Consider the following 144,179-nt stretch of genomic DNA (forward strand, 5'->3'; position numbering starts at 1 on the left):
TCACTTTGTCTTTCACACACTGTGCTCGACATGACCGCCGAATACCATGTTTCTTTCTTAATATCCATTAACACAACACAAATGCAATATTACGACCAAACCCAGTAGCATGGTTCAGGGCATACACCTTCAAAAGGCATTTTTTGTCACCTTGATCCTGTTGCACGCTAAATTTGGCCCCTGTTTGGGAGCATAATGGCAAATAAATGCTCAATCTACAACACTAAGATCTGTTTTATTATCACTCCCTAGCCCCTTCGCTGCTTTGAGCACACTGATTTGTGCATTTAGTTTTGTGTGTGTGGGGTCCGCATTTTCTTCTACTGCCGGCTGCACGATGCCAGGATTTTCTGCTGCTTCAGGCTGCACGCTTGGTTGTTCTCTGATTAAAAAAAAAAAAAAAAAAACTCCATTCCTCTAACCCGAAGCTCGGTGGAAAGAGCCCGTGCCATGAATCAGCTCCGTGGCCCGAGGGGACAGGAGCTGCATTCACACACGTTACATCTCCGAGAAAACAAGTGAGCAGGGGGAAATATGATCCCATGTATCATTTTATAGGCTTCGAGTGCATTTCTGCCCCGAACCGTTCGTCTCTGACCCCGTTTCACATCACGTTTTAACATGGAGGTGCCAGGAATTTGTCTCTGTAAATGGTGCGGCTTGTGCAACGGTGTATTCAGGCCATTGTAGAGGAACAGAAAATTTCCGAGATTAAAGTTGTAATTTTACTCAGATATATTCTGAGATTAAAGTGGTAAATTTACAAGAAAAAATTCACAAATATATGAAAATACCGAGATTATAAGTCACAAATTTGCGAGAAAAAACTCTCTGAGAAATTTTTTTTCTGAGACTAAAGTCGCAAATTTATAAGAAAAAAAAAATCAAAAATTCTGAGATCATAAAGGCACAAATGTACAAGAAAAAAACTTAAAACATAGTTTTTCTTTTACTGTTTTTTCCTCTTTTTTTTGGTCAAGGTGAAGCGATGTGGTTCCTTGATCAGTTTTTTCTCATAAATTTGTGTTCTTTTTTGTAAATTTACCACTTTAATCTCAGAGAATATCTGAGTTTTTTTCCTTGGAATATTAACCCTCCCTGTGTAATTTCCCCCCTACAATGGCCCTAATACACCATCACAGGCTTGGAGTTTCCACAGAATAAACTTTTTTCCTCTGTAAGAATGAAGACAGGAGATCTGGGGACTAAACACCACAGCTCCCATTCTCTCTGCTTCTCATCACTACAGCTCCAAGCACTTGGACCTGCCCTGCTCTTGCTCTCTGCTCCTGCTCCCTGCTCCCTGCTCCTGTTCTCTGCTCCCTACTCCTGCTCCCTGCTCTCTGCTCCCTGCTCCTGCTCCCTGCTCCTGCTCCCTGCTCCCTGCTCCCTACTCCCTAGTCCTGCTCCCTGCTCCTGCTCCCTGCTCCCTGCTCCTGCTCCCTGCTCCTGCTTCCTGCTCCTGCTCCCTGCTCCTGCTCCCTGCTCCTGCTCCCTAGTCCTGCTCCCTGCTCCCTGCTCTCTGCTCCTGCTCCCTGCTCTCTGCTCTCTGCTCCCTGCTCTCTGCTGGGAGCAGAGGAGCCAGGAGGAGGGAGCAGGGCTCCCTGCTCCTGCTCCCTGCTCCCTGCTCCCTGCTCCTGCTCCCTGCTCCTGCTTCCTGCTCTCTGCTCCTGCTCCCTGCTCCCTGCTCTCTGCTCCCTGCTCTCTGCTCCCTGCTCTCTGCTCCTGCTCCCTGCTCCCTGCTCCTTGCTCCTGCTCCCTGCTCCCTGCTCCTGCTCCCTGCTCCTGCTCCTTGCTCCCTGCTCCTTGCCTCCTACCTGTCTCTCGATGTTGCGGAGGAGGCGCATGGGGCTGCTGGGCTCTGCGTCGCCGTCTGACGCCCCGACAGAGAAGGACAGGCCCGCCGTCTCCCTCAGCAGGGTCTGCTGGATCTGTCTGTCTGTCAGGGGCTGGCACTGAGCCAGCACCACCCCACCCTGACACACACACACACACACACACACACACACACAAAAAACACACTGGGTTCAATTTACTGAAAGCCCATCGTCCGTCAGCGCTGTGTCCCGGAGCTTCTTTATCATTACGCTGCTTTAAGGAAAAGACATCATTTGATCAGTCTGGTTTCTAGTCCTGGTGTCTAAATGCTGTTTCAGAGGCTGTTGTGCTATAACAAAATTACATTTCTGGGGAAAAACACTGAATACTTAATTTCGTTTGGCATGAAAAATGGGTCCAATTTAAAGCAACAATCCATAAACAAACATTTATTTTGTCACAGTGACTGCATCAGTGCTGCATCAGGCTGCCCGCTTCATTAAAGCTGTACACAGGCTGTTGTAAACACTTAGCAGTGGGCGGCTGTTTCCTGGGAAAATCCTCCAGTACAAAGGTGGTTTTCAGAAACTTCAAGTCCATCAACAGAGAATCCAAGTAAAAAGAAGCAGATCAATCAGCCAAGGAGGAGGTAAACAGGCTGAGAAGAAAAGGGGCTGTCTCTGACCCAGAAGCAGGCTGAACACTGGCCTGGTCTTTCCAAGAGGACAAACACAGCGAGATGAGAAGGAGCCGAGGAGCGATGAAGATGCTGCTCTCTCTCAACTGCAAAACTTCACTTTTGTTTATCGGCCCCAGTCGACACTGTGTAGCTTTATGATTATCTTGGGCCGCGGCCTAAACCGAGCTGCTTGTTAGATCTGTTGCTAAGCACTAACAGAGCTGGTGTTATATTACTGGTAGCAGTTGCTGTATTTCTCAAAATAATGTTATTACTGGTTGAGTATTTGCTTGCAGCTACTGGCTGTAACTGATATGCAGTAACAACATAACCAGGCAGTGATCACATCTTTTACAGTGTAGATGTCACTGTCCCTGTGGACACGGTCACTTAATGACAGCGGCACAAATATTTGATTTGATATGATGCCAGCTTGGATGACGTTTCTCTAAAAATAGCTGTAAACTCTGGCACCCAGATTATATTTGGGAATACATTTTTAAATATGATTTTATTTTTCTTTTCTGGGTCTCCGTTTGCTTTTGAAAACTTGAAAAACGGTCATTTGTAGGCCTGCAATGAAAAATATCAAATTACACTGCAAGACATATTTTACAGAATGGAAATTCAGATTTAAGATTTCATTGTGAGATTGTGGCTGTTTCTTTTTGTTCTCCTGTGGTGGAGCTGTGATACCCCTGACTGAGGTCACATGATGCGGTGAAGGCGATGTGGGCGTGTCCTGTGGATGTGCTGGTCCAATCACTGTGATGAAGGTGGTGAGACCTACAGCATCTGGGAATAAATGATCTGGAGCAAGAGAACAGTGTGCTGGGGTGATTTATTTAGATCTAACATTTATCTAGATTATTATCTATAGTATTATTATAATTATTAGCTCTAGAGCTCGAATCATTATGTTGTCTTGCGTTTTTGTATGTCTTTTGTCTATAAACTGTAATGTATGTGCTTAATGTTCAGTCTGTAAAATAAAAAGAAAATTTTTAAATTCAAAAAAATATATCTATCTAAGCTACTTAAACCAAACTGAATTTACTCCTAGCACCTATGATAAAATACCAGGCAATCTCACATTGTGAATACTTAGGAATTATTAAAGCACATAATTAATTTTTCAAATTATGAACTATGATTTATTTTCTGTTGCTTTTCTAATCAATTAACTGGCTGTTTTTCGCCCCGGGGTTTTTTTATTTGGCACAGTTTAGCTCCATGACCTTTATGCTGCAGGCCGGGCTGCTTCACTGCAGCAGAGATCTAAACAGCTAATTAGAGCAGATATATCTTCACATCCCCCAGAGCGTTTAGGAACCCCCCTCGCCTGGTAAATGGCCTCTCTGGTGTGACATCAGCTGACTCCCTCCCGCTGAGCTGGATGGATGCCGGATGTGTTGTCCTTACCTTGGAGGCTCGGATGTGCCGGTGCAGCTTCCCCAGCTGCTGGATCCTTCCCTCCAGCTCGGCCACACGCAGCAGCAGCCAGCTCCACCTGCTGCCCAGCTCCGCCCGCTCCTGCAGCCACCGCAGCTCGCTGCCAACGCCACCGCCACCGCCACCGCTGCTGCTGCTGCTGCTGCTGCTGGGGGCGAGAGGCGACACACAGACAGGTGAGGAAAATAGGACCATACACATATCACCTAATTCAATAAGATCAAAATACTTTTTCTGCTATGGGGGCCAACATCATCACACAGGAATCAAATGTGGCTCCTTGAATCCACAAGAGGCTCAGCTTTCCAGTCAAAGCAACTGATGCAGCTCCAAGACTGTCCAGGTGTCTCATTATGGTCTAAATGTTACTTCAGAGACTTTTTCTCTACTGACCTTCAACAATAACCACAAAACGAGGAGGAATGATTTATGTAAAGTTCATATTTGTGAATCATTATTTTTCTTATATTTTGATCAACAGAATGAGCAGTTTGAGTCTAAAGTGTTTAACACATATAGATCCTGTCTGGCCCTCAAACTGCTGCTTCACAGCTCGAGAGGCAGCAGATAGGAACCGTGTTGAACCGCGACGAGAGAGACAGACCAAACATTTCTGTGATTCAGACATTCCTCTTTTACTAAACAGCTAAAGTGACCTTGAAAGCATCGCCTCACATCCCCACACAAACAACAAACAGAGAACACGCAGCTCTCCGTCGGTGGATCCAACCTGTTTTTTCACACTGATGCCGCTTGTGAAAATCTGCTGGAGTTTAACTGGGAGACATCCGGACGGCGAGAGGCCTGAATCCTGCTCGACCACAAAGAGCCCAGCGAGGCCGCAGGATAAATCACTGCTGATCTGTGTGGGGTGCGTCTATATGTTTCCATGGCGCTGCTCTGTTGAGTTAGCATTCAGTCCTGTGTGTGTGTGTGTGTGTGTGTGTGTGTGTGTGCTTGGCTGCAGCAGGGCCATAGTTACCATGGCAGTGCTCTTGGACCTTGGCTAGGCTGTGGAGGGAGTCCCCCCACTTCAAACACTCTGCTTCCAAAGAGGGAAAGGTTAGCTGGCTGAAGCAACAGTCAGCACAACACACACACACACACACACACACACACACACACACACAAAGAGAGAGAGAGTCGAACAAAGCAGCTTTACATTTGCTGTTATGAGGCTGTTTGTTCAAACAGAAACAGGCCTGCGCGTGTGATCGGCTGCCAAAGCCTCGGTGTGTTTGCCCGCTCCGGGTTCGTTAGTGGTCAGGATGAAGGAGAACTCTGCAAACGTAAAGACAGACCTGTAATTGGCTAATCACTGACCTGTCGCCGAGCTCCACTGAACCCTGAACTAAACGCAGCTCTCTCCCTCTTCCATGTGCAAGGGGCAGAGCTGGCCGCAGGACAGCGCAAACTATCCGGCTAATCAGAAAATTCCAGGAATATTTCCTGAGCAGCGGAGCAGCAGGAGAGGAGAGGAGAGAGAAGAGGAGACCAAGAACGCTTTCAGGGCCTTAAACTAGTATCTAACCACCCGCCAAACGCAGGTAGAGGTCAGTGTCGCGTTAATGGAACCAATTTACCAGACACTTTGTCATGTAGACGTCAAGCCCCTTAAAAATCCCTGAAATACAGAGTTTACAGTCACAGCAGACTTCTGAACGCAAGGATTTGTCTCTGCATTCATTCTTGTCTTTGCTACTCTGACCGGGCACCGACAGCAGCAAGCAGAATGGAAAATTCCCATTCAAATCAACATAGCAGGATGATCCTTTTGATTAGAATCAAAGACGTGTGGCCATTCTTCCATATAAACTGACCTGCAGCAGGTCACGTTCTCTCTGAGGTGAGGTTTTACACAAACCACCAAACAAGCAGTGGAGTGGTACGAAGCACGGGGAGGTCAAAGTAAAGTGAGCATGACTTAAAAGAGCATTTTCATTTTGTTAATTAGGGGTGAAAATGCTTACGCTGTGTTCACTGAGCTAACCAAGGTATTTTTGCATAGAAGTTGCATCTCCTGTTGCAGCTCGGCTGTCTGACACATATGAAAACAGCGCAGGCACAATATTTTTATTTTCAGAGCATATCCCTAACCCGACATTAATTTTCACTCCAAATTTTTTATTGCTGGCAAGTGACATGATATAAGCAGGATGATCCACACCGAGGTGAGCATTAAAAAGTTTGAACACAAGGCACGCTGTGGATTATCCCTTACATAACCACCTCTGGTAGCCACACATTCAATAAAGAAATATAAAATGTAATTACTATTGTGTGTTCACTTAATTGCACTGGGAATTGCATTTTGCCTTCAAATGAAGATTTAAAAAAGCTTTACAATGCTCGTGTTGCATTAGAAGTGTCAGTCTGTATATAGAGAGACAGTGTCTGGTAAAACGTTCCAGCATCTCATGACAGTTTTTCACATTTTGTCATCATCTGAAAGGTTCAGACCTTGAGCTTTCCATCTGCTGGAACTGCACAGTGGTAATTTTCCACCAACACACACACACACAGGCACACTTCATTCCTCGCACATTTCTTTGTGTTTACAGGAGAACAGGTGGAGCCCAGATAGCGTCTGCTTGTAGCTGCTGGCTCCTTCCACAGCGAGATCCGGTCCTTGTGTGTGCACTCGGCCAAATCCTCCGTCAAAGGCCGGCTCCGACCAGCAGCTCTCTGCCTACGGACTCAGCTGTGGCTCTCAGGGTCATTAGGTTTCCAGGGTGTGCCCTGCAGTTTAACTTTCCAAAAGTCAGCCTGTCCTTCCACAAACACTCCCGGAGATTTCAAATTGGGAACATGTGGGGAAGTTAACAAGAGAGGGAGTTGTGCAGGACTGCTGCCGGCGCAGAAAAACCAGCAGCGTGGATCCACTGTGTTTTCAAATGAAGGTCAAGCGGCTCGAGTGGTCATGTCACATGTTTTAGTGCTACAAGTTCACACTTTATTTTTTAGGCTGTCCTCGAGCCCGGGGCTTAGAGGATAACTGTTTCCACATTCTGTGAAGGGGAACAATGACCTCTCCCCTCTCCAGCCTGTTAAAGCCTCCCCATGGAGATGAGCTGAAGGAGCGCCCAGCTTTGTTCCCGATGAGGAGAAACACTGAGACAAAAGGCAAGCTGACACTTCCAGGAGGCTGCCTGAACCTGGCCAAACAAATAAAGACACACACACACACACACACACACATGCACACACTCGCTCGCTCATAAAAAGGGCATTCCTGTTCCCAGTGCTAATAAAAATGTTCTGTTTTGTCACCGGCTGCTGTTTATTGGACAGATTCAGGAACCGCAGGGCCGACTCAATCCTCCTGCTGTCGCTTCTGCATTCATTTCATTTATTTCCTTCCATTAGCAGACACGAGTACACTCTTCATGCGTCAATCATTTTAATTATATAAACTATCTCCTCGCTAGGAAATAACCAGGACCGTGACGTGCAGCAGAACCAGAGCCCAGTGCGGAAGTGGAAACCAAAACTCAAAAATCAACAAACAAAACAAAACAAAACAAAAAAAACCCAGAGGAAAAAAAAATGATCTGGCTCATATTCTAACATTTTTGTTTGGTTATGGCTTATTTGTTTTTTGTTTTTTTTTATTTTGCTCACGTCATTCAGTAACTACACTGCAGAGAGAGACATGAAACCAAAGTGGGTAATGTAAAACAAAGTCGGGTTTGACAGAATATTTTGTGTTTTGTTTGCTGACGTGCCTAAATAACACACATTTACACACATTCTTGTGCGGCATCCAATCCAAACACTGGAGCAGAGCAGAAGCAGCTCAGGCTCAGGGCTGCGCAGTATCGATCACCTCTCCAATAATCGCACTGACAGCATCACCTCCATCAGATCAGAGGCGGCGCGCTGACAGGCTGAAGGCCTGACGGAGCCGCAGGTGTCGGTTTGAATCCGTCACTGAGCGCTGCGGTTTGGACCCGAGCCCACAGCTGTTCGGTCCACGCAGCGGGACGGGGGCGGCGTTCACCCGTCCTCACGCTGACGTCCTCGCATTCCAGAGCAGGACGTGTGTGTGTGTGTGTGTGTGTACACCGGGTAACACAATGGCACCGCGGGGGCAGAAAACCCCTGGTTGTCCATGCAGCCAGAGGGACTGATTACCAAACTGTGGCCTTTAAATGTCACACCAAGGACAGCAAGGACAGGAGGAGAGGGGAGGGCAAACAAAACGAGGGAAACTCCCCTTTCATAAATCACACAAATCAACATATTCTGCCTCTTCCCTCTGAACCTGTGGCACCTTTTGCTGTATTCTGACAATAAACTGGCTATGATATGGTATGGTACTGGGCGGGCGGGTTAATCAAGACCCTAAAGGTTCTAAAAACACCAAACATGCCATAAAAGACCAGCATGTTGGCTTTGATTATTTCACTTCACTTTAATCCTCCTGTTACCCTCTAATTTACTCAGACTCAGGTCAGTTGGGGTCAGTGGCTGATCCAGAAAATGATCTGAATAAATCAAAGCTCTTGTAGGAATCCTGCTTCTCCCTCCCAAACATCATATGAGCAGGTGTGGTGACGGTACTCCAGGTGTGTTATGTGACTACACAGTACTACAGGTGTTACTACAGATGTTGTTGTGTTACTACAGGTGTGGTTATGTCAGGTGAGGGTTTATATTATAAAGGTCATGTTCTAGTTCCTCAGTGTCCAAAACAACTGAAACAAATGTGTGTAAAATGTTCTTATTATTTCTTAGACGTTTTATTGAGCTAAAACAGCCTGGAGGTCAAATTTGCCCCCAGAGAAACACTGATGAGTACAAAATGTGTCCAGGACATTGATAACATATCATGCTAATTTCATGTTTACCCACTTGTCTTAATTAAATTGGAAGAAGTCATGAAATATGAAGCCAAAAATCTGACCTCCAAAGATAACAGGAGGGTTAAAGATACTGAAGAGGAAAATCCAAGTTCAAGGCGATAAAACTTCTGACAAGCCTCTTTCTAAACATGTTCTCTGGGAGGTGGAAATGTGCTTTCCCCTGCTTTATGAAGCTGACACCGTTCAGCTAAAACAGACTCATCTCTAAAGAAAAAAAAAAAAAAAAGACTTGTACGTACGGTGATTATCATAATTAACATTCTTATGTGGAATGTGCACAGCCTGTTGTGCAGTTTGACGCCGTCTCTCCTGGCTTGTCACCACCGCAAAAATAGCCTCGGTTATAATAAACCCTGCAAACACAACAACAACACACACACACACACACACACACACACGCACACATATTTCCCAGCTAAATATGAAGCTGCTCCAGTGCCTGAAGACTCGCAGCATCCTTTTCATCTCATCTGGGTCAATATTACTCGCCTTGAGCAAGGGCACAAGTACAGACTGCACGTACTGTACACACACACACACACACACACACACACACACACACACACACACACACACACCCTCTGAAAGCATTTCCCACTGGAAAGAGGAGGAGGCGGGGCAGGATGGCACAGAATGGCTGGCATGTCGGAGGCTTACTGGCAAGTCTGTGTTTATTTCCTGGCCTGTGGGTGCGTAAGGAGAGCTGGCGAGTCAGGCCCGGGCTGTTATGACTGCAGTGAGGAGTGTGTGTGTGTGTGTGTGTGTGTGTGTGTGTGTGTGTGTAATATGTCAGTGCACACATCCAAAAAAAAGAAAAAGAAAAACAGATATGTCACACTTTCCACAGCTGGGAGGAAAGCTCGGCCTTGTAAGCACCACCCGATAAACTCTGTCCTGCCAGATGAAACAAACGCCGAGTGTGACGAGCCTGACGCCGCAGCAGCTCCGAGGTCAGCTGATAGTCCCAAACTGTCATCACACACACTCATCCTCTCCATTTTTACACCCTCTTTGTTTTCCCCTCCCCCCGGCCACACACACCTGTGTTTCTGCTCGGAACAAACACCAGGCCAAAGGCTCCTGCTGCTGCTACGTCAGGCCCAACCTGGCAACCCGCCTCGCTCTCCAGCTGCTCTCTGGCTGCGTTCTGAGGCGCTGAGGAGAACGACGCAGAACCCGACTGATCCGCCCCGAGGTCACCAGCACAGAATGTGAGTCACGTGACCTCAGAGCCCTTTAAAGAGCACCGTGTTTATTTAGCTGGACGAGCCGAGAGACGGCCTCTTCAACAAAACTCTGAGCAACACACAGACAGACAGACAGGCAGGCAGGCAGACAGGCAGACAGACACACAGACAGGCAGGCAGACAGACAGACAGACAGACAGACACACAGACAGACAGACAGACAGACAGACAGGCAGACAGACACACAGACAGGCAGGCAGACAGACAGACAGACAGACAGACACACAGACAGACAGACAGACAGACACACAGACAGACAGACAGACAGACAGACAGACAGACAGGCAGACACACAGACACACAGACACACAGACAGACAGGCAGACAGACACACAGACAGACAGACAGACAGGCAGACAGACATCCTGAAGGCAGACAGACAGACAGGCAGGTGGACACAGACAGACAGACAGGCAGGCAGACAGGCAGACAGACAGACATCCTGAAGGCAGACAGACAGACAGACAGGCAGACAGACAGGCAGACAGGCAGACAGACAGGAAACAGGTGTTATGTTGTTTGTTTGTTTGTTTGTTTGTTTTAAAAGCTGCTTGTAAACATGAATAAACAATCCAGTCTTGCTCCAGCATCACGGCAGACAGATAACAGGTGGGCTGCTGTGTGTTTGTTTGTAAACAAACAACAGGTACATATCAGCAACTGTTTGTCAACAAGCGGGTTAGCTGTAAACAAATATTTGTAAACAACTATGTGATTTGTTAACAAGTCACTGTGATAGAATCTGCTATTTGCCAACATGTCTTTGTAAACAGATATGCTACCTGTAAACAAACAAGTGTTTGTAAACCTGTTTACGATGTAAACAGATGAAATGTTTGTTACTCTGGTGTTTGTAAACAAGCCGGTGCTCTGCCTGACTGACTGTCTCTGTGTTGTGTCCTGATGGTCTGTGTGTCTCTTCTTGGAGACAAATCACTTCCTGTTTTGGCGTTTCTGTCCCAGCTGCCTCGGCACCCCCCCCCACACACACACACACCCCCGCCCCACCTGTGTGGGTCGTCCAGCTGCACCGAGCGTCTCGTCTCCACAGGACAGGAAGCTGACTGAGCCTCATGTCTCAGGACAAGACGGCACATTCACCTTCTTCAGGGCTCAGACACAAACATCAGCCGACATGACAAGCGGCAAAACCAAAAACTGCTCCCAGACGGGACGGGCCGCCCATTTCTACAGTTTACAGTTTCTATTACAGATTGGCTTGTCAAGAGATGGCACTGGTTCAGTTCAGGTCGTTTCTTCCTAATTTAAATCTCCCAACAGTTCCTCACAGAGAGCTGAAAGGGGCTCTCGCTGGCGGTGAAGCAGGTCAGCACCAGAGAGCCTGCAGCTGTGGACAAATTGATTTTAGCCCTGTGGTTCTTATTAATCACAAGCAGCGCTGAATGCTCATTATTATAAATGTGTTTGCTGTAATTTCACATCATGCTCAAAAATAATTTATGTGCAAAAACAGTGGCGAAAGAAAAACATAGGAACAAAGAGCCTCATATTCAGTTAACAAACTTCCTAACAAACGTCCTCGCTCGACGACCACGGCAGCAGATTTGAACCACAAACACACATCTGACACCTTCAGGACACCCAGAGGGAGAACTGAATGTAAAATGTGCTTTATCAAACTTACATCTACATCTTTCATTGAATTTATTATAGCACAGGTTATAATAAGTGGCTATAATATTTTAAGAACTATGCATGAATAATATTTTTTAAATTAACATTTTTTTTTAAATCTCATGTAACACCTGCAGTACTCCAACACACCTCTAGGGGTATGCGTGGACGATTTTAGCACCCTTGGTGTTTAGAACCAATGAAACGCCACAATGCTGATGCAGATAAACCAGCCAGCCAGCTGACTGCTCACCTGGGGAAAGTCCTGGCTCGTCGACGGACGTGTTCCTCCTCGGGCTCCTCGTCTGAGCTGCTGCTGGCCGTGGCCTCAGAGTCCAGCGCCTCCTGCAGGCCACGCAGCGCCGCGCGCCCGCCGCAGCTGAACTCCCACAGCTCAGACAGCTCTTCCAGAGAGGGAAGGGGAGGCTGGGGGTCCGAGCTGCAGGACGATGCTCCTCCAGCTTGCAGCTGCCTCTTCAGGCCGTCCAGCTGCTGGCTGCAGTGCTGCAGGGTGTGCTGCCCCAGCAGAGCCCGCAGCCTCTTCTGCAGCCGCTCCGCCCGGCTCAGCAGCCCCGCCTGCCTGCACAGCCGCCGCTCCCCGGCCTCCTCCAGCAGGACCTCAGCTCCGGCTGGTTCAGACCGGTCAGAGTCTCCGCTGCCACCCTGACCGGCCTGTGTCTGAAGACGCCCTGCTTCCCCCTGGGTCAGTTTGGGTGGAGGTGTGAGGAGGGTGGCACGGCACCCGGGCTGAGGGTCCTCGTGAGGAAAAGGAGAAAGACTAGTAAGAGGAGGAGGGGATAGATGAGGCACATCACCGCCGTCTGGCCCACACAGCAGACCCGCCTCTGAGCCGCTGTGCTCCGGGACGGGGACTAAAAACATGTCTGGGACACCTGGGAGGCCCAAGGCCGCCTGATGGGACTCTCTCTGGCTCTTACTGAGCGATGGGAGGCTGAGGAGGGAGCCCGGATCAGGGAGGAGCAGCGCCTTACACTGGGCGTCCTGCGCGGCAATCGGGGAAAGGCCCGGGATTTCCGGGAGGCAGGAGTCCAAAAAGGGGAGCAAGGAGAGGCTCAGCCACATCTTCTGGAAGTAGTCGTCCTCCGTCATTTTGGCCTCAGGCTCCAGCTCCACGTTGAGCATCGCCCCGCCGTCCGAGTCCAGGCTGACGGAGGCCAGAGGCGAGGACAGGTGGATGCCATGGCCGTCCTTCAGGGTTTTGGTCAGGGCCGGGGCCATTTCCCCGCCTCAGCCGCTCAGCCTGCAGGCAGCGATCTGACGACAACACACTCTGTGATTAGTTAAGAGCAGTGCTCACACAATGAAGTGATTATTCAACGAGAAAATAAATTGATTAAAATGTTTGTGGTCAAATGGTTTTAGTAATTTATCAAATATCAAACTAAGATGTTAAGACTGTCTCCGTCATATCATGTTTTTTTTTTTTTTTGGCTGTTTGTCAGACTAAGAAAGCAAATTGGAGAATCACATTGGGCTCTGCTGTCTGCCCATGAGCATTTATCATTATTTCTGACACATTAAAGGCTAAACATTAATAAAAAAAATAATAACTGTAAAAGAAAACAGTCCCCCACTGACCCAATTAAACCTTATGAGAAACATGTGACCTTTACAGCAGTAAAAGTCCACTGTGTTGAGTCTGCTGATGATTTAAGAGTCATCAGTGACGCTGCAGTGATGTTTCCCTGGCTGAGACTGGGTTTGTGAGCAATAAGTAAAAGACCCATTATTATTCCCATTATTATTATTATTATTATTTTGGGAATGCCAGGTGTCAGATAGGGAGCAGTGCACCTCACCAGACAGGCAGGCGATAGGAATCCATTATCGGACAAGTCCCCTTTCTAACGTTTATTTCTCTCTTTCTGCAAAATCTGAGAGTCAGACCAGAAAAACTCCTTTGATCGGGTTTCCAGTCCACATGAGATGTTGTTGTGTGGTGGGGAAAAAAAAAAAAAAAAAACAAACATCTGATCTAACGAGATGCAGCAAAGTTACACGGCTTACTTCATCTCCCTTTAGCTCCTCGGCCTTATCTCAACATTAACGACGTCGGTAATGTTAGTCAGGATGTTTTAGCACATGAAGATTGTTAGCTGATAAAAAAAATAAAAATAAAAATAAAACGGTGAGGAAGCGATCGAGCGATTTGACACCGGAACACTAACCGACGTGAAGTATCGGTTTGTCCGATAATGGAACTGGGGACGGAGAGCACTGCGGGAGGGGAAGGAGACCAACAAACTGAGCTAGAGATCCACCATCATCCACACGATAAACAGCTGTATTTACAAGATTAACGGGATTATTACCGAAACTGGGATTTCGCCAGATTAGCAAAACCCTGTCCGGGCCGTTTCGTTGGCTCGTCCTCCGGTGATCGACTCGTGTTAGATATCGATCCATCGATTAAAGTCGATTTAAAGCGAAGCCACTCACCTGACCGGGATCCAACGCGGTGTCCGTTAACGTCAACCCGCTGCGTTTACTAACGTCTCTCCTCCAAATCTGACATCAAATCTTAGTTTTCCTCCGCTGGCCGGTGGAAAAGCCCTCCGAGGCGGTGAGGAGGCTGAGGCACAGCCGGACCCTGGGCTGGTTTAGCGGCAGATCGTCAGCAGAGACCCCGGACACACACACTGAGACAGGCGCTGAGGTGAAGGGACAGGATTTCTCCTTGGATGTCAACGGCTGCGGCTGCAGGGGGAGGGGCGGGGCCGGCCCCGTGACGCCTTCAGGGGCCCCGCCTCGGCTCCGACCTCAGAGCGCTCACAGCAGCACCGTCCGCACAACATACACTACTCACAAAAAGTTAGGGACATTTGGCTTTTGGGTGAAATTTATGGAAAATGTAAAAAGTTCACGCTACAGTGATATTATATCATGAAAGTAGGGCATTTAAGTAGAAGCATACACTGGTGATTTCCTCATCTCAAACAGTTTATTGAAACAAAAGCCAACAACAGTGGTGGGTATACCACAACAAAAAATGTCAGTGTCAATAACTTGTCATGTGCCCTTGAGCATCAATTACAGCTTGACCACGACGTCTCATGCTGTTCACAAGTCGACTTATTGTCTGCTGAGGCATGGCATCCCACTCTTCTTGAAGGGCGGCCCTCAGGACATTGAGGTTCTGGGGTACAGAGCTCCGAGCCTCTACACGGCGACTCAGCTGATCCCATAGGTTTTCTATGGGATTCAGGTCTGGAGAAAGTGCAGGCCACTCCATCTGAGGTACCCCAGTCTCCAGCAGCCGTTCCCTAATGATACGACCTCGATGAGCTGGAGCATCAAACACCTGATGTGAATTTTGCTGTTAAACTCCTTGTTAGAGAACAGCAACTTGTGCAAAAAGTACTGAAACATTGAACAGTTGGACATGTGCATTCAAAAGTTTACAGAAGGTCACATTAAGTTCACCTGTAAAGGTTAGAATGCATTTTAGGTTCATCCTGAAATTTCACCCGAAAGCCGAATATCCCTAACTTTTTCTGAGTAGGCCTAGTGTATGACGGAATGTTGGGGCCGCTGTAGGGGAAAATACTGAGCCTGGGGGAAGGGAGAGGGGGGTTATAGTCCGAGATAAAAGTGGAAAAATTAACAAGAGAAAAAACTCATAAATTTCCAAGAAACAAATTGGAAAATTATTTTTTTCTTCTATTTTTTATTGAAATTCAAGTCTGAATGCAGATGATAATGTTGTGATTCTGGGCTAAAACCGCGTGTATTTCCTTCAACCACAGGCCCAATACACGGCAAGCAGCAGCGTCTGCAGTGTGTGATGGATCCAACCATGCAAAGTGAAGCCATGAAAAACTATTTCCCAAGTTTTCTTCTCCTAATTTGTGACTTTCTCATCTCAGAATTTTTGCTTCTTTTTTTTCTTTTTTTTTGCATAAATTTGTTAGATTTTTTCTTGTAAAGTTTCCGCTTTATTCAGAGATTATCCAATTTTTTCCCTCATAAATTTACAACTTTACTCATAAAAATTCTTGTTTTTCTTTCTCTCAGTATCACCCCACTCTCCCTCCCAGCTCTGTCAGGCTGGTCAAGGTTGGCAAGTAAGAGTAAGATGTTGGATAAATAAACGTGCACCATGGAAAAATAATATTTGTACAGTTGTTGCTTTATTTTCAGGGGACATTCAAGAATTGCAACAGCTTGTTTGTGCTACATTTGAATAACGTTTAGAAGAGAAACTGACTTGCAATCGATGCCTTATTAAAGTTCACTTTAGTTCACTGACTAAAAGTGGTTGAGTTGTGCTTGTGTGAAAGTAACTAACAGTCTACAAATTATATATAAAGAATGCCAAACAATAACACAACGTAATAAATTACTTTACATTTTCCATCAGTAATTACAAATCCTTTCTCTCTTAAGTTCTTTACACAGTCGGATCGTTGATGTGCGGCCAACTGGGAATCCCAACATCGCCGACAGCACCTGAAGGCAGCACGGCTACAGTTGGACCAGTTCCAGGTTGTGAGCACAAAATCACTGGCGGTGCAAAATTAAAATTAAATGAAGTGAAATGTTGGCACAGATTTTTGTTTTTAGGTTATGTGAGCATAAACAGATCATTATAATAATAATCCTTTTGCTGTAAACTAACATTTATCAAAAATTAGAACTCTTGGATGAGACTGTTGTGCATTCAGTAAACATCAGCTTCCTAAAAATCTAAATTAAAGTTAAAAAAAAAAAAAAAAAAAAAAATCCCAGTATTTTAGTGTCATATTTACTTCAACAACAGTCACACACACATGAGAGCTGTACCTGCATTTCTACACACACACACACACACACACACACACACACACACACACACACCACACATACACTGGACTGCACTGCACGGTCTGGAGATGTGTGAGCGCCCTCTAGAGCATTTTTGGAGAAATATGATGAGATATGATGACACAGTGCCCCAAATCTGTCAGAGGGCAGAACGTTAGCTGAATAATGCTCCCAAAATCTTAATTATTGAAATAACTCAGCCTTTAAATGTCCCACTATACATATACTATACACATAATTAGAATTCTGTGCTTTTGTGTCCATGAAAGGCAAAATATGGACAATGAAAACATTTATTACACATAGATAGATAGATAGATAGATAGATAGATAGTCATGGTTTTAGTCAACAAAATTGACACTGGTGATCTTATTATGTTTATGTTGAAATTAAGGCATTGTAATTTCAAATTCAAGATTATTTAATGGCTACAAAGGTCTAATATGTATTAAAAATAATAATAATAACACGTGTTAAGTCTTATCAAGTGTTGTCGACTGACTGGAGTGCAGTTTCACGTCATTTCCTGTCGTGCCGTCGACACAAAGAACCGCCCTGAGGGCCGTCCAGACGTCAGCCGCCTTCTGCCTGAACACGGCCTGACTGACGGCCATGTTGACCGTGGTGCCGCACATGTACGCGGTGGACACGGTGAAGATGAGCAATTCGTCGATGGTGAAGTGCAGCGAGTAGTTGAAGACGAAGGACTTCAGCTGGTTCCAGACTTCGCAGAGCAGGTAGAGCAGCCCCTGGAGGATCCCGGTGACGGTGACCCGCATGTGACCGCGCAACCTGCGAGAGGAGACGGCAAGGTCGCCGCCGCCGCTCTTCGCCAGCCTCCTCATGTGTGTGCGCAGGTAGTGCACAGTGGAGAAGCTGGAGAACATCATCAGACACAGGCACAGGGTGGTGTGCACCTTGATGACGATGAAACAGACGTTGCTTTTCCCGTAGAATTCTTCGCTGGCGATGTCCGTATTGTTGATGCTGTCATTCCTGTGCTGGTTTTCCTTTATAAACTTAACAATAGACACCATGATGTTGAAAAAAAAGACGCTGCGGTCGAGAAACAGGATGATATAGATGATGGATTTGATGTTCTTCCTCACCCAGATGGAGAGGGCTCGCCGGGCAGGAACTATCTGGGTGTGGTAGTAGAAGGACATCCACACGCAGGACGTCATGCTCATGAACACGCTGTATCTCAGCAGCAACCGGGTGGTCACATTAAAGTACGCGTTCTCCACAACCAGAGAGTACCTGACGATGAGAGAGATCAAAAAAATAATCGTGCACCAAACCACAAACCCCAGCAGTATCTTCACGGGCTGTTTGAGCTTCTGCCGGCCGCGCGGCGGGAACATCAGGCTGCAGGCGAAGAAGACGTTGGCCGGGAGGCTGAGCATGACCAGAGGGCCGTTGATCCAAAGGAAAGCCTCGTCGCTCATTTCACCCCACGCCATTTCTGCAGTTCAGCAAAGTCAAAGCACCAAAAAGGTCTCGATGCTCGCCTGTGCTCTCCTGCTCGATGCAAAACACCACTTTTATAGGAGTCTGGGAAGCCGTAATGACCCAGAACTGCCCTGCCTTTGTCACATTTAAACAAATTTAATCCACAAAGGAGGGGAATATCACCTCAGCTGTCGGCTCTGTGCCTCTCGTTACGGCTGCACCTTCCTTCATCACGGTGTTTGGAGCAGATCAGCGCTTGAAATTCACAAAAACACATCAGTGCTGCTCGTAATCACTTGATTTAACTCACTCTGTGATCTGTCTGGACTAATTTCTGATGCACACAATTTTACGTTTCTTATTTCTGCCCGAACGCCTGAGGACCGCTGCGACATTTAGCTCATTTAAATCAGGCACAAAAACTATTGTTTGCTGCAGCTTTTCCAATAAAACACATACATCACCACCTTCTAATCTATAGAATAAAGTCATTTTTTGCTCGTTCTAGTTTTCTTGATATTTGATTTCTTAATGTAGTTCTATCCCTCTGTAAAGCACTTTAAACTTGCCCTCCCTTTTTCTGCTTCTGATAATTTCACTTATGATGTTTTCATCTTTTGAGGATTTGAGCAACTCCAGCTGACCCAGTTTCCCTTCAGGGATCAATAAAGTATTTCTGATTCTGATTTTGAATTATTCATTGTGGTATTTAAAATGAACTCGGTGAACACGACGATGGATCAGATGAAGTTGCTATTCAAGGTGAGGAAACTTTTTATAATGTGGAAAATTTCTCATAAAGATTCATTCGTTCTCCAAAATGTACACAATGGTGCAAAAAGGATTGCTTCTCCTAAATGCATACATACACATAATACATGAGACATACATAAATTCAAAGAAAAAAAACAGAATTTCCAAGATTAAAGTTGTACATTTACGAGAAAAAAACTTGAATATTCTCTGGGATTAAAGTGGCAAATTTATAAGAAAAAAACTCACAAATTTAACAAGACTCTGTTTACAGACACAAAGCCTCAGTTTACAGACACAACACTGCATAACATATCTAGGCAGAAGTTATTTAAAGCAGGACTGAATCTCCCCCCAAAAAAAAAAAAAAAAATTCTCAATATTTACGTGAAAATCAGTTATCAGGATCAGAAATCCTTTATTGATCCCTGAGGGGAAACTGGATCAGCGGCACCTGCTCAAATTCTCAAGAGAAAAAAATATGTAAGCAATGTAAGAAATAGAAAAGGAAGATAAGAAATATAAAATACTGCATGTGCATTAGAAATTTGTGCATTAGAAATATAAAAATGTGCATTAGTGTGACGGCATTCTAGGGCCGTTGTAGGGTAATATTCAGAGAACAAACTCAAACTCAAACTGTATTCACTGAGATAAAAGTACTAATTTGTAAGAACAAAACTCACTCAAAAACTTTCTCCTCCTGTGGGATTCAGTCAGAAGGAAATCCTGCTGGTCTGAGTCCAGAATCCCAACCTCCTCCTCAGCATCTGGACTCTGAAGAGACGTTGCTGTGACTTGGGCCGATTCAGAAGAAAACAATCTGCTGATTCTGGGCTAAAATCAGCAGGATTGCCTTGTTCCTGAATCCCATGTCAGAGTAGAATTTGCGGAGGTGATCAGCTGCAGGCCTGAGACACAGCGAGCAGCAGCAAAAAAAAAAAAAAAGAAAAGAAAAAAAAAAGAAAAAGAAAAAGAAAAACAATTTTTCAAAGTTTTTTCTCATAAATTTGTGACATTATAATCAAAGAAGTTTTTTCTCCAAATATCCCCCCTCCCTTCCCCCAGGCTCTGTAATTTTTCCCCTATAGTGGCCCTAATATGCCGTCATACATTTTTTCTAATTAGGCGACTTGTCAAAGGCATACAGGGAAAAATGAACCCAAGTGTGAAGCGAAAAGGTCATTCATCATTTTCCCCTGGCTGAAAACATTTTTCTGTTCAGAGAACATCTGACTGGCTGTGTGAAATCCTTCATCCACAGACTTCAACACACAGCCTGAGAAGAAATTAGCCTCAAGTTCAGCAGCTTTTAGTTTCTCCTGCTGTCTGTGGTGGACAAATCACAGCAGTGACACAAATACCTTCATGTCAATTGTTTACTTATATAATATGCAGACACACACACACACACACACACACACACACACACACGTCTGTGTTTGTGTGTAACCCTGGATGCTTGTGGTCCAGCACATCTGATGAAAATGCAAATCCAGTCTGCTGCAGTTCAAACAACAGACGAGCATCACGACACGCCAGGACAGCCGCCAGGTGAGTCCAGGTGAGGGTCAGATGGCTTGTGTGTGTGTGTGTGTGTGTGTGTGTGTGTGTGGCAGACAGTCAGAAGTCTCTTCCTCTGCTGATAAAGGACGGGTTCTGCTTGTTATAGTCAATCATTTGGTGTCAAACAAACCCAAATAAGACCTTAAAAGGGGTTGGGTTACATTTTTCTAACATCAATATGACCCAAGTCAACACATATATTTATATTTAGGCTATTCATGATTTATTACCTTAAATCAATCAATATGTAGCCAAGCAATCAATGAGAAACTGCATGTTGGCTCGTGAAAATAAGACATAATGTAGAATTACATCAAGCAGAAGAGAGAAATGCAGCAAATATACAGCAGACAGGTCTGACATTTACGTTACCGTTTCATATTTTGATTTAAAAATATCTTTGTTTTTTTCCCCCTTTCCATTCAAAACATCCTGGGGGCGAGATGAGATGTGCTCGAGGGCTGGATTTGGGCCACAGGCCGTATCTTTGACATCTCAGGGTTATTTTGGGTTATTATATTTGAAGTGGGACTGAATGAGCTGCTCACCTATAGTTAGTGTATTAGCAGTCAGTAGATGGCTGAGGAAACGCAGCACCACAGGAAAAGGCCTGTCTGATGGCGAGGGAAAGTGGTGGAAATATTCTAAATATAGTGCACACTTAAACTGATGATGAACACCTTTACATGTGGCTCTTCCCCATAAGGCTACATACACTATAAAAAAAAGGTTCGGTCCACCGCCACACTACTACAGGAGCTTTTCTGGCCTCCCATTATAAAAAATCCAGAGGCATTAATATGGAGTTGGTCCCTTTGCAGCTGGAACAGCTTCCACTCCTCTGGGAGGCTTTCTGCCAGATGTCGGAGTGTCTGTGGGAGTTTCTGCCAGATGATGGAGTGTCTGTGGGAGTTTCTGCCAGATGTTGGAGTGTCTGTGGGAGTTTCTGCCAGATGTTGGAGTGTCTGTGGGAGTTTCTGCCCGTTCATCCAGAAGAGCCTTTGTGAGCTCAGACACTGATGTTGGACCAGAGGGCCCGGCTCACAGTCTCCGTTCCAGCTGATCCCAAAGGTGTTGGATGGGGTTCAGCAAAGCGTCGGCCACTTTTACGCACTATGAGCCTCGGCGCTCGGCGACCCCGCTCTGTAACTTTACGTGGTGCTGCCCCCTGGTGGCCGAGTCGCTGTGGTTCCTAAATGCTTCCACTTTGCAATAATCCCACGTCCAGCTGATGGTGGAATATCTAGGAGGGAAGAAAGTTGAGCAGCTGACTTGTTGCAGCGGTGGCTTCCTGTTCCATCACTATTCCAGCAGCACCTGGAACTCAGTGAGCTCTTTAGAACCAGACGCTCTGTCACTGATGTTGGGAAAGGCAGACTGCATGGCTGCTGCTGGAGGTTATACACCTGTGGCAGCGGGACTGAATGAAACACCTGAAGTCACTAATTAAGAGGTGTGCTCCAATAGTTTTGTCCATACAGCGTATCAAAGATCCACAGGGAATAAATAAATGCAAGAATGAGACCAAACAAGTCATTCATTATTATCTTATTTTGTGCATCTAACACCTTCAGGGGTTCCATTAGATCCTTCGCCCTTCAGAGGAAGTCGGTCACAGGTTTGGCAGCTTCACCCGCCGTCGCAGTTCATAAATCACAGCAGCAGCACCAGCATTTTCATATTTAAACACTTTAATGTGATCATATGAACACACACCGACTCAATTGTTCACTTACATAATGTGTAAATGCACACACACAAATGCCTTGCACTTTTCATACAAATACATGTAACACAAAGTACATCGACCAGTAAAACAATAAAACAATACCAAAAAAAAAAAAAAAAAAAACGAAAGACAATAAAAATAAAAATAGGAGCTATCATAAATCTCATCAATTTGTAATGAGAAAACAGCAGAGGCAGGATGAAGACCAATAAAAAAATACATAAAACTCATAACAGCAAAATAAAAGTAGTAATAAAATGAATAAGCAGAGAATAACTAAACAAGTAAACAAACAAATCAATGAATATGTAAGTCAATCAAAACTGCAAACAGCAGATAAAAACTAAACAAATGGTTAAGAGTGCAAGATGACATACTGTAACAGTAAAACCAGAGTACCAGGGTATTAAAACAAAACAATCAAGAAAATATAAGGACAGAACAAGATGGAAAACAGGCAAAAACACGTTGATAAATAAATCAATCGATAACTAAAATTCAGTTAAAAGCCAGGCTAAAAACACCCTGACAAGCGTGCCAAAAATACCACTAAATGGTCCCAGGACATATATTAAATAGTTAAATTACAGTACAATTTAAGAATAAATAGTATAGAAATCCCCGGCCGTTTTTTAGACTGATTTTTTTCTTTTCTTATATATTTGTAATGGAAGGTCAATTGGAATTAGGTCACCAAGTCTGTCATTGAGCATATATACTACATTATAGATTATACAAGCTGTAGACTGTGGCTGATGATGCATGCATAACTTTTTTTTTTTTTTTTTTGTATAATCTGCTGTTTTTCAAGGTAACTGGGGAACGTATTGCTTCATTATGACACTGCAGTGATTTATGTGAGGCTCAAATAAAGACTGATATCAGGTTAAAGCTGCTCTAAGTGGAAGAAAAAGCCTCAACTTGTAAAATAATCCAACATATTTAACATATTTGGTTTTTCATCTGTTCATCAATATGGTCCTCAAAGTTTAATGGTTTTAATGCGGTCCAGCACAAATGCAAATACAGTCAGCTGCAGGGTGTGTGTGTGTGTGTGTGTGTGTGTCTTCTCTTCTTCATGCTGATGAAGGACGGGTTCTAATTGGACCTTTGACAGTCATTTGGTGCCAAACAAACACAAAATCCACCACATTTGATCAAAACACATCTTACACTGTTTGGACTCTAGGTCACACACATTTCTGTCACACACACACACACACACACACCGATCACATCGATGTGGAGGCACCAGTCTCAATTGTAGGAGGTGGCGTCGGCTGACTGGACTTGACCGGGAACTTTACATCATTTCCTGCCGTGCCGTCAACACAAAAAAACGATTTGAGTGCCGTCCAGACGTCGGCCGCCTTCCGCCTGAACACGGTCTGACCGACGGCCATGTTGATCGTGGTGCCGCACATTTGCAGGGTGGAGAAGGTGTAGGTAACCCTGGCATCCATGGCAAATTGCAGGTAGAAGGTATAGGACAACAAATTAAATTGACTCCAGAGTTCGTAGAGCAGGTAGAGCAGCCCCTGGATGGTCCCGGTGATGGTGACCCTCATCTGACTACGAAACCTTCGAGAGGAGAGAGACGGGCTGCCGCCGCCGCCGCCGCTCATCGCCAGGCTCCTCATGTGTGTGCGCAGGTAGTGCACGGTGGAGAAGCTGGAGAACGAGGTCACACACAGGCAGAAGGTGGCGTAGACTGTGACAACGCCATAACGCACCAAGCACACAAGGTAAATTTCAACGCTAACCCCAGAGCTTGTACCATTGACGTAAACAGAATTGCTGTTATTGCCCCACATTATAAACAGTGAAGTAGACATCATCGTATCAAACAAAGAGACGCTGCGGTCGAGAAACAGAGCGGTATAGATGATGGATCTGATGTTCTTCTTCACCCACATGGAGATGGCTCGCCGGGCAGGAACTATCTGGGTGCGGTAGTAGAAGTTGAGCCAAACGTAGGACGTCATGCTCATGTACACAAGGTATCGCGCCATCAGCCAGAGCACAAAAGCAACATCACGGTTCCTGGTCACCTGAAGCACACAGTTCATTATAATGATGCAGATAAAATAATGAATCTTGCCCCAAACCAGGAATCCCAGCAGGGTCTTTAGAGGCTGCTTCAGCTTTTGTCTGCCGTGCGGCGGGAAGATGAGGCTGCATGCGAAGAAGACGTTCACCGTGAGGCTGAGGACGATCGGAATGATGTTGGTGAGCAGCAAAGCCAAGTCGCTCATACCGATGATTTTAGTGGCCATCTCTAGCTCAGCAAAGTCTAAGCATCCAAAGGTGCTCTGGTGCGTCTGTCTGCCTTTGTGTGCCGTTCAACTCAATGCAAAACAAAACTCTTATGGCAAATGAGCTCTAATGAGCCAGAACAGCCCTACCCAAATAATTAAAATGAACCGAGCCAACAGGACGGCGTAGCAGGTAAGGTTGCAGATCAAGGATCATTAACACCCTAGCAAATTTCTCAAAAAGCTTGTTTGGTTTATGTGTGATGCAAAAAAGAATTGCTCACACTTTTCAAGTCAAATCATTAGTAACCAGTGTTGGGGTAACATGTTACAAAGAAATATAAGGCATTATTGTTCCTAAATTCAGAAATAAAATTACAGTTATTGATCAATTATGTCATTACTTGTGTTACATAAGTGCTTGAGTCATCTGCGTAATGGGTGTATGGAAAAAAGTCATGAACCATGCTTATTCTGAGACTTTTGCTAGAGTTGGTGCAGGAGATTGGACAAAAATAGCAGAGCAGCCTACAGCTTTTGCCAGGTGGAGCAGATATGCACTGTGCTTTGAATTTGTTGCGCAAAAGGACAAGAATGTGTTGGTAAAAGTGTAAACTGTGCCCTGATGTTGTGTGTGTGTTCCTCACCCCTTCACCAAGCTTCACACAGTGAGGTTGGCAGTGCGGGAGAGATGGGATCAAGTCACCCATGGCAAGTCTCAAGTAAGTCTCAAGTCTTAACCTTCAAGTCTCAAGTAAGTCTCATGTCTTAACCCTCAAGTCTCAAGTAAGTCTCAAGTAATTTTTTCTTGGGCAAGTAAAGTCAAGTCAAGTCAAGTCAAGTTCAAGTCAAGTCACATTATTACAGTCTTACCTGCAGAATCCGGTCTTAATAAAAAGAAAATCTAAGATATTAGTAACTATCAAATAATATCATCGGCCAATTGAGTTAACCTGTTTAAAAAATATGACTTTTTGCTTTATTGCTCTATTTTATTGATCTGCTTTCCTAGCGTCAATCAGGCCCTACATGTCATGCACTAACTCACCAATAGTCAGTAAGAGACTATAAATCACACACAAACCATCTCGTATCCAGGCTTGTATCAAGCTAACGTTAGCTAAGCTGATTATCGAATAACAGGGTAATAGGCTATTAGCTAATTTACAAGCATTTACTCGGCAGAACGGCTCTTCAAATGACGGACCGCCAACATGATGATGACCGTCTGATATGAGGGGCATGTTTCTCCAAAACGTAAGGTAGGTAGTAGAGAGGGCATGACTGATTGACAAGGTCGTTATCCAATCATTACACCATTCCCAGCGTGCGCTCGTATACCAGGTAATATTACAGGCTAGAGATATTTATTTTATATTTTATATTCAAACTGAAAACATGAAATGAACAACAATCAAGTCATTCAAATCATTGTGTCTCAAGTCAAGTCCCAAGTCTTAAACTTCTAAGTCCAAGTTGAGTCTCAAGTTTTTTATTTTTTGTCAAGTCAAGTCACAAGTCATTAAAACAGCGACTTGAATCGACTCAAGTCCAAGTCGCAATGACTCGAGTCCCCATCTCTGGGAAATAGTGAGGACACTAAAGACCCAGGTGCACCAACTTGATGTAATAGTCAAGATCTGCCAGTTTTACATGTTGGATGTTCACCAGAAACTAATCCCAGGCTCCACCACAGACAAAGTGAAAAGCTCGTCTGTGACTCTTTGCCACATGACCAAACTTTCCACAGAGTTTCAGGATTTTATTTGAATCTGTTTGACAGTTAGAAACATTTTCATGTGAAGCCACGCCCACTGTCACAGCCCACTTTGACCAATCCACGTGAGAAATTAATCAGTTCTTCCTTTGGCTGTGATCAACCTTTCTACCAAGTTTCATGCAAATCTGTTGATGACTTATTTAGATATGCGGCTAACAAACCAACAAACAAACATTAGGCAGACGGGACAGAAAACGTCCTCTGTCCTGCATATTTGATATATAATCACTTTTGTTTTTTTGCAGAGACTTATATGCTGCCACTCAAACATTATTTAATGTCTAAACTTCCAGCCTCTAAAACTCATACAGGTAAATATGTTTACATATCTTTCAAAATATACAAAGCTTGCAAAAGTACTAAAAAAAACAGTATTTGTACTGGACATGCAAATGGAATTCAGTCAAAACATTTTGGACAGTGGACATACCTTTTCTTCCATTGTGCCAAATATCAAAGACATAAAGGGGACAAATAAAAGCATGAGACTTGAAAGACATTCATCACTTTCTATTGGCATAAAACATTTTTGTGCATCTAACACCTTCACCTTGAGAGTCTAAATCCTTCACTAACGCACGCTCCATCATCAGACTTTGACCTGAGCATTAATAAGAAACAAAATCATGAACGTCTTGCTTAATATCTTCAGGTGATGCAGACAAAAAAACCCAACAAAAAAACGAAGGGAATGTGCCTGAGTTTTTTCCATGGCTGTCTGCCTCAAACTAAAGCAAGGTGCCTTTAACTACAACAGTGGTGCATTTTCATATTTAAGCATTTCAACGTGGACTCTTCTTTGTGACTTGCTGCTGATGAAGGATGGATTCCTCCACACAAGTGGTGAGAGCTAGGCAGATGGTTACACGTCAAAAATCAAATTAAAAAATGAGACTATATCAAATACAAATATCACCTTACACTTTCTAGACCTGGTTTCAGTCCTAAATGTGTCCGTCACTCTGGGATCACAGTGATGTGGAGGCAGAGGTGTTAACAGTCCCGGCTGTGGAATTTAGTGTCGACAGACTGGACTGAAGTTTCCCGTCATTTCCTGCCGTGCCGTCCACACAAAAAAACGCCCGGAGTGCCGTCCAGACGTCAGCCGCCTTCTGCCTGAAAACGGCCTGACTGACGGCCATGTTGACGGTGGTGCAGCACATGTACACGGTGGAGACGGTGTAGGTGACGCAGGGGCTGATCAACACGGAGAGGTAGTTGAAGCCGAGCAAATCAAAGAAACTCCAGAGTTCGTAGAACAGGTAGAGCAGCCCCTGGACGATCCCGGTGACGGTGACCCTCACCTGACCACGAAACCTTCGAGAGGAGACAGAAGGGCTGCCGCCGCTCGTCGCCAGGCTCCTCATGTGTGTGTGCAGGTAATGTGCGGTGGAAAAACTACAAACCATCATCATGCACAGGCAGAGGCTGCTGTAGACCAGGATGATATAATTCTTATATACACTGTAAGATTCATGTGTGGCATCTCCCATCCATGTGCTGTTGACTTCACTGACGTTCCTGTAGGTGTCCAGTATCGCAACCTGTGCGACATCCACAAGGGTATCAAACAAAAAGACGCTCCTGTCGAGAAACAGGACTGTGTAGATGATGTATGTGATGTTCTTCTTCACCCAGATGGAGATGGCTCGCCGGGCAGGAACTATCTGGCTGTGGTAGTAGAAGCTGAGCCAAACGCAGGACGTCATGCTCGTGCAGACGGTGTATTTCACGATCAGCCAGAATGCAAAATACACATAGAAGTTGCTGGACACTTGAAGAGTGCCGTACATTAGAGGGAGGGAGATCAAAAAAATAATCATGCACCAAACCAGAAACCCCAGCAGGGTCTTGAGAGGCTGTTTGAGCTTCTGCTGGCCGCGCGGCGGGAAGATCAGGCTGCAGGCGAAGAAGACGTTCACCGTGAAGCTGAGAGCGACCAGGGGGCTGTTGATCCAAACGAAAGCCACGTCGCTCATTTCGATTCTTGTGAAGGCCATTTCTAGTTCATCAGACATCAGCACCCAGAGAGAGCGATGCCTCTGTCTGCCTGTGTGTGTGTGTGTGTGTGTGTGTGTGTGTGTGTTGTCCACTTCACTCTAAACATGACTCTCATAGCACACCAGGAAACTAAATCTAATGGGCCACGACACCTTATGCAAACACCTCCATCCACAAAGGAAGGAATATCAACACAACGTAGCTCCCTGCCTGTTCATACAGCACACACACACACACACACACACACACACACACGGACTCACCGACCACACTCATCTGCAGTGGTGAAGCTGCACAGTGCAGAGACTAAACTTATGAACATTAATAAGTGTTAATAAGACTATATAAGTGCAGTAATAATAGCATTATAAACATGTGTATTGTTAGATTATAAGACATTTATGAGCACTTATCTTTTGTTGCAAACATTAACATATCAGCCAAATACAAAAAAAAAAAAAAAAAAAACTGATTATTACCTGTTTTTATGTGCATGCAATCACATGGCTCCTTCAAAATAAAAGACTCCCGCTGGTCCTGCACCTGGAAAGCATTTAATGTGAAACAGCAGCATTTGCGTGGAGTAGGCCATGGGTCAATGTGTGATTTTGGTGGTATTGCATGGTGGTACATGCACACACACACACACACACACACACACACACACACACACGTACATAGTATAACCATGTATGTATTAAATTGTTGGTTATGAATCTCTACTGTGCTCCTAAATTTCTCCGCATGCTCCTTAATTTAGGAGAGCGCGCCCAGGCGGCTTCAATGCGCGCCCCGACGGAGCCTCGCCACGCACATGGTCGGACTGATACCGGGACGCCGCCGGAATGGACTGAGTATATTACTCATCTAGACTGTTTAGAGGAAAGACTGTTTTAATTGGACACTTACGCCAGCACGTTTTATTGTTTTATCATAAGCCAGCAGCTGTGCTATATTTTTATTTTTAATATTTTATTTGCCCAATCTACCTTGTCAATAAATTAGTTTACACATAGTTCCACCTCTGCCTCTTGTGTGTGTGTGGTGTGACCCGGGGATTTTACTCAATCAGTACAACCTTGTGACACGTCCACTTGGACACATGTGGCTCCACCTCCCGAATGAACTCGCCTATAATATAATATATAATATGTATATAAAGCCAACTTGCTTTAGCCTCAGTAGAACCCCTGAGAAAATCTACCTCCCTCTCTCCATCGCGGGTTTAGGATTTAGGATTTAGGATAGCGCAGCCTGCCCTTAAAGGCACCTGGCACACTGATTGGTTTAACTGGCGTAACGCCCAAAACACGCCTATGCATAATATAGCGGGTAGCGCAGCCCTGCGTTCCAATACCCATACTACCATACTATTTAGTAGGGAAAAAAAGAATTAGTATGTCCCAATACATACTAAACTACATACTTTTTAAGGGCAGCTGCAGTACATACTAAAAGTAAAAAGTATAAGTATGCGATTTGGAACGCAGGGCAGGTGTTTTGCGGATAGCGGGAGGTGCACAAGATAGCAACTTTTACGGGAGAACGCCTCTTCCTAAATCCCAAATCCGCAAATAGCGGGTTTAGGGAGTCTGGCGCAAGATAGGGCCCATATTCTCCTTGGGGAAAAAAGTGAGCATAGAACTGTCAATAAAAATAACCTTATTCAGTACTTTTATTTTGATATGTCGTGCTGTATTATTTTTCATACTGGTGATGCTTTTAAATATTTGATCATTTGCAATGTAAAATATATTTTGTCAGACAGTTTTTTTTTTTTTTTTTTTTTTAACTGATCTCTCCTGCTGTATACTACTGAGTAGATGCCATTAATGTCATTCTCCAGTTCATAAAAAGATAAAAACATGTGAGCCACCTTTGCGAAAGATCATTTAAAGATTAGAGATCAATTAAAAATAATACATATTCTAATTTGTCTCCACAGCAGAACAAAAAAAGGTGCAATTCATTCCAGACAGGCTGCAGTGCAACACTTTTATTTAAATAAACATGTCTGACTAAAACGCCAGAATCAACATCACTCTGCAATCAACAAGAGAGGAAAACTGTCGCATAAAAATATTCCATCTACAAATTATCAAACTAATTATGATACATCTTTACATACAATCACTCGACGTGGTATAAGTCCTCTGATCCTTCAGTCACAGATATTGTGTTAAATTCCATGCGTGCACACAAACACACACACACACACACACACACACACACACACATGCAGTCTTCACACCAGAAACCATAAGAGGCACACACACACACACACACACACACACACACACACACATAAAAACAAAGTCACTTCAGTGTGTGTGTGTGAAACGTCCATTATGCTACATATCAAAACAAACACGGGGAATAAATTAACACCGGCGTCAGAGCGAACGTCGCTTTCCATCTGCGTAAAAAAAAAACTTTGATGTGCATCTGACACCTTCAGTGGTTCTGTTGGCGCTCCACCCGCCCGCCCTCTGACCCGGAGGGGAAATCCATCACACCTTTGGCAGCTTGGAGCGTCACCTGCTCTCACAGCAGCCGCAGCGACATTTCCATGTTTTGACACTTAAGCGTGTGGTCATTCAAAAGCAGGCTCACATAAAGCATGCACTTACACAACATGCAGATACACACACACACACACACACAGATTCACGTCTATATTAGTGTGTTTCCCCCTGAATACTTGTGGTGCAGCACATCCATCGCAAATGCAAATCCAGTTCAACTTCATCACGACACGACAGGACAGGGGAGGGTACGGGCCAGAGGAAGTGTGTGTGTGTGTGTGTGTGTGCGTGTGTGTGTGTGTTGTGGGGCGCCGGCCCTCAGAAGTAGTCTCTTCTCCGTGAATCGTCGCTGATGAAGGATGGGTTCCACTGCGCCGGGTAGATGCAGGAGTGGCGGGAGCCGGGCAAACCGGTGAACGGGTACAGGCCGTTCCTCTCCAGGTCCGAGTTGCGTAACGCCGGCTGAGAGAAACCAGACGGAGGAGAAGAGCATCACACATCAGAAGCTGCTGACTCGTGAGCTTTTACAAAGAAGAAATGCTGCCTCTTATTAATTAGCCTGGGTCGCAGATTTCCTTCAACCTGCCCATGAGGCTCTGAGAAATGATCTGTTGGCAAATACATTTTTGTGGCATTTCTGCTTCATTCAACAGCGACAGCACAGAGACAGGAAAGGCAGGGGAGAGAGAGGCGATGACATGCAGCGAAGGCCTCAGAAGGAGAGTAAATCACATCATATTATACAGATTCTTTGGACAATGATATGATATTTGCCGATGTTACAAAGTCAGACACGATACGTTTTCGATCAGATTCAATTCAGAGGCCGATGATTGATATGAGACAATGTCAGTGTTTTGGGCAAAATCCCCTTTTCCTGTCTTCCCCAGACTGAGACCAGATGTTGGACACCAGTTTCTCCTCTGGACGTCCACTAGTTCAGTTCCTATGGGTAGCATTTCATCTTAGCTTAGCATAAACACTTAAAGTCTATGGGAGTCGTTAGCCTGGCTCCAACAAAGTGAAAAAAACAAAACAAAAACCTTACAGCAACTCTGAACCTGTCTGATTTCCACAGTGAATCATGTGGACTTGAAATACATGTCTTTTTTCACTTTGATAGAGCTAGGCTAACGACTCCCATAGACTTCAAGTGTTTATGCTAAGCTAACACGCAATGCTACCCATAGGAAACGAACCCCTGGACGTACAGAGGTGAAGATGGTGTCCAACATCTCGTCTCCAAGGTGTCTGAAGTCTAAAAAAGGGGATTTTGTGCAAAAAGTTTGGAGTATTCCTTTAAAGTGACTGATCATCTGCATCCATGTGCAAATAAAACTAAACATTCTCCGAAGACAGACGGAGGCAGAGACAGAGCGTACACGTGGAGCTGTGGATCGAGGCTTGCAGTGTGTGTGTGTGTGTGTGTGTGTGTGTGTGTGTGTGTGTGTGTGCGTGCTGCGTGCGTACAGAGTAGTAGATGTCGGTCATCTGCAGCAGGTTCTTGGTGCTGCCGTTCTCCTGCATCTCGATGGTTTCGCGGCCCCACTCCATGGACACGCGGCTGCTCTTGGGGAAGTCGGTGTACGGGGACATCTGCAGGTCGCCGCTCTTGAAGATGATCTTGTTGATGTCGTTCTTGTCTTTCCTGGGATCACAGCACATGTTGTTCACTGATTCTTGAGAATTTGGATAAATCATGTCCCACTAACAAAAATGCCATTTCTGCTGGAAATTTACAACATTTTAATGAATAAAGAGAATCAAGGGCATAATCAGGGGGTCCTTTGCACATTTGTAAGGTTCTTTTATAGGTTTATTTTTAATTTGTATTAATTTAATGATTATATGTTGGCCCATGCCCTACAAAACCAGTTGTCCTCAGATAGGAGATAATCATTTCAACTTGATTAAAACAACAAAAAGTAATAATTTCATTGAATAATATCTTTACCACATGAAAGAGTACATCATAATATGTATTAAAAACTACAAACGATGGGTTTTGAACAATATTTACTATTATTTTGTGGTTGCTCAAAATGTGTCCCAGATATTCGTCACCACCGTCAGAAATTTATTTAAAAAATAATAATAATAAAAAAACTACAAGGTCAATTACATTCCTGAGGAGCCCTTTTCAAACCTTCAGCTCTACTGCATGCTTCAAGACCGCTCAGGCTCCTGGAAGTTTGCTATTTTCTCTTAAATCTCTTCATATTTTTGGACACTGCTACTGTCACAACCATAACATGTCAACACCGTCACTTCTGTATAAAAAATATTAGATTAGATTATGGAATAAATGTATACTTTTTAAGAAGAGGTCTGATGCAGGTAGCAACAGGAGGGAAACAAGCTGGCTAATGTGAACAAGTCATGCGTATCATGTGATCATGTTAATGAGGCGACTGTCACCACCGTCAGAGGCAGTTATATTGGTTTTAAATGAATATGCTTACAATATGTTTCTTTTGTGCTGTTGAGTTATTAAAGTAATAGTCTCTTTAATACAAAATATGTTTTTCAAATAAAAAAAAAAAAAAACATTACAGTGACAGTGTTGACAAAAACAAAGTAGCCTAATAACTGGAAAAACCTATTTTATGAAAAAAATGCAAAATGAGGAGGTTGCACCGGTACATTGCTGAACAGCCAAGACCTTGGCCTATAATGATATACCTTCAGATTTTTTCATAATTAAAACCTGTTTTATCCAAATTCCCAAGAATCAGTGTGTTAAACTCTTAAGCTCTTCGGCAATCAGTTATCAATGATTAGATGTTGGTTATCAAACTATCAGGTCATCACCGCTCTAATATTAGAATATTACAGTTTGTCGAGAACTTTATTCACAGCCTGGCTCCTCCTCCTTTATTTTGCTTTGACCAGAAAACACCGACGAAACCCCGAACGCTGACCCTGAAGACGCTTCTAAACAAATTACTCGCCATTTTCTCCTCTGTCCTGTTGTTATTCTCCGTCATCATTACAGGCCTGTCCTTTATACAGTGAGATTTGCCGTGTGTGTCTAACATCCTTCATCTACTCTTTAAAAAGAGTGAAAAAACGAGCTCACATTTCTCATTTTCCGTTCCTATTTCTTATAATTTCACTTTATTTTTCTCTTGAGAATTCGAGCAGCTGCAACTGAATGAAACTCTCTGCTTCTGAAACTGATTTTCACATAAAGAATATTTTTTCTTTCGATCCAGTCGTGCATTAAGATATTTCATGCAGCGTTGTGAGTTTTGCTCAACGTGGTGTTTATTTCCAGCCTCCTCACCTGCAGCAGGTGACGATGAGGGCGATGATGAGGATGAGGAGCAGGCCGCCCCCTGCAGGCGACACCACCACTGCAATCAGCTTGTAAACTGCAAAAACAGGCGACAAATTAGGGACAACGCGTTAAATAACGCAACTTTATAGCCTCGAGTCGCCGTCAGTAAGAAACACTGCAGAGAAGAAGTCAGCGCGGAAGCTTGGAGGTTTGAAAGCACTGCATTTTTCAAATTTGGGGATTTTTCAGCGGCACTTACAGTTTCCACAGTTGAAGCCTCCGAATCCAAACATGCACCTGAAAGTGGAAATAAATTTTTTTTTAAAAAATGAAGTGTCACGGTGGGAGCAGGACTTTGAATCAGTGCCAGTGAAGGGAAGAAAAGTCTGGATGCTTACTGGACACAGGTGCCGTTCTCCAGCTTGTATCCGTCTCCACACTCTGAAACAGACAGCAAGCAAACAGAAATCAGCCAAAGACACAGAACGCCGGGCACAGAGGTTCAACTGGAGCTCCACACGCGACAAAAAAAAAAAAAAAAAAAAAAAATCAAAAACATTTAGAGATTAGGAATCCGGAAAAGCTTAAAAAATTAAAAACTTAAAAAAAAAAAAATACTTTGTGCTTGTTTGTGCTAAGTTAAGTCCAGTTTTGCCCTTTCATTAACGACTACACGCCACCACTCACAAACATCTGGTCTTCTTTTAATCCACTCTTTCATTTCCTCCCTTCTAAATTACTGTAATTCCCTCCACACTCGTTTACAGCTGGTTCAGATTAACACCAGATTATTACTTTACACAAGTTGCAGGTCCCATAGTACCCCTGCTCTCTCCTGCCCTCTACTCGCTCCCTGTAAAACTTCAGAATAAACTAATCGACTCTATTGATTACATATAAATCAATACCAGTTCTGTCTCCAACCTCCTTATTATTTTCTTTTTATTTCATTTTCTAAATTTTTGTTTTCATTTCAGTTTAGTTATAGTTTAGTTCGCCCATTTCGGTTTAATTTTTACTGTTTACAGTGTTTAGTTGTATTCGGGTTTTTTGCAGCACCGGCGCCTCCTCCTGCGTTTAGAACACAGTATCATTTCAGTTAGTTTTCATTCATTTTTTTTTTTCTAAAGTCTAGTTTTTATTTTTAATTCTAGTTAACTAAAATGTTTTTTTCACACCTCATTTTATTTTTTTGTTTAGTTTTAGTTTTTCTACAATAACCTTGTCCCTGATATTTTGTTTTGCTGAATCTCTGGACTGTTTCAAGCAGCTTCTTTCCACAGATCTCTACTGAAGGTTTCTGGAAAGACTTCGGATCTCCACTCAGTGTCTCTTGCTCAGCTCCACCTGTCCAGTCTGATGCCGCTCAGCTCAGCAGCTCTGCCATAAACTCTGCCTTTTAACAAAGTTTATAATGTTCAGTTTGTGTTGACATGGTGCAGAATGTGTCCCTTTAATTCTGTGTTTATTACTGAGGTTGTAGTTTGCAGAGGTTTTGTACTGGACTGCATTACACTGAGAGGGGTTTCTGATTTTTTGTCCTCCCTATTCATATAAATTAGGGGGGACAGAATAGTGGAAACAGCTGTCAGTAAAGTGCAGCACTAACTATGAGCTCAATGTCAAACACAGAAGTGAATGAACACCTCTGTTACCGTGACAACAAGAAAACCTGAGAATTACAGGCAGCAGGAGAGGAAACTTTACGGTACAACAGTTGGACTGGATTAGATTAGATTATACAGGAGGGCCCGATAAAGTGGCCACTGAGTGTATATGTCCTCTACGTCTGTACCTTTTTCTTTTTTTGTTCAATTTGTAAATGCACCTTTTTAAAAGAGCTGCATCAAATATAAAGCTTTATTTACTTACTTATTCCTTCCCTCAGCCCTAAACTACACACACACACATACACACACACACACTCAGAGGCGGCTCACCGATGCAGGACAGGTCCTCGGGGTTGTGTTTGTAGTACCCCTGCAGACACTGGCAATAGGCCGTCCCGCTGCTGTCGGTGCAGGTGGAGCGCTCGGTGTCACACGGCGTCTTCTGGGCCAAACACAGGCTCTCCACTGGGACACACACACACGGAGAGAGAGTGTGTGTCAACGTCAGTCATTAACAAATTCATCCAACCAAGGAAATGTAGATGGACATTTTCAGCCTCCTATTGAAAACCTTTTTTTTTTTTTTCTTTTGGTGATGACAAATTTTAAACAAATGAATGTAGTAAAATAAATAGCAGTGGTTATTTTTTTTATTTTTATTTTTTTAAATTCAGAAATAGAATAAATAAGGGATGTGTGATCACTTGTTAGTTTTTTTTTTTTTTTTTTTTTTTAATGTTTGTGACCCTAAACACACCAGCTCTCACTACTCATGTCATGACTTCTCTGTCATATTTTGAATTACGGTGGTGATTATTTTGTCACTGGACATGGAAGCTCATCATCATAATTTATGGTGGTTTATCATCGTAATACTCCTCTATAATATTCCTATAAAGACCTCTGTCTGTGTTACTGAGCCTGTAAACCTTAACTGCACTTGATTTTGTTTTTTTCATCTTTTTTTTCAGCAGTTAAACAGGATTTTTGGTCCACATGTGGTAAAACAGCACCCTCTAGTGGCTGTAAACGATAAATCAGTTCATTTTGAACAGCAGAGATGAGCCGTGTGCCTTCAGTTGTGCTGTTTCACTGTTTATAAATGTGTGAAAACGGTTGGTGATGATGATGATGATGATGATGATGGTGTGTGTGTGTGTGTGTGTGTGTGTGTGTGTACCTTGGTAGGTGAGCTTGTGGTGCAGCACCATCCTGCAGTGGGCCGATGACGAGCTGCAGTTGCTGAGCGACATCTGGATGCTGTTGAAGACCTCGGCGCTCGTCACCTCGGTGGAGACGGAGAACATGTTGACGGCGGAGATGTGCAGCCCGTCCTCCTCCCTGTGGGGAGCAGAGAGCGGATCAGCGCTCGGTGACCGGAAACATCCGGAAAACCTACGAGTGTTCCCACCTCCTTCCAGTGGGAATCAGTTTGTTTGAAGAATTTTCTTGAATCGAGTGTCATTTTCTTGATCTTAGAGGCTGACCTGCATAAATACTTGCGTCCAGGAAAAAAAATCCTGAGACAAGTGAAGCTGCACTGGACTCAAGTGGGATTATCTCATCCCACTGGCAGATTTTTTTTTTTACCTTGACTAAAAAAAAAAAACAAAAAAACAAAAAACAAAAAAAAAACACGAATTTAACTTCAAACTTGAATTTCAGATCGAGATTCTTTGCACTGCACTGAAAAAATGTCCATCTTAAACCCATTTACTCTCTTAATATTCTTGAAAACATCGAAAAATAATGCAGAAAACGAAGCACTCTTTTTTCTAATCGAGTCTCGCTTGTTTCTGAAATATTTTTTTAAAGAGTCAGCTTTGAAAAAAAAAAAGGCCAAACAGGCAAGAATAAATCCACTAATATCGAGAAAACACCGCCTGATCGAAGAAAGTTCTTGAAACAACTCGATTTTCAGAGGAAACAAGTGAAATTCTGTCACCCTGTCGGCAGATATTTCACCTGTTAACCTAAAAATGAAGTTTCCTGACTTAATAATAGATTCATACGAGCCAAGCTGATGTTTGGGCGTCGAAGACAAAACCAAATGCCACCAATTGAAGGAGATAAATATAAAAGTATAAGCTCTACTTCCTTACAATGTTTGCACACAAAGTGGGTGGAGGAGAAGTCATGCAGGGACATTTTGAACGCTGTAATATTCCTGTTGTAAAATTAAATTAAAAGAAAAAGGTGAATACAAAAGCAAAGAGATCCTTACATCATTTACCGCTCATGTGTGTTATAATGTCAGAAACAGCGTCGAACGGAGGAACTTACTCAGAGTTACTCAGAGTGGAGCGGCTGTAACCGTGCAGAACCGACAGGGAGGCGTTGAGCTGCGGAGAAGACGGGAGTAAAGATGGAGAGGAAATGTGAGCATGTGTAAAACAGCTGCTGGACTCTTTTATTTTTTCCTCCACAAATCAGCGTCTCGTCTCACCAGCTGGATGATCTCCCTCTGGATCTCGTGCACGATGACTCTCCTGAACTCCACGAGGTCGTGCGGCTGCCGGTTCACGCTGAACGTTCCCAGAAAGGTTTTTGCTGCAGCGGAGAAATTTACCGTCAGAGCCAAAGTCCCAGAGAGCAGAGCGACAGACGAGCCGGCAGCGAGTAAAAGTTATATTGCTTTGAAATGTGAATATAATGCAATGAATCTGAAATACTGCCATAAGAGGAATACTGTGAAATACTGCGTGACAAAGAAGAGAAAATGACATAAATAATGATAACAATATAATAGCAATTATTACAAATTAATTAAGCTATAAACTGGAAAAAAAATAATGATAAACTATGATATATGTGTGTGTATGTGTATATGTATGTATATGTATATGAGCATATATGTATATATATATATGTGTGTGTGTGTGTGTGTGTGTATGTATATGTATGTATGTGTGTATATATATGTATACATGTATGTATGTGTATGTGTATATATATGACATTTTTTAATGGTAACTTAATGGTATAGCACTGTATAATGTATTTCTTCACTTTTTCGTCTGTTTTGTCTTTGATTTTATTTTCAATTTCATTTCTTATGTGGACCTTGTGTCTGAATAAAGATTCAATTATGACAGTTCACAGTCGGGGAGGACAGATAAAGCAGAGCTGGTTTTGGACTGATGTCATGGTGTATTTCAGCCTCGTGTTTTGTCTAAAATCGTTTCACTGAAGTTTTTAAAGAAAGTCATTACATGTGCAATGAGCCGCCTTAACCCTGACGTGTGGCGGTGACCCCACACGCTTCCATGAGTGGGTCAAAGATGACCTGCATAAGATTTAATGTATTTTTTCAGTCATTTATTCGGTCTACAAAACACCCACCTGACCTGGAATACTGTTAGCAAGCTGTTCAGAATAACCATGCAAATTTAAAGTTATTATTATTACTGACTAGCTAGCTGAGCTGCATGGTGTTAGCTGGCTATCTAGAAAGTTTGATTTGATGATTAAAAAAAAAAAAAAAAAGCTGTGGTGATAAATGTGCAGTGTTATGCATTTGATATCAATTTAGTGTTGTGAAAGAGTTCCAGCAGTAAAAAATGTATAAATACAGTATTGATATTAATGATGTGATATGTTATACTATATGAAAATAATGTGAAAAACAGTCCTGATAAGTGGTTACACTGCTGATGTCTGAGGCGTCACACTGTTCTGTGCACACGGGTCAATTTTGACCCACTTACAGAAACTTGGGGTATCGATACAAAACATCTATTTTCTTAAAAAGTTCAAAAAGTGAATAAAAAATTTTAACCTAGATACCTAGAGCATGAAAAGATGAAATATTTTCATTGCAAAGATTTTGTAAACACACAACACTCTGTGACTACGGGATAATAACAGAATCAATATTTAGTGATTTCTGATCTAACTTCTGGTATCCGGCCCAAAGACAAAAAGAGAAATACACAGAGTAAGTAAGACTGATTGATTGATTGATTGTTGGACTGATCGCTGTATTGATTGATTGACAGCAGAGTGCGTTGGTCTTGCCTCGGGTGCAGGTGCGTCCGTCGTGCAGGTCGAAGCCCAGCGGACACTTGCAGCTGAAGGAGCCTTGCGTGTTCACACACCTGGAGCCGGGGGGGCAGGGGTCCTGCTCACACTCATTTGCATCTGCACACACACACACACACACACACACACACACACACACACACATCATGTAAGAATGAGCTGTTCAAACTGTAAAGAGCAAAGAGGAGCGGCAGAGAGGGATTTAAAGTGAAGGCCTCTGTGATGAAGTGCAAGCAGATTACAAGACCATTAGAGGATCAGATAAACTCTTCTTATATAACAACAGCCAAACAGCCAATTAGATTAAATTTAATATCGTGTCTTTAACTATGCAGTTGCACCACAAAGTATTTAATTCCCTATTTTTTTTTTTTTTTACTCATTATGATATTCTGATCACAATAACTCTCTTGCACTCATGATGGTCTTGTAATGCGCTTTTGAGCACCACAGAAACATCATGGATTTACTTTTTTAATAATAATAATGATAACAATCACACTGTCTAGTAAACATTAAATAAATAAATAGATGAAGGTGTTATGATGACGATGATGATGTTAGGTAGCTGACAGGAAGCCAGAGGCGCTCACCCTCGCTGCAGTTCAGTCCCGTCCAGGCCTGCAGACAGCGGCAGGTGAATTCGCGGCCCTCGTGGCTCACACACATCCCTCCGTTCATGCAGGGGTTCGGTGCACACGGGTTTCCTGGATTTTTGGAGAAAAGAGCGAAATACAGAAATGGGCTATGACTTACCTTGGAAATGCATTTCACTGGAAAAAAAACAAACTTAAACCAATGTTTTGGGCAAAATCCCCTTTTACTGACTTCCCCAGACTGAGACAAGATGATTGGTACGATTTTCTCCTCTGCACGTCCCGTGGTTCAGTTCAGAAAAAAGGGTATCTTGCCCAAAACGTTTTAGTATTCCTTTAGATAATGTTTGAAACAAAGTAGTAATTCAGTATGGTATAGGATGAGGTTCATCATGTGACCTCCATCGGTAAATCGGTAGCTTAAAATGGATATTTACATATGCATATTTGTTCTCCCTCCTGTGCAGCTAGCGATGTACACTTTCACATCGGTTTCAGCCTTAAAAAATATCAGTGAGGACAGTGTATCTTTACTGATGTACTGTATTATCATCGCCATTAAGATTGGTATCGTTATATTATCCAAAAAAAAAAAAAAGATGTCACAGCATCACCCAACACTGTTTGTTTGACAGCAGACTAGTAGACTAGTAGTAACAGGACAGCAAAATGATCACTTTATGTGAAGGTTGAGCATTGAACTACTGACTTGGTGGTGCCTTGGTGGGCTGAAACTCAGTGGGTGCTGTTGTCACCGCCGGCTCCGTGGTCCCCCTGTCGGTCTGCTTCCTGGTGATGTGAGGGGCCGCGGTGCTGCGGGTTGGGGTGCTGGGGCTGGAGGTGGCGGTGGTGGTGGCGGTGGTGGTGTGCACGCCGCGGGCCATCGTGACCCCCTGAGTAGCCGTGCTCACCTCTGGCCGGTGGACGGTGACGTTCACAGGACCGGCCATGCCCGTGGAGGGGCCCTGGGTGTGGCTGGGTGACAGGGGCTGAGCGGGAGCCGCCGTGGAGGTCTGCTGACCCAGAGTGGAGACTGTAGCAGGGGGTGTGGTGATGGAGTCCAGGGTGGGCGACCCCTGGGTGGGACTGCTGCTGCCACTGCTGCTGCTGCTGCTGCTGCCGCCGCCACTGCTGCTGCTGCTGCTGGGCTGGGGAGGGGAGGTGGAGCTGGCTGGAGGAGGGGTGGGGGTGGAGGCAGTGGTGGCAGCGGCTTTGAAGGTCTCCTCTTCCTCTGTTACCTGAGACCTGTTAAGGAGTAAATGAACAACTGTCAGTCAATCAGTCAAACAGCTTGTTTCACAGTTCAGGTTGTGCCTCGGTTTTTAGCCACGGTTTGGTTTGAATCGTGCTTTGGCTTGAAAATAATCAAACGGACACCAGTTGATTTCTTCTTAATGTAAACAGAAACCAAAAATTCATCACATGAGGTTGAATGGGGCCAATGCTCTGTGGAGCTTTGCGGCAGAAAGCCTTTGTATGAAGCTTGTGGAAAAATCAGTTATTAGGCCTAACATTATAAATCAAAAATAGAGTCCAGTGTTCATTGTTCAACATTACTAATGTGTTCACCATAATTTCACACCAATCTGAAGCAACTTACAATTTAAGAGCAGCGCTGAAAAATAATCACTTCACCACTGAGGGACTTACAGAGCCATGTTTTCAGTTTGGGTAGATGATTACACCTGTAGTTTCAATGGCTACCAGAAAGTGCAGTTGGGGATTAATATTAATACACTAAGTTTTTAGGTTTGGTTTGGTTGGTTTGGTGGGTTTGTTCAACTGGTCAAGGGGTCAACATAGAACATAGACACCAAAATAATCCGTGAGGCCCCTGTAGATATTTGGCTTCGGTACCCAGTGCTAACTCTTTAAGCATGCAAGCACTATGTTGAGTAACAGCTGACTTCTTGAAAATCTGTTATCACTTCAAAAGCTCTAGATCAGGGGTGTCAAACTCGTGCCATGGAGGCCAAGAGGCTGCAGGTTTTCATTTCAACCAACAACTCCACTTTTCATTCCTTGGTTGGAATGAAAACCTGCAGCCTCTTGGCCCTCCATGGCACGAGTTTGACACCCCTGCTCTAGATATTAGGCAACTAAATAATGTGTGGCCAAGTGTGACGGTTTTGTTAAGCAGATTGGTAAAACTTTGAAAATTTGCACAATATCATACCAAAAGAGAAAGTAGCCAGGACTACTTTTCCTATTTGCACAGGAAGTTAAAGATGTGGGTGATTTGCTGCTAAAATCACTGCTCACCTGATAAATATGATGTTACTCTCGTGAAATTGTTCCAAAAATAAACTTGGCTGCATTAATCGGTCTTTTGTTGCATTATTTCTGGTGAAACTAACCTGTGTGCAACAGTGACGGGTGTGGTGGTGAGGAAGACCTCGGTTGACGACACCGGACCGTCTGTCTTGGGGATGAAGGGCGGCTGACCGGACAGGAATCTGGTCAGAGAGTCGTCCAGTTCAGTGATGCTGGTTCTGACCGTTGGGAGCGCCGTGGTCAGACCCGCGCCCACATCCACCTCTTCGGTCTGGGAGGAAACCCTTTCTGTGCCTCCCTGGGTCCCACTGCTACTGGAGCTCAGGCTTCCGGTTGAAGATTCGGTGGATGTCCCAACACTGGAACCCGAACCCTGGACCGTCCCTGAGACGTTGGCAGGCCTGCCGTCAGGAGAAACGCCAGGAGGTGTGGATGAAACTGACATGTCCGATTGGTCCGTGCTGGTTCCCGTCACCCTGAGAGGTGGGGTTGAGTTGGGAGTCCCTTCGGACGTTGAGGCGGGTTGATCCTCGGTGGAATTTGGACGTCCCGTTAAAGCATGGGTTCCCCTAGACATGCCTGGGCTCTCCGTCTCAGAAAAGGTCCGGCTGAAAGAGTGGGTGAGGTGAGGGTCTGAACGGGTCGTATCCCTGTCATTGGCACTAGTGGACGGGACACTGTTGGTATAGTCCTCAGATTCCGTACCCCTAACTGGGACGCCCCAGGTGGAGGGGGGCTGACGGGAGTTGGTGTCCTCTGTAAACACGGAGGAGGTGCTGTTGCCTGATGTGGATAGAGTCACGGACAGCAAGGTCCTCTCCCCGGCCCGGCTGACGGTGGTGGAAAAGTAGGTGCTGTCGGTGCGGACGGGGACGCCGAGGGCTGTCGAGGAGGCAGAGCCCGTGGCATCTCCTAGCCTCAGGCTGCTCTCCGGACTGTCCCGGGGCAGGCCGCCCTCTTCAGTCACCGTCCAGGGTCTGGGCTCCACGGAAAAAGCTGGGGAAAAGTCGGGCAGCCGGTCCGGGGTGGGGAGGTCCTCCCAGTCAGTGTTGCTGGGCTCAGTGGTTGCTACGACAGTGGAGACGAAAGGCTCAGTGGACGGGCCTGCGGTCTTCTCTTGTGACCAGCTGTTTGTTTCTTGCAGGGTTTGCGTCTGCTCAGTGGCTGTGGAAAAAATAAAACAATGTCTATTAAGAGTGGGGAAAACAATCATAGCATATATGCATCGCGATACATTCTTGGACAATTCTGCATTGATGCAAGATGCTCAATAATTAGACTTAAAATAGTAAATTTATTTCAACACTGGCATGGGTCCGATACTCTTCGAAAAATGTCCAAGTAAGTTCCGTGTTAATTTTAAGAGGCATTTGAGTAAAGGTAGAACAGGGAAAAGAGCAATTCACCAAACGCATACATAGACCTCGCTGTTCATGCTGCTCCTTTTGGTTGAAATTCAATAAAATCGAGTAAATACACCAAGTTCTGGAAAAAACTGAATTGCATCGATGATCATTCATGATCGTAATCTAATCAAATCACCAAGACCCAAAAGCTTCCAATCCTTAACAAACAGTATCGTTATATTCCTTGTGACTGGCTGTTCAACACACTCTGAAGTCTGTTATTTATGTGTCACATCAAATCATAACACTCCACTTATAACATTAAAGTCCTCCCAGTTTTACCAATTTCTAATCAAATTAAGTGATTACACATTAGTTACTGAACACAATTCCCTTGGTCTCATTACTTAAACTTGTAATAATTTAAAAACATTATGTTATATTATATTAGAGGGAGTCTCTCACTATGGAAAGACAAGCATCTTTAGAATTATTAAGATGCCTTGATGTGATTTATGTTTGCTAGGAAATCACCTCTACCCTGGACTTCAGCACGGTTTCTTAAAAAATGTTCTTTAACCAAGTGAATACTTCCATTTCTGCTTCTCCTGCCACTAGAGGGCACCCCAGAGCCAGTGTGTGCCTGGCCTGTGTGTGCTGCAGCAGGGGGAAGATGCTGTCAGAAGTGGCTTGCTGCGGATGTAATGACTTTGGGTGGAGAACAATTGGCAGCCAGGCCCGTCTCTCTTAACAAAGGCCTGAGGCCCTAAATATGGCGGCGGCCGTGCCTGTTGGGAATCGGCTATTTCCTTCCTAAAGCTGAGTGAGCACAAGGCCTGGTGGTAGAAAACTGTCACTGTGGATGTGGGCGTCCAGATAACTCTCCATGCTCAGCGTCTGCGGACAGTGTTGAGCTTTATAAACGACCCAAGCAGAAGTGTGAATATACATTTTCCTATACAACAGCAGTAACTACCGAAACCTTAATCTAACCTAATAATACCCGCTGCCAAAAGCACATAAGACTGTTTCTTCATCTTTAGTATCGCAGAGTGAATCATATTTTCATTATCCCATTACAAATTACATAACAACTTTGTTTTCTTGCAGTTTGCTTATACTCTAGCCACCACAGAGGCTGCCAAGACGTGTGTTTGATAGCAAGCGTGTGTGAGAAATGATCATCACGCCGAGCCAGTCGGGCTCCAGGGAAAGGGTGTGGTGTTCCTGTGTGAATGTGTGTGTGAGAGACAGAGGCTCTCTGACTGTCTCTCTCTTGCTCTTTTCACAGCCCTGATGCTGCGCTGTCAGACGGCCTGAGAGCTGGCCGGCCTCCAGCGGCCCCGGGACTGGAACAACAGCCCCCCGAGGATGAGCCGTCCTCGGCGCTGGACGGCATCCTGACAGCCAACAACACACAGCGACCGGCGGCCACCATCCAAACCCGGCGGAGGGGGAGAGTTCAGCTGCAGAACAGCCGGTCTGCAGGGAGGCTGCGGAGGGAACTGGGCCACTGGCCTCTGTTTCTCACCCTCACTTCCTCTGCACGTCTCCCTCTCTCTGTATTCTTTCATTCTCTCTCTCTGGGACCCGGTCCGAGTAACCAAACTCAGACTGGAACGTGCTCTTGGCAGCGGCCGGCGGGACGCTCCCAGGTCCAGCTCCTCTGTTGTTTATCTCTCAGAGCGCTCTCAGCCGTCAGCACGAGCTCCGTCACTGTCCTCCCCCCGACACACACGCTGCTGTGCTTCAAAAAACTCAAGTTTGGCGCATCGGTTTCAGGCAAATACCGATTTCAAGCAAGTGCAGAGTGTTCTGCATGTTAATCAACAGGGATGACAGTGGGATGCAGGAATGTTATGAAGAGAAAAGGGGCGAGACTGTGTTGTCTACGCGCCAGAGAGATGTTTTTGTCCAAGAGATTTCTCTTGGCCGGCGCTGCTAAATGTGACGGCAAATATTGAGCTGTGTGTGTGTGTGTGTGTGTGTGTGTGTGTGTGTGTGTGTGAATCACAGCTACGTTCAGAGGCTTGTTACCAAAAGAGTCCCTGGATCAGCCGGGGGGGATTCTGGATGTGGAAAGTGAATGAATTGTGGTTTTTCTGCTTCCTCAACAGCACCTGAGCCCTTGAGCAAGGCATTTAACACTGTGGTGCACTGTGGGCAGCACCTCGTGTGAATGTGTGAAACTGTACAGAGGAGAAGCAGGTTGGTGCTGGAATACAGTTTTGTTTTTTTTTTGTTTTTTTTTTTTAAAAGGGAGATCTTCATGTTGTTTTGATATTGCAACATTAATGAGTCATCTACTATTACACCACTTTTACCGGAATATATTTTTTAAAAATTCACATTTATTTAATAAAGAAGCTATTTGTTTTGTGTACGTTTGCATGAGAGCAGTAGTAGTAGCACAATAATAACAGTAATAAGAGTAATATTAGCAGTAGCAGTAGTAGTAACAGCAATAGCAATCCAATAGCAGTAATAATAGTGGCAGTATTTGGTATCAGGTGCCAATACCACAATAATATTTTTAGGATACTGGCATTGAAAGACATATCTATTGCAGAGATTTGAATGACATTTTTAGAAATTATTTTATTTATTTCTTTATTCATTCATTCATTTATTTAGCCACTTATTTGTTTATTTGTTTGTTTGTTTGTTTGTTTGCCTGTTGCTCGTAGTTGCTGAGGTAAATAAAGGCCTGTTTTATTTTGCCTGTGTCAAGTTTACCAACAGCTGCACAGATGTGAGTATTACTGCCTGAACGTTAGACTGCCAGATGAGATTTATATCGTCCAGGGATGAAACTCTCCCTCCTGGCTCTGGTTGGGTTCAGCTTCAGCCAGACAGTCTGGAGAGTTTATTAAGTGTCTTCTTGCTCAAGGACTCTTTGGCAGGAGCACCAAACCTGACTCGCCGCCCCATAACCACAACTTTATTTTACCAAAGAAAACCTCCCCGTTATCTCCCTGCAGTAGAAGTAGAAGTACTGTTCCTCTGCTGGTATGTGACTGCAGTAGAAGTAGAAGTACTGTTCCTCTGCTGGTATGTGACTGCAGTAGAAGTAGAAGTACTGTTCCTCTGCTGGTATGTGACTGCAGTAGAAGTAGAAGTACTGTTCCTCTGCTGGTATGTGACTGCAGTAGAAGTAGAAGTACTGTCCCTCTGCTGGTATGTGACTGCAGTAGAAGTAGAAGTACTGTTCCTCTGCTGGTATGTGGCTGCAGTAGAAGTAGAAGTAGTGCAGTAAAAATGTCCTGCAGTAAAAGTCCAAAGTGTCTCATGTCAAATGTCCTGGCAGTAAAAGTGACTGAGCTCCTTTTTCCAAACAGTAACTGTGTTAGCTGGGATCTTTTCCATGCAGTTAGAAAAGGAGGAGAGAACACGCTGCACACTGCATGCTTTTAAAGGGGCATTACACTCAACTGAGGTGAGGACCCTGTAGACTGAACCGACACACGTGACCTGTGGAATAAGCAGCATCATATGATTCCCCTTCTCATCTTTGCTGACTGAGCTTTTATTGATTATTTGTTCTTTGTAATGGATTGGATTTAAGTACGCAAAAAAGCTACTCAGTTACAGTAGCATGAGCAAATGTAATCACTTATTAGAGACATCTTTCTGATTTACTGAGCGGCACAATCCACATCCCAGTTATCTTAAAGCCTAAAAACAGATGCAACTCCTCGTCTGTGACTGGTACAGATTTTTACAAACCAAATAACAAATAAGATAATGGCTTGTACCTTTATGCACCCCAGTACTGCCAGTAAAGCACACTTGAACTACATCCATGTGCTGCCAAACTCCAGGCCTGTGACGCAGCTGCCCGACTGCGATGTAAAGTCACCGCATGGCTGCTGTGACTCACCTGCACATGTGGCACCTGTGCAGCAGATTCACACTAAAACATGAATAGATGTTCGGTTGGGTTAGGGGCCCCTGATGTGGCCTCGAACTCCTAAAACAACTGGACCGGGCGGGTTTTGACTTTCAAAACACGCAAGACGGAGTTTCTCACAGGTTTATCAGCAAAAATGTGTAAAATATAAAACTGACATGAAAAAAAAAAAAAAAATCGTGATGAATAGGTATTAACTTTTGATAGAAGAGGTACTAGAAAAATGTGCCTTTTACTGCCAGAGGTACAAAGGCCAAACCTTTGTCCCACAGAGGAATGTCAGTATTAATACTCTAAATTATTCTGGTAAATTAAAGGTGTGCAAATTATGAATTGCACCATTAGAAAAACTACGGTCAATATCGGCAAACTGTCAATCAGGCAATTTCTGATCTTTGTCTGCTCCATCTCAAGGTGCCTGCAACTTTTTAAAGGCCAACAAATACATGTGAAAATAACTCTACACTTATGGGAATATAAGTCTGCATGAACTTTTTTTTTTTTTTTTTTTTTTTTTTTTTACATTTTTAGACCTTTACAACTGAATTTAAGATATGAAAAATGCTACATTTGACTGAGTTTAAGACATTCTGGGGCCTCCCTCAGCCAGGTTCAAGCTGCTTGCTATAATGTGGATTATAAATGTATAAACACCGTATGCCAGCTTTATCATGTGAACCACAGAGGAGGAAAGATGAGCCTCGTAAAGACACTCTGACACGACTGCACCACCTCAAGATGAGCAAAACCTGTGTGTCCTGTGGCGGCAGGTCTGGCACCTGAACTCACCTGGACATGCAGCTCAGCAGGTGAATACACTTCCTCTCAGAGTGTATTCATTCATCATTTTCAGCCATTTCCCCAGCAGCCTGCAAACTTTGTGTAGATTTATTTTGTATTGGACAAAAGATGACTGCTATCCTTAAAAACAGCAATCACTATAATCTATTTGAAAGGTTTTATGTGGTATTATAGTGTCACTGTGGTAATAAACAATTAATTAACTAACACCTGCTACCTTGCGGTGATTTATGATATTCCCTTCTTATTGTAACAGGTGATATTTCTGCACAGTGTTTTAGTGGTTATAAAAACAGAAGCTGGCCTGAACGTCAGAGCCGATATGAAACTGGCACTTTGATGGCCACTTTTACAAATTTAACTCCACTTCGCACCGCACACACACGCACACACACGCACGGACACACACACTCTCCCCGCCGTGTGCTTACCCAGGTTTCCGGCAGCAGCAGTGTGTGTTTCAGCAGTGTGTGTGTGCGGGACGTCTCCTCCGCTCGGTAACAAACTCTCGCTGGAGTGTGAAGTTGCGGCGGTGAGGACTTTGTTTTCCGCGGCTCCGGCTCCCTCCGTGCCGGCTGGCTGATGGGAATAATACTGATAATATCCTCCCGTTACCGGATCCCTGCTGCTCCTGCGGTCGGTGGCGGTGTCGGTGTGCGGCGGGGTCCACGCACCGAGGGGCCCCGGTGAGACCAGCAGGAGCAAACCGAGGACGTGATTCAAAAACCACGTTTCCATGTTTTTTCAAGACCTGGAAGCGGCCGCCGACGGATTCCGAGTGCAGAGCGAGTGGAGACCGGGGAGCCTCCCGGGGCCAACATGGGAAGAGCCGCCGTGGCTTTTAATGAAGTCCCGGAATAAAAGAAAAACCGTGCAGAGGTCCGGCGGAGGTCCGCTGGGCCGGACGGCGCGGAGCTGTGGGGAGCAGAGAGAGAGAGCAGGAGGCTGTTATCACAGCGCCGGGGCTCCTCCCACACACACACACACACACACACACACACACACACACACACAATGATAGTGGTTTCCATCCAGTCCCGCTATTCAACACAGTAGCTTGTGCTGCCTTCAGGTGCCATCGGAGACGCCGAATCCCCGAGTTGACAAGGGAAAGTGGGAATTTTCTAATTTTCTGTGTTAACCCTCTCACACCCATCTTGCTGGGAGGAGGCAGGGGCTGTTTTCAGGGAGAAAGAAAAAGTCACCAGCAAAGGCCAAACAGAAGTGGTGAACATGCAGCATGAGATGCAGCTCAGCCCCATGTGTCAAGTTATTCTCATCATAAATCTGCAATAAACAATGCGCTTTTGGTTAAGTGCCTTTTTATTTTTATTTATTTATTTTTTATTATTATTATTTATTTAGAGTGTATAAGGATTAGAATATTATGATGGGAGTATATAGGAGTCATTCCCATGCAATTCCCATTATGTGTCATAAGTTGTTGCAGCAAATTTTGGGTTGATACCATTTATTACGCAGATGTGGTGTAAAGTTTAATGTTTTTTGACAACTGTAGAATTAATAAAAGTGGTCAAAATCCCTCCAGAATACCACACCAGGACACAAAGACCTTGAGGAACACCATGGAAAAAATCTTGCTGTGATTTAATGTCAAAAACTTTAAACATTTGGAGATTTTTGAGTTTCTGTGCAACTTCCACAACAGAACGCTCATCATCCAACTGCCAAAAAAAATGCAATTTGGTGCAACTTTTGACATTTGGAGATTTCTGCAAGGACTGCATTTTTGGTGATTGGATGTTGCGCATTCTGCTGCATAAATGTGTCAGAAGCTGGCCCTTATTGTCAGTCTACCTGGAAAACCAGACCTCACTTTTTAGTTTGTGTGTGTAAAGTTTGATGAGGCTGTGATTCTCCTAGAGGTCACTAGAGGTCATTTTCTCCAGTGACGTCCAGTTTGACAAAAGTCTCTGCCTGCAGTGAAATGGCTGCTATGGGGGCCAACATCATCACACAGGAATCAAATGTGGCTCATTGAATCCACAAGAGTCTCAGCTTTCCAGTCAAAGCCAACTGATGCAGCTCCAAGACTGTTCAGGCTCCTTACTGATCTCGGTTTGGTCGGCCAGATGGCAGAGCGGCTCTGTGGCTTTCCACCGAGAGCCGACGTGAGGACACAAACAGCATCAACAACGCTGCACAGACAACCACAACAACACAGAGGAACTGAGCAGCATCACAGAGGCGAGACATTGAGAGATTAGAAAACCCTCAACAAGGCAGACGGTTACTACTAACCCTAACCCTAACCCCCAGTAATGATATAGTTCACTCAAACTATAAAATAAACTATATAAACCAGAGCACCTAGAGGCTTCAGAGGGTTAATAATGCATTTAAAGAGCTTTTTAAGACAGATTTTAACAAAATGTAAACTTACTGTCATACAAATAATCTCTTCCTTATACAAATCAGCATTTCAGGTAAATCCCGTTTGTGGTCGAGTGCAGAGAGATAGATAGATAGATACTTTATTCATCCCGCAGGAAATTCGCAGTTTTTCAGCAGTATCCACAGATTACATATTAAATAAAATAAGATAAAATAAAAAAATAAAAAATAAATAATAAAGAATAAGATCTAAGTACAACAGAATAAGATCTGAGTACAACAGAGGCCATTTTTGGTAGGAATATGGTCGTTATGAACTACATGATCCTATGAGATGTTATATGTTTTTATTTTTAAGTATTACACATGTGCTTTAGGTGGTGTTTTAATAAATCTACTCAGTACAAACTTCACAGGTAAGTATTAAGGATTTACTATGATTTATCTCTGCTGTAAGTATGATTAAGTGAGTTGGGCTAATCTAAATTTTTATATATATTTTTACAAGTAGGCCTACATTAAAATACATGAATAAATAAAATCAGATTCAATGTTTCATGTTGAAATGAAGATCTTACAGATTCAAATTTAAGACTATTGGGTGACTTTTCTGGCCTGGTATTCCTGTAATTGAATTTAAGACATTTCGAGGACTTCTTAAGGGCCGGAATCAGCAGCCCATGTTTCCTCCTAAATCATGAGGTGTTGCACACTGACTGCAACACAGAGCATTTCCTGTAAAGAGTGAACTCTGATCATCACCACCTTCCGTCTGCCACTCCAGCGTCAGCGCTCTGCCACAGGAAGAGGAGCAGGAAGTGGTTTTCTCAGCTCTACAAACTGTTCAGCTGCAAAAATCACACACACTCCAACACTGTGAGCGGTGTGTGTTACTGAACTAACGAGCGACACAAATAATACAAATGACATCAAATTCTGCCGGATTTAGCTCGTTGAGTTGCAGCAGAGAGGACGTGCGTAACATCTCAAGTGAAGTGAGTCAGACTGAAAGCTGATGTCATTTCAAAGTTAAAGCATCACCAAACTGCGTGCGGCGCCTCACAGCCGCTTCCTGCACCTGTGAACCCCAATCTGACTGGGATAACGCAGTGTGATCACACGGTATGTCAGGTTTTGTAAAAACAGACCACAACATTTTTTTTTGTGAACTTTGGCAAAACAATTGCAGTCAAATGAATTTCAAATAATTAACCTGATAAATTTTATTCAGGGATGAGAGGTGAAGATTTGATCAGATTTGTAAAAGAAATAGAAAAAACAAAACTCAAGACTTTGATCTGCACAGTTGTTAAAAGATCCTCACAGTTTCATTTTCAGACCACGCTCCCAAATTTTACAGCCTCTGAATTGAGGGATAAAGAAAAGGCAGAGTTCATAACAATCTGCAAAAGAAAATCAAAAACAGACAGGAGCTCTAAATATGCCGAGGTAAATTTAAATGTTTTATTTAAACTCAAAGTTTCAAATGTGCAAAGTTATCCTGAGTTCTTAGAGGTGATCCTGTTCCCGTTTCCCACGGCTACTCAACATCTTTAATCTGACAGGAAAGACGAGGGCAAATTCCCCTTTTTCTCACTTCCCCAGACTGAGACCAGATGTTGGACACCATCCTCACCTCTGTACGTCCAGTGGTTCAGCTCCTATGGCTAGCATGTCATGGTAGCTTAGCATAAAGACTTGAAGTCTATGGGAGTTGTTAGCCTGGCTCCATCAAAGTGACAAAAACAAACAAAAAAACAAAAACAAAAAACCTTCCAGCAGCTCTGAAGCTGTCTGATTTACACAGTGGATCACATGGATTTGAAATACATGTCTCTAATTTAAAAAAAAAACAACAAAAAAACAGAAGAGAGTAGTTTCAGAAGATCTGTGGTGGATCTTCCTCTACCTTCAGCGGTGTGATGTCACTCTGATCGATGGAAGGATAAATGTGTTCAGAGGTTACAGCTCCACCAAACTTCTCCTGAAACCAACCTCATGTTTTAAAACGAAGCCCAAGACACACACATGATCCACTGTGTACGTCAGACAGCCACAGAGCTGCTGGAAGGTTTATTTCTTCACTTTGATAGAGACAGGCTAACGACTCCCATTGACTTCAAGTCTTTATGCTAAGCTAACATGAAATGCTAGCCACAGGAACTGAACCAGTGGACGTCCAGAGGAGAAGGTGGTGTCCAACATCTGGTCTCAGTCTGGGGAAGTTGTGAAAAGGGGATTGTTAATGTTGCTGCTGTTGTTAATGGAAGCTGCTTCCATTAACTTTGGGCCTTTAAAGACACACACACACACACACACACACACACACACACACACACACACACACATTACAAAGTTCCAGAGAAGAAGCTGGTCTTTCCTGTGGCCACCACAGGAAAATGATCCAAACCACTGAGTGTTTGTGTTCAGTAGAAAACAGGTCCTGATTGTGACCGGACAGGATGACAGGACTCCTACACACACACACACACACACACACACACACGAGCCAAAGCTTTCAGTTCAGTTCAGCGGCGGCTGCACCATCCTGTCTGCCTCGATGTAGTAAGACTGGTGACAGCGGTGACGGGAGGCGAAGTCGGCGTTTTCCTCGGTCAGCTGCTTGGTCTCCATCCCGACCGCGGACAGAGAGGGCGTGAGCACGATCTGGTCCCTGGGAGACGCCCCCCTCCTGCAGGGAGGACAGACCCATGAGGAGGAACGGGTGTAAAGTGAATCACAGTTACAAGCCCTGATCTTTTTGTAAAGACTTAACAGGTACAAATTAAACTTCAAAGTCTTTATTCAGCTTTAATTTGCTCAGTCTACTGTGTGTTTGTGAACGGAGGTGAAACCTGGATGCCAAAGCTACTCTGATTCCAGATCTGGCATTTTCAAATGTGAAAATAATCCAGGACAATAAAATCTAAGGTGCGTACCTGCCGATGCTGCTCAGTGTCGATTTCAGCCACGTGAAAAAACTGAATCGAGCTGCAATTCCTACAAATAAATGAAAACACAAAGAGTTATAACACTGACCACATGGACACACGGGCTCAAACATGAAAACTCAGCACCAAAAAGCCCAAACAACAAGAGGAGAATAAGCTGGACGGTCCACAGAGCAGAGGGGGTTTGGTGTGTGAGAAACACATGCGGTGGCAACAAGTGTGTGAGTTACAGGGCAGAGCGCTATGAGCAGCACGTCCCCGGCTGTGCCACCTGTGGAACAAGTGTGTGACGCTGGCAGAGCCGCGGTGAGTCAGAGGGCGAAGGCACGCCGTTATGTGAGACTGTGTCACACACAGTTGCAGGGGGTTTCTCGAAATCCTAAGCCACAACAGCTGCCAGGCAGACTGCGAACCAAACTCCCCCGAATGTGACTGAGTTCATTACCCAGGCGGCTCTCCCTGCGCAGGGTGAGTACCGCCTGCACCTCGTGATCTTTAGAAACAGGAAGCACACAACAGACAGTCACCTGTGGGTAACCCTGGACTTGTTTTACCAATGTAGAAGAAGAGAAGCACAGCGACCACGATGTTGGCCAAGGCGTAAACCCACTGGATGACGAACATGATCAGGATGGAGCACAGGCCCTGGAGGAAAACACATCAGTACAGGCAGATTATTCCTTTAAAGCGACATGTATCTATTGAACATACATATCACTTATGTAATAAAACACGCGTATGTCTTAAACGTGCGACTTACACCGACGAGGGCGACCCAGTGGTTGCAGAACCCGGCGTAAAACGAGTCCGGCATGGGTTTGATTTCCAAGCTCTGGTGCTCTGGTTTAGTGTCTGGGAAATTTAAAAAAAAAAAAAAAATGGGTCAGTCACTATAATACTTTGGACAGCCCATTATCAAATAAACCATAAATAAAAAATAAATAATAAACTGTAAGTGATGGGACCACATTATTTTGACATGATACAGTTCAATGCAAGATTCACAACTCACAGAAAGTTAGGCTGTGCACATTTCTGTTTGTTTCCTATCAAAGGGTTTTTTTTGTTTGTTTTTTCACCCATTGCTTGTCTTGCTAGAGTGTAAAATAATTATTAAAAAAAGTTCTCATTCAAAAGAGCAAAATGGTCTGCATGTGAAATTGTGATGGCCAAAACAGCAGAATAAATATGCAGCCAAGACCACAAATCATTTTTCCCACCCTATAATATACACTGTCACATTTTTTGTATCGCAGTATATTGAATTTTCATGTATATTGAATTTTCATTATTTTTCCATCCCTGGTTGGGACCAAAAAAAAAAAAATCACTTTCATCTGTTAACTCAATTCTTAAAACATACTTTTATGTGAGGGCATTCTTTAAATGTTTATTTTATGTATTTATTATTTAGTGTCTTTTTGTTATTTATATTGTAACTTTTATTTTTGAATGTGCTGTTTAAATAAAGATCATGATAAAGACTCGTCTGTGTGATCTGTGCTGAGGCTGAGTGTGTCGCAGGTAAAGCTGCTCACCTCTGGTTTGACTCGGAGGCTCTGCAGGAGGATCCAGCTGGATGTGAGTCGGGGATTTGACTGGAGGGTCTCCTCCGCCGACGGGCCCCTGTTCCTCGGGTCCACATCGGCCCGCGGCCTCCTCCTCTGGGGGAGCTGAGCCCGCCTCCTGGCCCGCGTCGCCGGGGAACACGTTGCTGTTCAGGTCCAAGCCGAAGCTGTCCATCAGCATCTGCTTGGCGGGAACCTTGGCCTTCCTGCTCCTGCATCTGTCGCTCTGCTCCTGCGAGGAGGAGGAGGAGGAGGGGGAGATCTTCTCGGCTCTGGCGTCTCCGTTTGGGACAGGGGGGAAAATGCGGTCCATGTCTTTGGTGAACTCCAGCAGAGTGCCTTTGCCTTGCGTAGCGGTGCCTCCGCTGCCGTAGCCGTGGTGGGGGACGTCCAGCAGCGGCCTGGAGCTCTGCCTGGTGGGCCTGCGCCGGCTCCTCCGGGCCAGCAGCAGGCCGTCGCTGCGCTCCTTGCTCTGCAGCTGGGAGGTCATGGCCACGCTGAAGTAGGAGTAGTCGATGACGCTGTAGGTGAGCATGAAGTTGATGGTGACGATGGGGGCCAGCGTGTTGACCTGGCCGATGAAGATGAAGGCCATCGTCAGCAGGCTGGTGAGACAGATGGCTGCCACCGGGGTCCTGTTAGGGCCCCTCTGTTCCAGGGAGGGAGCAGAGGAGGAAGAGGTAAACACAAAAGTTAAGGTGTTAAAGATGCACCACAGAACTAACGATGCTTTGTTGACTGAAATGTTTTCTTTAATTTTAGAGATGCAACTAACACTTATTTTCCTGATTAATCTGTCGTTTATAGTTTCAACTGAGCGACTGGTTGTTTGGCCCATAAAAAATAAAAATGGTAAAAAAATGTTGATCATAAATTTCGACAGCCAAAGACGTCTTCAAATGTCTTATTTTGCCCTAAACAACAGTCCACAACCCAAAGATAAGTAAATTACTGTCATACAAGGATTAAAGAAACCAGAAAATATTAACATTTGAGAAGGTAGAATCAGAGAATTTGGAAATTTTCTTCGTAGGCGATTATCAAAATAGTTGGCAATTAATTTAATGGTTGGAAACGAATCAATTATTCAACTAATCGTTGCAGCTCTATTTTATTTTTATACTTGTTAGCAGCACTATAGAAATCTCCAAATGTCAAAAGGTTTTGACACCAAATCAAAGCATGAATTTTTCTCAAGGTCTTGATGTCCTAATGTGGTATTTTAAAGGGATTTTTGTCATTTTAATCAATTCTCAAATGGTCAAAAATGGTTAAATTTTGCACCAAATCTGTGTAACAAATGATATCAACTCAAAAACTGCTGCAACAGCTTCTGACACATAAATGATTATGGGAATGGCAACATATACTTCCATCATAATATTCTAACCCCTACCCAATCTAAACAAACAAACAAACAAACAAACAAAAAAAAACAATGTTTATTGCAGATTTCTACTATAATAACTTGTCACAGTGCTACAGCTCAAACAATCTTCAGGTTCCCAGCTTTCAGGTGATGTTTACCACTTCAATTTGGCTTCTACTGTTGAGCTTTTCTTTCCCCGCCTCCCGCCCCCTACTTATTCCACAAATAAAAATGTGGATAAAATGAGTTTAGGTGAGCTTAGCCTTCACAACACTGCTGGACGGAGAGGAAAACAGAGTAGGGAGTGAAGGTGGTAAAAATCATAGGCACAACTGAAACACCGGCTATAACGAGAACAAAAATACACCGACAACATCCTCTGCTCTTAACTTGTAAAACATCTCTGTAATTTGTAGTTTGTTAAGCAGCCTGCTCTCGGGCCTCATTGTGCAGCTAAAGGAGCGCTGCTGTGTGCTTGGCGGGCCTCCAGCCCCACCAGGGCCGGGCCTGCCTGTCGCCCTTCCTGCGTTTGTTCTGAAGCTTTGATTTGGGCCAAGATGTCTAGAGCCTCATTCCAGCCCGCTGAGAGAGGTCAGACGCTGCTGCCGCCCGGGGAAGTCTGAGGAACACTGGGGGTGGCTGGGGTCGGGATGTGAGCATGACTCTCTCTCTCTCTGTGTGTGTGTGTGTGTGTGTGTAGCAGTGCAGGGTCATAAGTCATCGCTGTAATGCACTCATTCCCCTCATTTCTATGAAGTGGAGTCGGCCACTCTATAATTAGGCCGTCCTGTCACCGTTTCCTCATCGAGTCCACCCACCACACCCGCTATACATCCAGGCCAGGCACACTGAGCGTGTTTACGCGCACAACAACGTCCCAGTTACTGGGAGGAATCTGCATAATTTCCACTACAGAGCCGATACGTAAAGCAATTTCTCTAACAGCTCAGTTTCATGTGGGTTTGTTGTCCCACATGATTAAAGATCAGGGGAGGGTCAATGGATTGGGCTCTGCTGCTTGTTTAGGATCAGACTTTGGGGGGATGACGGATATCCCCACCGGGGTCTGGCATTTTAATATAAACCTGATTGGTCCACCACAGCGCCACCACCAGGCCAACAGGGCCCTAAGCATCACGCTCAGTATCTCGGATGCTGCCAGGTCAAATTTGATGAGCCTTCAGTGAATGTGGTGTGTTTTTATGTTATGTTGATATCCAGTATCCACAACATGACACTGATTGGCCCGACACAGCGCCACCAACAGGCCAAAAAATCTCCACAGTTGTCACACACAACACATCATACATAAAGAAGAAAAAAAAATCATACTCAGGGTGACTTGCACTAACTGGAGATGAAGTCATAGTCAACATCTGTGTTTCTGCAATTTTTTTTGACCTTTTTAAAAAACCTTAAAACAGAAATGTGACTGAGGTGTTTACATGTCTCCATAAATGGAAAGACTGAGCAGAAATGCTGCTCCTTCTCATGGAACAGCTGTCCAAGCTGATTTATTTATTTATTCATATGAATTTGCATTCCTCTTAAATCACTTGGAGCATGACTCTACTGATCAATGTATTTGCACCTGAACTTTATTTTGATGGATACTTGATATTTCAAACATGTAATGATGGGTATTTATCAGCAGAGATTAAATGATTAAAGCTGGTAGATGAACTGATGGTGAAAATAACAGTTGTTTGCAGCCTGACGGATACAGATATCCCTTGTTCCACCCACGCACCCCTTTTCCCAGAAAGGCCAGGGCGGGGACGACTCTCTCTTGGGCGATGCACTGGAGGATCCTGGGTGCTCCGTACAGGCCGCCCATGCACGAGGCCAGGGAGGAGATGTAGAGGCCCAGCAGAAAGAGGAAACCCACCAAGGAGACCTGGAGGAAGAGGGAAAACAAACACAGGGTTGGGGGGGGGGGCGGGGGTTGCTCACAGTGACTACACCCTGCTCTGTTCCGCTGCAGCAGCCAGGCTTTTGAAACTTATGAAAACAATGTGGAGCAGCCACTCTGCTGCAGAGACGGGACGCTGCACAGATTAATGGACTTTTAAAATCCAGTATCTCAATGGTCCATACTCAATTTGTCCCATGATCCTTTAGTAACCGAAGAAACACAGTAACCTCGATAGATTCAGTTCCACCCTGCACAGTAACAGCCATTAAAAACTCTCTTTGACATTTAAAAAAAAAAAAAAAAGTTTCACAACTGCTGGAAATTTATGTAGCTGCTCATTAAAGTGCCGCCTACTGACTTTGGCTGTTTGGCTGATTTATATCCACATGCACAGACAGATGGACCATGGATACACACACACACACACACACACACACACACACACACACACACACAGATATTAACAATCAGCACACATCTGTGCTGTATCACCCATCTGATGGCTCATGAGTCGTCCGTTTTTTGCTTAAAGGCATAATAATAATAATAATAATAATAATAATAATAATAAAAACATTGTATAGATTCATACAAAAATAATCCTCTCCATTATGACCTGTGAGCCACTAGCAGTGTGTGTTGGTGTGTGTGTCTGCAGAGACCCTGCCCTCTGCCTGGATATTCTTGTTTTGCTGAGGTCGGGACTCTCATCGCTCCCAGCCAATCACAGCACACCGCGGTGCTAGCTCGATAACACCACATCCAATAGGAAGCTACAAAAATCATGGACCATGGACAAAAGGTAATCTAGAGAGGAGAAATGACAAGCTGACAAAGCTCGTTCCACAACGAGAGTGAATCTGGGGTCGGCTTTCACCCGCTGGCGAGCACTGAGGGAGAGGAGGAGGAGGATGAAGAGTGATAGAAACGCTACATTTTGGGTCGTCATTTCATTCCGTCGCCATCCTAGGAAATGAAAACGGGCTGCCAGTGGTTCACTTAGCCACGGAGGAGGAGCCAACTTTGAATGTTGCGTTTACAAACCGCAACAACAAATCCTGCTCACTCTGCCTTCAGAGCGTCGACTGTACAGGTGGAATCTGAATTTTAATGCCTCTGACACCAACAACACTGAAAACAGCCAACCTCCAGAAAACTGGACCTAATCCTAATCCTGACTGTTTCACTGCAACCACAGCAACAGCTGATGCTGCGACTCGCCAGCCAGCTGGGAGTCAGTCTCAAATATTTTGTGTCAAATTGTAAAGAATAAAAAAACAGTTAACCACATAAAGAGCAGCACAAAGAATGAGCACATTTCCACGTCTCATTTTCCTACAGTCGTTACACTGTGATATCAAAATGAGCTGTTTAATGATAAATCAAGCAGAATGTAGGCGCTCGAAGAATCCCGTCCTCGGTGTATCTGAGCAGCCAAACAGCGGGTCGCACTACCTCAGTGGTTCCTGAACCGGTCCTCAACGCCCCCTCTGTCCTGCAGGTTTGTGCTCCAGCTCTCCTCTTGCACACCTGTCCTAATTAAGGCCCATGCACCTTCATGCACGGCCTGTTCAGGTGGATCTGTTTCAACCAATCAGCATGAAGCCTTCAAACCGCTGCACTACCTGATGGGTTTCAGCTCTGCAACCATCAAGTCGGCACGTCAATTCAAAATGTAATCAAACCGCAGACTTGACACACGTGACTGCGGCAGTGAGAAAATGAGTGAGTAGCAGCCGAAAAGTCGACGCCACACGTCAAAAAACCAGCCAGGCCGTCATGTTGTGTTCACGTTCTCACTGATTAAAACAAAAATGTTCTTTTTTCTTTTTTTGTTTTTTTTTTTTGGCTGACGCTCACTTGTTCATTTGCATTTTGGATAAAGTTTAATACTGACATTACATTTTAAATTATATTTGGAGTACAATTCAGGAATATCTCAATAAGTGGCTGCCAGTTCCTGAGTAACATTGAGTGAAGGATCATGTAATCGGTGATTTACAGTAAGTGTTTCAGTATTGTCAATGTGTTGTTGTGTGGTCTATATGAAAAAAATAAAAATAAATAAAATATTCCAAAAACCACTGAGTGAATAAAAACAGCTCTTCAGTAAATGCTGAATTGACTCATGGCTTTGGCCGGTTTGGGACAGAAAATACAGGGAACGGACGGACGGAAGCTCTTTAACATCCCTGAATAATTAAGTGGTATTTTAGTTTATTTATACAATTCATTTAGTACAGTCCCTTTTTTAAAAATTTTTATTATTAAAATAGCATTCCAACTCCTTCCTCTCATCTTTCTGGTACTGCATGAGGAAGATCAGATGCAGTAATAACAGGGAAGAAAAGGATCTGTGTCATGTGTGGGGAACCCCTCCTGTTAGAGCGGGACAGACCCGGGAGGGACGGGGGGAAGAGACAGAGAGAGAGAGAGAAAGAGAGAGAGAGAGAGGACTTTACCTTTTCCGCTATCAAGAAGTCGTAGCGCAGCGCCTCTCTGGTGCAGATGGCCCCCAGGAGGAAGACGAAGACCAGATACAGGAACCACCTGCGGGTCAGCAGCAGTGCAACACAGCTTCACCAACTGCTCGCTATTAATAGGAGATTTGTGTCAACGCAGAGCCACCACCGAGCGACGGATCCGGGTCACACTGGACTGTGATGCTGTCGCTGTGTGACCGGTGGGAGGCCAGAGGTCGGCCTTTTTAACAAAGAAGCCGCTGATGTGACGTGTGTGACGGCAGCACACAGGTGGCATGACACACACACACACACACACACACCTGGAGACAGAGCATGAGTCAAACTGCCAGGGCACAGATTTGACCTGTTCATTATTTACTGAAACCATATTCTTTTCTTTATTTTCCAAGTCTTTTCCCCCGTCCGGTGTCTAACGAATCCACATCTTTTTTTCCCTAATTTTTTTTTTTTACACATTATGTTCTGTGCAAAGTTTCTGTTTGTTGTTTTTTGTATTATTTTGTTTCTTCCTCCTCTTCTTTCATTTATTTTATTTTATTTTATTTTTACATTTACTGTTACTGATTTTACCACTCTTACTATTTATACATTACTGCTTATCATTATAATCATCATACATTACTGTACTGTACCTGTGTTTTTTCATGCGCTATATATACAAATGGTATTTTTTTTTATGCTTTGTAAATGATGCCGTTAAAACATTATGTACAAAAGTAATAAATAAATAAATAAATAAGTAAATTAATAATAATAAAAAAAGATGAACATGACGCACGTGTACAACAAAGTCTTTCTGCAGCAGCGTGGGAATTTATTCCTGATGCTGTGAGATGATCTGTCAGATTTGAACATTTTCCAGTAGTTTTAGTCTGTGCTTTTTTCCTATACTTTTCATTTTATTATTATTATTATTTTTTTTTTTTTACAGCAGTTCAGTCAGTATCACCTTGATTGTGTTTCAATCTGTGGACTTTCACTGTATTTGTCGTCTGTGTGTCTTACTGTTTGTATTAATTAGTATGGTGTGTATTAGCTCGGCTTTAGTTTAGTGTATTATGTTGGTAACAAAAAGTCTTGTGCTATTAATTTTGGCATTTAAATCATTTTGTGTAGAGTTTGGGTTGCTGTGTGTGTACACCGTTTAGTGTTTGTGTTATTTGGTGTACTGTAGCAGTGTGTGTGTGTATCTCACAGAGTGCAGTGTGTGTTGTTTGGCGTGAGGTTGTGTGTCGTATTGTGTATTTCAGAGCGGTGCAGTGGTAGATCTTACGAGGTGAAGACAGCTGCCAGCGTTCCCACAGGGATGTTGTGTTCTGGCCGCTGAAGGTCTGAGCTCATGTTGAAGCCTGCCATCACCCCTACACACACACACACACACACACACACACACACACCACAAACAAGTCATACATTAAATAGAGAGATGCATGAGTGAAAACAACGCAGTATGCCAGCCACACCTGTGCTGTGCTGAATCCTCGCCTGTTTGAGCTGAAATCGAAGCGTCTTCATGTTGTGTTGGATCGGGTGGGTGTGATGAGAAACCCACCTGTTGCAGCGGGGAAGAAAACCCCAAACACAGTGAAGAAGTTTTCTCCCGGGCTGTAGTCGGGCATCGTGTTCCTGCCCAGCAGCTCGGCTGAATAACCAACGAAGCCGTGCTCTGGACGACGGGGGAAACACAAAACAAATGACAAACTACATCAGCGCCGATCTCTGCTTTCACCAGGATTTTCTTCACTGAGAAAACGGCATCAACCTGTGACTGTGCGCTGCCATAGTGCTGAAACACTGTAGTCCTGTTTTAAAATATCGACTGTGCATTGTACTGCAAAGCTGGAAAAGGTCAGAGCGACGTTTGAAAGCGTTTTTTGGAAAGAAGCTGCTTCTACCTGTATCACCCTGAATCACAGCTCCAGTCACCAAACAGCACAACACTCAGGATGGAAACAAAGAATGAAAAAACAGTCAGGGTGGAGGGAGCTTTCCACTCCGTCGTTTTCATGTGTCCATGAATATCTGCTCTCAAACCTGAACCCGCATTTATGACAAGAGCTGAGTTCATTACAAAACAACAGAGGTGGAAGGAATTCATTATATTTACTCCTGTTACTGTAATTTTTTTAAGTCAGTAATTTGACTTTTACTTCACTTGATTTTTGCTTGAGTTTTGTGCTTCACTACATTTTAAATGAGATCCATTACAAGAACAAATGATCAATGACGGTGAGGAACCTTTCACAATAAAAGCTCAGTCAGCAAAAATGAGAAGAGGAACCTGCTTCTACTTTGTTGGTTGGTGTTTTTTTTATCTTTCTTTTTTTTTTTTTTTTTTTTTTCCAAATTTCACAATAAAAGCTGCATCATGAAAAACTGCAGTGAGGACCACTTAGACCCAACTGGCACAAAATGTGGAGTAAGTATGGACCATGAGAACCATGTAGACTCAACCATTACATTATGTTGCTTATTCCACGTGTGTCGGTTCAGTCTACAGGGTCCTCGCTTCAGTTGAGTGTAATGTCCCTTTAAAAGCATGCAGTGTGCAGCGTGTTCTCTCCTCCTTTTCTAACTGCAGGACATTTTTACTGCACTACTTCTACTTCTACTGCAGTCACATACCAGCAGAGGAAGAGTACTTCTACTTCTACTGCAGTCACATACCAGCAGAGGAACAGTACTTCTACTTCTACTGCAGTCACATACCAGCAGAGGAACAGTACTTCTACTTCTACTGCAGTCACATACCAGCAGAGGAACAGTACTTCTACTTCTACTGCAGTCACATACCAGCAGAGGAACAGTACTTCTACTTCTACTGCAGTCACATACCGGCAGAGGAACAGTACTTCTACTTCTACTGCAGTCACATACCAGCAGAGGAACAGTACTTCTACTTCTACTGCAGTCACATACCAGCAGAGGAACAGTACTTCTACTTCTGCTGGAGGAGCAGTCTGTAGTAATAATGGAACTAGTGACCAGAATGCAATAGTCACAACTTTTGGAGAGGAAAACTCAAGGGCTAGTCGGAGCACATTCATGTTTTTAATTTCACAAAGTGTCTGTCTTAAATCACACACACACACACACACACACACACACACACACACACACACACACACACACACACACACACAGGCAAAAAGCAGCATCGTTAAGTTCGTTAATAAAAACTTTTACTTTTAGATTGAGGCATTCTCACTTGCCTCCAGTGGACCTGTCTCAAAAGTTGCGAGTGGCATTTTCTTGGTACTCGTGGAAAAGATCCGCCTTATTCTGTTAATTTGTCTGTTCTGAAATGTGATCAGATGTTTCAATAAAATCCTCATAAAGTCAAACTGGATAAAACTCAAATTATCTCATCTCACTGTTACACTTATTTTCATAAAAACACTCTATACTAGACCAAATTACCTCATCGGCTGAAAGTTTTTTTTTTTTTTTTTTTTTTTTTTATTTTGATGATGTGCAATTTCTTTGCAGCTTTCAGATCCCACAATGACTCAGAGGTCCATTTTGCAGCTGTAATTACCAAACAATACAAAATAATGCAAAACAAAGCAACATTAAAGCCTTTCCGTGTGACTGTCTAACACTGCTGCACTTTACAATCTGAGACAATCTGAGACGGATGCATGTTTGTGAACCAGCCTGAATGTGTGCAGTCCAGCTCAGGCCGGTGTCCTCCAGCATGGACAGTGAACAGGTCTGAATTTAACCCTGAGAGCCAAATCTGAAGGGCCCGCCTATGTTACAACACCGGACATTTCCCCCATGGTTATCTTGCGATGGGAAAGAATGTGTTCTCTCAGATTAATGACATGTTTATCCAAAAGGAAGTCACCACCCTTTTCAGAAGCTCAGCAGCTTCCAAGTCTGGGAGAAAGAATGAGAGCGAGAGAGAGAGAGAGAGAGAGAGAGTGAGAGTGAGCATGCTCATTTGTTTCCCCTTTTGTTTTAGAAATGCATGACAAAAAGCCAAACCCAGAAGGGCTGGACGCGGTTATTCCAGCCGAGCGTTCTCGCTGTCCACATGTTCTCTCAGGCAGAAACATAAGGAGGCTGTAAAACCCCAGATCAAGTGGGACCAGGAGCCCAAACCCGTGTCCACTCTGTGATCCGACGAGACCACCCTCTATCCAAACAACCAGGATGTAACTAAACCAGGGCGGCCGGCGTCCATGTTGGGCTCCACACCCTCACCATAACATCATGCTCCAACACCCAACCAAGCCTGACTCACACGGCGTTCAACACCGAGCGCTGCGAGCCTGAATCTGTGCATTTATCCACAAGACAGAGTATTTCACTGCGAATGTTGCAGAAGAGAGAAGTTGTAGACTAATATGTGCATTTATGTTTTTTAAAGCCTGGTTATTCTGACCAGTAAGGCTTTTTTGTTAGTTTTCTCATTTCTGTGAGGAATTCAGGCTCACATCTCTCATGCTGTCCCCCTGACTTGGATTAGATCCACATTTTGGGCTGATGTTGGTCCGTCAGTGTCGCCCACCTCTGATATGAAGGTTCCTCCCTGACCACAGCTAGAGAAAATATTTTTATTATTACCGTTTGACCAGAGAAATCATTCCAGCGTGGTGTTGGGGAGGATTTTAATCAGCAGTTTGAGGCGTGACAGGCTGTAAACCCTGCAATGAAACCTGCCTCACAGGACCGCTTTGCATGTTTTGGCTGATTTAACACAGTTCACCTATAATTCACATTACTACCAACCATGTTCCACAGAACAGGCTGTTTTAAAGCTGAAGGCTCCCATTCGCTTCCATTCGTTCAAGGCCAGTATGAAAACAGAGACTTGAAACTTGCGCAAGGTAGGTAATCCACTGTGAACGTCCTGTCTGAGTTTATATTTGTCAAAGTTAGTTTTCCGTTGCGTGTTTATATCCCCAAAGACAACGGTGTTGGGGATAAGATGGATTCACCACGGCTCCCACTGCAGATCCAGGCTGAGTGCAGCAACTCAAATGCAGTTTCTTCAAATCTTTCCAAAGTTGCTGTGCAAAATGTTGGACGCCATTTCCACCTCTGTACATCCAGTGGTTCAGTTCCTGTGGGTAGCATTTCCTGCTAGCTTAGCATAAAGACTTGAAGTCAATGGGAGTCAGTAGCCTGGCTCTTACAGAGCGAGGTACAGTAACTCTGAAGCTGTCCTATTTACACAGTGGATCATGTGGAGTTGACATACACATCTTGGATATTTTTAAAATGAAGCTGGTTTGAAGAGAAGTTAGATGGAGGAATTGTATCTGCACACTGCTGAAGTCAGTGGACGATCCACCACAAATGAACCTCTCCAAAAAAACACTCTTCCTTTATTTAATTCCAAGACGTGCATTTGCATGAAATGCTACCCACAGGAACAGAACCACTGAACGTACAGAGGTGAAAACAGTGTCGAACATCTCGTCTAAGGCTGGGACGTTTGGGAAAAGGGAGATTTTGCTCAACATGTTGGAGTGTTTCTTTACTGCCAGTATTGATATTAAGTCTACACATCTTGTGGTGTGTTCACATGCTCGTGGGAAGCGCGGACGTTTGGAACTTTAAAGTTAGATACCAATCATTGTATTCATGCGCTATTTGGCAATAAAAAAAGAAAATCAACCAAGAATCCTGACATAAGGAAAGTCTGCTGGATCTAACTTCTTTTTGCTATATAAAAGTTTTCATTGTTTGAATAACTAGCATGTAAAAAAATTTTTTTCTGATTTATTGGTGGAAAAAAGGAGGTGCTACACTAAATACATAGCTCTGTTTATCAAAACACAACATTTAGGCCTGAGGTCTTCATCTTTTTTTGTGATTATCGACACAAGATGAATGCACCAGTCCTGTCTGTCACATCTGGAAACACACAAAACAGAAACGTACATCTACACTTCAAACATCCCTGACTTCGACACCCAGACACAGGTCAGTTTATCAACTTCATGTTGAAATAAATAGGGAACCTCTTCAAAAAATATTGTATGCTTTGAAAAACGGTTTTCATACAGTAAATATGAAGTGTGATAAATGGCGTAAAACATGGAACAAAACCAATATGATGTTTTACACAGCTGCTAACTCAGCTGGTTGCTGGACACACACTAGTCTCCACATTCAGTGTTAAAATCCCCTTTTTCTTCAGATAGGTGAAAAAAAAAAAACAACTCCCACTTGTTTCCAAAGCAGTTTCACTTACTTCATGAATTTTTCTGGGAACAAGAATAAATATATAGTTACAAGGCAGAATGAGGCAGCTCGGCCGACTAGGATCAAGAAAACGACACTTGATTCAAGCAATTTCTGGAAACGACTTGATTAGCATTGGAATTAAGTGGGATTATCTCATCCCGCTGGCAGATTTTTTACAGATTTTGACTCTGAAGATGAGACTAAATGACTTGTTGAGATGTTTTTAGTTTTTTTTAGTTTTTTTTCTTGGCAGTGCACAGTGGTGAGAGGCGTACTGTCTGACTGGTGTGTATAGATTAAGCGGGGCTCCTTTTCTAGCGTGGCATTCCTCTTTAACAGACTGGAATGTGTAGTCGCATTACATGAACATTAGTGAGGCCTCTCTCTCTCTCTCTCTCTGACCTCTGAGTCTCCCCTGGAAAACACACGATCACGCAGAAAACGCCGCGCTCAGGATCCAGAGCATGATGTTGGAGTGGAGAGCAGTTCCCATTTGGGCGACTAAAGACTCCTAGATTGAGGATCACAGGAAGAGATGATGTGGCCGTCTCTGGAGCTGCAGCAACAGGCCTTCAGATCTCAGTTCCGGCCTTTCTCTCTTTGTCATTGTCCAAAAATGTGAGCGAATCCGTGTGTTTGTGTGTGTGTGTGTGTGTGTGAGTGAGTCTGGTTAACACCCTAAACCCCAGATCCACAACGCGCATTATGGCTTCCTGCTCTGTGGGGAGAAGGCTTCAATTGGACGGGACAGAGAGAGGCGAGTCAGATTGTATTTCATCTATGCGCCGCAGTCAGATGGCTTTGCGGTCCAACACTTTTGGTCACCCAGACAATACCTTGGCAGCTCTAGTGACCGAAATAAGGCGCGATCTCCACAGTGTACACCCAAAGCCAGAAAACCTATGTTTGGCGGATGAATTTTCCACCCATCAGGCGTAATAAATCTCTGCCCTGAACCGTCTAACATGCCGCGGCCACGCACTTTTTCAAGCGGGAGCCGGGTTTTAACTCCACCTGCCTGAGCGCTGAAGGAAGGGCTTGTCATAATCAATCACCTAACAGCTCCGAGCGGCTGAGCAGACGAGGAAGCCAGATCGCTCTACAAAGACGCCGGGCGTCCATATACGTAATTATACGCCTAAACCCATCTACTCATGATGATTTTACCATATAGCGGGTAGTAGGTCAGGGTTTCACTTGAAAAGCACCATTGTAGACATGGAGAAACTTAATCGATGTTTTGATAGGATAGAAGGAACGGCTGCCAACACATGACTCAGCAGTGGCGATGATGATGAGGCTTCAACTAGCACGGATTTTAAGGCAGATTTCCTGAATTGGAAGTTGGTAATAGCCGGTATTTTGTTTGGATGGGTATCTTTGATTTTGATCATTTACATGCAAATTATTCATTCAGTGTTGCTCGTCAAACTTTATTCTTGAGTGGCAAAGCCGGTGAAACAGCATTGAGACCGCAGGACACTAAATGCCGCTCAAATCCAGAGTCATTATGAGAAAAATTACACATAATCGCTCGGATTCGGTTATGCAGTGAACTTGCCATCAGTTAGACTGCATCAGATCAGAGCAAAACACAATATTTAGGCCTGAGGTCTCCATAATTTTTTGTGATTTATCAAAAAAGGATGCATGCGCCATTCCTGTCTGTCACATTTGGAAACAAAAACACCAAAACAAAAACAGAAATGTAAGTCCTTACTTGAAACGCCCCTGACTCCTAAACCCAGACACAAATGATTGCAGAGAATAAGGTCAGTTTATCAACTTAATGTTAAAATAAATAGGCAACTCCAGTAAATATTTTTTAAAAAGTCTTAAAAATAATGTATGCTTTGAAAACCAGTCTACTACATTAATCTTAAGGCTGGAGCAGAAGAAGCTTTTCCAAGCAGAACATGAGAGGTGCTGCATGTTGGCGTGTGAACCAGCCAGCAGGATATGGAGCAGTTAGAGCTACAACATTAAAATACTTCTTACAGGGTAAAGCGGCAAGAATTAAACACTGAAAGAAAGTGACTACTTTTCATTTTTCAGACTGAACTACATTTTACTGCTAATATGAGCATTTATGTAACATTTTGAATGTTTTTCAATTATGATATTGTCACATTAACTTAATTTTAGGATTTGAGTATTTTTTCCATCACTGATAATTAACCAAGATATTGGTCTGACACTGGATGTGATAGCTGGTATCACCCGGATGCCAGGGCATTCCTCAGCTATGCCAGTTATGTTTTGGTGTGCCGGCCTTGACAAGTCTGATTAGGAGTGTTATCAGACTATAAACACACACATGTTTGGCGGTGGCTGCTCTTCCTCGTTGGCGCTCTGGCAGGTAACCAGGCCGAGCCTTGGCGGCCGGCGAGCGCAGGCTGGACGGGGCTGTTTCTGCGAGCGAGGGGACCGGCTGGCCCGCTGCCAGCCATGAGGTCACCACAACACACAGCAGCTCTTAATTGGAAAAACCTGGACGAGTGTGCGCGCTATGGCCGGCTCTCCCACAAACCCTCAGGAACTGCAAATTAATTGTCCCGTGCCAGCTGTGCTGTGAGGACGGCTGGAGGGCGGGGCGGAGGGAGACAGATGTGGGCAGAGAGGCTGCTTTTACAGACCAGCGGGGGCATGGCAGAGAAGTTTAATGTTCACTAAACCGACCAGCACCGGCACCACTCAGCAAGCCCTGCATGAGGTGTGGTTTACAGGGAGAGAGAAAGGAGAGAGAGCAGGACTTGTTCTGTATGTGCTACATGTGCATTTTCTGTGTGTGACGTGCATATTGTCATATTCAGAATAGGGAAGGTGACTTTTAAAATGTGATTACTAGTTAACCTGTTAAATATGTAATCAGTAATGTAACTATTTTTAATTCTTCAAAGTAATGTAACATTACATTTGATTACTTCTGTGACAAATGTTTTAAAAAGGGCAAAAACAACTGAAGTCCTTAAAATTCATTTTAAAAAGTTTAAATTTCTTCAATAGAACGTGAATTAACATCATGTAAATCACAGCCAACAAACCTTTAACTGTAACTGTAATTTAATTACTTTTTTTTTCTTTCTGTGTAACTGTAACAGATAACATTTACATTTATTTTGTAGTTTAATTACATGTAACTAGTTACTCCCCAACACTGGTTATATTGTGACTTCAGTTTTGGTCATTTTCCTGCTTCAGATGAAGGATTACGTGCAACCCTGGGGTTTATTAGACTTTTTCAAATCAAATGACATCAACTAAAAAAAGCATGGACATCTAGTTAAAAACAAGGTAGTTTTTTTTTTAGATCCTGGGCGCTGACATTTTGTAGAGTTTCACAACAGCAGTGATATGTTTATTTTATCCATGAAATAAGTAGTTTTTCATGGTGGGACTGTGCGCTGTACTTTTTTCTGTGTTTCGCTTTTCTTGTTTTTAATGCAAACCACAACTGAGATTCCTCCTGTCTGAAATTTGCAATACAAATAAAGTTTGATTTGACTTGACTGGTGGAACACTTTGCTCTTCCCACTGGACAGGATGTTGATAATCAGTGAGAACAGGAAATGTGGGGAAGGACTTCCTGAAGGCCAGCAAAAGAATACAATCTACCGAGGAAAAAAAAGAAAAGAAAAGAAAAAAGGCGACAATGCTTTCTCTTTGCCAAAAATGTCTTCTGGGTAAACACAGCACAGGTCTCAGACTTGGACTAAGACACGGCAGCAGCAAGAAAACAGGCCGTAACCTGCCGTCTGCTGCACCAACAGACCTCTGATGTTCACCGACTGGTTTAAAACACACTGAGCAGAATTACTGAGGACCAAACGGAGGACAAAATGGAAAAAGAGATTAACTGCACGAGGAAAATGGGTTGAAAATGCAATAAAACCGTAGTTACAGAGACAGCAGTCCCTCAGATAGCAGAGCCACAGAGAGCCAGTCTTGGTGGTACAGTGATATGGGTTATGCCACAGCGACACCTAGTGGCTAAGCAGCAATGTGACGCTTGCAGTCAGTCAGAGGCCCAGTGTGCTGCACTAAATAAGATCTACATGTTCACTTAAGACTAGCACACTGCAGACTCTCTGGATTAATATTGATATTAATATTTCAAATGTTAATGTCTTTGATATATCTCTTCCATCATTTTTTTTTCTTCCTCTAAGGCTGGGGATATTGTAAAACGACTTCTGCACTTCTAATTTTTGACACTTGTGATGCTGAGGAAGTGAAGCTCATGTTCTGGATATGAGAATCAGCTAAAAGCCTAAAATACAAACACATCTGGCTGCACACATAAAGCAGCACTAACCCCAACAACAGTGCAACTCAAATACTAACACTCTAAACACAAATCTGGCCCTCACTCTCTCTTTTCTGTTAGTTCCTTGGGTAAAATATATATTAACATTACTCCTCAGACTAAATGGTTTGTTAATGTATTGAGATGATACCATTTTATTTCTTTCATTAAAAATTAATTGGCCAGTTTTGTCAGTGTTGTCCTTCCTGACCACAGCCGGTCAATATAATTTCATCTTTTTTAATTTTGTGTCAGGTGTGTGACCAGAGAAATCACTGCAGTGTGGTGTGGGAGGATTTTACTGCACAGTCTGTAAAACCTGCAGTTAAACCTGCCTCACTGTGCCTTCAGCAGCTGCCAACACATCTGAAAGAATTTCATTATTCTGCTTTTCAGTGCCGTTTTAGAATCAGAGCCAGAATCAGGTTTACTGTCAAGTTATTTAAGAAGATACAAGGAATATACAATATAACATAAAAAATGGTGCAATAATGGTGAAACAATGGAAACATGGCAAGTACTCTATTTATAAACTCTTAAATAAGAATTTTGAATAAGATGTTATTCATAGGTAGCGCAGGCAGTGTCCCATTAGGGTCTAAATATTGTGTCGGAGGCTTTTCCAGCCTCACAAGAAAAATATTTTGGAAAACTAATCCCTTCAAATTTTGAAAATGGTCAAATTTAAAAATCCTGGATGGGATGGGAGGGTGCAGGTGAAGTTATAATCTGGATCACAGGAGGTTGAAATGGAGGTTGTAAAATTATTTAGAATTCACTGCGATTGAATTTTTCTCTTTTTTGGAAAGTTTAGTTAGGTCATAACACATTTTTTGTATTATACACATAATTTATTTTAGTATTTCATTCTGTCTCTTCATGTGGATGCAAATGTATATACAATATATATAATGCATATGTGGTAACTTCAGTGAATAGATGTAGTTGAGTTATGCAGCATCAACACAATATTTCAGTTGCTGGATTTTGTTGTGTATTTGTTGTGTGTGTGTTTCCTCCGTAATGAAAGCAAAAGGGAAACTGGTCACATTTGTTCACAAATAAAAAATTAAATGTTGACTGTAGGTAAAACATCCTGGCTGCCAGCCTTGAAAACCTCGTATCAGCTGAACCCTCCCCATGAGGACTCCTCCTACCTGGGTCGAGGTGTGTGAAGGTGCCGATGACGAAGTCCAGCGTGGAGACGGCCAGCACGACCAGCAGCAGCAGCTGCAGGCGGATGATCCACTTGACTCCGGCCAGGTTGATGCCGAGCAGCGCCAGCAGCACGGCGGCCGACATGCCGCGCACCGCCCACTGGCTCTGCAGGCCCAGCAGCTCGGCCACCGACTCCGAGAAACCTGTGATGTACATCGCTCCGGCCACACACTGCGGGGCCGGAGGGAAACAAAACCCTGAGTGGACATGGACTGGATCTGTCACAACCATGTCACACTCACTCATATGACATATGGTGTGTGTATGGCAACACACACCCACACACACAGACTTGATGACACATATTACAGTCAACGTAAGTATGACTAAGTGTGTTTTATTTAAAGCTGAGACTAAATATTGTCAGTGTACTTTCACCTGTTTTTTTTTTTTGTTTGTTTTTTAGTTAGTTCATTTAGTTTAGCGTATGACGTGTTGAAAATGATGACATAGTCTCATGGGAGGTGATCAGCGTCCAAAGTGACGTCTTCAAATGCCTTTGTTAGTCTGAGCTGCAGCCAAAAAACCCAAAATATTAATTTATAAAGATACAAACATAGGAAAGGAGGACAATCTGAGCACCTCAGTGAAGCTCAATGAGATAATGTTTGGCATTTTTATTTGCTAAATGACTGAAACCATTCATCAGTTTTTTAAATTGATTAATTTTCTGTAAAATTATTAATCATCTAATCAGCTAATAATGTGCACTAGCTTTATTATTTAAAAAAATGTTATTCTTGCACTGTTAAGATGGTTAAATTGAAAAGATATTGAATATCGGCAAGAAGTCTCAACTACCAGCAGCTTTATTCTGAAAAACATGGGTATCTAGCTTCAAAATCTCAAACCAAGCAAGCCAGACTTTGAAAAACAGACTTTTCTCTTGTATGTATACACACACACACACACACACACACACCTGTCCAAACACGTAGAGCAGGCCCACGGTGCCTCCCACTCTGCCCCCCAGGACGGTGGAGATCATGGAGTAGACTCCTCCGCTCCCAACGCCACAGCGCTCACATACTCCGATCCCCGACATCACCGTTACCAAGGCAACCAGCACCACCGCAGAGACCAGGACTATCCCTAGCAACACACCTGTGTTGCCCTGGATGATGCCATGAGGTGAAACAGAGAGAAAATATTAAAAAATCATTTTGTTTTTGCTGTTTCTCTTGATTGTTTTGGTGCTGCACATCATTACCTGTCTGTTTGTTTCACACCTGGGTCTCCAGCTTCTGAACTAAACAGCTGCTGATGCACATATACAAATCAGCTCCTGCTGTACAAGTTTTCCACAGCAGGAAATTTTATATAAAAGGTGTATGATCTCGACAGTACTCAGCTGCAGGCCTTGACACGTCTGCACAGATATAATTCTTGCTGAAAGCTGTAAATGCAATGATTTTGCACATCCAGTAAACCTATTTTCTTTCGTCATTATTACACATTATTGTGATATTTAAGTTTTACTTGAATTCTCGTATTGTATATATGCCAGTTTGTATATTTTCATATCATACTATTTTTGTCTTAGCACATTCTTCTATTTTTTTTTTTTTTTTTTTGGACACCCAGCAGCTTCAATGCTACATTTCTAGTTAATATTCTACACTGTTGTAATTATGGGCTGCAGTATGTCTGATACTCCAGTATGTTCTAATTCATACCAGTTTATAAATTGTTATTTTATCTTGTTAATATTTGCTAATGCAATGGCAACATTTCCCCTGAGATTATTTCATCTTATGAACCCCGGTCTTTATTTTGTATCTTTAGCAGTCAGAATAAACCAGGCAGGGACTCACAGTGAACCTTCAGGTGAAGTCAGGGTTATTGATATCAGAAAAAATCTGTCCTCACTGCCATTTTTTCCCATGAAATGACAAAAACAACCTCAAAATATCTCAACGGGGCTTCAGCCAGATGAGAAAAACCACGTTTTTCCCCCAACAGTGTGAAACGGTTTCATGGCGTATTGACGCTCTAGGCTTTAATCAAACAAGGTCTTATGAATCCTTTAAACATATTTTACGTCTTACATTAAAAACTGTCTTATTCACCGGGCCTTAACAGTGAGTCCAACAAGAAAAACAGCGACAAAGCCCGAGTTTACACACAACACGCGGCGTCAGACGTGTGGTGGGTGTTTTCTCACCACCAGGTAGCCGGTGCGGAGGAAGAGCACCACGCCGAAGATGTTGATCATGCAGGTGGTGAAGACGCCGTCCCAGGTGCCGAACAGAACTGGCTCCCACACAAACAGCTGCACCTTCCACCACGGCTGGCTGGGCTGCTGGGGGCCCTGGAGGAAAGCTTCTACATTTAACACCACGTAAACCATCACCACATTCACTTAGACACAGAAATATTATTACTTTATATACTGTTACTGTATATTATTACAAATAAAACCACATTTACAGAACAGACGTCACCGTCTAGCTGTCTCCACTAGGGGTGGGAGAGTAAATAATAACAACAGATAATCCAATACTTAGCTGGTGGATTAACGAATATACTGAATGTATTTTATGTTTGTTTTAAATAGTCTAAGTGGACTTGTGCCTTTGAAGGAATATTTGTTGATTTCATGCTGTTATCCCAAATCTCTGAATGAAAAAAAGTTATTTTTGCACATAATACAAAACACAGACAACATTAGAAATATTAGCATGTTTTTCTCCTTAATGGACAAAACAAAATAATATCCTATAATACTATAATAAGCGGATGCAGCATAAACAGATGGATTTTATGTATGTGGCGACAGTGGAAAACAAATCCCTCACCATGAAACTGTCAGCGCCACATTCTGCCACCGACCAACATGGGATTTTATTTTTTCACACCCTGATGAAGTCAATGTAGCTGAAATCTGTTTGGTTGTTATCCTGTGCCCGAGACGGGATTTTTTTCACAATCAGAGTGCCACACATTTTTTCGTCTGTTCCTCTAATGATGGACTGTCTTGTGATCTTATGCGTTTGATCTTCACCAGATATGAAAAAGTGAGAGACTTCAATGCCGAAAGCCACAAAAAAAAAAAAAAAATTATAGACAGTCCTTTGTATCATATGCAATTATCTCCCTTAACTCATAAAATAAGGACTTTCATTGGTAAGATTAGAGACTGCTTTTATTTTTCTCCCTTTGATTTGATATTTCATCTAATAATTGGGCTCCTTATGTATTTATTTATGCACACTGGATTTTTCGTTTGTCTGTTTTGTTTGGTTTTTTATCATGTGTAGGCAACATGCCACAGCCACATGCAGCAAAACACAAATTCCCACTTGAGAATATTAAAGTTTCTGCGACCTATACTATTCTTTGAGTCAGGAATCACTTAATCTCACATTAAACAGATCCGAGTGTGTGTGATACAGGACAGAATGTGAGACAGGATACAGAGTTGGATTGGACTGACAGGACAAAGGCTGTACCTGTGCATCTTCATGGAACAGATCGTGGATGTGTGTGTTGTGTGCGGGGGGGTGGGTGACCCCGTCGGGCTTCAACAGGCCCGTCCCGTCATCCTCTGGGTCACACTGTTGCACCGTCCAGCCTATGGGAAGGGTATCCATGGCAACCTGCAGGTGGGATGGACCTGAGGTTACAAAGACATCGCTACTGTCTAAACTCTTAATCTATTTATTTTGCAACAGTTAGGATCGGAAATAATTAGGTCTTAGAATTGTTATGTGCAGCAATACTGGAATACTGTAGGGCAGGTAAGGCCCTGATAAATTACACCACTTATTTTTGGTTATTTTGGTTTGAAGCTCACTGTGCTGTTTGTTATTATATTGATCATTATCCTGTCTACTCATTGTTAAGTATTTCCAAAATATTGTAAAGAAAAAAAAAAAAAACTCCATTCGACTTGGTCAAATGCTTTTTCAGCATATACCGCTACCAGTCATTTTGATGTTATTTCTTTTAGCATATCAAATCAAACTAAGGCAAGTTCTTTTGGTTTGGATATTTGTATTTTTTTCCACAAATCCAATACATGTGTTTTTGTAAATGTCAGCTGTGGTTGAAAACCCAACACCTGGGCCAAATGAGTGACAGTCCTCTTCCACACTTTTACTTCTTCAACAGATATGTACAATAATTCAGAATCAACTCAAAATCTGATGCAATAAAGTGGTTTCACCTCAGTCAGAGTACAATAAACTGAGCTGATCCATGGAGAAACTAACATTAACTACTTAACTTATTGTAGACCCAAGATCAAGATCCCTGCTGCTCATTTTATTTTTACAGTCAATATGAATCTTTTACACCATTAATACTTCTTACATAAAATTTGACTTATATAAACGATGTCTTAGATTTGCACCCCCTACATAAAAATAATGTGTATTTAATAAAATGAACACATCATCAGGTTACATATCATAAGTCCTGTCTGAATAACTTCATACTTTAGTAATATAATTTTTCACACAATCTAATAGGACTGGGACAGTATGCTCATCTCCAAATTCAACACTATCACAATCGATATATGCTGCGATTCTTAAATATTGCAATTGAATATTATAATTTTATGAGATTTCGTTTTTTTGAATTCTCCTCTAGTTTGTGTCTGTAAAGTTTCATGAGGCTGTGATTCTCCTTGAGGTCACTAGAGGTCATTTTATATAATGAAATGGCAGCTATGGGGGCCAACATCATCACACAGGAATCAAATGTGGCTCATTGAATCCACAAGAGTCTCAGCTTTCCAGTCAAAGCCAACTGATGCAGCTCCAAGACTGTTTAGGCCCCAGTCTGCACACACACACCATTTTACAACAGGCCACAAGAACACATGTGGACTGCAGGCTTTGGGGCCCAAACTGCATGGGATTAGCAGAAGGTGGGCGTGTCTGCAAAGGGGAGAGCCGTGGCTGCCCAGAGAACCCATTTTCATTCAGAGAGCTGGAGGTCAGAGGTCAAGGGACACTGCTGAGAATGCCACTTTTTCTCTTGGCAAAATTTATCGTGACTTTGGAGCAATATTTAGTCGCCTAGCTGACAATCTAGCCATTCAATCACATGTTTACATAAAGTCATACACAATATGACTGTCATCAATTTAATTGGACATTTCAGTTTCCTTGAGGAAGGCAGTGATGAAGTGGTTAGTTATTTATTCATGCCCAAAGCTGGTTATTTATTAACTTCAAGAAAAGTACAGTAATCCATGAAAAGCATTCACTCTGAGGTCCACACTTTTCAAGTTTTAAGTTCATTTATTTAGCCTAGTGTTTAGTTATTAATTTGTTTTCTCTGACCTGCTGTGTGGATTAAGTGAGGGATTGCCTTCCTGTCTGCTGTAAAGCTTTAAAAGTCTGTTTAACTGTGATGCTGGGCTCTAAATAAACCTCAACTTGAACTTTCAAGTTCTGCTGTCATGAGACTAGTGTGTGAGCTACTTGGCTTTTCTTCGTGTGTGTGACAAGACAAAGTCGGTCTCACCCATCCAGGTAAACACAGGTGTGACCCAGGTGAGCCACCCGGATACCAACAGGGAGCTGCTTCCTCAGCTTCAGCCTGACAGTACACACTTACTAACAAAATAAATAAATAAAATAACCAATAAGCTGTTTACACTGATTTCAGAACAACTCAGATGCATTTTTAGGGAAGAATGAATAAATAATGAGCTAGTTATGACACTAATTAAATATTACTGCAAATATCTAGTTAGATAAATTCGTTTTTAAAATGCGAGCTGCTCTATCGCAATGTTAGCTAAAACAGAGCGGTTGCCAGGCGACAACACTTCAACACTTTAATTTTAAAATTTAAACATATCAAAAAAAGTAAATTAAAATATACGTGTGACACTCTAAAAAGCCACTCATGAATTCGGCTAGATTTAATAAACTAAATATTTTTTTTTTTTTTTTTTTTTTTAACTTTTTGATTGTTATTCGCATAATCTTGTCCCACCCAAACACACCCCGGCAGGCGACAGCACACTGGGCAGGGTGAAATCACTTTTAACAAGTTGGAATTTGATCAAAATGCGTGCTGCTTTTTATATAATGTGTTTGCCGAACTGGGCAGTGGTTTCTAAACACTCATAGAACACCTTAAGACATTGTTATTTCACATGATATTTCGGCGTGACGCCTCCATCCGGGAGCACAGCACGTGTCCTGGACTCTGTTCACATTCAGGATGCACTCCTGTGTCCCCTTACCTTTCACTCAGGACCATAGTACTCCATGTCCAGGAAGGGAAGGAAGAAAAAAAAGCTCCAAAAATTAAAAGTCAGTCCTTTGCTGTCATTATAATTCAGTGACAGACAGCCGAGGTGTGTGCAGGATGCCCGGCTCCTGTTCCTGCACTGCGACGTGTTCACGGAGACGTCAGCAGCCGGCACGCAGGTGTGTGTGTGTGTGTCACCATTAACCTTCCAGGTGTGTGTTTGCTGCCCTGCAGGAAACAAAACAAAAAGGCTGTTGTGTTAGTTTTGGCCAGGCCTCCATGTGGGCAAGGCTGACTAATGATTAAAGAGCCTTTTGTGGGACTCCTTAAAGTCACAGCACTTCTACAGTATCATTCCCATATATGTATTTTATTATTATTATTATTATTGTTGTTGTTGGTGTTACAGCCTCATTATTCTCCCCTATATTTCTCTGGACTCAAGTTTTATATTCAATAATATCATCTACTACAGTTTCCAAATAGGTTTCTGGTCATTTATGCTTCTTCTTTCTTACATAAAGTAGATCAATTTTGGACTAATTGAGGGTAAAGGTATGAAGGATGCCACAGCTTTTCATGCAGCTTTTGATACCCATGTCTCCCTACTGTAAAGACTCAGCATAGAGATCAATTTATATGGAGGCTTTCAGCTTTAAAATGTTATGTATGAATTCACCTTTTTCATATTCATCATATATCTTAAGATATTTCACTTGTATGCTCATTTTCCACCGACAGAAATAAATAGTGGGCACTGAATAAAGACACTTGGTTGTGAAAGATTAACAACCTTAAATTTTTACCTTTTTTGAGTCAGGACACCTAAATCAGTGCATATTATCATCTACAGGCATCATTTTTTTGTTAACTATAATTTAATGTGGAGTATTTTAACTGCATGTTGGTTAATGAGAACCTTTTGTGCATTATTATTTCTGGCACTTAGGCTTATTTCTGCCTGTGCTTTATATTTGTCAGCAGGATATTTCAAAACCATATGAGTGTGTAATTTAAGGCGCAGATTTAGCTTTTGGCCAAGGTTCAAAAGATTAGACTTTGGTGGTGAAGCTGATCTGATTTGAGATGTCAATTGATGTTAATTGATTGTCAAGAAATTAATCAATTAACATTATTTATCAAGAAAAACTGCTCAACATTGTCACGAAGATGCTGAGACTTCATCTTCTCCATTCATATCTATAAAATTAATACTTTTGTTTTGTTTTGGGCAGCTGGTAAAAGTAAGGCAGCAATTTGAAGACACTGATTTTGGACTCTGCTGACTTCCCCTGAGAGACTTTGTCATTATTTTTGAAAGACAACAGACAAAAAGGCAAGTTAAAATAATAACTGGCAGGGGCGGATCTAGGCAATCTAATAATAACTATGTATAAATATGTAAATGTTCTCGCTAGTCATAAACTTACAAGACTGAAAATCCACTGTCTGAGTGCAAGTGAATGTGGCGTAAAGAGACACAGCAACAGGTGACATTCCTCTCATGTTTTGGTATCAATTTCACCAGAGATAAAGAAAACCACTGATACAACTGGACTCATTTTTTACTTTTCAACTCTGAAGAAATTACAATAATTAGAACTGTGTTAAGCTGGAGGCTCTGGACTCAAACGCTTTGTGGTGTTTGATCATCAGCAAAGGTGATGATTTCTTTCTTTCTTTCTTTGTCTTTCTATTTGCCACCCTGTACGGTTTCCTGAATATTTCTCTGGATCTATCCCTGATGATTTGTAGATTCACTGACAATGAAAACAATGCTGTGTTGCAGCCCTAGAACAATTATATATATATTTTTTTTGGCCATAGCCACTAAATTAATGAGGTGATTTACTCTCTGCACATCAAGGACCACTGAAAATGTCCAAAAATAATGTGAATTATTTTATTTAAGGACATGACACACAACAATCAAAACAACAATTTTTAAATCAGGTTGTTTACAAATCATAATATATTGCAAAAAATCTAATCATATAGGCTACTTTACTGAAATTAATCAGCTACAATTAAAGCTGCACATTAATATTCATAAAACAAGTTCACTCGACCCAACAAGTTAGAGACCATGCAAATAAACCTTACTGTCTAACTTCTCATCAGTCCCGTCTCAGTGGAGCAGTAGGTCTTCCTTCTCAAGTTCTTTAAGAGTATGAAAATACCAGAGTCAAAAGTCAAGACTCTAGAAAGAGATTCCTGTCAATATTTAAAAGATCTTGACACATCTATGAATCATACAGAGATAAATGAGGGTAGCAATAGTGACTGCATATGATATACATATCAGTGCCTTATGCAACATGTTTCAAAAATAGTTTTTATCAAAAAAGTTCACCATTCAGACATTTTTTTAAATTTTTTTGTACACAAAACAAAGATTTTTTTCTCCAGCTTATACAAGGACACTTATGGCCAGGTTATGGTTAATTGTTACTTAAAGATATAAAACAAAAACAAAAACATGGATTGTAGTACTGCTTGTGTTGATTTTCCAACACTATTTTGCATTTTAAATTTGCCAATTTGAGATTAATTATTACAACTGAGAACTTAAAGGGTATAATTACCAAAGCAGAAGTATTACTCTGCACTGTGCTTTTTTAAAAAAGTGCTTACACAAAGAAATAGGTAGCCTATGGTGGAGTATTTCAACCACACAAATATAATTTTATAGCAAAAAAAAAAAAAAGGGAGGGGGGGGGTTGGAGTAAATGATTTTCAGAAAGGAAGGGAGGACTCTTTAAATGCCTTTCATCACCAACATAGCATGATCATCATAATATGTCTGACTGCATATAATTCCTGATGGATTCCTTCTTTTTTTTTTCCTTTTCCAAACTAACAATAACCAAAATTGTGGGAACTACATTAATGTGCATTCCACTGACAAAAAGTGTCTCTTGAACAAGCTTTGTCACGCTACTGACAAATACCAGTATTTCTCAGACCATTAAAAAAAAAAGAAAGAAAGAAAGAAAAATGCACAATGTGAAAAATATACAGGATATTTACAGCAGGATATTTTCTATACATTCTAGTAGGAATGTTCAAAGAGGACACATGAGCTTGATTCAGAATAATGGGTGCTGTCTGTCCCTGATTGTCAGTAGGATTGTAACGAGAAATAATAAAGAGGGAGCTGAACCTTCGATGTCAAAACCTAATTCGATGGGTTTTGATGGTACACGTAAAAATCAGTGTTTATAATAGCACGATAGCACCAAAAGCAACATACCTTTCACATAAACAAAAATAATAATAATAATAATAATAATATTAATAAATCGACAATGTAATGTCTGACACAGTACAGTCAAAAAAGTTCACTGTGACCATTTGTTTTCAAAACCGCATAGTTTCCTCAAGGCCTGAACAAATGTGGCTTACCGCTGGAAACAACCAATTATCCAAAGTACAGACATCTGAAATATGATGCTGGACACAGTCTGTTAAAATACCATATTTTATAACCACAGATATTGTGCTGAGAATTTGAAATGGTGCTATTTCTCGCCTCTCATGAGACTTCAGTACTGGGTGCTTGAAAAAAAAAAACCCTAAATAAAATAAAATAAAATAAATTCACCAACGACCAAAATGCAAAGACGTTTTCCAGACAGACCTTAACTTAAAACTACAGACCGATAGCTTATGTTTGTTAATATTGTGCATGTAAAATTAATAGCTTCAGAGCAGTGACTACATAAAAAACAACATACATACATACAGAGGAATGGGCACAAGGGAAGCTGGAATATTGGGGAAAAAAAAAAAAAAAAGGCACAGATACAATGAAGTAATGAAAACTGGAAAAGCAAGCACCAATTTCCTCATTTCTGTTTCACCACTGGAGCCACCAGGGTGGACATCATGGATCAGTCATCATCTCATTTCATACTTTGAACACCTATTAAAGCCAAATTTCCCAGGAGCTTTGAAACTGTGTCCCACAAAGACAGGAAACGAACACACACACACACACACACACACACACACACACACACACACACGGTGTTTAATGTGAAAACAGCAATGGAAAATCTAATTCTTGGCGCCACAGTATACTTGGTAAGAAGTAGACATGTTGTGAGAGAAAAGACATCTTGAAAGGCCTGAAGAAGATTCTTTGACCTGTCCCATTCTGTAAATTGTCTAAATTATGTTTGAACTCCCTTGTAAAGAGTTTTTTTTTTATTTTTTTATATATTGTGGCATATTAATAGTTTCATCAACTGTCCTGTAAAATAATGTATAGTCTATGGAAACGTCCCATAACCGAGTTCTATATTGAAAATTTTTTTCTGTCTTTGAGAATCACTTTAGTGAAATGTGTATAGGAGTTTGAATCGTTGAACTATATGAGATAGAGGTAAAAAGCTGCCTCTCTGTCTTCGGTTTGTTCCACAACCCAAAAAGACAGGAAGTTCTTATCGACTACACCGGCAACGGCGCTTTCTGACACGTTTACCAGTTATTCTGTTGTTGTTTCTTCTAAACGTCTTTCCAAGTATACCGCCACCTTAAGAAACACGCAATTATTATTTTTATTGGCCATCGCAGCAACCAAATCATAGCTGATCTGTGAATCAAAAGATACTGGATTCCATATCAGATAAACACAATCAGAAAAAAATCTCCTTTAGCATTTGTTTAAGCATATCCTGAAGCAACACCTGCGCCAGGTGACACCAAAGTAAAGTGACTTCAACATAAGACGAAGAATCGGTCATGATGTCGTCATCATGGTTTTTGTTTGAGGAGGCAATTTAAGCAGTTGAAATTAAAAAAAGTGTTGAGGAATGAAGTTAAAGTAAATTTCAGTTGCTTAGCTTCTTATCAGAACAGCAAGGGGAGGTAGCAAACAGCAAAAAGGCAATACATACATGTATAGGCCTACATTTTTTTTAGTTAAGTGGAAAATATTGCATTAAGCAGCAAGAATGACATGATCATATTTTTGTGCAAGGAACTGTTAGGCAAAAATGTTTGACAATAGACATAAAAATGAAAAAATACAAATAATCTATGGCAATGATGAAAGGATAGTCAAAGGTGTACACATCTATTTTTAGATGCTGAGTCAAAAAAGGTTAATCCAAGTTTAGTAGGAGGACGCCTAACTTTGTAGGCGACCCCAACAAATTCCAGTTTGATTATTACTACTACTATTATTTATTATTTCATTATATTTTTATCTGAAATGTCATGATAAAAGTGGAATTTATAGGGAGTGCCCACAGTCCTCCTACTGAACCTGAATGGTGAGGATATCCACGATATCCTTGCATTACGCTTTGGTCACTAATCTCTTGATGTACATTCTTCTTTGAAGGGATCATGAAATATACCCATGCATCATTAAAACTTTTTTTTAAAGTGGGGGTGCTAATTACGTTTTTTCTTTTTCCCATTCTGTAAAGTTAAACTTAGCAGAAAAACATAATAAAAGTAATTGCTTTTCTAGCACAGCGCTTTGAGCAAGAGCACACATTTGCAACGGGACGTATTTTGGCAGAACAGAAGACATGGGATATAAAGTGCCACTGAAATGATTACAGGTGTGAATCCTTTTCCCCTCAGCCGAAGGTTTCACTGGATGAAACATCGGGGGAGGAGTTGAGTTGAGACCTGGTCTCAGTGACTGTAACTAAGGGGAACTCTGAGAAGTCTGTGCTGTGTCCTCGAAGGCTGACTTGTCCATTGGCAATCGTGAACTGCGACGAGGCTCCTGACCTCGACGTCTGGAAATGAGATCTGAAGTTGTGGTCGAAGGTGCTGATTTGAAAAGTCTGCAGCATCCCCTGTGAGGAGTCTGACTTTTTGGAGGGCGAGACCTCTTCCAGAAAGTCCTCCTCAGCCGGGGACACCGCGGAGGGAGGCGTGGTCTCATCACCTGAAAACGAAAACGAGTGCTGGGAGTCGCCCACAAGCAATCCAAAGTGAGGTTTCTCTAAAGTGGACCTTAACGGAGAGCTCATCCCTGATTTGAACCTGCTGGGGGAAGGGAACTGTTTCTCGTTGGAGAACAGAGGTTGCCCGGCAAGGGTGGGGTTCTCGGAGACCAAGCTGAGGCTCTGGCTGCTCAGGTAGCTGTCGTTCTGGCTCGTCCTCTCCAGGGCTTGTTGGAGGAACTTGGAGTACTCCTGCAAGAGGCTGACCTTCTCGGTAGCTGGCTGAGTCTGGGCGCTGGAGGCTCCCAGGCTCTCCACAGGGCTGCTGTCTGAAACATCGGAGGAGTTGATGGATATGCTCGACGTCACCTCTGTGTCTGCAACGCTGAAGGAGATGTCCGACTGCCCATTTGTTTTGTTGGAGTAGTGGTCCAGCAACGTCTGGAGAACCTCATCCGGCAACACGTTCTTGTCGTGGGTTGCCTTAATCTCAGTGTTGATGGGCTGCGGCTCCAGGATGGTGGCGGGGACAGTCTCATCGATGACGGTCGACACCACAGTTTGAGTAACAGACGGCTGAGAAGAGATGCTGCTCGCATTGAGGGTGTAATCCCGATTGTTGTTGGCCATAGCGGCCTGCAGGTAACGTTTTTTCTTGAGGAACTGCATGGCATCATCGTAGTTTGTGCTGCTGGCCGCCGGCTTCGTTGGTCCTCCTTGGAGATTTTCAACCGGCTCAAGTTCAGTGTTGCTCTCTACGTCTAGAAGGCCTTGCTTGTCCACAATCTCAAAGGTGTACCGCGTGACCTTGCTGTTTTCCTCAAAGGAAGACAAAGGGGACAGGCTGGCAGGAGGTTGTTCACTGGACTGCTTGAGGTTCCTCTTGGGAACCTTCTTCAGGACCAGTTTAGGAGGAGGAACTTCTTCAGATGACGTCTCTCCCTCTTGGTGGTGGCTGGCTGACTCTTCAGGAAGTTCGACGGCGTAGTCTGCGATCACATACTCGTGTTTGACTTTGGAGGAAACAGCGTAAAGAGGTAGACATTCAATTTTGCTCTGTCTTTGCTCCTCTTTCTCCTCCGTTCCCAAGGCGGCGACAGCGTGCCCCTCCATTTGGGTGGCAGTGGAGGCAGCTGAGCTCTGCAGCTTGTCCGCACACTTCTGGCGCTTTTTCTTCGGCAGCGAACACTCCTTGGGAAGAAGGGAGAGGCCCAGGGAGTCAGTTTCACGTAAAGGTCCGGCTTTCCCAGCTGCCTTGTTGGACTTTCTCTCTCTGTTCTCGTGACACATCCGCCTGTGCTTTAAAACCCGGTCTGTTCTGGAGAAGTACTGTGGAAATAAGACAAAATGTATTTTCAACTGTGGCAGCTTACCAACACCATGTGGTGGAAAAACTTAAGTTCTTAAGCTTTGTAACTACAACTAACATATGCTACAGAGACAATACAGAACATAAAAGAGAAAGAACATGTTTAAAAATGTTGTGCCAAACAGAAATATGCTGTGGGAAAAGCCAAAAAGTCACTATTTTCCTTTCTGTCAATAAAGTGTGAATGTTAGTGACCCACACCTCTTAACCTTGAGGTGCTGAGCTGGGTGGTCATTAGTTGGGTAATAATACAGATGCCGCTGCCTGGAACTGCCAGTTGATCCATGACAGGGGCCATACAGATTGTGGCAGATCCCTGCTGTGCCTATTGTGATCTACTGTGGAAACTGGCTGGCCGCCGGCTGGGATGCAGCTGGGGGCAGCAACTCTGAGCGGCTGGTGCTACAACTGTTTTCACAAAAAGGCACAATATTCCCAGTTTCATTTTGACTGCAATTCCATTTCTTCAATGCCTCTTTGTTTCTTATGGACAACTTGTCAAAATCTGAATAATCAGTAGTTACTGCCAAGCCTCTGGCTAGTTTTCATCGACTCACTATACTCTTCCTCCTTTCAATTTGCAAGTTCAATCTAGGTCACGTGTCAATCCATGTGACACGGAGGGCCACGAGGCTGCAGGTTTTCATTCCCACCAAAAGCTCCACCAGGTGATTTCACTGATCACCTCACCTCCAAGCAGAGAGAAGGGACTGATCAGTGCAATGACCTGGGGGAGTTTTTGGTTAGAATGAAAACCTGCAGCTTCTTCACCCTCCATGGCACCAGTTTGACACCCCTGGCCTAGGTTTTGACTGATACAGGTTTTAAGTCTGATACTGATTCAGATTTTTTTGAGTTTCCAATAGTCAATGTTTTGTGCCAACATGGACAAAAAATAAACAAAAAATAGTAAATCTGAAATTTTCACTATCAAAAATAAACTGTTAGTCGAGTTGATCTCTTTTTAATAAAATGCCTTAATTTTACAGTATTCTCTTTGTTGTTTGCAGAGTCATCAAATGAATATGCAGGTCATAATTAAGCTACTTTACACATGATAGCGTATTTCTATTAATATTACAGAGCATGTTTTTGTATTTATTGTTTATTTCCACCTTTGAAACTCAGCATATTCATGTCCCATTTCACATGAAGGCAACGTCACATAGAGTCACTGACACTGACGATGAAATGTCACTGAATGCAACGTTTTGATTACAATGGACTTTAAATTAAGGTGTAGTGTACATGCTAACGGTGCAGCTGAGCAAAGACAAGACCTAAGCTTGATAGTAACTAGTTACAACGTAGGATTTAGTCTTGGCTTTACACCTGAACCTGCGTTTAAACATAGGCACAGCTGGTACAACAGGCCGCTGAGCTCCAAATCCCACTTAATGATGTCTTGCATGCTACAACACTGATTTTTTTTCCTCCATATTCATTTGTGCCCTGGCTTCAGATGCAGTAACTAACCAGCAGATGGAAACAGGGCTTACCTGGTGACAGTAGTCACACTGGTAAGGCTTTTCTCCACTGTGGGTCCTCTTGTGTCTCTCCATGTGATACTTCTGGATGAACCGCATGCCGCACTCGTCACAGCGAAAGGGCTTCTCACCTAAGCAAAGGGATAAAAAAACAGGGAGGATAAAAAGAGGGGAAAAGATGATGCACAGGAGCCTCTAAAGGTCAGACGTGTCCAGCCTGCTATTGATGTCGTCTCTCCTTCACTCACTCACCTGTGTGGATCTTCTCATGTCTCTGGAGCAGATATTTCTGAATAAAGCGCATATCACACTGGCTGCACTGAAAGGGCTTCTCACCTGGAGAAAAACATTGAATAATACATTAACCCCGGCACGTGAATACGAATGGAGATGCTGCGTTTGATGTGACACTCAAAGTAGCACTGCAGTGTTGTTCCCCTTTAGCTTGACAGTTCATCTTTTGATCGCTGAAACCTGGCGTCACCAAAAAAGGAAGGTCCCCATCATGCATCATCACCACAGTATCTCATTTAGAGCAAAAAGAAAACCCAACAACTGAATATCATCTTCATATGTGCATTTTTTAACCTGTAAAACTGACAATGACTGGGTGATTCGTACCGGTGTGGATGAAGACATGCCTCTGTAGATGGTAGTTGGTTCGGAAGGCAGCGTTACAGTGAACACACACGTGACACTTTGGGTTTTGGAGGCCCAAAGATCCATCTTCATTGATAGTGAGAATCTTTCATAGAAGAGGAAAACAGAAAAAAAGAAAGTTAAGAAATTGCCTTTGTGTTTTATAGATGTCAATATGGAAATTAACCAGTTTTCTGAAATAATCCCCTTTCAGGCCATCTTGTCCAAAATGTGGGAGAACTCTCTCTCACTTGCACCTTAGCTGGAGAGCGCTGCTTCCTCTTCTTCTTCTTGGGACACACCATCAGGTCTTTCGCTTGTTTCTTGTCCTTCTTCATGGGGATCAGCGGCTCGGACAGCTTCAGCTCCTGCTTGATGCTCAGCTACAGAAGCAGGACCGAGGACACGGAGATGAATAGCTCAGTACAAACAAACCAGCAGGCCCATTTCTCCTGGCCAGTGTCAACTATCACATATTTTACACCTTAGACTAAGCAGCAGTTGATACAAAGATGAAAAATGTATTCTGTTTTTTGGGGTAATAAAACAGTGAATTGGTTCTATGCATAGTGTTCATACAACAATGAAAGACTGGAGGTATTCTAACACTGGATAATTAAGTTTTTTGTTGTTGTTTTCATCTAATCTCCAAATTGCATCACATCATTGCACGACATCTCCTGTGGATCAATGTGCCTGGGCAACCACATTATGTATTTAAAAAAAAAAAAAACAGTAAAAGAAGTCCAAAGCACTAATGAGTCAAGAACAGGTTGTTATTCATTGACTCTCTGCCACAGTCACCTCACCCTACGTTACGTTGCTTAAACTGAGCATAGGTGTTACTATTAAGGTATTAAACCTTTCTTGCCTCTAAAAAAAAAAAAATAAATGAGGGTGACATTTAACAGGGTTCAATATGTATAATCGCCTGACTTTTTCCATGTCTAAGAGGTTGAATTTTCACACCCTGTCACAAAATGTAACACAACAACATTTTCCTTGGGCAAAATGTTAAAAACCCATCAGATTCAGAGGCTGTTTTATTCTGCAGGGGAAGTGAACCTCACATCAGCACAGTGGTGAATTAATATGATGTTTGGTTTGGTGATGAATAACTACTTAGTGATTATCTTAATTTCGTGACTTGTCCACAGCATCTATTAAATTACAAATTTCCCTTTTCATAACTTCAACAAGCCACAGAATTTTATCTTAATCAGCCGTGCATCAACATCCCTGTTCATAAAACCGATTTTTCATTGTTGTTTTTTTGGTCTAACATTGATGTCATACACACTCTTACATGCATTAATCAACTAAAAAGTATTGCCTCAATCCATATTTGGCTTTAGAAATGTAAATACTTCTCAACAACACTAAGTCATTCTGGTTTTGAAATTTACACAGCCTCTTTGGCAATTTTACTGCCAGATTCCACTGTTTTGCAACTTGACACGATGCCAGGCGGGACAGTTTGTCTGAAGGGCCATCAGCAGTTTCCTGGTTGATTTTCGACTGTTGCGTGTCGTACCATGAACAAAAGAGACTCTTGAGAAGCTCCCTGAGAGGATGACTTAGTGGTCGTCCAACCAAAATACTGCTAAACAGATCGTTTCATGCAAGAGCCATCACTAAACCAGCATGAACTCACCGGCATATGAAGCGAGCAGGGCAACTTGTTGGAGAGTTTCAGGGGGAAGTGCACTCCCCCCTCTCCTCCACCTCCTCCTCCTCCCTCTCCTCCTCCTCCTCCGTCGTTCTTCACCATCTCCTCCTGCATCATCAGCTGCTCCGGAGGAACCAGGTCGTGCGTGACCAGCGAGCTCCCGGTCAAGTCCTCGTCCTCGTCTTCATCGTCGTCGTCTTCGGCCAGCAGAGGGTGGTTGGCCAGCGACCGTTCGCCCAGGGTCATCACCACCAGGCCCCCTCTGCTGCCCAGGCCGACCCTCGCCCCTCCCTCCACTCCTCCACTGCTGCACTTCAGCAGCATGCCCTCCAGCTTGTCATCAATGTTCATCTTTATTTAGACCGGTGCTTGAGTCTGAGAGGACACAGAGAAAAAGAGACGGCCGGACAGTGACATTAAGGCAAATGTAAATCATTCCCAACATCATCGTTCCACAAATCATTCCACATCACCACACAGGAATCAAATGTGGCTCATTGAATCCACAAGAGTCTCAGCTTTCCAGTCAAAGCCAACTGATGCAGCTCCAAGACTGTTTAGGCCCCAGTCTGCACACACACACCATTTTACAACAGACCAAAAAAACACATTTGGACTGCAGGCTTTAGGGCCCAAACTGCATGGGATTAGCAGAAGGTGGGCGTGTCTGCAAAGGGGAGAGAACCCATTTTCATTCACACATCTGGAGGTCAGAGGTCAACGCACCCCGCTGGAAATGCCAGTATTTCCCCTTGCCAAAATCTGGGGTGATATTTAGTCCCCATGCAGTCAAGCATGACTTGGTACCAACGGATTCGTAAGGTTGTCTAGCTTCATGTCATACCATACCGATTGAATAATAGAAATATTTATTACAAATTGGAAAAAAAAAATCTTAATACTTTTCCCTAACTGTAATTGATACATAGACACCTCATATAATCATCAAATCATAAGGAGCCAGGCTTTATTTGCCAAACACCTTCATTAAAAAAAAAAAAAAAAAATCAACTTATATAACTGGTTAGCCTGCTATTCCTATCGCCCCCCAAACACACCACAGAGGTCGGTAGCAAGCAGCGTGAACCACATCTAAAAAGATGGGGGATTTTATTACAATAATGTGATGCTTGCTTTGTCTAATATACGCCGAAATTCTCACAAGACCTTAAAGCTTCCTATCAAATCTAAAGTCACATCATATGAGACATATGCGTCTGGTAATACACATGGAAGCGTCATTCTGACAGAAGTTGAACGGAGTTTGGTGCGTGTTTCTATGCAGGACAAGACGGAGCACATCGGCGCTATTTAAATGCCATTCACGAAGAATTACAGAGCTAAAAACAAACACGGATTATTACATTATCAGGTTTGGTGACCGACAAAAGACTTAAGTGCGGCATTTGCCATAACCTGGCATGTTTCTTAGCGTTACACCACAACAAACCCTTTTAGCCATTAGCGCCGGAGGGCCGTGTTTAAAGCAGTTTGACAGGGAGAAGTGGGTGGACCCTGGGGTCAGTGGGTGAAATTATCTGTACCGCAGAGAAAACTGTGCAGCAGCCACTCACTGTCATGTGTGCTCAGACTCACACAGGCACTGAAGTGGGTTAAGGCTCCGGGTCGCTAGCTGCGCTTGTCAAAGCAGCATCGTCAAGTTCACCATGCTGCTGCTACCGCAAGACCGGAAAGACGGCGGGGCTTCCTTCAAAATAAACCGCAGGGTTGTCATTCCTATAATGCAATTCTTTCTTATCGGCTGCACACATTACAGAAATGACAAGAAATGTTGTGCTAGTCCTCCAGATGTCTTTTTTTTTTTTTTTTATGTTGTACGCAAATGAGATATTCTCGATCACAGTCCAAGCCTCATTCTATTATCCAGCAAGAATGTTTACTTTATATATGCTCAAATTTTTACATTACCTGTAACAATTACTGTAACACTTTGTAGTACAAATTACACATCCCAAATTCTTGCCTTTTCAATTTGAACTTAACTCTGTGCTCAGAACTATGAGAATAATTAATAACAAGAAAAGCAATAAATTAGTGAGAGTGTACGATGATTTTTTCTCTGAAGCCTCAGAGAAAAATAAAGATTATGGATATCCCATGATTCGTCTTATCCCATGATTCGGTCTCTGTTTTATTGTGATAGTTCTTTTACTTTCCCATTTCTGTTATATATATATATATATATATATATATATATATATATATGCTAACAGGAGCTGATGCTGTTTACCTTGTGAACTTTGCTTATCTTGTTATTGTATTGTATAGAAATGTCTGTTTGTATTCAAATTTAATAAAAAAAAAATGAAAAAAAAAGTACGAATTACACATGCTTTTGTTTACAAATTTCTAAGGCACACATTGTTATTTATTTTATTTCTTTCTATTTTTTTTTTATGTATATAATTTAACTACTCTCTTGAGAATTAAAGCAACAGCAACTGACCCAATTTCCCCTCGGGGATCAATACAGTATTTCTGATTCTGATTTAATTGCATATCAGTACCTCAACCGCCAGCATTAAAACGGGAGCCCAAGTTCGTACCTCTCATATAAACTCAACAGAATGTCGTATACACCATGAAGCCCAAAGCAGTAACTTTTATTTGGAAAGCAACAAGCGGAAGTGATTTGTGTAGTTTAGCTGCATTGACGTCACTTGTCAAGGCCTGTTTCGGGGACGAGTTTGCTAGCTGCTAGCAACTTGCTGCAAAAAAAAGCTCCCGTCTGACTCCTGTTAATGTCAGAGATTAAAACACTCGCTTGGCACTGCACGCTCAGGAGTAAGTTATGCCGTATCACCTGCAGAAGTGAGCGATTAATGTAACCCCGGATTAGACATGATTCATGGCGGAACACACAACTTTGGTTTGCACATTTCACGAAAGTTGTCAGAAGCGCTAGTTAGCTTGTAGCGCTAGCCGCTTCCTCAGCCGTGCAGTAAACAGGCCACAGTGTTGGAGTGGGCTAAGCTAACTAGCTAGCCCGCTAACAAGACCAAACACAGCCCTGCGCCTGGCTGCCAGTTACCGTCGCACACAAGACGCCGCTCGGTGCTGTCTGCTCTTACCTGCTCTGCGTCGCAACAGTTAAATCCGTTTACTTGTCATGGTTGTTATGCAGGACTGTGCAGGCTAATGAGGATGATGTGCGGAATACTCAAACACAACATCACGTCTGATCATGAGCCATGGCAAGAAAAATAACTCCATCTGTCGCCATCTAGTGGCCAGCGGCAGACACTCCGCCTACTCTTCTTCTTCTTCTTCTTCTTCTTCTTCTTCTCCTTCTTCTCCTTCTTCTTCTTCTTCTTCTTCTTGAACCACTTTAAGGTGCATACCGCCACCTACCGTACAGCAGTGTGTAACCTCATGTCATGTTACTCATTTCTTAAATTCTACCCACCAACCTACACTTTTTAGCAATAGGCATCAACTTGACCCCAGTTATTTACAACTCCAGAAAATTATTAGAATAAAAACTTACTCAAGTTTTTATTTTAGGATTCAAGGATTCAAGGATTCAAGGAACTTTATTGTCATACCAGTTCACACTTACATGCTAGTGGTACGAAATTAGCACTCAGGTCCCGGTATAAGCCAAAAAACCCCCCCGAAAAAAAGACCAGAAAAAGAAGATATATAAGATATATAACAGTATATATATATATATATATATATATATAGGTATATATATATATATATATATATATATATATATATATATATATAGGTATATATATATATAGGTATAAACAGTATATATAAACAGTATGTGTGGATATAAACAGTATGTAAACTATAAACAGTATATGTAAATAAATGTAAACAGCATATATAAATGTAAATAAAAATATAAGTAGTATATATATAATAAGTATAAATAAACAGCCTATATATAAGTAAGTAGGTAGTATATGCATAATAAATAATAAATATAATATATATATAAGCAGTAAATATAAAAATATAGAGAAAAATATAAACAGCCTATGTAAATATAAACAGTATATATATATATATATATATATATATATATATATATATACATACATATATGTGTGTGTATATAGGCTAATATAGACAGTGTAATATAGAATGGACCAAGCCACAGAACCTAATGCCCGGGACTGGGATTCATGGAACTGTTGGACTTGGTCAGTGCAGAATTAGCTTAGTGCTAGACACGCATGTTAGTAATATTGCACTTCTGGTGGAAAGTGATTTGTGCAATTTTTTTTTTTTTTTTTTTTTTTTTTTTTAGGCACTTTATGTGTCTTGTTGACAACATAAATAGCCCTTTAAATAAAGCAGACCCACACCCCCACCCCCCAAAAAGAAAAAAAAAATTCATCAAAGTTCTTGTGGGAATCATGTTTTCACCACATATCTCACGCTGTTACAAGTGTATTTAACTTGTAGGCTGTGGTTGAGTGGCCTTAAAACGAAATAAATTTTGTAGATTTGTGGATTTGAAATAGGTTGTACAGTTCTCCAGTCAATATTGTCGTTCTAATACAGGAGCAAGACTGCTGTCTATAAAGTAAAAACCACAAGGGGACAAAAGTTGCAGAGCCGCTAAAGGTACGAGGTCACTGATTTTGATCCAAATTCAACTGCACAGTTAATCACTGTTGCTTTCCCGTTCCACTTCTCTTCTCGGGGTAAATTGGAATTTAATAAACGTTTTTGACAGGTCAGTGACTGTCGTGGTACTTTGTCCTTCATCCTCACCACATCGTCTACATCCACCCCTCCCCTCAACACGGGTGTTGCCTGCATCCAACTCCGCCATCTTTCATTCTGGCTACATATTTCCATTTTACAGCTGCTGCTTCTTCTACCTTTTTCTGAGTTCATCTCTCCATCTGCAACACATCGAGCCAAAACCAGAGCTAAACCCTGCCACTGCTGCACTAATCCTACTGCTGTCATTATATCACCACTATTACTACTACTGCTACTCCTAATAATGATGCTAATAATAATAACATTTATTTATATGGCACCTAACAGGGAAGTGATTTAATAGACAATGAAAGGTGTCAGCAACAAATCATGTCTGTTTTGATTCGGTCATCTTTCTTTTTATCGTCTCCGAAACAAAAACGTATCCGTTTGGACAGATTGTGAGCGCAGATCAGAGGAATCATTTCCTGGGCAAACAAAGTCGCATGAGAGCGTTCAGGACGCCTGTTTCCCACTCGGCCGATAGTTTAGTGACCTGATGTTCTGATTTATCACACACACAGTCACGTAATCACGTCTTGTCTGCTGTCTGCTGCTGCTTTGGTTACTATCACTTCTGGTAGTTGGCACAGGGGTCTGGTGTCTCCTTATTTACCTGTTCATTCACTTTGTTTGGTGGGCTTCAGACAAAGAGGGTGGGTAGGGCTCCGATCTTTTCTGTTGACGGGCACGTAACATCACATCACATGACATCAGTTACGAGTTGTTTAGTGAATCGAGTACAATTGCTTGTCAGTTTTTTTTGTTTGTTTTTCATTAATAAACAGTATAAAACACATCTGGACTTCAGTGTGGATTTGCACGAACGCGCCACAGTTAATACTCTACACTTTAATGAGGTCGTGGGCTCTATTTATTCAGATGAGACCTTCACAAGGGCCGGGTTATTTATTGCCAACATCAATATGACCCGAGTCGACTCGTGGATATTTTAGGCCACTCTGTAGCCGACCAGTCAATGAAGAGCTGCATGATGGCGGTGAAAATGACGCATACTGTAGAATAAAAGTGTAAGAGGAGGCGCTCCTCACCCTCCATGTCTCTTTGTGCACTGATGCATTTGTTTTTCTGCTGACATGAATTTTTGTGACCGCTGTTTTCGTCGGCCGAGTCTCCAGTTTGATGTTTTAGCGGCGATTTATTCTTTCTTTCCATTCTCCGAAGATAAAAGGGTCTGGATCTTTGAAACCATGCGAGCAAAAGTCGCAAGACTCGGAAATCTCACCCGCTACTCAGGCATCGAAAATTACCCCAACTGGGCCAGAAGGTGGCGCTGTGACAACATATTTACTTTTTGGTCTGTAACTCTTGAACTGTAAGTGCTAGTGACAAAATTCTTTTTGTCCTTGATTCCCTGGTTCCACACACATCGAGCCCTCTAAAAAATAAAAAAATATAAAGATTAATAAACGTCCCTTGTGCCCCAAGAACATCTCCCACAATTTTGCTTTTTTTTTTTTTTACAAAAACAATTTTCCCCACTTCTCTCTTTACAAATCTGATTTAAATTTCACCAAATTTTGCACAGGCCAAAGTTAACTTCTCAGCTTTCTGATGTGCGATAAGGTTCTCCACCAAAATTGGCTTCATGTTTTGAAGTTTTAAGGTGAGATTAATATTTACGAAAAATGCCATAAAGCATGAATGCTTGAAGATATAAATCTGAAATTTCAGATGCTTGTTCAGGAATCCTCACAAAGTTTATGTATCCAAGTGCATTGTGATTCATCACTATTGGACATGAGGAAATGCGAAAAGCTTACATCACCGTAAACAGCACAATGGATTCATGTGAAAATTAGATGATTTAGATTTAGATTCATGTTTCAGTTGGTGTATAAAATTTGGGTTCTGATTTATCAAAGTGGGTGTGGATTACTGAACTCCAACCTGCAAAAAATCATTAAAATCACACTATAAATTCTAGAGTTGAATTTTTTTTCCAGCACATCCACTGAAACCTAAGACACGTTTGCCTCGCTGCAGCCGCTCGTCCGGTCAGAAGTCTGACACTCTGTAGTTTTCAAAATATGCCAAATCAGTTAGCATCTAAATCTCAACAAGTCTTCCTTCAAATGCTCCCAGAACTGACAAAGACATTCTTCAGATGGTAGATATCAGGTTTCAAGAGCTGCTCAGATCGGTCAAACTGTGAGGCAGCAGTGATATTCAGAGTCTTGCTTTAGTTTTTAGCTTTACTTTGTTCCATATTCACGTTTTCTCTGTTGCTCAGTGTTGGATCAAACCTCATCAAAGAATTTAAGGAAACACCTCAGAGGGATGTGTGATTTTTTCAGAATTTTCTGACCTTCATTTTTTTTCTCCCATTGTTAACGTGTTCAGCACACATGATATCATTGCCTCAAGTTGTAAGAAGGTCTGTGGAAAACAAAGGGTCCTGTCTTACACCCAGTGCAAAGAGGCGCTAAGCGTGACTCACATGTCTTTTCTAGTTTCCAAGCGGCTCAGTTGTCATTTTCACGTTGTGGAAACAGCAAAGTGTCTTGTGTCCCTCTGAGCTCCATGTTGCTCTTAAAATGAGCTGAAAGTGTCTGAGCAGCAAACAGCAGCTCTGAGGTCAGTGCTGCAGGTCTCTCTGCTGTCTGAAGCTCATTATCAGACAGTGATGGTGGCCTCCATAGGGGGCGCCGGCGAGCGTCCGCTCTGCTTGTCCCACACACAGGGACGCTGCTTCACCTCAGGGAGCTCAGATGGAGTCCTGATCTGCTCGGGAGCTTTCACTCCGTCTCCTTCCTTCTTACCTGGAGAATCCTCCATTAGAACAGCAGCCCACCAAGGTGTGACACACCTGGCTGTTAGAGGGGACGGGAGACGGCCTCTGATTGGTTCACTGCATGTTACGCCCAAAACACAGCCAGGATTCATGAAGAGACTCAGGACAAGCCTTTAGAGTCAGGAGCCTGGAGCAACCAGACTTTTTTTCTGCCATTAAAATCGTAAAAGTGGACTTGGACACTGAATGAGCTGCACCTTGTTCTAGGGATGGCGAAAATGGAAAATTTTCTTGGTCAACCACTGGGCCTCAATCGGTTTATTTCGGTTAACTGAGAATATTACTTGACTGTCTGTAAAGTTTACAGACGGTCAAGAACGTGACCGTGTCCATTCTGTACCAGGGATCACCCCTCAGCAGGCCCAAAACCAATTCAGACTTAAGATAATATGGAACACCTTTCATCCGGAAGTCAAATATTGTACATAGCCTACATGATATCCTACAAACATTATGTAATTTACGCATGTTGCTTACCGTGGTGTAGAAGAAATCTCTCTCTCCTCGTGAAAATATTGTCTCCAGATTCCTCGATGAGTCTGCTTGGTGGTTTTATGGCTCTTGCAGACTTGCATGACAAACTTTGTTCAAAACTATACATAATCACCATAAGCTTGGCTCGTTTCTCCAGTCTGTCTCTACCGAGCTGAGCTCTGAGCGTGATGACGTAATCCTAGCCCGGCAGAGTGTCCCATCGCCATGTTTACCGTATTAAACTGTATGTGGGTTCATGAGCAACTTCTTAGCATTCAGGAACAGTTGGAATTTTTTCGATAGAGCAAACCTTACGGAAGTTACGGTATTTACAATATGACATGCGCATTTGTGTCAGCGACGACACGTTCGACCTTAAAATTAACCGACAAGATTATTCGGTTAAAGTTCAAACAGTCAACAACCAGTCAAACGGCCACCGGTTAGCATCCCTACCTTGTTTAGACCAGGAGCTCAGACTGTTAAAGCAGAGCTCTGCACCTCCTCAGCGGTGCAGTCAGCAAGTTGCCTTCTCTGGAGATACAAAGGTCAAGAGTTCAAATCCCCAGGTGGCCACGTCCTACTCACCAACAATGTGGCAGTTTATGTATGTGGCATGTTTTCAGATTCTTCTGAAGGTCATAGGAAGTTGAAGAGCTTATTGTGCTTGGACTCTGGTGTTTTCTTTTAAAAAATACAAACCGTAAACAACTGATTAGCTCCTCCTGAGCGGCTCAAGGAGCAAATCAGTGAAATCATCTGCCGGGGGTTTATGCAGACTCTCGTCCCTCCATGCCACGTTTCCTCATGCCTTGTTGAAGGGAATAAAAGTTGACTTTGAGCCTCCGTGTTGTTGGCGACTGCTCCTCTCCTCCCCCGGAGCCGGCAGCTGAGCAGATGAATATCAAACACACTGGAGGAGAAATGAAAAAGTCTGCTGCAGCTTCAAGCTTCCTGTTCATCTTCACCACAGTCGGCACTCGTTTCAGCCTCAAAAACCTTTACAAATGATCTTTTGAAAACAGAAAACTCACCACATAATCACATCCCTCTTGAAACTGTCCGTTGTAAATTGTGCACAGCGATAACGTGTATTTATTTTTTAACTGGATTGCCAAAATCTGGGGTGGCACAGACATTTTTTAGGGTAGGAGCTGCCAACCCGTGTCACCCCCTAGATCCACCACTGCTCCTCTTTCCACTTTACTCCCTTGCAGAAATCTAGCTTGCCTGTATGTGGCTGTGAAGTGTTAATGGTCAGCAATATTACAGGTAGGGACTTTACCATAGCATATATGGTTTACACTGTATTTACATTTTTTCCTCTATGATATGCTAGAAGTTTGTGCTGTGTGACTGAACAGTGGGGCGTCCGAGTTGGATAAATATCTCTGATCATCACTCGTGTCAGATCAGCTTCATGCAGATTATCGAAGACTTTATTAGCTGTTTGAGAATAAAGTGCAACAGGCCTGGGTTCACTTCTGTTACTGGTGTGAAACCACAACAACTTGAAGCTGAAAGTTTGACTTCCTCCCTCAGAGCAGCTGTACGTGCGACATCATAGGTGTCACATCATGTTACATACATATATTATAGACTCCAGACACAGACACCTGTAATGGTACAACAGTGGGAAATCAGAATTCATTTGTCATAACTGAGTATTTGCTGATGAAGTAGAGGTTGTACTTTATTATATGCAAAATAACAGCAAGAAGACTGCCGTGAAGCATTTCTCAGCAGATTATAAAAAATCTGTATATTTCAATGGGTGTGCTCAACAGTGAGTTTGTAGTGATCTTGTAATATCTGATGTTTTTTCATCTGCTATTCATCAAAACATTCCTACAAAATCATAACACGGAGACTCAGGTTTTCTCAGATATGAAATATAGGCTATTTCCCATCCATCTGTCATTTATTACGGGACTGCTCCAGTTCTTTTTTTTTTCGGTTGAGGTGCGACAAATAATGACATGTTGAATCCGGGCCACACTGGTCCGGTTCACAGCGCCTGTGAAGTGGAAACGCGTTGAGAGCAACAGCCCTCGCCTAACTGCTCTGCCACAAAACGCTGATGTTGAGGGTCGTGATAAGATGATAGCCTATCCTGCCGAGCCCTCACACACGCATACACACATACACACTCTCCCTCTCTCACTCACACACACTCACACACGCATGCACGCACACACTCCGCCGTGAGGAATACTAATCAACCTGTTTGCCGACCCGAGCGCAGCAGCACTGCGCGCAACTTCGGACTTCTCCATCCTGTCTCCGGAAACGTCTGGATCCGACTCCTCGCTCACGTCCCCGTTGATTTTTATAACATTTACATGATTTTTTTTGAATGTGAGCTTGTTTAAACGCACCGCGGCGGTCACCCCTCGGCTCCCCCCTGCCTCTCCGTCTTTTCGGCGCCTCCGCTGAGCGACAGGCTATGGAAGAGAGTGGATCCGGGGACAGATAGCCCGCCGCTGCGCTCCTTTCAGGAAGGGAAGCCCCCTACGCTCTGCGCGCCTGCATAGCCCGGTGTATCTGTCCGTGTCGGGGGAGTGCGTGTGCGCGTGCGTCGGGCTCTCAATGTGTGTGTGCGTGCGTGACAAAGCCCCGGGCTCCGTCCTCAACAGTTGCCACCGGAGCGGAGGAGCGGAGAGGAGGAGAGAGAGATAGGGAGCGGACCGAGAGGACGGACGGACCGACGGACGGACGGACGCGGAGCCGCACGCCGCTCTGCCCGGCTCTGGTCCTGACATGCAGTCGCTCATCTCTCCGGTGACCAAGGCCATCCTAGTAGCGCTCTTCATCTTCGCCATCCTCCTCATCCTCTACGTGATCCTGTGGTACATTTGCAGAGACGTGGACTGCGATCACGGCATTTAAGGATTCGGTGGGAGAGAGAGAGAGAGAGACAGAGGGAGAGAGGAAAAAAAGAAACATTAAAAACGGGAATAACGGGAAATAGCACGACGGGGCGCGCGGCGGAGCCCAGGGTCATCCCGTAAGTCTGTCTCTCTTTTTTCCCCCCTCTTGTCTTGCTTTGCTTGAACGTTGTGTGTATGTGCGTGTGCATGTGCGCGCGCCTTCCTCGTTGTGCGTAACCCTAATGTCAAATGCGCTCCGGTTGAAAGGTGCGTGTCCGGTTGCGCGTCTCCCCGGTGAAGCCCGTCCGACATCCAAACCGATCAGAGCCCCACATTGATTTTATTGTCATTATTGTTATTTTTTTTTTTTTTCAACTCGGCATCAGCTGTCAGTGTTACTGATCGGGAATCCTCAGAGGTGACACAATGTCATCACGGCCGGGGGAGACCGAGCCGGTGCCAAACGGTGGACTGTGTGTGTGTGTGTGTGTGTGTGTGTGTGTGTGTGTGTGTGTGTGTGTGTGTGCGGGCTCTGGGTTAATGGAGTGCGGAGACGGCCGGTGACATTGCGGTAAACGGTGTGGGTGTCCCTTAAGGTCAAGAACAACGCTGTTTACTTCAGGTTGCCAATACTGTTTTGTCTTCGTTATCTCTCTCTCTCTCTCTCTCTCTCTCTCTCTCTCTCTGTATATCTGCAGCATTAGTTCACGCTCAGTTCATCTCGGTCTCTGAGGATGCTCCCACGTTGGCGTTTTACATCCAACAAGATAACAGGATTATCTCCACTGGCTCCTATGCGTCTTGTTCCTAATCTGCCTTGTGTCATGTTTTTTTCCCCTCTTCTTCTTCTCCTCCTCCTCCTTCTTCTTCTTCTTCCTCTTCTTTTTAAACTCCTTATCATAAAGAACCCACTAATGCTTTTACGCATAGCGCGCATTTATACTCCTCTTGTCGTTTTGCGCCCGTTTCCGCAGGGCCGTGCGCTGTGTTGCACTGTCCATGTAACTTTCACACACAAACACTTACACACACACTTACGCACACTCACGCACACACGCACGCACGCACAGGCTCATAATGAGGGAGACTTTTGCATATTGCGGGCACGTTGGCCACCTCGCCGTCACATGGCCCTCCAGGCTAATAAACATGTGAGACGTGATTGGCATCTTTCCTCTCGGTTTCAGGCGTTTCTCTTCTCATTTCCCCCCCGCTGCCCTCCTGTCACCTTGAACAGGGCAAAGTTTAAATCAGATTGTCCAAATTTCAACATGCAGAATGTGAAGGACACGCCAAGGACACTTTGCCTTGTGGGGCTTTTAAGGCATTTCGGTCCATCTCAACTCAGTTTAGGCACTTTCTTGCTTCAGATAATTCATTTTCTCCGCCTTTTTAGGCCGAAACGGATAAAAACGCCTCATCTGAAGAGGCGTAAAACTGCTCCTAAATCAAAATGATGCTGTTTTTTTTAAAGTGAAGACAGGCAGGAATGAATTGGGTGTGAATTTTACATGATTTATGCTTCCATTGGCAGACATTTGCCTCATAATAGCCACCTTTTTATTTACTGCATTCATCTTTTTAGTCATAATTTCTCCAATGTAGTCTACACCCAGGACGATTTCACTGTTAAAAAAAAAAAAAAAAAAAAAAAATCTTGATTTTAACACGTCATTCAGCGCCAAATTGGCTCTTAAAATCTTGTTTTTCTTCAAATAAGTTAAAAAAATATATAATGTTTCCAATGCTAATCCACTGTTTTGCTGAATTGTCTTTAAGTGTCCCTTTCTTCACCCTGATCTGCCTTATTCTGCCTCGTTTCAACAGATGAAAACTACATGAGGGGGGATTTTAAGGTGTTTCAGTCCATCTCAAAAGAGTTTCTGCACCTTTTTAGGCCTAAACTGATAAAACACATCATCTATAGAAGCATCAAACTGCTCCTAAATAAAAAAAAAAAAAAAAAAAAGAAATACTGTTTTTTAAGTGGAGACCGGCGTGAATGAATCACATGTGAAGTATAAATGATTTTTGCTCCCACCGGCTGACTCATTGACCACAAACTAGAAGTTGTGCTGCAGTTTATCCTCCTTTTTATTTCCTAAATTCATCTCTTAATTCACGATTCCTCCCATATAGTCTACACCCAGGACGATTTCACTGTAGAAACAAAAATCTTAGGTAAAAACATAAATAGTTTCCGACACTAAATCAACTTGTTTCCAGAATCATCTTAAATCGAGTGTCATTTTCTTGATCCTCGTGGGCTGATCTGCTTTATTCTGCCTCGTTTCAACACATTGATACTTGTTCCCAGGAATATTCATGAAACAAGCGACGCTGCATTGGAAATAAGTGGGATTATCTCCTCCCACTGGCAGATTTTATTTTATTTTTTTACTTTTTTTAACACTGCATATCACACTAAATGACTAAGATGGAGCTTTGTGGGGCAGTGGAGTGATCTCTTCTTCTTTAACACACCAGGAAAACACAGCCATAGACTCCAAATGATCATTTTAAACCTTTTTTTATATTGACAACAGTCTAGGTTAACAAAAAAAAAAAAAAAAAAAGTAATATTGGACTCGACCGTGAGGAAGAAACCCAGCGGCTTCCTGCAGAGACAGAAGGAGATGTCCTCTTTGACCCCACAACAAAATGACTCCTGTCAGTCATGAGTAGATATGCATACACCCTCTTCCACACACACACACACACGCACACACACACACACACACACACACACACGGTAACTGACAGTCCAGACTCTATCTGTCTGGATGTGTAATAACATAAAAAGGGAGAGCAGAGAGCGAGCGAGGAGAGCTACATGACAACTGCTCCAACTCTGTCTGTGTCTGTCTGTTTAAATCGCTGCCCTGGATTGTGTGTGTGTGTGTGTGTGTGTGTGTGTGTGTGTGTGTTTCGGTGCACGAGGGTGTGTGTTAAGATGTTTTAAGAGGAGCTGGGTTAGACTGAACGTGGCTGTGCAGTCTGTGACAGAGGAAAGGCAGTGTGTTTGTGTGTGGGTGTGTGCGAGCGTGCATGTGCTTACGTGCGTGTGTGTACGTGTTTGTGCTTGTGTGTGTGTGTGTGTACAAATTTGTGTGTGTATGTGTGTGTGTGTGTGTGTTCCAGCGTGGGAGGGGGTTAAACTCTGAGACATGCTCCAGAATGACAGATGAAGAAAAAAAAAAGTGGAGCAGGGAAGGCTCAGCGGGACTCAGCGTGGGAGACAGGTGTGCATGTGTGTGTGTGTGTGTATGTGTGTGCATGTGTGTGTGTGTGTGCATGCACCATAAACCTCATAAGTGAAATTTACCTAAGTTTACTGAAAATATTAACTCCAGTAAATAGCTGCACACACGGTAATACAGCAGCGTGCTAAGTGTCTAATGGCACAATTAAAACCTGAGCAGTGTGACTAAGGTGTGTGTGTGTGTGTGTGTGCGTGTGTGTGTGTGTGTGTGCGTGCTACAAACCCACTGTTAATTTGACAATGATCATAATCATAAAATGTAACTGCGCAGATTTTACGTTTATTTCTCTCATTTTTAAAGGCTAAAGAAACACATTTGTTGCTTTTCTTTAGTTTAATTTTCATAAAACGACTGAGACATAAACTGTGAGTTGTTTTGTCTGTGTGACGCGAGCGACTCAGCGTGACGAGGAGGCGTCGGCTGTGGCGGCAACACACCTGGATAGATCCCAGCTCAATCAAAATTGAAGTCATAAAATATGTAAAAATAACAGTAAATTATTTAAGCAGGAGGGAGGGGAACGAGTCGAGTCTATTTTGGCCTCATAATGCACCCTATGACAAAAAGAGTGTGTGTGTGTGCGTGTGTGTGTTTGTGTGTGTGTGTGTGTTGATCTGCTGTTCATGCTTGGGATGAAACAGTTCAGTGGACAGCAGACCTTATGTTGCTGATACAGCTCTTAAAGGAACAGGTCACCCAAAAATGAGTTCAGTCATTAACAGCAATAACAGTAACAATAATAATAATAATAATAATAATGATAATAATAATGATGATGACAGTAGAAACTTTATTTGTGTTGCACCTTTCCAAAACAAAATTAAAAAATAAAATGTAACAAAAGTAAAAAGAGAAAATAAGAGCACAGATCGAAACAGATGCAAGATTAAAAGCTACAAACAAGATAAACAGAGTGAAACAAACAGTATGGAGCCAAAATGCCATAAAAATGAGTTTTTTTTTTTTTTTTTTTTTTAAAGAGATTGATCGCCTCAGACAGTGAATTCCAGAGTTTGTCGAGTTTGTTCTCCAAACAGCAGAGTCCAAAAGCCCAACATCTCCCTCATCATCAATCTGTGTATCGCTCCCTCTTTTCATATTCAACTGAGAATCCAGAATGACAGGAAAACATTTGTTTTTATGCTCAAGTGAAAAATAGGAAAAGAAAAAACAGGCCACAATGGGCCGAACTTCATTTTGAGATTTAATTGTTCTGGATGAAGTTACTGCAGAAGATCTCTCGGTTATTCTCGTTAATAAAGTGATGCCACAAAGTCGACAGCAAAGTAAAAAAAAACCTCAGAGTCGGACTGGCTGGCGCTCGATGTGGTCAAGGTTAGGGTTAACCAATCAGAGGCAGAGTAAAAAAAAAATATCATGCATCACTAGAGGGCGATTCATGTGCAATCGGCATGAAAGGCTCGTTTGATGATTTTTTTTTTTTCTCTCTGCTCGTTATGCAGATCATTGAAAACTTATGTCACACAAGTAACAACATAATTCTTTGATTAGCAGCTGTCATGTGATTAAATGCCGGTCGTGCTGCACATGTAAAGACAGAGTGAAAATCTCATATTTTAGGTATCATGTGAAACTGGGTCATTCAAACGTGCCCCAGCCTGTAATAACATTATTTTTCCAGCCGCATTTGAAGGCAGCATCTCCAGCTTCAGCTGCGATATGAGGACGAGCAGATAGTGACTATATTTAATTTGCGGGTGAACTCTGCCCTTGAGGTCATGAAGTGATGCCTTCAAGGACAGTCAGAAATATGAGGATTACAAGATGAACTGCACATGAGCGAGCAGCGTCTGGATCGTCTTTGATCTGTGAGACGTGACATTCAGGGTCAGACAGCAGACAGTCATTATTTTTGTGTCTCTAATTTTTTACTCTTGTCTAAACAATTCAGTTGTCGTGTTTTTATGCACACTGAAAAAATGATGTTTTAAGTGAGAAGAGACAACAGCTGCAAACACAAACCGGCCTGGAGTTTATTTATTTATTCCCTGCCGTAAGAAGTGTATTAAAAGCCTCCATCATTACTGGCACCCCACAAAGAACAAATATCCAGCAACTGTTGGTTAATAAATGAACTGAAACATCAATAACAGAACTGAGGCACATTTTCTCCTCTTAATGCTGCTGCTGTGAAATTGTATCTCTGTTCTGCTTTGTTTCTAAAAACAAAATAAAAGCCAAGTTACAGCAACGTCCTTCAGCTTCAGGACCCACATCATCAAAATGTTCAACGTGCAGCGCTTCAACGTGCATCTGCGGCTCCTTTTCTAAGAAAACTGATTTTACACATTGCACTTGAAGGCAGCATTTTAACCGCCGGTTGATTTTTGCTCAATAATTATCATAATATGTTTAACTGATGCTTGTAGGGAAGGTCAGAGGAGGTCCTTGTTATGTAGGTTATATTAAACTGTTCACATATTATTTTCACTGCACATCAAACATTAGTCAAGATTTCAATTTGGCGAATTTGGCAAACATCTTTCACTGAGGAGAAACGTCTTGGGCTGTGGGAAGCAAAACGTTTCCCCGGGGACTATTTTCCCTGGCGGAGGAGGAGGAGGAGTAGGAGGAGGAGGAAGAGGAGGAGGAGGAGGAGGAGGGAGCGCTTCAATGTGAAAAAGTCCTGAAAAGCCAACAGTGCTGCTGCTTTTAGGAAAACTCATGTGGAGGACTTTATTGGGCTGATGGAAAACTGGAGTGAAGAAAGTGTGAAGGCTCTGAAAGTTCATGTTCATATCGTAGTGGAATGAATGGAGGAAAGGGAGGAGGAGTGATGTGGCAGCTCTGAAATAAATAAAACGCTCACTCTGGGAAAAACATCAGCAGGAACATTTTGTAGAGATTACGCTGAATCACTTAAATATACTCTATAAATATACTTAAATATTACCATGTTATAACCGTAGTGCACACCTGATCTGACCTCCTGACTGCTGAACAAAATATCCTGACAACTGATCATCTGCATTTTCCTGTCACCAGTCACCTAGGCTACTTTTTAATTTGAAATGTTAAAAAAAAACCTACTTCACTATGAGAAGCATGGGTGGTGAGCTTTTGCCATTTTTAAAGGAATTCAAAATTAACCCTCCTGTTATGTTCAAATTTACAAACATCTTTTATGTTTGGGCTCAATTTGACCCCAGCAGTTTAAACCTCCATAAAATTATTATAATTAAAATTGTTACCAAAGTTTATGTGTCAGGTACTTTTTGTTTCCTTGTTGACGACCTAAATAGCCCTTTAAATAAATATAAAAGAAATATCCCTTTAAATAAAACATAACCCTCCCACCCCCACTTATACATCCAGTATTCCTATTACGAGATTATGGAAAAATATGCAAATCACCATAAAATCTCACTGATTGGCCTAAAATTGGAAAGAAATATTAATTTTTTGGTGTTTTAATGGTTTTATATTATTTCTAAGTATAGATTTTAGTTATTTATGCGTTACAAAGTGTGCACAGGACATTGAAAACATATCATCATGTGAATTGCATGTTTACCCGGTGGTACCCATTACATTAGGAAAACTCATTAAATATGAAGCAAAAAAAATGATGTTAATCATTTATTTAGAGACGTTAAACACTGGCTGGGGTCAAATTGACCCCAAACGTAACAGGAGGGTTAAATATTTCTTGGTTCTAGTAGATGGTTTTGAATCGAGCTGACATCACGAGGGGCCGCGCACACAGACGTGTCCGCGTCAGGAGAACCCTCCTCTGCTCTGGCAGGAGGCCAGGGTCTCCCATTCAGCTTGAATGAGGGTGAGTGCCTGTAGGCGCTGGCAGCTCGCGCCGCAGGGGCTCCAGCAGAAAAAAAGAAAAAAGAAGCAGAGTTAACTTTTGTCTGACATCACACTGCCGCGGCCAATCACGTGAGGCGGCGAGCAGACGGAGCGGGTCGGCGTCCTGTCACGTTTACCTTGTGACGCAGTTCGAGCGCAGGCGGAAAGCTTTGTCTAACACAGCCTTTTGTTACGACTTTAACTTTGTTGAAATGGTTAGTTTCAGTGACAAACACACACAAACACACACACAAACACACACACAAACACACACACAAACACACACACAAACAGAACAAAACATAAAAACATGGTCCTCTATAAACTCCAACACTATTAGCAATACCATTAAGTCATAAATAAGGTCAAGCATAACAAATAAACGAGTAGATTAATGTGTTCTGGTGATAAAAACACATATCAGGGAGAAAGGAAGACACATTATGATCATTTACATATTATTTACATACATTTACATAACAGTCAAAGTCCTTCATCATCCACACAACTTTGTTCTGATATGTGATATGTTGGAGGGAATTTCCTCAAACTTCTTCAAGGACGACCTGATTAGAGTTTGCTGGTCTTTAAAGGTCAAAGGTCAAGGTCACTGTGACCTCACAAAACACAAGATTTCATGTGCTGATCATGACGGAGTGTCACACGAACGTCCCGTGGGATAAAAGAAGACATGACAGTTTATATCCAAAAGGTCAAAGGTCAACTTCACGGTGACATCATAGCGTCCCTCGTCCTCCTCTCCGCCGCCGCCGCCGCCGCCGCCGCCGCCGCCTCCACACGCGAGATAGACCGATCGATCAGTCGGCTGATTGATCGGGCCGATATCTGTCATTTTGAGATAATCGGCTGATATCTGCACTGAGGCCGATAAACAGAAAATGTCTGCAAATTTTATTTAAATTTCACCGTCAGCTCTTGGGCCAATCAGAACAGAGAAGTGCAGGGACAAACACAGATTAACAAGCGGCTGAGGATTATGTCAGAAGTGACCGGACACAGAGAACCGTAAATGGTTCTTTACAGAACTTTGCCAAAAAGAGGTTCTTTAGAGAACGTTTTTTAAAATGGTTCTTTGGTAACTTTTCAGAATAAAAGTGAGTGTTTGAGTGTTTTAAATCAAATGTCAGCTGTGACGCTGTGGCATCTCTCCCTGTTCTCTGATGGTTTATAGAGCGAGACATTAATCCATTCACTGAGGAAATAATCTGCACATTAATCTACAAGGAAAGAAAGTGTGTGAGGAACCAGCCCCTAAATAAAGAGGTTCTCCAGCTGCTGATGGTTCTCTGTGGAACCACAGAGCGTTTTGAAGAACCTTTTAAGAGCCAGTGTTTCTCTGAGAGCAGGACAGAGTCAGGGAGTTCAGGCCTGTTTTCCAGTGTAGCGACAGGACACATTTACATGCTGTGTTTGTATGGATGCTCATGTGTAGACCTACAGTATATATGTCTCTTTCTTTTAGACACACACACACACACACACACACACACACACACACACACACACACACACACACACCTCAAAGCCATAAAAATAGATTGTGAGTGACTCAGCCGTTATGTAAAGTCCATCTCTGATAGGGCCGCCCGGGGCTGTTTATGTCAGTTTAGCTTGACGGCGCTGGAGCTGAGGTGACGCGTGTCCGAGCGTACACACACACACACACACACACACACACACTTGAAATATGAGTGTGCACGTGCTCCCCTCTCTCTGTTCCTTCCTCCTCCTCCTCGTCTTCCTCGCTGCCTCTGTCCCCAGACGGTCGGGGCTGTGATACAGTCGGGGTGATGGACTCCCTCCAGCCCAAACACATCACATTATTAGCATTTCAGTGCCGACTTGAAGGGGGGAACCCCGCTTTGTATGAGGATCACATCCAGCCTCCCCGTGGCCGCGGACAGTTCAATCGATTCTGCTCAACGCAAACAAGCCAAAGTGTGAAGCCGCCGCCGCCGCCGCCCGGCGCGCCGCCGACACATTTATTAAATATCAGCTCTGCTGCGCCTCTGATGTGATGGACGCTCGGCAGCCGGTTTTATTACTTATTTACTGCAGAAGTGATCAATGCGGCGCCGATTGTTTGTGAGGACCAAGTTAATCTGCATCGACCCGACTCCGACGGTCTGAGAAGATTCTGAACAAGTCGTTCAGTTTCTTCTCCACTGGTCGAATCGTGTTTTTCTTCAAAGGAAAGGTGAAAACCCTGCTGGTGGGATGAGATAATCCCACTCGTTTCCAACGCTAATTCACTGATTTACTGAATCAAGTGCCAACTGACCTGATTTCCCCTGGGAATCAATAAAGTATTTCTGATTCTGATTCTGGTTTTCTTGGCCCTGGTGGGCCGATGGGACTCATTCTGCCTCGTTTCAACGCATTTACACTCGATCCCAGAAAAAATCCTGAACCAAGTGAACCTGCACTGGAAACAGGCAGATTTTTATCTTCTTTGAGAAAATTTTTTTTATCATCTATTTATCATCTGGGTGCTATTTATTTATTTATCATCTGTTTATACTGTAAATTTGCACATTGCCCTCATCTATGCACATTGTATACATCGATGCACACTGGTTTTATTGGTTTTTTTGCACATTGTTTTTTTGCACATTGGGTACTTAGATCTTTAGATCTCCAGGGTCATCTTTTATTCTTTATTTTTGATTTACTTATTCTTTATTTTTGATTTACTTAATCTTGTACTCTGTGGATACTGCTGGAAACTGTGAATTTCCTTCAGGATGAATAAAGTATCTATCTATCTATCTATCTATCTATCTATCTATCTATCTATCTATCTAAATGAAGTATAGCAAACTATGAATATGAGTAAAGGGCTGCCCTGTAAAAAATCTCCATCTTCACACGTCATGCAGCTTCACTTGTTTCAGGGATTTTTTTGGGGAATCAAGTATAAATATGAAGAAAATCTGTTGAAACAAGGCAGAATAAGGCAGATCAGCCCATTAGGATCAAGAAAATGATTCAAGAAAAACAAGTTGGAAACAGGTGGGATTATCTCATCCCACAGGCAGATTCTGTCTTTACCTTAAAGAAAAAGAGGTTTAAACGCTGCAGACGAGTCTGAATGACTTCAGCTCGTTTTAATGACTTGTAATAAATTAGGCACAGAACGCGGGCTATCAGCAGCTTCGGGCCAAAAAAAATGATCAATGTCTGTCTTGAAAAAAACCCACACAGATCGAAGCGCACTCTAATTTGTCTGTCATGGAGAGACTCACACAGCTGCAGGACGGCTCGAGAAGTGTAATTAAGACCAGATGGGTTTCTGAGGTCGCAGATTGCCTCTGAAAGAGAGATTAGATCGGGGACTGATCGCACAAAAGGTTTCATTGCAAAGTGATTTGCCATTTTGCAAAAAAAAAAAAAAAAAAAAAAACGTTTTCAACATTTCAGAAATAAAGACGCTCCCTTGCTCTAAAGCGCGTATCGTTGCTGTCCAGTGGAAACCCCGTATCACCAGTTTGAGCGTTTGCACGTTCCTCTGTGGGCTCAGGATGCTCTACAGCCTCTGGCCTCATGAAACCTTCACAAAACTACGTCTAGAAACTGAAAATGTGCAGTTATCAACCTGTTTCCCTTCTTTTCTGAAGAGTCACGGAGAAACAACGTTAGGATTTTTGATTTCCTGTAAATCCCGGCTCAGTCTCATAGCTCCCACAACGCAGATACCACAAACCCCAGCATGCACTGCGCCACCAAAACACCTGCGTGGCCCCGCCCCCTCCTCCAAACCCCGAACCGGCCAAAAGCAAAGTCAAAACCAAAAGACAAGAATCTTTTTTTGTGCACAGATGATGGAAACCCATCACACGAAATCACAGCACGATCAGTTATAGAAACACAGCAGGTGCTTTCAGGAGAGCCCGTTTGTTTAAGGAGAATAAACCTCCTGTCTCATATGGAGGAGGCACGATCAGACAGCTGCCATGTCTCCGTTCAGCTGCTGCATTTGTTTTATAATCTGCCTCAGATTTGAATGTAGTTTGATGCTGAGATGCTTCGCCTGGTTTTGACCAAACGACTCAGGTCACCGACAGAAGAGCACGAATTCAAACCCGTTTACTGTGTGATGGAGGGCTGAGATGATGCGTTCAGGGTCCGGAGGGAGGGATGACGGACGGAGGGATGGAGGTCATGGTCGAGGGATGGAGGGATGGAGGGGAAAGTCAAAGGGATGAGAGGAAGAGGAGTGTGATGATTGATGTCGACTTGTTTGGCCCTCGAATTGGTTCTGATTTTTTAACAGGACCCTCGTTAGTGATTGAGTTTGACACCCCTGCACTAAAGGAAGGTGTGTGTGTGTGTGTGTGTGTGTGTGTGTGTGTGTGTGTGTGTGTGTGTGTGTGTGTGCGCGCAGGAGAGTCACAAACCTCATCGAAACACTGTAATGAGTTTACTGTCAAACCAGAGATAATTTAGTCAGTGTTGCATTCAGATGGGTGGTATCTGATTTAATATTCTTCCACGCTGTCACTCATGCACACACACACAGCAAGACGTGTGTGTGTGTGTGTGTGTGTGTGTGTGTGTGTGTGTGTGTGTGTGTCACCGCAGAGAGCTGGGTCAGACAGAAGGGCTGGTGAACGGCTCAAAGCCAAGGAAGCAGAACACACACCGCCTCTAAGGCTCCGCATGTTCATGAAGCTCTGTCTGACAGCTTATCTGAGCGTGCGTGTGTGTGTGTGTGTGTGTGTGTGTGTGTGTGTGTGTGTGTGTGTGTGTGTGTGTGTGTGGGAGAGAGAGAGACACAGAGAGAGAGAGAGAGAGATGAAAGAATCTCACCTCATTACTGCCTCAGTGACAACAGGTTACAGACAGAAACAGGAAAAAAACACACAGACACTCAGATAGTCACATGAGTGTAACGCAATGTGTGTGTGAGTGTGTGTGTGTGTGTGTGTGTGTGTGTATTGCGAGGAGTTAATGATAGACTTAATTGGTGCAAGCGGGTGTCCCTCCCACTGTTCCTTATTCTACATCTGCTAATGGAAAAGCATCAACTCCCTGAAGACAGTAATGAGAGAGGGTGTCAGAACGCTATTTGATGAACACACACACTCACACACACACACACACACACACACACACACACACACACTCACACACACTCACACACACTGAAAACTTGCACGCCAATACAGATACACAAAAATACACACACTTGTGCACAAACAAACATGCAGGCGTTTGTGCCAACACATTTTCGCTCTCAGACACACTCACCGTCTCTCTTTCTCACACACACACACACACACACACACACACACACACACACTGTCTCATTAGAGGCCGGGCTGCGTTCGGCTCTGGGCTTCCAGTCCACCGCCGACTGCCTGCCTCTCAGATGGAGGAGGCTTCAGAGGGAACGCTTGGCTCGCCGCAGCTGGAGAAGAAACTGCACACACACACACACACACACACACACACACACACACACACACACTGGCTCACACAAACTGTCCTGGTCTGAAGCTTAAATTTAGCCTCTGACCCCACGCTGGGAAATGAGATGCAACACTTCAGCCGCCGGCTCCTCGGGGCGGCGGGTCGCTCGAGAGACGAGGGCAAAGAGATGAAAAAAAAAAAAAATCCTCAAATCTCCCACATTTCCTCTCAAAGGGGCAGAAACACACACACACACACACACACACACACACAGCAAGACGTGTGAATAGTGTGTGTGTGTGTGTGTGCACCTCAGCTGGAAGTAAAAAACTCCATTTCAGCCAGCAGAGATCACACACTCACACAACCAATCAGATCATGGGGGAAAAAAATAATGAGCAAATTAGCAAGAAATGGTGTGAAAATTAGCAAATAACATCACTAAAAAAAAAAAAAAAAAAAAAAAAAATTTAAAAAGCAATGACGTGAAAATGAGAAAGACGTTAGGAAAATGTGACATGAAAATTTGCAACAAATAAATAAATGAGCACGAAATGAGAACAAAGAGTCAACACATTCATGTACACAATGACCTGAAAATGATCACACACAAAGAATGTTTGAAGAATTTACAAGAAGAAGAAAAAAAAATCCTCAAAAATGAAGAAATGAAAAAGTGAAATAGCCTTCCTCAGTGACATGACAGGAAATTAGCAACGCTGTATGAAAATGACACAAAAATGAGTAACAATAAATAAATAAATGAAAATGACAAGAAAATGAGCCTGAAATGAGCACAAAAATGAAACAAATATACAATAAATTGACCTGGAAATCAGCGTGCGCACACACACACACACACACACACACACAAATATACACACAAACACCAAAAAGACAAGAAGCAAAAAAAAAAAAAAAAAAAAAAATGTCCTGAAAATTAGCAACACTGAATAAAAATAAATAAATAAATAAAAGTACAAGAAAATGTCTAGAAAATTAGCAAACACAAAAAAAATAGTTTAAAAAAAAATATCTGCAAGAAGCAAAAAAAAAAAAAAAAAAAAAAAAAAAAAAAAAACGAAAAGAAGAAAAATCCACCTCGAAACTGAAAAATGAAAAAGTTTGATCACCTGTTGATGGTCGAACCCAAGAACCTCCAAATGATGTTATTGTCCCGGGCCCCCAGAATGTCTAGGAACGGCACTGCCACACACACACACACACACACACACACACACACACACACACACACACACACACACACACACACACACACACACACAGCTGTGTGTTGTCAGGCTGGTTGTCACATAAGAGAGTGGCTGACTGTTGATTGGAGCTATTTTGATGCTGTTCACATGCTGTTTACATCACACACCCTCCTGTCATTTCCTATTCCAAGTGTGTGTGTGTGTGTGTGTGTGTGTGTGTGTGTGATTGTCTCCCTGATGCTCCATCATCCCAAATAAAACCACAGTCATGCGTGAGATGCGATTTTCTCTAAACAATAGCAGGCTGGCCCGCATCGCTGACCCCCGACCTCTCAGGCTGCCCTAGAATGAACGCACACGCCCACTCACACACACACACACACACACACACACACACACACACTATCAGGCCCGTCGTGGTGGCGGTGCCTTCATGTTGTGCTCATTTAACAGCCGTCCAGAAACACACTGGAAGTGGGTCGGCTGCTTGTCGGCTGCTTGTTGGCTGCTTGTCGGCGCCGCGGCCGGGCCCGCCCTCTGCGGCGGCACACGCCCGCGCTCCAGGAAACACACAGGAAGTGACCGCCAGCGCCACCTGACCCATCGTTAGCAGGAATCACTGGAAATTAGCCGAGACGAGGCGCCCGGACAGCTCGGCTCGCAACCGGCTGCAATCCCTCCTGTTTTTATTTAGACTCTGTATTTTAGTATTATTATTGTTATTTTGTGTGTGTGTGTGTGTGTGTGTGTGTGTGTGTGTGTGTGTGCTAATCGCTCATCATGGTGGTGTCTCTGCACCGCTCTTCCCAGAGATCACCTGTCAATCACACAGAGCGGGCCAGACTTGACGCTGATGGGGTTTGAGTCTCCCTGCTCACCGCCCGGCTCTTCTTCTTCTTCTGTTTATTGCAAACACACAGGAACACGCGTCACTTCCTGTGCGGCAGGAAGGAGCCGCCAGACACCGAGCGTTTAATTAAGATTCAGATTCAGATTCAGATTCAGATTCAGATTCAGATTCAGATTGCTTTATTAGTCCCCGAGGGGCAATTCGGTTTCTACAGCAACATAAAATACATACAGCAATAGGCGTTCAGTGCAAATTCTGCGGTGCAGGGACCAAACAGTACAATATTATTCCATAAAAGTCAAAAAAGAGAAAAAAAAAAAAATCAATTAAGGCTGCCTCTGTTCAATAGGCTGATGGCAGATGGAATGAAAGAGTTGGCATATCTGTTGGTTTTCCTTGAGGGCTCCCGATAGCGCCGCCCTAGGGGCAGTAGGGAGAACTAAGCCTATGATTCTTTTGGCTTTCTGAACCACCCGTTTCTCCCAGAGATCATTTCAATTATTTTGCCTGTTTCCAATGATTTTGGAGCAGACCTTCACCATGTGGTTCAGGCTGTTCCTGTCCTTTACAGATAGGCCCTTGAACCAGCACATAAATGAAAAGGTGATCAAGCTCTCAGTGTAGGACAGGTAAACAGTCTGTCCTACATTGAGATTACATTAAGATTCATGACTTGGATGCAGGTCGACATACAGTTGCAAATTTGACATTTATTCATATCGAGATGTTGTGCATGTTTACTGTGATATCACCAACATGGATAAACTTCATGTTCCTGCTCATCCTGTGGGACCTCAGAGCTGCCACATCACTCCTCCTCCCTTTCCTCCATTCATTCCACTACGATATGAACATGAACTTTCAGAGCCTTCACACTTTCTTCACTCCAGTTTTCCATCAGCCCAATAAAGTCCTCCACATGAGTTTTCCTAAAAGCAGCAGCACTGAAACGCTCCCTCCTCCTCCTCCTCCTCCTCCTCCTCCGCCAGGGAAAATAGTTCCCGGGGAAACGTTCTGCTTCCCACAGCCAGAGACGTTTCTCCTCAGTGAAAGATGTTTGCCAAATTCACCAAACTGAAATCTTAACAAACGTTTGATGTGCAGTGAAAATAATATCTGAATAGTTTAATATAACCTACATAACAAGGACCTCCTCTGACCTTCCCTACAAGCATCAGTTAAACATATTATGATAATTACCGAGCAAAAATCAACCGGCCGTTAAAATGCTGCCTTCAAGTGCAACGTGTAAAATCAGTTTTCTTTGAAAAGGAGCCGCAGATGCACGTTGAAGCGCTGCACGTTGAACATTTTGATGATGTGGGTCCTGAAGCTGAAGGACGTTGCTGCAACTTGGCTTTTATTTTGTTTTTAGAAATAAAGCAGAACAGAGATACAATTTCACAGCAGCAGCATTAAGAGGAGAAAATGTGCCTCAGTTCTGTTATTGATGTTTCAGTTCATTTATTAACCAACAGTTGCTGGATATTTGTTCTTTGCGGGGTGCCAGTAATGATGGAGGCTTTTAATACACTTCTTAGGGCAGGAAATAAAGCGGAATAAAGTCCTCCACATGAGTTTTCCTAAAAGCAGCAGCACTGTTGGGTTTCCAGGACTTTTTTGATGAAATCGGGGTGGGGTGAAATGCTCCCTCCGCCGGGGAAAATAGTCCCGCTTTGCTTTCCACAGCCAATCATCGGCTGTGTGGTTTCTGAATGTTGAGGACTTTGTTCACCGCAGCAGCAGAGCATTATAAGGCGGCTGCTGCAACCACAAACTCACATTTTGACTCCGTGTTGTGAAATCTTTACCTTGCACACTCAGTTTGAAAAAAAAAAAAAAAAAAAGAAAAGGCCTCCAGGTGTTAACTTTGCTTTCTGGAAATACGAAAACACAAACACCTCAGCTCACTAAAGTCCAGGTCTGCCGAGTGACTGACGTTTCAACATTTATGTTCACTCTGATCTCGCGTGAAACACAAGATATATGCTCTCTGTTTTACACGACGTGGCCTTTCAGATAACCTGCAAACCACAATATTAATCTTCCATTTGCATTACCAACAGTCCATCACTCTCACACATTCATTATAATCTGTGTCGCTGCTGTTATACATCTTTTCTCCACCGCTGCTCACCTGGAAATGCAAAAAAAAAAGTTCAGTGTCTGTTTCTAGTGAATGACACACACTACAGTATATTACAGCTGCTGTTGTAAGTGAACACACATCACATTCTGAATGAGAAAATAATAAACCCAAAAGCAAAAATGCTAAATAAACTCCCTGCAGAAGCTTTGCACGATGGTCTGTTGCAGTGTGAGATGTGGAGAAATTGTAGTCCAGCCTTCAGAAGCGCTGGTTTGGTGCTTTAACAAGCGGGACGAGCTGAACTGGGGCGTTCAATGTGTGTTTCTGTCTGTTTCGGACATGCAGCTCGATGCACTGTGCGCTTTTTTTTTTTTTTTTATCGTACACGGCTGCTTTTGATCTTTGCAACGTATTGACAGTGTGCAAGAGCATCACGCAAAAATCTTTAGCTATAGCTCAAAGTCATGCACGGCATCAAAAAGCAAGAAACACGCTGCCAGTAAATAAACTAAAATCAAACATTCATGAAAGCACAAGTCTCCCCGAAGGTCACAAAAGCACATCTCACCACAGCAGAGCATGAAACGGTCTTTATTTTAAGTCCAACATTCCCTGTTTATATTTTGTGCTTTATTTGTTCAGTATCATAAATGTACACAGAGTCCGTCTGAAATGGATGGAAATCCTGTGCAAGGCTAGCTGGACAGGCTCTGTCATGATCCACACACACACACACACACACACACACACACACACACATACACTGATTACTCTCCACGGCGTATATCTTCCTTCCCGCTCTGGCCTGACGTGACACACGCTGGATTGATTTTGTCGATTTCTATGTGTAGTAATGAGCGTTTCAGCAGTGCAGGAGAGGTGAGTCAGCGCACGTGTCCTCTCAGACTTCCGCAGCACTAAAATAAACATCCGCGGCGTCAGGAGAGGCTGCATGAGGACTGTAGTGTGTGTGTGTGTGTGTGTGTTTTAAATCAATCCCACACACACATTCACACCTGGAAACTACACAGCAGTCCCCCAGGTTTCTACGTCCAGACAGAAACCTGCAGTAAACGCTTAGTCAGGGGTGAATGAAAGGTAAACACAAATTTATTTCATTCATTTATTCATTCATCTTCTAAACTGCTTATCCTCACGAGGGTCGCAGGGGGGTGCTGGAGCCAATCCCAGTGCTCATAGGCGAAGGCAGTGAGACACCCTGGACAGGTCGCCAGTCCATCGCAGGGCAGACAGACAAACACTGACATTCACACACACAGTCACACCTAGGGGCAATTTAGCTTCTCCAATTCACCTGCATGTCTTTGGACGGTGGGAGGAAACCCACGCAGACACGGGGAGAACATGCAAACTCCACACACAAAGGACCTTGGGTGGGAATCGAACCCAGGACCTTCTTACTGTGAGGCGACAGTGCTAACCACTGCACCACCGTGCCGCCCCAAATTTATTTCATTAATTAAAAAAACAAATGAAAACAAAACAAAACAAATAAACATGCACGTTTACAGGGATGTTGTCCAGCTCGGTCGCCTGAGTCAGGATTTATTTTGCTGCTCTTTTCATTTGCCAGATCAGATCATGTTACGGGCCGTGATGTGATGCATATGACAGGGCTTTTTGTTTGCTTTGGGTTTGTTGTGGTTGTTGTTTTTGTGTTCATAAAGCCGAGCGGCTTGCCGTGGCTCTGCTCTGCCCTCTGCGTCTCCAGAAGCCGGTGCTCGTGCAGAAATGCTCGGCCCCAGAGAAGCGGAGCAAACCCTCAGAAGGTGCTGCAGGAATTATTACAGATGTCATCTCGGCAACAGTTGATTACCTTGAAATCCTCGGCGTGCGTCTACAAATCAGCCTGGGTGGCTGGCGCGGGCCCGGGGCGGGGCGGCGCGGCGTGGCGCGGCGGCGGGGGCTGCAGGGCTGCAGGGAGCCGCAGCAGCAGCAGCAGTATTGATTGGAAGTCACAGTGCGTGACAGTGAGCGCCAGCGGCTGGAAAACCTCTTCACACCGTCACTGAGGCTTCATATAGGACTATAGGAGCCGATGGAAGATACAGTGGAAGCACTCGGCTGTGATCTGAGCAGACTCATGTTCAGTGTTACTCTTTTCATCGTCCAACAACATGTGAGAGTTCCTTAAAGCCACAAACTGAAATTAACTGCAGTTTTAATCCATTAATCCACACTGAGGGGTAGGGTGGCCCAAAAACACGAAAGTTGGAAAGAATTTCAAAAGAACTTGCAATACATTTTTTGTTTGGCTTATTATAGGTAATCAACTTAGTGAGTTTCATGGTGATATCTATAGGATAAAATTTTTACCCTATTCACGTGTGAAAAAAAGACTGTGTTAAGTCTATGGCTAAACTTCAAGGTCGATGAGAGAGGGGGAAATGTTGTCCAACTGAGAAAAACTTTCACCAGCAGAGTTTTCTCTTGTATTGCAACCAATTTAGGGGTTTGGAGCTTAAAAAATATGAAGTTGAAAATTTACATGTAAAAATGGGCCACCCTAGTGAGGGGGCTTTGGTTCCCCTTGTAGGGAAACAATACAGTCTGGAGCCTGAAGAGCAACCAGCCGTCCAGCAGAGAGAATTATTTTATTGTTTATTATTTATTATTATTTTTTATTATGGCACCTTTGAGAGCCTCAGCAGACAAACAAATTGTTTTGTCTCCCAAAATCCATCAAAACAGAGTTGGAAACTGTTCAGTAACTCTAGTGAACACAAAACAAATATAAGTGTAATATATGTAATATAATATATGGAATATAATGTGTGTGCTGAAGGTCAGAGATATTTTCAATCTGTAAATCTGTGTTAAACATGATTTCTCTGGAGCAGTCAGATCTCTTCAACTGTGGCACCTTCAGATCCGGCAGAAAACAGTCAACATGTTTGGTGTTTAATCTGTTTTGTGTGTGTTTGGTTTGAATTGTGGGCTTGAATAGTGAAAAACTGGGACAATTTGGTGGTGAATGTTGAAAACTGAGGCATTTTAGCGGTAACCAGATATTTGTCAGGACTCGAGGAGGAATAGAAAGTGAGGTCCAAAACTTCTGTCTTCTCTGTTCACAAACCAAGACTCACAAACTAACGTCCAAATCAAACAGGATTAAGGCTGAAACACGCTTTAAAATGTTCTCATAAATATCAGCCGCAGTACAATACAATAAAACAGCTGGCTTGAATAATACATACCGCACAAGACAAAGATTCAGTGAGTGACTTTGACCAGATTTCACTCAGATCGGTGGTGATGTGATGAAATGTTCAATAAACAGTTCAGTTGCTTTATATTAGCGTGACAGGCTCAGTTTGGACCTGAAAAAAAAAAAAAAAAAATCTGAGGCGAAACAAAAGCTGAAGTATCAAACCATAAACAAGGTGACTTTTCTAATTAGATTTGAAACTTTTACGACCTTTTCCATGTCAGGTCAAATCAAATTTAAGCGCAATTTTATCCCAAAAGCAGCATGAATAATGAAGGCCAAACAGTAAATTATACATTTTGTTAAGCAGGGAAATGTTTGACAAAAGAAACAGCACAGAAAGAAGAAACAGAGGCGTTTTTTTCTCAAACACTGAGCCACGCAGCAGAGAGACGAGCGGTGCGGCGTGTTGCTGTGTTTTCTGGAGTAGAGCGCGGACCAAGCTTGTGCTTTGCCTCCACCTCTCGGTCACATTTACCTGCAATTTATGCCGAATTTGATGGTTGAGTCTAAATGGTCCTCATCACCAGCTGGACCCCTTCCACCTTTTCTTGCCAGTTGAGTCTACACGGTCCTCGCTTCGCCTGAACCTCATTTTGCTCAGTGCAGCTTTGACAGAAAACAGAAGAGGTCTCTGAAATGATTGTTTTCAGTGCAAATTATTCACTCACTCTCCCTCTGTAATCATAATGATAACGATGAATATTGAAGATAAGATAAGATAAGATAAAGTTTCTCCATCCACTGCAGCACAGACGTACAAACACAGGTTTCTTTACTAATGGAGTGGCAAAATGTGCACAACGGCCATGTAAATGCACTCATCACTAGTTTGTCCAGGCTTTTTTTTCCTCTGTGCGTCCTTGTTGAACATCTGACACTTTGCTGCGGTCGTTTGCATACACACACACACACACGGAGAATAAAAGTGAGGATTTCCTGAGCTGAAGTGGAGCTCGAGCTGCAGGGAGAGGAGCGCGCTGCTACGGACTGAAGCTCCCTGTCAGGAGGGAGAAGCCAAAAGCCCACCAGGAAGCCGGAGGTGAATTCCTCTTAGCGAGTCGAGTTAATAACCTTATTCTGCAGGCAGGAGGGACCTCGCTGTACAAACATGTTCATAAAGCCTCTCCTGGGAAATTAAGGTCCTGAAATGTTCCCTTTGTCCCACATTACCGCTTAAGAAAAGTGGTTAACAAGACAGCAGCCGGCTGCAGGCCGCGGCATGTCGGCCGGATCGCGTACGCCGCATTAAGCAGCAGCGACGAGTCCTCTCCATCATCCGCTAATCACATGACCGCAGTTAATGGATGGAGACCGTTGAGATATATTACCCAGTATCAGACTGACTGCGATAATTTGGATATTAAATTGGGTTTTTTGTGTAAAAAGTGCCTGAGTCGCACTGCAACAGCAAAAAAAACTTCAAACTTTGCCAACTCAGACGCTGTGGATCTGCACTATTTGTCCAAATCAAACTCTGGTATAAAGAACAGACACTACAGATTAAATTAAAGCTTAAGATTGACATATAAACTGTCGTTGGTAAACATGAGCGTGTGTGCAGTTTGCTGGCATCATAACCACAGAGTTTCTGGGTATTGCAGTTCAGTTTTCCCACATTATCTCAACTTTAACCTAAAACTCAGAAGCCATGATGCTAAAAATAGGCAGAATAGGATGCTACACATTATAAAAAAAAAATAAAAAAAAATAAAAAAAGTTTTTCACACACTCACCAGAAAAATAATTCATTAGTAACCAGTAGCAAGTTGTTATTGCTCCTTGGAGTCAGCTATCACTGGTCATAATTCATGCTGTCTGAGGAGGAAAACGAAGAAATGCATGAATACAAGTCTAATTATGCAGCAATACATGGTCCTCCACTTTAAGACAGGGCACTCACACATGAGAGGAACAAAATGTGACATATCCCAGCATAGCCAAGTCAAGACAAGTCACTTTTACTGGTGCATCAATCTAAATTTCTATTCAGCTGGACAAATTTAAAACCTTTCCAGTACTAAAAAAAAATGTGCATAACTGTTTTTGTAATATTTGATTCAAGGAAGTTCATTGTTTCCATTCAGCCTGTCCACTTTGACACGTGGTAATCTGCACAGGAACTGAATGGAGCCCTGCTAGGTGTCTGCCTCGGGAGGGAAGGAGAGAAGGACGGCAGGCTTCATATCGGAACGCGGCCCGAAACAGACGCGGAACTGCGCCGCTGGTCCGCTGTTCCTCCCGGCCACCGGACACTGAACCCCTCCGGAGAGAGACCATCATGTCGTTTCTGTCTTATATTCTACCGATTATCAAGATTTACCTCGTCGGCTTGAAGGTGCTGCTGGTCCAGATGTTCAGCAGAGCTTTCAGGCTGCCAGGTCGGTTCAGTGTTTAACACCGCGCGTTCCGTCGTGTGAAAAAACAAACCAGCTTCCCTTTAAAAACGGACAACTTTAATGCTGACTTGAGTTTCGGCAAACGTACATACAACATAGAACAAGACATAAGACATTTTCTGAACGAACATAATCCACCTTTCAATTCGGCATATATGTCATACACCAAACCATGCCGACTTTGATAATATTTGTACTTTTACAACATGCGCGGCTGTTGTTTTGCTGTGTTCACGGCCTGGCGCTGACGGGCGAGCAGCGAGAAAAGACTGTAAAAGTTGAGATTTTGTTTAAATTGAACCCTGTTTCATGGACTATCGGTGTGCCGAATATACCAGAAGACCCGAAAAAAATAAGTCCTGAAGTCATATTTTGCAAGCCGTGTTTTTGTGCCCCATGAGCAAGGCAACAATAAATTGAATGATTTTTAAAGGGACTTCGGCATTGTGTGTCTGTCTATATTAGAGAGAGGCAGCGAAACGTTACTTGCTGTAATTTACAAGGCAAGTGCGCTCTGATTAATCACTATTTCAAACAAAACAGGGAAACATCAGAAGAATATTGTCTGAATATTATAGGGGAGATTATATTCCCTAATTTATACTAAGAAGACATTAAACTCACCACTGTGTACCACAGCCACACTATAAACTCTTATGGGAAGATTTTAGTGATTTATTTTGACATTTGGATCTATTTCTGTCTATATTAGCTGCAAATTGTGCAGCATGATGAGGTACATAGGCAGATCCTGGTTTAAGAGTTATTATGAAGATGCTTCTGATCAGACAATATTCCTCACCTTCCATCACCTCCATCCCACTAATTTCCATGTGTCAGCTCTTACGGAAAATTACTTTGCTTTCTTTAATCCTATAATACATTTTGGAAGGATAGCTTACACAAAACAGCAAAACAGTGAATTTGTTTGTAATATTCTTTAGAGATAATATAGGGATATTAAAGTGAGGAGACAGGAGATAATATAAAAAAGCCCATAAAGTCACTATTGAACAGCTCAGATAAAGTACAAGTCCCTATAGGGAGCGTGTAGTGATTTTCCTTTCAGATGTCACATTTGAGATCCGTTTCGAGCGGCTGCCAGAAGCACTTGTCACATCTTGACACGGAGAGATTTGCCTTTTTAAAAGAGGGATATTATAAGCGTCTTCCTTATCGAGTGACATTCTCCCTGCTGTCTGTCTTGTCTTGTCTTGTCTGTCTGTCTGTCTCCTCTGCTACTGCCAGCGATGCCCAGACAGGATGGCAGGGTTGCCATAGTGACAGGGGGAGCCAGGGGAATCGGCTATGAGGTGGTCCGCCACATGGCCGGCTTGGGGGCACGTGTTATCATAGGTACAGTATCAAGCACAACACGGCAGTCACGCACACAGGACCGAGACGCCGCCCTTTAACAAGAAAGACACACGGTGCATTCAGGGCCTGATTAAAGAGGCTTCCCCAAAGGCCGCCTCCATCTGTTTATGTTGTAATTTTCCACCCAAACAGGCGGTGAGGGTGCCGCTGCCGCCCCACCTGCAGGCTTGATAGATTTCCTGCCTCATAAATGCCTTTCGCATATTCAGGTCTGACTTTGCTGCTTTGTTTAACGGCCTCGCTTTTGCTCTCAGGCACTTTTAGGGATGTGAAGAAAGTTTGTGACGTGCAGAAATTGATGATGTTGACATTTGTTGCAGTTTGGTTTTCCATGTTAGAATAGAATAGAATAGAAAGCTTTAGAAATTAGGAGCAGCACCCCTGATCAGTGCAGTTTCTAAGAATTAATGACAGACAACAAGCACACATTCAGTAAATATGAAACTAAAATAAATGCTATACAATGATAAGAATGGATATTGCACTGATAAACACTGTATTGCACTTAAACATGTTGTGCACTGCATATAAATGGTGAGAATTAAAAGTTAAAGTACTCGGCAGCACACACTGTTAACGCGAGCACCGAGTCGGAGAGCCGCTGCGTCCGTGCACACCGCCGTCTTTAGGTCTAAAAGTTTATGTTGGAAAAACAGCAGCACCTGACAGGGCAGCGTTTTGAAATGCTGCTTTTACACCGAGCGAAAATCCCACTGCGATCTGAGACTTGAGTTTGGGTTTTTCAGTCTCGCCCTCTGGAGCCTGAAACAGTCCTGGGTCAGTTTTAGCCTCAGCTCCAGAGGTGCAAACAGATCACCTGCGAATTTGCATGCATAGTGCAGTGATACAGGACACACTCGACATGTTAGGCAGGCACACCCAACCTCAGTGTAACTTTAACCTGTATAACATGATTAATTACCAATAATTCAGTCTGTTGGATTGGACTCTGATTTATCTTCATAATGGAGTTGTGATAACCAGGGCCTGGACAATATGCTCATCTCCAAATTCGATATTAGCACGATGCAGGGTGCAGATTTGATACATACTGTAATTCGATATTATAACTTATTGCAATTTTTGTTTTTTTGAATCCTCCTCTAGTTTGTTGCTGTAAAGTTTGATGGGGCTGTGATTCTCCTAGAGGTCACTAGAGGTCATTTTCTCCAGCTCGGTCCAGTTTAACAAAAGTGTCTGCCTGCAGTGAAATGGCTGCTATGGGGGCCAACATCATCACACAGGAATCAAATGTGGCTCATTGAATCCACAAGAGTGTCAGCTTTCCAGTCAAAGCCAACTGATGCAGCTCCAAGACTGTTTAGGCCCCAGTCTGCACACACACACCATTTTACAACAGGCAACAAGAACACATGTGGACTGCAGGCTTTGGGGCCCAAACTGCATGGGATTAGCAGAAGGTGGGCGTGTCTGCAAAGGAATGCTAGTTTTTGCCTCGCCAAAATTTAGCCGAACTTTAGAGCGATATTTCAGGTATGAAACTGATTCAGTAGTAAAAAAAAAAAATCATTTAAAAATTGCAATATAAACAGTGTCACCTGCTTTATTTTAGCAGATAGAAAAAACGGTGTAAAACCTGCGTGTTCGGTGTAAATGTGTCTAAAAGAGAGCCGTGCCTTGCAGCCCGGTAACACAGCAGCACACTGTGGCACCTGCAAACACAATGACCACATAAGGTGTTTTTACATGCTGTGTAAGTATGTAATCAGAGTGAAAGCTTCTGACAGGCGCGGCACGGAGGCCAAATCCAGCAGCAGCAGCCGAGCACGAGCCAACGTTTTCAAAAGATGGATCTCCGTCGGACAGCTTGGCTCCGTCGCCGCCGCCGTCCTGCTGCTCTTTACGGCGCCGCAACAGGTTTCAGCAGGACGGGCGCCGCAACAGGTCAGCTGCAGGCCGCGCTCTGCCCCACAGACGCCTCTCTATCTTTAAACCATCAAGACATTCAACAAGTGTCCAGTTTTGTTTCAGCAGAAAAAATGGAAATAATTCAGCCAAAGAAATTGAGAGGAATGAGCCTTTACATCTGTTTTATTTTATTTTTTTATCATTATTGCTATTTTTTATCAAGACCCATCGAAGAGATTAGTAAAGCTTTATAATAATGCCAGACCAAAATATTAGTCAGCCAGTGTTATCTGATATTGGCCCATAACAGATAGATCTGCATCATTTCGCTATCAACACATATTTTGACTGATACTTTTTTTTTTTTTTGTTATACAACATAATGCAGAAAAGATGATTTCGGTATTTTAGAAATGAATATTTGCCCCTTTTTCTTAATTCAAGTTTAATATGTAAATATACACAAACCTACATACATATTTATCTACATATATAACTATATCTATACAGTACTGATGTTTATTTAGCTATTTATTCATTCTTCATTTTCTCTGTGTTCATTTCTAGAGCTGTTTGACAATGTATAAGGACGCTGAATAGTCTTTAATACCTTTATTTAAGAATATACAACATTATTATATGTCAGTCAATTCTAGAAATGACATGTTTAAGAAAGCAGCCCTTCTGAGGACCTCTGTACCGTCATATCGCCGCAAAATCGACATTCAAGCCCAAAAATCCACTTTATCAGCTTCCATATCAATAATCTGAAGTGAATTTTCAAATTCTCAAAAATCCCATATCGTATCGGCCGGGCACTCGTTTTTTCGCAGCCCTCTCAAATGGGATGAATTTTCACTCCGAACAGGCCGTTTTCTTCTGATCAAGCTGGTTACATGAGCTCGTTTTTATTTTGATTGGATTAAAATTCTGATTTTTGTTGGAATCAAAGTGCTGCATGCTGCTGTTCTGTAGCTCTCAGTGACCTCTGACCCCGTCAGTGCAGGCGAACATCCAGCTGGGATCAATAATCAATGACAATAACGACGACAGTCAGACTTGCTCTAAGTTGATATTTGCCGACTGCAGGCTGAATTTGTAAATGATAGACTGACTCGGTGTTGAAATCACTAGTTGACTTATGTGTCAGTCAATTGAAAATTGATTGATTATAATTTCTTTATCAGTCATTTTATCAAGAAAAAATTTTGCTGATTCCACTTCCACGAAGATCACTAAGATGCTAAGATCGTCTTTCTTTTCATATCTTTATAAAATTAATACTTTGTGTGTTTTTGGCTGCTGGTCACATCTGGAGACTTTTCCCTTTGCTGATCACTTCCCCTGAACGTCGTCATGGTGTTATTTTCCACACATGATTCACTAAATGATCAATCAAAAAACATAATTCCTGGCGTCGCTGTGCGTGTTGCTGTGGTGCAGGACGGAGCCGGGATCAGCCCGTCGGCCCGGAGGTTTGATCTCTTCATCGTTCAGTCGCTGCGAGCGGCCGTGTGCGAGCGGCCGTGTGGATTTGCGGCGGCGGGCTGATTCTGAGCGCCTGTGCGTGTTCCTGCTGAAAGCCTGAAGCTGTCACAGACCTTTAATGAGCATCAGAGGGTCAGCGGCGCTTTCACAGCCGCTGATCCGTCTTAAGGCCTCAGATAACATCAGAAGAGTTTGTTTTTCATCTTGAGAAAATCTCCAGCACGAGATGATGGAAAAAAAAATTGATCTCAGAAATGCCATTTGTTTTCATATCAGTTGTTAAATTTGAGAAGCGATGCAAATTTAAAACTCTGTAAAGCATCTTATATAAAAACGGTCAACTAACGGTCAATTAGCATTTTTTTTTTTTTTTTTTAACTTTTTTAGAAAGATTCATCTAATTTTTTTTTGGAGGAGAGTCCAGTTTCGTGACATCTTATTTTGAAAACCTGGTACCCTAAGACTTCAAATTTGAGATGGAGAATTGTTTTACTTTTTCAAAATGATTTACCTTTGATAAGTCTTGAAAATCTGAATCTGAATAAAGATCTACTTTACTCATTTAATACTGGAGGATTCCAGTAATAAAAAGTGTAATTCCACAGCATCATCTGTGCAAAATAAAATGTTTTTTTTTTTTTTTTCTTGAATTGCATTTCTAGCCCAGACATAAACCAACCTGAAAACGATGTGCGCCTCCTCCTCAGCGCGCGCTCTGATTGGCCAGACCAACATTATTCTTACCTTCACAGCGTTTTCTTTAGCGTGACTGAAGACTTAATCGTCCGTCAAACTGTGTAGTAGTTCAAGAAATAAATCTCATCATCATCATGTTACGTCTCTGTATCTCCTAAAGAAGGGAGTGTTTTTTAACTCCTCAGCAGTTTCCTCCCCGCCGTGCAGCGTCGGCACGTGAGTCGAGTGTGTGTGGCCTCGACGGTGTCACAGAGCATCTGAGAGAGCGAAGCTTCAGTGGAGAGAGGAATGCACTCAGAGCATTAAAGTGTGATCCCGGCCTGAGGCGAGAGCATCGGCGAGCACCGAAAACCTTTTTACGTTTCCTGATGTTTTCTCTAATTTCATGGAAGTGTGTTTTCGCTGTTTTGCGTGAGCTGCACCTTTCATGTCGTCCCCAGTGACCCTGCGAGGAAAGCGAGCAAAGTGCAAACCCAGTAAACAACCGACTAAATCAGCTCGGTGAAGTTCATCATGGAGTCTGCTAATGAACCTGTACTCATTATCTCTGGATGCTACAGCTGATTGACTACATGCACAACCTTCCTATTGATATGAAAAAAAAAAAAAAAAAAACCTAATAAAACGAGGCTGGAGGAGCGTCAGACATATACCAACCTTTTATTTCTGCTTTCTGTTTTAACTCATTTTCTGAAAGCTGGGTCATGCTTGTTTTTTCAGGTTTTGGTTGGGTAATTCTCAATATAGCCAATTAATTTTATCTCCATGACACGAACGTCCATCGCGAAACCGAACTTCAAATAAAGAACGCACAAATTTTTAAAATTGCACCATGCATTTTATCATTGTTAGCAAAAAAAAAAAAACCTGTTAACAAGTTAGTGACCTTCCTAAAACTCAGCAGTCCTCTAATAACCTGAAGGCACTACCTGCTGATGCTGCAGCAGATTGACTCCATGCACAAGCTCTCTGTTGATATTACAGATTACACTGACCATTTTCCTGTCTAATTCTTTAGATGAAACATTATTTATTAACTGCAACAAGCTGGAATCAGTTTTGTCAAGTGAGCAAAACCTTTCACGACATTTTCAACGGCCCAGCAGTAAAACAAGGAAAGTCCACATCCGCTTAACAAATAAAATACCTGAATAGTGGCATGACAATATGGTATGATGGTATGATAATGCATGCAGGTTAATAGGAGATGTTTCCAATGTTTATGTTTTTTTTTTTTTTTTTCTATTCCATGGTATCGTCTCTACTTTCCTGGACTCGACTTGCTTTTTGTACCTGTTAGTTTTCTGGCTCGTTTTTCCTCCCCTCTCTGCTCGGGCCCCACCAAAGTGTTTTATTTTCTAAAAAAAAATCAACTCTAAATGGCTGCTTCACAAAAGTACTGTAACTAAGAGATTCACTGAATTTTCTTTTTTTTTTTTTTTTTTTTTTTTACATGGATAGATAATCAGCTGTGATACAAGTTCTGTGAGTCTCGTCAGGTTGTAAGCAGCGACCGGCGGAAATCTGCTCAGCTCGCTGGGAACCACGAGGCGGCTCAAAAAGTAGCACCAGGCACCAGATACAGTGTACGGACAAGAGGACTGGCTTTCTACCAGGTTTTTGGCGCTCAGTTTCTGTGCTGATGTTGATGCCAGAGGAGGTTTGGAGCTCTGCAGGTGCTGAGGCGGCAGAGCGTCGGACTCTTTTACTTTTAGAAAGTTGAGCAGCTGACTTGTTGCAGCGGTGGCTTCCTGTTCCATCACTATTCCAGCAGCACCTGGAACTCAGTGAGCTCTTTAGAACCAGACGCTCTGTCACTGATGTTGGGAAAGGCAGACTGCATGGCTGCTGCTGGAGGTGACACACCTGTGGCAACAAGACTGAATGAAACACCTGAATTATTAAGAGCTGTGTTACTATACTTCTGTCCACAGTATCCCAAACTTTTGCCTGATGGAAAACCAAAAAAGTGAGTGGAGTCAAAGCGAGTTTAGTAGATACTTTGTCTGCCTATTGACCTGTATTCATCATAATACTACATGCACAGCCTGTCATTTCGTATTATTACACTAACCCTCCTGTTACCTTCAGATTTATTAAGATTTTTTTTATAAAGTGGGGTCAGTTTGACCGCAGCAATTTAAACCTCCAGAAAATGATTATAATAAAAACTGTTACCCTAGTTCTTGTGCCAGGTACTTCATGTGTTGACTACCTAAATAGCTCTTTAAATAAAACATAACCCCCCCCCATGATAATTGAAAGATAACAGGAGAGTTACATTTGGAAAGAAAAAGACACCCGGAATAAAGCTGGAGCAAAATCAAACCAGCTTTTATTTTTCCTTCTGCTTTATCTAATTTATAAAAGCTTGGTCATGCCTGATCTTGTCTTGTTTTAGTCGGGTAATTCTCAGAGTAACTCAAAATAACAAGCACACACAGTCAAACAAAAGTGTAAATCCTCTTAACAAACCTAAATATCACCGTAGATTCTGCTTATCAACTTGTGTTCATTAACTATTGATGCTGCAGCTGATTGGCTACGTGCATCTTCCTGGTGTTAACAACTTAAATCTGGAGAAATCTGGGAAATAGACTAAATATTATGGCTTCCTTTGGCAGGGGAGCAAACAGTGACAGTGACAGATAGCAGGAGGCGATGGGGGAGTGCAGCACAGCCGAGCTTTGTGGTGATGAACGCCGACATGAAACCCTCAAACAAACAAAAAAAAAAACATCACAGGCCAGGAAGACCCTAGATTTTTATTTATTTTTTTTTTTTTGAAACATCGCAGTCAAAAATTGATTCAGAGGAGATATAGATATTTTTCATGTATAAGTCAAGAACCTCATTCGGCGGCTGCCAGATCCTTTATGTTTTCTGCCTTGCAGGGGCGAAGCTGCATCTCCCATTCAGCTCCCGAGCTTCAAAACTTTTAAGAAAACTGCCTTTATTCATTCACTGTGTGTACCGCAATGTCAATGTCAGGGCGTCCTTGGAGACTGTCTGAGTGGAGCATGAATGAGCCTGGAGCACTACAGCTACACACACACACACACACACACACACACTCAAGGAAAATCAATACACGCAGAAGTTTGCTGGTGTCTGTTGATCCCACATGATGCTGCGTGCTCGGAGGCTGATGCTGCAGGACGGGAGCCGAGCGTTTTCCCTGCAGAGGTCCTCGTTTCTGGAGCCGGCTCGTGACGCCGACCGAGCGCTCCCTCTGACGGTGCCTTTCTCAGGTGGAGAGGCGACCCGGGTGGAGCTTTACACGCGTGTGGAGTTTGCAGCGTGACGCCGGCGCCGCCGGCAGACACCAGAAGTGGGAATTGGTTTATTTGCCCGGGCGCTTGAAGTGTTTTTTCTGAGGGGCTTTTGGAGCGGCGCCGCCTCTCTCAGTGTGTTTAAGATAAGATGCAATGAACTTTTAATGATCCCTGTGGGGGAGCTGGGCTGTTGCAGCGGCAAAGTAGTAATTAGACACAGCGAGGAAAATAAGAATGGAGCAAATTGAAGGGTATTAAACATAATACGACTGACAATTACGACAGTGGAATATATTAAATGGAAATGAAATGAATGGGAAGTATACAACAAAGTAGAGCCTGCACGCTAGAAACCTTTCTAAAAAAAAGAAAAAAAAAGAAAAAAAAAAGAAAACATCAGGTCAGATGGTGCAAGATGTTCTCATTCACATGAGGGGTGGGTGAAAATAATAAAATAAAACAGAATCACCAAACTTCAGGATAATTTGCAGTAAGAATATTCAAGATACACTAAAAAAAAATAGATATAAGTAACTAAATAAATATAATAACTACAGTGTTTCCCACAGAATGACACTGCACGGCGGGGTGGGGGAGCTGGTGTGTGTGTTTCTGTGGGGAGGGTTGTCTGTTGAATATTCAGAATATTTAAAAAAAAATAAATCAGCCTATATCTTGCGTATTATTTCTTATTTCAGTGTTTTAATTCTAGTTGATTCTCCACCTTATTTTCTGTCTGCTTGCTTTTCCCTCAATGCCTCAACACGTCATCACGCTGCTGCATCTATCATCCATATTTAATGTGTTTTTTTTGTATACAGATTAATACTGGTATTATTGTGAGTGATATGATATGGCAATAATCCCCACATACAGACCTGGTCAGGGCTTCTCCAGCCGTTTCCATGGACTTGAGGCTTCACCTGTCCTGCTGGTCAATGTGTGTTTAGCGATGGAGTTTTTTTTTTTTTTTTTTTTTTTTTTTTTTTTTTTTTTTACATTTTGGGCGGTCACTGTGGCTCATTGGTTGGGGTTAGGGTTAAGGTTGGGGTTTGGGATGAGTGGGTTATGGCTGACATTAGGAAAAAGGCTGTAGAGAATGAATGGAAGTCAATGAGAAATTGCGTTTCTGTGCCTGGAAGTGAAACCTTGGTTGGTGCCGTCAGAGGCGAGATTCAATCCCAAAACTCGTACAAATCAACTCTCGCAACAATCAGGTTGAGACGGACAACTTGAGAGTCCAATGAGAGCTCGGTGGGCGGGGCTTGTTGTCTTCTTCCTGTTTTCCACAATAATTTGGGATCTTCTTCCAGGCTTTCTCTGCACAGACGAGTGAGGTCAAAGGATCTTTAGCTCCTTGAGCTCTGATTTTCCATTAAATTCCCTCTTAAATAGCTTCAGTGTTGCAGGATAAAATTATTCAAAGCCAAGGTGCCGTTGTTTTCCGACTGCAGAATCACATCCAACAGAAAAGATATCAATGTCTCGTGCATCATTTTAGACACATTTCCCTGGAATTCAGCAGCTCATGTTTGGGATCTTTGGAAACCTCGGGATGTCCGCTAGAATTTAAAATAAAGTCCTGAGGGTTTGAGTAAAGCTCGGCCGAGCGGCGACAATGAAGCCACCCTGGAGAGGTTAATTAAAAGGGCTCAGATGGAGTTTGTAGCGAGTGGCTTCCACTTTGTTCCTCTGATATTCATCTCTGCTGCTTTTGATGAGGATTTAACCGCCAGTTCTACATGAATGGGAAGTGTGACAGTGTGTGTGTCACAGTGTGTGTGTGTGTGTGTGTGTGTGTGTGTGTGTGTGCAGGGTGCGCAAGTTATCAGCAGAAAAAAAAAAAAAAAAAAAACCCAGAATATAAGAAAAATGTGCGCTGTGAAACTCAGTTTACCCGTCTTGTAATTCTGTGGGAGCAACATTAACCTGAGCTCACTGAACCCTTTGTTTACTTTTTATGTTGTTTGCAGTTTTTATTTACGTATTTTTGTTTGTTTGTTTGTTTTCTCCTTTTCACATCTTACTCATTTTATTACTGCGTTTATTTTGCAATTTTGTGTTTTATCTGTGTCTCATGAGGGTTGCAAACGGGCAGTGAATTTCTGGAAACCTCTACCTTTCATGGGAGGTGAAACTGGGGGATTTGGATATTCCAAGTTGGTAATCTGGGGTAATTTAGACAAACTGTATCATATACAAACTAAAATATAAAGATTTTGTTTTGCCATAAGCTGATATCTGTGCAAAAATGACATTTTTGACTGATTTATTTATGAGTTGAACTGTAATTGATTCTTTAATTAAACAGCAAAAAAAAAAAAAAACTTGAATATTGAATTTGTATTAAATCTGGTTGTTTTAAGCCAGATTATGCTGCAAGATGTTTTTTTGTCCAGCTACATTTAAGTTCCCAGGCTAACCTGAAATTTTGCGCATTTCCAGTTTATTCCTTTAAATCCCATTAATTCCCATGGAAAGCTTCCAACCTCCTGGAATTTTGCGACCCTGTTTCTGATTGGTCTGAATCTGCCTCTGCTGTTTCCTCAGCGCAGATTAATGAGATTCATAACGCCGTCTCCTCGGCTCCAGTCTGTGTTGTTTTATTGTTTTACTCTTTGTGTCACGTGTGTTTGTACGAAAAGTGATATACAAGTAAAGCCTGATTGATTGATTGATTGATTGATTGATTGATTGATAACCAAAAATATAAGCGCATTTCACTCCATTGTTTGTGTTTTTGTGCACATTTGACATCAGAACATTAGATTCAAGGCAGGCATTTCAAAGTGGAACATTAATTTTAAGGATTTTTTTTTTTTGTCTTGGCATGAAGCTGAGAGGTTTCCTCCGTCCTAAACAAAACCAAACGATGTGCTCTCCCATTTCAAACTGCATAACCGCCTTTAAAAAGTATTGATAGTCGGCAGAACGTTGTTATGATAATGAAGAGGAAGATTATGTTTAGTAGGACGTCTTTTCACTTCTCAGATCTGATAACAAAGTCTTGAACGGCGTCTGCAGCTCCTGGGATCAGCGCTGCGGCGGCCTATCAGACGCGCCGTGTTAGTCAGATTTGCACGCCACGCTGTAATACGCGTGGCTGCTGAGTCGGGTTCAGGGGGGGAATCGTTTCTGCTTTCTGGAAACGCACATCATCATCACAGATTTGTTCCGGCTCGGGCGCACACGTCCTTACGTAACATTTGAGATGGATTTATCAATGAGCTCCCATTCACACGGCCCCGCGGCTGCTTCACGACCCCCCCCCCCGCTTGACTGGGAAATGTGCACGCTCATGAGATTGATCTTGAGAAATGCACGTTTTACTAACAAATACACACATGTGGCATTTCCCCACTTCACCGCAGGGTTCAGGTCTTGATCGTTTCCCATTTTTCCTTTAACTCATGCTGAATACCTTCCACTTTCTTTTGGATATTTTATTTTATATTTATTATATTTAATAGTTTTTTTCTGCCAGTTGCATTTTCCAGACTGTGCAAGAGTTAATTTTTTTTTTTTTTTTTTACCCTTTTCATGTGTACAGTGCTACCTCACATTTTTTTAATGCCCCCATTTTCTATAGCTTTATTTATGTTCTTTTTCCTGTTCTATTTTCATTTCCTGTGTGTTTTTTCTTTTCTTTTCTTTTCTTTCTTGGCAGTAAAAGCCCCATTTCCCCCGAGGATCATTAAAGTTTCATCTCATCTCATGGGAAGTATGATCAACTTCTTTTTAGACACATCTTGACTTGCTTGCACATGTGACAGTTTAAAGGTGCTGTCCGTAGTGTTTTTTTTTTTTTTTTTAATCAATAATTTGCTTCTGCATTGATGTGGTGACATCAGTGGAGTTACACAGCACAGAGGAGACTGCCGGCCTGCTCACCGCTTGTTTGTTTGTTTGTTTGTTTGTTTGTTTGTTTGTTTGTTTGTTTGTTGGCGGAATCAGTCAGGAAATCTGTTGTGTTGCTTTATGGCACAAAACAGGAAGAGGGCGCTGTTCTTCCACAGCAAATGGAGTTCAAGCCTTCAGAGTTTCTGCAAGCTTCTGCCAGATGGTGGAAGAGGTTGGATCGGGGATAAATTCACCTTTTTCTGATGAAGCCCTCTCAGCCAGCTTCTCGTTGTGTTTGAACGGCGTCCAGAGTCGAACTCACCTTCACCTTTTCCTGAGACTCGGCGCTCGTCGCTATCAGGTTCAGACAAAACAGGACAAAATCATCCGACCTTCATTTTAGCCTGAAAGAGGAGGAGGCGTCCTCGTTTACAGCCGGGATGTAAAAACAGACAGAAACAATTTGAGACAAAGTTAAAAAGACAAAGTGATAGACATGTTGCTGAGAACAATGAATACAATTAATACAGTAAAAGTTAACAGATACAACAAAATATAGAAGAGTAAGATGAATAAATACGAGGTTAAAGTCAGACGATGTGAAATCAGGCCTTTGGCAGCAGAGTCCCGGCTCGAGGCCTTTGTGATGGAGCCATGTGGAAGATGTTCTGCAGGAAAGTGACATTTGTCCCAGTTCAGCTCCGACTGGAGGAATGTGGAGCAGCGACACTGTGGCACAGCAGAGGAAACATGAAAGCATGAACATATGTGTTGAAGCTTTATTTAGCGCCTGAGGCCTCGCAGCGTGACGCTCTGTGGGTCCAGCCAGCCTGTTGTTCTGGTTTGAGTTTTCTAAATTTTCTGTGTCAGCCGATGATAAGCTCCTCCCCCTCCTCCTCGGCGGTGGACGGAAAAGTCAACAGGACTTTGTTTCTGCAGACGGCGGTTTGAGTCCCGACTGAGAAACATGTTTGTTTTTAAGCTGACGTTAGCGAGCTAATATTAGAGAACGTTAACTAATGATTTGTGACTTTAACCGCAACCTTTTTCTAACCTTAACCATGACCTTTTCCTGACCTTAGCTGTTACATTTTCATTAACCGTGTTTCCCTAACCTTTCCTAACCTTAACCACGATAACAAACATTGCTCTAACTTTAAAAAGCCACAACCTTTTCCTAAACTTTCCTAAACTTCACCGTGAGCTTTTCCTAATTTAACCATGAACTTTCCTAACCTTAACCACGACCTTTTCCAAACCTTTTCCAAACCTTAACCACGACCTTTTCCAAACCTTTTCCAAACCTTAACCACGACCTTTTTCAAACCTTTTCCAAACCTTAACCACAACCTTTTCCAAACCTTAACCACGACCTTTTCCAAACCTTTTCCAAACCTTAACCACGACCTTTTCCAAACCTTAACCACGACCTTTTCCAAACCTTTTCCAAACCTTAACCACGACCTTTTACAAACCTTTTCCAAACCTTCACCATGAGCTTTTCCTAATTTAACCATGAACTTTCCTAACCTTAACCACAACCTTTTCCAAACCTTTTCCAAACCTTAACCACAACCTTTTCCAAACCTTTTCCAAACTTTAACCACGACCTTTTCCAAACCTTTTCCAAACCTTACCCATGACCTTTTCCAAACCTTTTCCAAACCTTAACCACAACCTTTTCCAAACCTTTTCCAAACTTTAATCACGACCTTTTCCAAACCTTTTCCAAACCTTACCCATGACCTTTTCCAAACCTTTTCCAAACCTTAACCACAACCTTTTCCAAACCTTAACCACAACCTTTTCCAAACCTTTTCCAAACCTCTTCCAAACCTTACCCACGACCTTTTCCTGACCTTACCTGTGAACTTTTCCTTAACCATGTTTCCCCAACCTTTCCTAACCTTAACCATGATAACAAACATTGCTCTAATCTTAACCACGACCTTTTCCAAACCTTTTCCAAACCTTCACTGTTAACTTTTCCTCAACTTTTCCTAATCTTAACCACGAGCTTTCCCCTAATCTTAACCACGTAGTGTTGATGGCTACCCAAGCTAACGAAGCAAACAGAATTGGCTGCTGAGCTAACGTGAGCGAGCGTTGGCGCCTGTTTTGATGTTAACAGTCACGAGATGCTGCCTTAAGTCTAAATGTTGACATGTCGTGTGTTTTTGCTTCAGAAATGTTGACATTTCCACGTATTTGTTCGGTTTGCAGAAACAAAAAAAAAAACGGCAACATTTTATTCCGGTGGCTGGGCTGGGCTGCGGCGTTGTGTTGTCATAGCAACAGTGAAACGATCCCTCTTTCTCCTCACCTTTAAATGACGTCGTCCCAGTAACAGCGCCACCTGCCTCCACTGTGATGCCGCTCAAACACGATGGGACAGTTAATTTAACTCATTTAAACACATCACAAAATGCTAAACACGGCACCTCCACAGCTAAAGTGCAGCTTTACCTTCCAACTCCTAACTAATGACTTTTTTTTTTTTTTTCCAAGTCGGCTCATTTCACGGCCAGTGAAACAGGAAGTAACCTTGGCCGTCTCCTTTGCCCAGAACACTCGGTCAGTATTATACTGCAGGTATGAGCTCGGTGTTAAGACCCTTTTTACTCCGCCATGCCCGGCTTGTTCTTTTGTTCGGCGGCGGCGGCGAGATTATTTTAATGAATTAATTAGGTTATGCGTTTTAATACCCTAACCCCCCTCCCTCCCCCCCCAGCCCAAAATATTTAGTAGGCAAATTATTTCCTAAGGGCAAATTTTTAATCAGTGGCTATTCTAATGGAGAGCTTTGACCCAGTGTGCTTGTGTTAAAGTGTGTGTGCAATCAGCGTGTTTGTGTGCATAAGCAGAGACACCTGTTGTAGGTCGGCTATTTTTAGTAGGAAAGAATGCATTTTGTGTGTGTGATGAGGTGTGTGTGTGTACGTGTGTGTGTGTGCGTTCAGCCAGAAGAGCTGTGTTCCTTCAGCCCTGCGTGAACCGCGGTGCATCAGGCTAAACGATGCAGTGCCCTTGAAAAGGCCTGCATGATAATCCAAGATTAGTGTGTGTGTGTGTGTGTGTGTGTGTGTGTGTGTGTGTGTGTGTCTAGGTGTGTGTGCAGGGAGAGAGTCAGACTGTGTTAGCTTGCCTGTGTGGAGAGAGAGAGAGTGTGTGTGTGCATTTATTTGTGTTTGTGTGTCAGCTGCATGTGTAGAGAGGAAAGTAAGATATTTTGTGTGCCTGTATGTGTTTGTGTGTGTGTGTGTGTGTGTGTGTGTGTGAGAAAGTAGTGTGTATTTGTTTGTCAGTGTGTGTGTGGAGACAGCAAAAGTCTGTGCTTATCTGTGTTTCTGTGTTTGTGGGTGCCTTTCTCTCTCTCTCTCTCTCTCTCTCTCTCTCTCTGTGTGTGTGTGCATGTGTGTGTGTGTGTGTGTGTGTGTGCGTGCGTGCTTCTGACAGTTCTTTGGGAAAGAGTTTACTCTTGAAGAAGAGGATCAGAAGAAACACGCCAGCTTTCCATCTCTCTCTCTCTTTCTAAATCCCGTCTTGTCTCTTTCATTGAAGCGGCTTCATTTGTATGCAGACGTCCTCAATAAACAAAACGTCTGTCCCGGGTGTCAATCACTGCCGCTCTCACAGGGCGGCCGCCGCTCCCCGAAAACTCCCCGAAAAGTCTCAAAATAAATAATCCAACTTTAAAAAAGCACACCGAGTTTTGGGGAGAATTTGGGAAAGGCTTTAAGAAGTATGAAAACTGCCTTCTACTTACTGGATTATTATTTTTTTTTTTTCTTAACGTGATTTAGCGCTCCACTGCTGCACGTCAGGCCAGGTGCTCAGCATCGATACCACACGCACTGCACGGCTCGTTTAAGTGCTCCCGGAAATAAATACGTCCATTTCAAATGATGTTACCGCCACCGCCCACATGCCTTCGTGTGCTGTGTTGAGCAGTAAATCCACTAGAGGGCAGCACAGAGTCCAAAGTCTCTGACAGCAACAAACATGGTGGCAGTGAGGAGGTTGTAATAATGGAGCTGCTACAAAGAGGCAAAAGCAGAAGCAGCACTGTAGACGACTGTAGTGGCCTGTGAGGTCATTGAACACATCACCGCAGGAGGACGGTGGTCTGTGAGGTCATTAAACACATCGCCACACGACGACGGCGGTCTGTGAGGTCATTAAACACATCGCCGCACGACGACGGCGGTCTGTGAGGTCATTAAACACATCGCCACACGACGACGGCGGTCTGTTAGGTCTTTAAACACATCACCACAGGACGATGGCGGTCTGTGAGGTCATCAAACACATCGCTGCAGGAGGACGGCGGTCTGTGAGGTCATTGAACACATCACCGCAGGAGGACGGCGGTCTGTGAGGTCATTGAACACATCGCCACACGACAACGGCGGTCTGTGATGTCATTAAACACATCGCCGCAGGAGGACGGCGGTCTGTGAGGTCATTGAACACATCACCGCAGGAGGACGTGGTCTGTGAGGTCATTGAACACATCACCGCAGGAGGACGGCGGTTTGTGAGGTCATTAAACACATCGCCGCAGGAGGACGGCGGTCTGTGAGGTCATTGAACACATCACCGCAGGAGGACGGCGGTCTGTGAGGTCATTGAACACATCGCCACACGACGACGGCGGTCTGTGAGGTCATTGAACACATCGCCACACGACAACGGCGGTCTGTGATGTCATTAAACACATCGCCGCAGGAGGACGGCGGTCTGTGAGGTCATTGAACACATCACCGCAGGAGGACGGCGGTCTGTGAGGTCATTAAACACATCGCCGCAGGATGATGGCGGTCTGTGAGGTCAGTAAACTCATCACCACGGGAGGACGGCGGTCTGTGAGGTCATTGAACACATCACCGCAGGACGATGGAGGTCTGTGAGGTCATTGAACACATCGCCGCAGGAGGACGGCGGTCTGTGAGGTCATTGAACACATCGCCGCAGGAGGATGGCAGTCTGTGAGGTCATTGAACACATCGCCGCAGGACGATGGAGGTCTGTGAGGTCATTGAACACATCGCCGCACGACGACGGCGGTCTGTGAGGTCATTGAACACATCGCCGCAGGAGGACGGCGGTCTGTGAGGTCATTGAACACATCGCCGCACGACGACGGCGGTCTGTGAGGTCATTGAACACATCGCCGCAGGAGGACGGCGGTCTGTGAGGTCATTGAACACATCGCCGCACGACGACGGCGGTCTGTGAGGTCATTGAACACATCGCCACAGGAGGACGGCGGTCTGTGAGGTCATTGAACACATCACCGCAGGAGGACGGCGGTCTGTGAGGTCATTGAACACATCACCACAGGAGGACGGCGGTCTGTGAGGTCATTAAACACATCATCACAGGAGGACGGCGGTCTGTGAGGTCATTAAACACATCACCGCAGGAGGACGGTGGTCTGTGAGGTCATTAAACACATCGCCACACGGCGACGGTGGACTGTTAGGTAATTAAACACATCGCCACACGGCGATGGCGGTCTGTGAGGTCTTTAAACACATTGCCGCAGGAGGACGGCGGTCTGTGAGGTCATTGAACACATCGCCGCAGGAGGACGGCGGTCTGTGAGGTCATTGAACACATCGCCGCAGGAGGACGGCGGTCTGTGAGGTCATTGAACACATCGCCGCAGGAGGACGGCGGTCTGTGAGGTCATTGAACACATCACCACAGGAGGACGGCGGTCTGTGAGGTCATTAAACACATCACCGCAGGAGGACGGTGGTCTGTGAGGTCATTAAACACATCGCCACACGGCGACGGTGGACTGTTAGGTAATTAAACACATCGCCACACGGCGATGGCGGTCTGTGAGGTCTTTAAACACATCGCCGCAGGAGGACGGCGGTCTGTGAGGTCATTAAACACATCGCCGTAGGAGGACGGCGGTCTGTGAGGTCATTAAACACATCGCCGCAGGAGGACGGCGGTCTGTGAGGTCATTAAACACATCGCCGCAGGAGGACGGCGGTCTGTGAGGTCATTAAACACATCACCACAGGAGGACGGAGACTCTTTTCTGTAATATTATCAGTTTTTTAAATTTGTTCTTCGTGTCTCACTCATAGAGCGGTCTTGCTTGGACTTTTGGCTGCGCCGCTCCCACGATGTCCGGTGGTGCTGCTCTGTTTCGTCCGTATCTGTAAACTTCCTGAAAACCTGCACAAATACGGAGGAAATGAACCCAGATTACGGACAGGCGGCTCCGTCTGTATCTGTATTTAAGGTTGAGTATAAATGAGCCTGTGTGCGTCTCAGACAAAGAGTCAAGATCGGACTAAAAAGAATGAAACTGCCGTCTTTGCTTGCAGAGTGTGAGGAGGTCGGCATGTCACGTCCCGATCTACTCATGCAGTCTGAGACCGTCCGGGACGTCCTGATCACTGTCCAACATTTTCGTCATTACCCTTGTAGTCTGAGAGGTTGCAATGATGTGATTTGTCACACCGGCCAATGACATCGCAACACGATACGACTTCAGTTTTTATTAAGGAAGCTCTCTCACCTCCAGCACTCGCCTCCAGCATGCAAACTCCAAATTATTGAATGCATGGAGTCAGGGGCCGCCAGGGGGCCGCGGACCACTGGTTGAAAACCTCTGGAATATCATTAATCCGTTTAGTAATTAATTAATTTATTTATGGTTTATGTGATAGTGACTGATACAGTGTACCAGTGGCGAGCGGTGACGTTTTTGTGTAGTCATGCTGTGGTCCCAATTTCATGCGAGCGCCCGCGAGTGCGCGAGCTTGAAATTTTTGGGGCATTTATTTATTAATAAAAACGCATAATATGGTTTTTAACTATACTATATCCACTCGCCAACTCGATTTTGATAGCCACGCCTGCGCATTTTGCCCCAATGTTACCAACAACAATGTGTTGGAATTTACAGTGTAAATGAAAGCGGAAATTATTAGAACGGACGGATGATGCAGTAATAACCAGTTACAGAGTCGAGCAAATGACACATGAATGTGCTCACAGTGTTACCAACAAAATGTTGGAATTTACCATGAAATCGGAGCTGTTTGGACGTGCCACGGGGTGATGCAAACACACAGCAATGTCACCAGCTAGCCTACATGGTCAATGAAATGACACACACACGCCCAATTGCCCATCAGGCTACGCACCAAAGTGATAAACGTCAGAGAACACCTCTTTTTCAGAACACCTGCAATAGCCTAAATCGATGAAACATGCCAGGTTACTCAACTGAAGTTGTATTTTCACCCATTTTGATTGGCACGATGCAGATGAAAGAACAAACTAACGTTAACGTTCCCGTGCTAGCTAGCCAGCTAACGACGTTAGCGGTAGCTAGCTGTCAAGTGAATGACTTGCTGTTGCCGCTGAACATTTCAAGCGAGCTGCTACGTAGCTACTCGTGTTGCTCATGCGTCTTCTGAAAAGCTGATTGGCAGACAGCTTATTTTCCATTCAAAACGCCCACATACAGAAATACCGGGTACTAAACTACTGTAAATACTCGTATCACAGAGCGCATGCGCGCGTCAAGCTGTCAACTTTCCAGCATTTCGCTAGCAAATTGAGATAGATACGTGTATATAGGCAGCGGTTTGCAACCAAAATGATAGAAACAGGGTATATTATAAAAGGATACACTAGGAGACCAACATTTTAAAGATTTTAATTGAAGGGCTTGGGCATGCGCCGCATTTATAGCTTATTATGACCGCTCGCCCCTGCAGTGTACATAGACAAACTGAAAACAGCTTTTCAGTGCAGGTGTCATAGTTGCAACGGCCGTCCTAAGAAGGGCCTTTGGAAAAAATAAGACATTAAAATTAAAATAAAAAAAAATCCTGATTGCAGCAAGATACGATAAACCACATTTAGCAGCAACATAAGCGCAGAAAAGTGTGAGAAAGCTAGAATGACAGACCATAATAGAGTTAAAAAGTGATCATTTGCAGTGAGAATGGAAAGTTGCTGCTGTTTGTTCCATACGTCTGTTCAAATGGTTTTTATCTCAACTACAATGAAGCACAACCAGCTTATTCATGAGCTGCGTGTCTTTATTTAATGTATTATTATTATTTTTTTTTTACATGAAGCGGCTGTGCTGTAATCGCCGCTGATCCTGTCGCCTAATATTGACCGATCGCTATCTTTCTCCGCTGCAACAACATCGATTATGTGTCAAAGCCGCAGTCTGCTGTGCGGATTTCCATTTCTCTGGCTGGAGAACAACATGCAGAACGGCTTTATCGACTTCTCCAAACACGACCGGTCGTTTTTCCTCAGACCTCCCATTATTACCTCCAGA

General features: G+C 43.1%; 5 protein-coding genes across 11 annotated transcripts in view; 1 reads left to right on the plus strand and 4 right to left on the minus strand.

Annotated features, from left to right (window-relative positions):
- Positions 1-14,357, minus strand: part of kansl1l (KAT8 regulatory NSL complex subunit 1-like) — a 44,083-nt gene extending 29,726 nt beyond the window's left edge. For 3 of the 5 annotated variants that reach the window (XM_030081704.1, XM_030081709.1, XM_030081708.1), the window contains exons 1-4: positions 14,157-14,357; positions 11,950-12,971; positions 3,920-4,097; positions 1,818-1,976 (exon numbers count right to left, since the gene is read on the minus strand). In XM_030081704.1, coding sequence (XP_029937564.1) covers positions 1,818-1,976; positions 3,920-4,097; positions 11,950-12,935 — 1,323 coding nt within the window. In that variant the 5' untranslated portion in view covers positions 12,936-12,971; positions 14,157-14,357. The remainder of the gene's footprint in view (positions 1-1,817; positions 1,977-3,919; positions 4,098-11,949; positions 12,972-14,156) is intronic. The other 2 variants (XM_030081706.1, XM_030081705.1) reach the window with 2 other exon arrangements.
- A 15,692-nt stretch (positions 14,358-30,049) lies between these two features.
- On the minus strand, positions 30,050-49,342 carry heg1 (heart development protein with EGF-like domains 1). Its single transcript, XM_030080258.1, has 15 exons — positions 48,872-49,342; positions 42,467-43,547; positions 41,282-41,354; positions 40,819-41,251; positions 40,107-40,220; positions 39,490-39,612; positions 37,919-38,022; positions 37,756-37,814; positions 36,653-36,813; positions 35,803-35,937; positions 34,261-34,303; positions 34,122-34,159; positions 33,869-33,956; positions 32,053-32,230; positions 30,050-31,044 (listed from the first exon to the last, which is right to left on the minus strand). Exons 1-15 carry the CDS (start codon positions 49,176-49,178, stop codon positions 30,901-30,903), a joined length of 3,081 nt encoding a protein of 1,026 aa, XP_029936118.1. The 5' UTR covers positions 49,179-49,342; the 3' UTR covers positions 30,050-30,900.
- A 3,716-nt stretch (positions 49,343-53,058) lies between these two features.
- On the minus strand, positions 53,059-79,261 carry slc12a8 (solute carrier family 12 member 8). Its single transcript, XM_030080287.1, has 14 exons — positions 79,018-79,261; positions 76,262-76,408; positions 74,974-75,120; positions 73,732-73,923; positions 72,749-72,980; positions 62,637-62,750; positions 62,358-62,445; positions 61,061-61,148; positions 58,434-58,580; positions 55,285-55,963; positions 54,507-54,598; positions 54,274-54,391; positions 53,735-53,795; positions 53,059-53,487 (listed from the first exon to the last, which is right to left on the minus strand). The coding sequence occupies exons 2-14, from the start codon at positions 76,400-76,402 to the stop codon at positions 53,319-53,321; spliced, it is 2,268 nt and encodes a 755-aa protein (XP_029936147.1). The 5' UTR covers positions 76,403-76,408; positions 79,018-79,261; the 3' UTR covers positions 53,059-53,318.
- Positions 79,262-81,400: 2,139 nt separating this feature from the next.
- znf148 (zinc finger protein 148) lies at positions 81,401-93,372 on the minus strand. 2 transcript variants are annotated; one of them, XM_030080286.1, is made up of 7 exons: positions 93,191-93,372; positions 90,084-90,473; positions 88,687-88,812; positions 88,412-88,535; positions 88,043-88,126; positions 87,803-87,921; positions 81,401-86,263 (listed from the first exon to the last, which is right to left on the minus strand). In XM_030080286.1, the coding sequence occupies exons 2-7, from the start codon at positions 90,447-90,449 to the stop codon at positions 84,620-84,622; spliced, it is 2,463 nt and encodes an 820-aa protein (XP_029936146.1). In that variant the 5' UTR covers positions 90,450-90,473; positions 93,191-93,372; the 3' UTR covers positions 81,401-84,619. The 2 variants fall into 2 exon arrangements, with proteins under 2 accessions (XP_029936146.1, XP_029936145.1); XM_030080285.1 differs by having other exon boundaries at positions 88,681-88,812.
- Positions 93,373-122,781: 29,409 nt separating this feature from the next.
- Positions 122,782-144,179, plus strand: part of LOC115379571 (dehydrogenase/reductase SDR family member on chromosome X-like) — a 66,547-nt gene continuing 45,149 nt past the window's right edge. For both annotated transcript variants that reach the window (XR_003930258.1, XM_030080288.1), the window contains exons 1-3: positions 122,782-122,870; positions 123,024-123,284; positions 124,551-124,658. Coding sequence is in view for 1 of the 2 variants with exons in the window: in XM_030080288.1 (XP_029936148.1) it covers positions 123,185-123,284; positions 124,551-124,658 (208 nt within the window). In the remaining variant the exon portion in view is untranslated. The remainder of the gene's footprint in view (positions 122,871-123,023; positions 123,285-124,550; positions 124,659-144,179) is intronic.

The sequence above is a fragment of the Myripristis murdjan genome, chromosome 21 (genome assembly GCF_902150065.1).
Source record: "Myripristis murdjan chromosome 21, fMyrMur1.1, whole genome shotgun sequence".
Classification (NCBI taxonomy): Eukaryota; Metazoa; Chordata; class Actinopteri; order Holocentriformes; family Holocentridae; genus Myripristis; species Myripristis murdjan.

Coding starts and splice junctions, on each gene's coding strand:
- heg1 (XM_030080258.1), bottom strand. CDS start 49,178: ATGGAAACGTGGTTTTTGAATCACGTCCTCGGTTTGCTCCTGCTGGTC. Junction 35,938..36,652: donor CCACAAGCTCACCTACCAAG/GTACACACACAC, acceptor TGTGTGTCCCAG/TGGAGAGCCTGTGTTTGGCC. Junction 34,304..35,802: donor CGAGGACCTGTCCTGCATCG/GTGAGCCGCCTC, acceptor TGTCTGTTTCAG/AGTGTGGAGACGGATACAAG.
- slc12a8 (XM_030080287.1), bottom strand. CDS start 76,402: ATGGATACCCTTCCCATAGGCTGGACGGTGCAACAGTGTGACCCAGAG. Junction 61,149..62,357: donor CTGGCAGCTGTCTTCACCTC/GTAAGATCTACC, acceptor GCTGACCCGCAG/GTGGTTCCTGTATCTGGTCT. Junction 54,599..55,284: donor GCCTCCGAGTCAAACCAGAG/GTGAGCAGCTTT, acceptor TAAATTTCCCAG/ACACTAAACCAGAGCACCAG.
- znf148 (XM_030080285.1), bottom strand. CDS start 90,449: ATGAACATTGATGACAAGCTGGAGGGCATGCTGCTGAAGTGCAGCAGT. Junction 87,922..88,042: donor ACATGAGAAGATCCACACAG/GTGAGTGAGTGA, acceptor CCCTTTGCTTAG/GTGAGAAGCCCTTTCGCTGT. Junction 86,264..87,802: donor AGTGTGACTACTGTCACCAG/GTAAGCCCTGTT, acceptor TTATTTCCACAG/TACTTCTCCAGAACAGACCG.